At 32.3% G+C, this 141,513-nt stretch overlaps 15 protein-coding genes and 1 pseudogene across 19 annotated transcripts in view; 11 read left to right on the forward strand and 5 right to left on the reverse strand.

Moving 5' to 3' along the window:
• The first annotated feature begins 275 nt into the window (after positions 1-275).
• On the forward strand, positions 276-1,271 carry LOC123202885 (metal transporter Nramp5-like). Its single transcript, XM_044619039.1, has 5 exons — positions 276-398; positions 653-731; positions 831-871; positions 961-1,039; positions 1,150-1,271. Exons 1-5 carry the CDS (start codon positions 303-305, stop codon positions 1,269-1,271), a joined length of 417 nt encoding a protein of 138 aa, XP_044474974.1. The 5' UTR covers positions 276-302.
• Positions 1,272-14,383: 13,112 nt separating this feature from the next.
• Positions 14,384-18,362, forward strand: LOC123202886 (metal transporter Nramp5-like). The gene is made up of 13 exons (XM_044619040.1): positions 14,384-14,533; positions 14,681-14,759; positions 14,857-14,897; positions 14,995-15,073; positions 15,181-15,285; positions 16,137-16,246; positions 16,593-16,774; positions 16,875-16,944; positions 17,076-17,249; positions 17,367-17,471; positions 17,568-17,699; positions 17,796-17,891; positions 18,024-18,362. Exons 1-13 carry the CDS (start codon positions 14,384-14,386, stop codon positions 18,360-18,362), a joined length of 1,662 nt encoding a protein of 553 aa, XP_044474975.1.
• A 2,593-nt stretch (positions 18,363-20,955) lies between these two features.
• LOC123203387 (SWI/SNF complex subunit SWI3C-like) lies at positions 20,956-26,999 on the reverse strand. 2 transcript variants are annotated; one of them, XM_044619743.1, is made up of 9 exons: positions 26,833-26,999; positions 26,147-26,689; positions 24,750-25,285; positions 23,680-24,031; positions 23,502-23,575; positions 22,840-22,946; positions 22,428-22,501; positions 22,160-22,341; positions 20,956-21,740 (listed from the first exon to the last, which is right to left on the reverse strand). In XM_044619743.1, exons 1-9 carry the CDS (start codon positions 26,858-26,860, stop codon positions 21,264-21,266), a joined length of 2,373 nt encoding a protein of 790 aa, XP_044475678.1. In that variant the 5' UTR covers positions 26,861-26,999; the 3' UTR covers positions 20,956-21,263. The 2 variants fall into 2 exon arrangements, with proteins under 2 accessions (XP_044475678.1, XP_044475675.1); XM_044619740.1 differs by having other exon boundaries at positions 23,668-24,031.
• A 2,204-nt stretch (positions 27,000-29,203) lies between these two features.
• LOC123202725 (proteasome subunit beta type-3-A) lies at positions 29,204-33,511 on the forward strand. Its single transcript, XM_044618796.1, has 7 exons — positions 29,204-29,362; positions 29,466-29,647; positions 29,740-29,847; positions 30,733-30,822; positions 31,253-31,337; positions 32,039-32,133; positions 33,169-33,511. The coding sequence occupies exons 1-7, from the start codon at positions 29,357-29,359 to the stop codon at positions 33,215-33,217; spliced, it is 615 nt and encodes a 204-aa protein (XP_044474731.1). The 5' UTR covers positions 29,204-29,356; the 3' UTR covers positions 33,218-33,511.
• Positions 33,512-35,570: 2,059 nt separating this feature from the next.
• Positions 35,571-36,463, forward strand: LOC123203070 (E3 ubiquitin ligase BIG BROTHER-related). Its single transcript, XM_044619239.1, has one exon. The coding sequence runs from the start codon at positions 35,635-35,637 to the stop codon at positions 36,325-36,327; it is 693 nt and encodes a 230-aa protein (XP_044475174.1). The 5' UTR covers positions 35,571-35,634; the 3' UTR covers positions 36,328-36,463.
• A 5,573-nt stretch (positions 36,464-42,036) lies between these two features.
• LOC123203493 (NAC domain-containing protein 2-like) lies at positions 42,037-43,897 on the forward strand. The gene is made up of 3 exons (XM_044619845.1): positions 42,037-42,322; positions 42,414-42,688; positions 43,247-43,897. The coding sequence occupies exons 1-3, from the start codon at positions 42,163-42,165 to the stop codon at positions 43,685-43,687; spliced, it is 876 nt and encodes a 291-aa protein (XP_044475780.1). The 5' UTR covers positions 42,037-42,162; the 3' UTR covers positions 43,688-43,897.
• A 3,802-nt stretch (positions 43,898-47,699) lies between these two features.
• Positions 47,700-52,202, reverse strand: LOC123202701 (annotated as a pseudogene).
• Positions 52,203-53,261: 1,059 nt separating this feature from the next.
• Positions 53,262-66,176, forward strand: LOC123203753 (kinesin-like protein KIN-7C, mitochondrial). The gene is made up of 26 exons (XM_044620222.1): positions 53,262-53,725; positions 53,832-53,929; positions 54,506-54,595; positions 54,817-54,869; positions 56,510-56,575; positions 56,671-56,724; positions 57,157-57,216; positions 57,741-57,819; positions 58,136-58,203; positions 58,528-58,590; positions 58,739-58,843; positions 59,146-59,250; positions 59,480-59,587; positions 59,678-59,824; positions 60,125-60,307; positions 60,508-60,678; positions 61,562-61,798; positions 62,221-62,361; positions 62,458-62,583; positions 62,900-62,950; positions 63,051-63,098; positions 63,176-63,478; positions 63,632-64,369; positions 64,628-64,717; positions 65,086-65,156; positions 65,840-66,176. The coding sequence occupies exons 1-25, from the start codon at positions 53,457-53,459 to the stop codon at positions 65,104-65,106; spliced, it is 3,474 nt and encodes a 1,157-aa protein (XP_044476157.1). The 5' UTR covers positions 53,262-53,456; the 3' UTR covers positions 65,107-65,156; positions 65,840-66,176.
• A 3,777-nt stretch (positions 66,177-69,953) lies between these two features.
• LOC123203625 (dnaJ homolog subfamily B member 4-like) lies at positions 69,954-72,119 on the forward strand. The gene is made up of 3 exons (XM_044620066.1): positions 69,954-70,288; positions 70,800-71,200; positions 71,613-72,119. Exons 1-3 carry the CDS (start codon positions 70,043-70,045, stop codon positions 72,052-72,054), a joined length of 1,089 nt encoding a protein of 362 aa, XP_044476001.1. The 5' UTR covers positions 69,954-70,042; the 3' UTR covers positions 72,055-72,119.
• Positions 72,120-72,578: 459 nt separating this feature from the next.
• On the reverse strand, positions 72,579-79,062 carry LOC123202741 (aldehyde dehydrogenase family 3 member H1-like). Its single transcript, XM_044618830.1, has 10 exons — positions 78,645-79,062; positions 76,565-76,633; positions 76,373-76,469; positions 76,043-76,249; positions 74,313-74,428; positions 74,082-74,186; positions 73,827-73,999; positions 73,627-73,717; positions 73,190-73,339; positions 72,579-72,956 (listed from the first exon to the last, which is right to left on the reverse strand). Exons 1-10 carry the CDS (start codon positions 78,870-78,872, stop codon positions 72,717-72,719), a joined length of 1,476 nt encoding a protein of 491 aa, XP_044474765.1. The 5' UTR covers positions 78,873-79,062; the 3' UTR covers positions 72,579-72,716.
• An 8,880-nt stretch (positions 79,063-87,942) lies between these two features.
• LOC123203234 (L-ascorbate peroxidase S, chloroplastic/mitochondrial-like) lies at positions 87,943-94,771 on the forward strand. 3 transcript variants are annotated; one of them, XM_044619509.1, is made up of 13 exons: positions 87,943-88,273; positions 88,363-88,503; positions 88,754-88,874; positions 89,424-89,524; positions 89,608-89,695; positions 90,474-90,541; positions 90,626-90,712; positions 90,875-90,949; positions 91,043-91,120; positions 91,199-91,303; positions 91,908-91,982; positions 92,290-92,356; positions 93,859-94,771. In XM_044619509.1, the coding sequence occupies exons 1-13, from the start codon at positions 88,082-88,084 to the stop codon at positions 94,524-94,526; spliced, it is 1,866 nt and encodes a 621-aa protein (XP_044475444.1). In that variant the 5' UTR covers positions 87,943-88,081; the 3' UTR covers positions 94,527-94,771. The 3 variants fall into 3 exon arrangements, with proteins under 3 accessions (XP_044475444.1, XP_044475443.1, XP_044475445.1); XM_044619508.1 differs by having other exon boundaries at positions 87,944-88,273; positions 88,360-88,503; XM_044619510.1 differs by lacking the exons at positions 87,943-88,273; positions 88,363-88,503; positions 88,754-88,874; ... (4 more) ...; positions 90,875-90,949; positions 91,043-91,120 and having other exon boundaries at positions 91,237-91,303; positions 92,135-92,356.
• A 10,853-nt stretch (positions 94,772-105,624) lies between these two features.
• On the forward strand, positions 105,625-112,147 carry LOC123203312 (nitrate regulatory gene2 protein). The gene is made up of 4 exons (XM_044619638.1): positions 105,625-107,623; positions 108,593-108,807; positions 109,373-109,596; positions 110,853-112,147. The coding sequence occupies exons 1-4, from the start codon at positions 106,060-106,062 to the stop codon at positions 111,643-111,645; spliced, it is 2,796 nt and encodes a 931-aa protein (XP_044475573.1). The 5' UTR covers positions 105,625-106,059; the 3' UTR covers positions 111,646-112,147.
• Positions 112,148-116,389: 4,242 nt separating this feature from the next.
• Positions 116,390-120,280, forward strand: LOC123203526 (protein disulfide-isomerase). The gene is made up of 11 exons (XM_044619911.1): positions 116,390-116,671; positions 117,065-117,095; positions 117,201-117,488; positions 117,572-117,760; positions 117,884-118,009; positions 118,188-118,325; positions 118,420-118,539; positions 118,742-118,859; positions 119,319-119,431; positions 119,707-119,920; positions 120,011-120,280. The coding sequence occupies exons 1-10, from the start codon at positions 116,484-116,486 to the stop codon at positions 119,917-119,919; spliced, it is 1,524 nt and encodes a 507-aa protein (XP_044475846.1). The 5' UTR covers positions 116,390-116,483; the 3' UTR covers position 119,920; positions 120,011-120,280.
• Positions 120,281-123,210: 2,930 nt separating this feature from the next.
• Positions 123,211-125,498, reverse strand: LOC123202745 (two-component response regulator ORR9-like). Its single transcript, XM_044618839.1, has 5 exons — positions 125,112-125,498; positions 124,883-125,010; positions 124,041-124,118; positions 123,760-123,827; positions 123,211-123,679 (listed from the first exon to the last, which is right to left on the reverse strand). Exons 1-5 carry the CDS (start codon positions 125,293-125,295, stop codon positions 123,367-123,369), a joined length of 771 nt encoding a protein of 256 aa, XP_044474774.1. The 5' UTR covers positions 125,296-125,498; the 3' UTR covers positions 123,211-123,366.
• Positions 125,499-134,534: 9,036 nt separating this feature from the next.
• LOC123203327 (delta-aminolevulinic acid dehydratase, chloroplastic-like) lies at positions 134,535-139,111 on the forward strand. Of its 2 annotated transcripts, XM_044619658.1 has the most exons (13): positions 134,535-134,678; positions 134,772-135,107; positions 135,240-135,351; positions 135,481-135,554; positions 135,816-135,884; positions 135,957-136,040; positions 136,132-136,201; positions 136,705-136,760; positions 137,221-137,342; positions 138,045-138,116; positions 138,210-138,291; positions 138,378-138,455; positions 138,734-139,111. In XM_044619658.1, exons 2-13 carry the CDS (start codon positions 134,787-134,789, stop codon positions 138,899-138,901), a joined length of 1,308 nt encoding a protein of 435 aa, XP_044475593.1. In that variant the 5' UTR covers positions 134,535-134,678; positions 134,772-134,786; the 3' UTR covers positions 138,902-139,111. The 2 variants fall into 2 exon arrangements, with proteins under 2 accessions (XP_044475593.1, XP_044475594.1); XM_044619659.1 differs by having other exon boundaries at positions 134,581-135,107.
• The window catches only part of LOC123203326 (IAA-amino acid hydrolase ILR1-like 6), a 4,866-nt gene continuing 2,406 nt past the window's right edge, over positions 139,054-141,513 (reverse strand). Inside the window, exons 3-5 of the mRNA XM_044619657.1 lie at positions 140,014-140,325; positions 139,749-139,877; positions 139,054-139,667 (exon numbers count right to left, since the gene is read on the reverse strand). Of these exons, the coding sequence (XP_044475592.1) occupies positions 139,287-139,667; positions 139,749-139,877; positions 140,014-140,325 (822 nt within the window). The 3' untranslated portion in view covers positions 139,054-139,286. The remainder of the gene's footprint in view (positions 139,668-139,748; positions 139,878-140,013; positions 140,326-141,513) is intronic.

A 141,513-nucleotide genomic window follows, 5' to 3' on the forward strand; every position in this document is an offset into this window, starting at 1 on the left:
CATTTATCACTTTGGAAGAAGAAGAAGAAGAAGAGAGAAAAAAGTTGCAGAGAAGAAGAGAGAAAATTTGTACATGAAAGATTAAAGAGGGTTATTTTGGGGAAGGTGATTACTGTTGTGGTATATTTGTTAAAGTTTTAGAATAGATGACAATTTTGTATACACGGAATAAAATAGTGGTAAAAATTTCAATTTCCCTATTATAAATATGGGAATCGAGTTTCATTCAAAGTTGCACTTCTCTGTTATTATGTAGTAATTTGGTGGTAAAAAAGATACCTACAAATTGCAGAAAGTAAGAGATGGCAAGCCCGAATCAGCAACATCAGCCAGAAATTTCTCAACCACGGGGCGGCGGGAGCAACCTCAACGATGACAAAAATTTTGACGATCAGCAGGTATTTACGTTTGTTTATTTTGTCTTAACTCAGCTATTCACGACATAGATATATATGATAATATTTTTGGGCTTTAAATCTGGACATAAAATTCACAACTTTCATTTTAATTGGCGCCTGAACTGAAATGAGATAACCAATGATAATTAACAGAGTCTGACAGATATATTTCTCTATGTTTTACTACAATTGTGAGAATATTAATACCTGATGAAGTTCTCCTAAACTTGATTTGGATACTTTGGGATAATTAGAAACCTGGATGGAAAAAGTTTGTGGCGTTTGTAGGCCCTGGTTTTCTTGTCTCAATGGCTTATATTGACCCTGGAAGCTGTAAGCTTCTCTCTTCCTACTATTGATGTGAACGTTTGTTTCTCTTTCTGGGTCTGTGTTTTTGTGACTAACAAACGCTTCTATGGTGTCATATTACAGTGGAAACTGATTTGCAAGCAGGAGCTAATCACCGATATGAGGTATATGAAACATAATTCTTCAAATATTATAATATACATCGAAAATAAAGAAGAGAAGAAAACAAACATGTTTGTCATGTCATTTTCAGCTATTATGGGTAGTTCTTGTCGCATTAATCTTTGCTTTTATAATCCAGTCCCTTGCTGCAAATCTTGGAGTATGCTCTGGTAAGTCAAAAAACTAACCAAATTACAAGTCAGATTATGTTGATGAATATTAACTACTAGATTACTTTTTCTTTAGTAAATAACAATAACTTAGTTCATTGGACTCTCAGGTAAACATTTATCAGAATTATGCAAGGCTGAGTACCCAAAATATGTCAAGTACTGCCTGTGGTTGCTGGCCGAAATAGCTGTCATAAACGCTGACATCCCAGAAGGCATCCAGAATTCTTAAATCATCTATAAATTCATTGTCTTACATTCGATACATTCATTTCAGAAAATACTACTAGAGATTCTGAGTTTGGGACTGACTGGGTAGGAAGTGCTTCCAAACAGAAGCACTAAACCTAACAATAACATGCTATAATTTGAATTCTAAAAGAAAAAAACATTAATTTCAAGAAAACACTTTAAATTCAACCTTTAAAGTATTTCATTTAACATTTGCATTGTTTTTTTTTTTCTTCCCAGTGATTGGGACAGTCTTCGCGGAGTTCTCCTCACCGTCTTCAGCACTCTCTTGTTGCTCGGCCTGCAAAGATATGGGGTGATTTAACAGTTCATATTTAATATTTCGATCAATGGTCTTATCCCTCTTTGAACTGATTTAATTTATTTCCACTTGTGTATTTATTTTATATTTTGGAGCTTTAAAAATGATCATCAAGTCAACTTAGCTATGGATTATAACTTGTCATGACCTAAGTAGCACAGAACCTTACAATAGAATGCGTTTCCACGTTTCGGAAACGTTTCCGTTTCTGAAACTCTCCGAAACTTGTAGGAAACGTTTCAGGTTATTTCAAAATTTTTGATAAATTTTGAAACACGTTTATTTTATAAGAAAAATTATGAAATCGATTAAACACATATCTTTTATATTTTCAAATCGAAAATGTCTTTAAATCTCATATTGAATTCATCTCCTCTCAACTTTTTGATGTGTTACTCATCTCTTCCCCGACATATCATATAAATTGATGTGTATTATTATTTTTTTCTTAAATATCTACATACGTTTACTTAAGAACAATTTACAATAGGTTCTATGATTCTATTTTATAGTACTCTTTCTCTTCATTTTTTTTATTATTTATTTTTATATTATACAAGTTTATGTATTTTTATTATAAAAAATTTAGTATTTATAAAAAAAACCCTTATATTTTTTATATTTATAAGTTTCTTCATATTTTCGTTTCCTATATTTTTAAAAAAATGCGTTTCCAAGTTTTCGTTTCCGCTTTTTCACGTTCCTCTGTTTCCGTTTCCGTTTCCGTGCTACATAGTTGAGGTCCACCAATGATTGAAACAATGATAGTTGGTTTCAATAATCAAGTATCAAAAGGGATAGACAATAAGTTCTTGATAGAACTAATAATTAAGCCATAATGGCACGTATTTTGTATTGTATATATGTGAAATGTTTTTAAAAGATTTGACCCTTACATATACGTAATTTTCTTATAATTTATAAATATCATTGTTTCGGCGGCTTATGAAGAGATAACAAAAGGAATTGGGCTTTTGGCCCAATTCATGTGTGATTCGGTGGATCCCTTTATGCACGAGAAAGATAGTGTTTAGTTTGTTTTTATATATCATTATTTAATTATTTTTTTATACTTTTACAAAATAGAAGTTACATCACTAAATTCAGTTTCCATGATAATATTAATATTATTAAATAATATTTTTAAAAGTTACCCATTAGTGTTCTTCATAGCCAACGTCGATGTGTTTTTATTGCAACCTAATGTCCTAATTTTCGACCATAAAAGGTCTTCATATTTGTACCAAAATATGCACAAGTCAATTTCATACAAGATTTCCTTACTTGCAGATTCTACATTTATAATTTATTTTGTTAATCTTAAATCAAGGGTATTCAAAATACTCTAAAAACTAAACCAAATCGAAAAATAAAATAACCGTAAAATTGATAAAATTATCGTGTTAAAATATTATAATAATCAAAAATTTGGTTCTATTTTTGGTTTATTAAAATCTGAAAATTGGTTATCTAAATAGAATCGATTTTTAATTTTAAAAAATAATAAAAAATATTTTATAATAATTATTTATTAAAATACAATAAAAAAAGTCAAACGTTAAATTTTTTGTGGACGTGGCTCTATTTTCCTTACATTAAATGTGCGGTTCTCACGTTTTCCTTTGTTCTTTTAAATTAAACCACGTGACTTAGCTTTCTCTCATCCCTATTTTGTTTATGCCAAAAGATTTATTTTTATCCTCCAACTTTTAAAAACTCAAACATCTATTTATAATTTAAAAAATTAATCATTTTTTTCCAAAATTAAGTTAGAATTAAAAGTAAAATCATCATTTGAACAATAATATTCAAAGTTTATATTATTTTAACCCCTTAATTTGAAAAACTAACAATTTCCTCTAAAATTAAATTTTGAAAAGTAATATTTTATCCCCTACTTAGGGTTTCCAATTTCATCGACAAATTTTCAACCAACGATGTTTGATCTCTCTCCCTCTGATACTCAATATCAAATTGACAATGTCTAGATTCGACAAAATCTAGATAAAAAGTATTATCTAAAGGAAGTTAGTTTTGTCTTAACGATAACAACGACAATCTACATGAGGAGATCAGCCTCATCTAGACTGTCATCGTCGTCCAGACGAAACCGACTTCGTCTGGATGATGAAGATATAGACGAAGAGTCGAAACTCTTTGTTTGAATTCTATTAAATTCAGACATCATCAGTTCGATATTGAGTACCAAAAGAAGAGATGACACTGGGAGGGAGAGAGATCGGCCATCGTTGGCTAAAAATTTGCCAACGAAATTGGGAATCCTAGGTAGTCGAAAAATATCACTTTTCAAAACTTAATTTTGGAAGAAATTTTTAGTTTTTTAAATTAAATGAGTAAAATGATATAAACTTAGTTTTTCAACTACTCTGTTTCTCTTCAAGCCTTCTTTAACAAGGCCAAAGGACAATTTCCCACCCAAGGTTTAGTGAAAGGACATAATCTCACCCATTAACTGTCAAAAACTCAAACACCCACCTATCAATTAAAATTTACTATTGAAATTAAGGGTAAAATGGTTATTTAATTAAAAAATTTTAAAAACTAAAAAATTGTGACATTTCCCCCCTTAGGTTTAAAAACTAATATTTCCCACCACCCAAGGTTTGAAATTTGTCATTCTCCCCTAGGGTTTGGAATTTTTTTCCAGTTTCTTCCAACGAGTCAAGTCAGCCTTCCCCATTATTCTTTTGTTGGCGGCCAAAAAATAAGGTCGACGGATCTCAACCACGAGTAGAAGCATCTCCTTAGCGTCGTCGTCACGCTATTTGTCTCCCTAAAGATGTCGAGCGATTCGTCTCCTTGGTGTCTCTTTCATCGCACGATTTGTCTCTCCGACATCTCTTTCGTTGCGTGATTCATCTCCCCAGTGTTGTCATCGTGCGATTCATCTCTCCAATGTCTCTTTTGTCGACATTTGGTCTCCCTAGAGTCGATTGTCATCTATCGTCATTATGGTTGAAGCCCACTCGTGGGTTTTAAAGTTGTTAGTCATCAACGGTGGAAATCGACAACGTTTGGAGGCAGAGGGAGCACCGGTAAGGGAAAGAGTGCTAGGAGGAAGAGATTGACGGAGACAGAGATGGCGACAGAGAAGCTCGCCGGAAGGGACTAGAAAAAAGTTCCAAACCCTAGGTGAGAATGGTGAATTTTCAAACCTTCAGTGGGGAGAAATGTTAGTTTTTAAATCTAGGGGGGGAAATATGATAATTTTTTAGTTTGTAAATATTTTTAGCTAAATGACCATTTTACCATTGATTTCAACAGTAAATTTTAACTGATGGGTAGATATTTAGGTTTTTAAAAGTTAACAGGTGGGAACCTACCCTTTCACTAAACTTGGGTGGGAAATAGTGCTTTGGCCCTTTAACAATTGATTTCTATTCCCAAGCTCGCCGACAATGATTTTAGCATTTTGATCTTGTCTTCTTCAAGTCTTTTACTACTCTGATTCCTTTTTTTTTTGGGCCTGTTCTCCAATCTATGTTCGATGATAGTCAAGTCTTTTCCAGGGCAACAAAAACTTAACATGATAGTCAAGTCTTCAATCTATGATCTTTTTCTGTATTGATAATTTGTTGGAATTCGTTAGTTTCATTACTTTAGGCAGTTTGTTTTAGTTTTGTTAAAGGGCTATTGGTATGTTGCAGGGAGTGAAATCCTGGTATGATAATAGTAAATAATGAGCATTAGTTAGTTTTATAGTTTTATTTAAAGGAAATTGGTATGTTGCAGGGAGTAAAATTGCACTATAGTTACTGAATTAATGGTTTTGGTAATCCATATTGTCTTTACCAATGTGCTATGAAACTAGTAACAAAAGGGAAACTATAAAAAATGGCCAAAATACACCACACCCCCCCCCCCCCCCCCCCCCCCCCCCAAATTAAGCAAAAATGCCCAAATTCACTATTTTCAAGCAAAAAATGTCCAAATTCACTATTCCTAAGCAAAAATGCCCATAGCTTTTTCTAAAATGCCAAAATTACCTCTTCCCTCATCTCATTTATATAAACTCTCTCACTCTCACTCTCATTACATATATTTCTTATATCACTTAAATATTTATTTTCACTCTCATTTTTATTTAATATCAATTACTACGGGTTCGTTCGGAAAGAAGAAATTCATATTTCTGAATTCGAATCAAAAAAATCAATTCGTGAAAATTATATTGAAAATAACATATTATGAATAAATAGATATATTGAAATACCCTAAAATGTCAATAATAAAAAAATTACTGGAAAATCTAAAAAAACATATAATTACAAATATCAAATTTGAAAATTACATATCAAAAAAGTCTAGCCCGGTCACAAACAAACTCAAAATCATAAAAACCAAAAATCCTAAATTTGATAAAATAAAAAAATTGCATAATACACATTGAAACAGTTTTATTTTGGCCTCTAGATTCGGTGCAACCAGCTTTGCTGGTTGTCATTATAGAGTTCGAAACGAGCTTCGCATTGATATATTACAGGCCCCGTAACTCCTCTCAGATCAAAAGTTATGGTCGTTCAAAGTCTGTCCTATATAAACCCTATAGTTTTAATAAAAGTTAATTCCCCCCCAACCCACCGTATACACAGCAACAGCCCACTGTCACATGGCAAATTTCAAAAAAGCTCACAGTGGACTGAGGACTCTCACACAGCTCCCTAATATTTTGAAAACACTATTAAGCCCCCTAACCCACTGTCGACAATGGGAAACATTGTTCCCACTGAAGACTGTCGATCGCTTCGGAACGAATTTTTGGCCAAAAAATCGTCGTTTCAGCCTTCAATTTCAACACAAATCAAATCTACATAGGCTATAACACAAAACCCCTCAACCAATTCAACGAAAACAACCAAGAATCAAAACATTTAAAGCATTGTTCAAAATCGAAACCCTAAACCGCAAAATCTCACTCAAATCTCAATAATATGAACAATAACTTGATTCAAACAAGATGACGGAAGATATTCTAACGTGCTGTGCCATTTTCGGTTGCTGGAAAAAACGAAAATCGCTGAAAATCCGGCCGACAGTGCGATGACAATGGGACAGGGGAAAATTTTGAATTTTCCCCTGTTTTTGAACAGTGATTTCACAGTGGGAACAGGGGAAATTTGTTGGGTTTATATATGGGCAGTTTCAACATTTCACAAAAGTTGGGCATTTTTGCTTTAATCTGAATTTTTTGGGCAATTTCGCTTAAACCCCCTTACTTTTGTCTATTTTTTATAATCTCCTAAGATATGTTACATTGTAGTTATCAATTGATTATTTCAGCTCAAAGACTTAGTATTTGATTGAATTTGCTATTTCAAATAAATTCGATGTGTATTTTTCAGTGAGAAAAGTTTTACTCTTTTCAGGGTGTTGTTGTGTTAAACTTTAAACTTATCTGTAATCATATGTATGACTTACAGGGTGCTGGTCTTGAAAATCTTGGGAATACTTGTTTTCTCAATTCGGTTTTGCAGTGTCTGACTTACACAGAGCCTTTAGCAGCATACTTGCAGAGTGGCAAGCATCAAAATTCTTGTAAGTGGTTTTCTCATTTTTCTTTTTACCTCCATGAACACAATAAAAACTATATAAGCATGCAGATATCTGCATCAACTCATATTTTTAGGTAAACCTTTATATGTTATAATAGGGTTGTGGAAGCATATTCAGCTTTTATAACAATCTCTCATGGATACGTAGTTGCTTTATGAAAATAAAGTTCAAAGACTTGGATGGTTGTTCAGAAGATTCCGTGGTTTATATACTGTCAGTATGAGTGGGATTTATTTTTTAGATACAAGTAATTTGGGTAATGGCTTGTTGAGATGAGCAAATTGAATAAGTAGCCACTTTCAATGGAGTTTTTTACGTTTGTTTTAGTGCATTCTATTCACTACAAATCTGGATGATCCCATAGTATATTTTATTGGTATTAAGTTTTGTAGATAGCCTAAGAAAATCTATGGTTTATGGAGCTCCTGTGTTAAAATATATAAGCATGGTGATGATACCTTTTCTTAATCCCTTGTTATGTTTTTAAATTTTCATGTAAGCATGCATGATGTTGATTTCAAAGTGACTTAGTTGGTCTTTCTCCTTTCTAGCACACAAGTAATGTATTTGAAAAAGAAGAGATGAAGAAGATGTCTCTTTATTGCACTTGCCATTTATGGCCGTAAATGGCATAAATGGCATAAATGGCAGTCCTACGGTATCCAAATAATAACAAATATCATGTCTGATATTTGTTTTATTAGATATATATATATATATATATTTATATATATGCTTTTGTTTTATTATTATCAGTTTCTTTTGGCTCTGTGCATACCCATTTTAATTGAAGTTCTTGTGATGTTGTTGTCTCTGGTACTTGGTGTCTCCTTTTAATTAACCGTTATTGTACATATCCTGTGTGTGCATCTTAAATGGAAGCTCTTTCGGTGCTGATTTTTAATTACTGGTTTATGAAGGTCGCATTTCTGGGTTTTGTGCCTTGTGTGCCATTCAGAAACATGTTAGCCGTGCTCTACAAGCCCCTGGGAGAATACTAGCACCAAAGGATCTTGTTGTAAACTTGCGATGTATCCTTGCTAATGTCTTGTGTGTTCTATTTATTGTCTGTTAAATGGTAGCGATTTAACATTTTTTTTGGGAGTGTTGAACATAGATTGAAGAACAGACCAAAAAATGCGACCTTCATAAACCAAAAAAAAACTTGACTATCATGTTAAGTTTTTTTGGGAGTGTTGAAAGGGCAATGAAAGTCAATTTAAAATTTTTGGGCACATAGAAACACCACATAAACCTTCACAGGATTCATTTGTAATCGATTAACATACATGCATACATATGTATAAACAATTATACAACAGAGTAAAATTTAGGATGCAAATTAACCTATGTTAACAGCTCCTTCACTTTGACAACCTTCAAACTTTGTTACAACTTCTTTTGAACCTACAGAAAAGGGCATACCTTGGTATCTACACAAAATATGGACTCTAGGAGGCTTGAATGTGCATTGACACACTACTAAGAGCCAATACACAGGAAAACATACAGTTAAAAATTATATTTTAACAGAAAGAATATGATTAAAAGTAATATCTTTTAACAATAGTTAAAACTAATTAGAGATGACAGTAATTCATACTACTAGGATTAAAGGGTTTGTAACACGCTTTAGGACTTCTCAGGTTATATCATCATTGGCTTTAGCGGCTCAACTTTCGTACTTCTACAAGTAATATAATTAAAGGGAGAAGGACTATTTCCCACCCATCTTTTGATGCTTTCTGAAAATGCCACCCACGGCAGATGAAAATCCAGTTTTTTCACTCATGAGCTGTTAAAATAGATGATATCTGTTTACATAAAGGTAAAATATCTATTTTACCCTTGTTAGATGAAATGACAAAAATACCCCTCAATTTAATTTCTCAAAATTGATGTGAGGGTTTTACCATTCACCCCTCTTAGGTTTTAGAAACTAACATTTTCACCTTACCTAAAGTTTTTAAACTTTAAAAACTAACATTTTCACCCCCAAACCTAGGGTTTCCATATTTTTCAAAATACAGCCGTCCCCCATAACTTTCAAAACTAGCATTTCACCCTTATTCTTCAACTTCATCTCCCGACATCTTCTCCGGCGTCGTCACCGGCCTCCTCCTTCTCTTGGTGCGACGAAGAGATCTTCATCTCCTCGTCGCACGGTGCGACGAAGAGACGGAGATCTCTTCGTCGCACGATGCGACGAAGAAACCTCTCTTCGTCGCTCGTCGTCCAGATCTGGGAGATCGGTTTCAAACTTCGCTCGTCGTCCAGATCTGGGAGATCGCTCGACGAAGGTCTCTCTTCTTCTCTCTTCGTGGCTCATCGCATCTAGAAGATGCGACGACTAAGGACGACGAAACGTTGTCCTTCGTCTGTTCTTCCAGATCTGGGCGACGAAGGGTCGTCCTTCATCGTCCTTTGTAGTCAGAGATGGGAGATCGGTCGAATACGTCGGCCATCGATGGTGGTCGGAGAAGGAGTAAACCCTAGGGGTGAAATCAAACTTTTCAAACTTTGAGGATGGGTTAGTTATTAGTTTTTAAAACCTGGAGGGGGGAAACGGTAAAATTTAAAAGTTTTAAGGTTTTAAATAACAAATGACGATTTTGCCCCTGTCCCTAACTGAAAAATTGGACGGCAGTTTGGTCACAGGTGGGAAAACTGGATTTTCATCTGCCGTGGGTGGCAATGTGAGAACGCATCAAAAGTTGGATGGGAAATAGTCCTTCTTCCTATATTAAATTATATTTTCAAATATTATTAATTTTTATTAATATTTAATTATTAATATTTTTAACCAATCATATCCAACTAATTCACCAATCTTACCCCAATCCTTCTGACACGATTGATGTGATCCACAAACTTGACATGACCAACAATTTTGTGACATCCATGCAAAAAAGAGGGCCTATACCATACTGCGGGCGGTACCAATTTGTCAATTCTTTAGAGTACTCAATTAAGAAATTATAAGTCAAATCTTCAAAATATATTTACACTTATCCATGGATTTTATTATACATTTTCTCTCGTTATCGGCCGTAGAGTATTATTTAGTCGTTGACCAAAATAACAAGGGGCGAAGTCATGGTACATGTATATTTCAAAGACGTCATCCATTTATAAATAAAATCAGGTGGTAGTAATCTCAAGCACCTGCCTTGTGCAAGTTTGCACGTGCCCTATGCAAGTTTGCCAAACCCGAATGTATGTGAATCAAATGGTAGGCTTACTCAGCATCCGCAAATAGTTTATGTGGAGGAGGAAAAAATAGCTAACCACGGGTTGGTTTATAATTGATTTGAAAGCCTACCAGGTGTTTGGTTTAAAAAATATTTTATAAAATATTGATATAAAGATAAATTATTTTAAATATTATTTAATATAAATTATTAATATATTTGATAAAAATAGATAAATATAACTAATTATTATGTTTGATTTAAGAAAATAAAATAATAATAAAATTATCTGTATCTATTTTTTATATACAAATATGTATATATTTATATATGACATCACGTGATTAGTTGATTTTAAATTTGAAATAAAATAACATCTAATCATACAATAAAACAGATAAGTATGCACATATTTGTGTATCTAAAGTAGGTATATATAATATTGCTCATAAAACAATATTAAGATATAATTTTACTTAAATATCTTTGGATACAATTATTTTAAAATACATTTTATATTTCTTGTTATATCTATTAAAAGTGAGGGTATTTTAGTCTAAAAAATTAATAAATCAGAATAAAATTATAATAAAATAACATTATATTGGTAATGATAATCAAATTATCATCTACATTCTTGTCACATCACTATTAATAATATAATATTATAATAATCTTTTAGTACTAACAAATCAAATAAAGCAATGTAAGTAATAATAAAACATATCTATTAAAGTAATATTTTTTCACTGCAAACCAAACAACCCATTAAAGATTACTCTAATAATTTATTTTTTTTAATTTTGTTTAGTTTATCAGATAACAAAAGATTTTGGTAATTTTTTATTACCAATGGTAATATGACAAATAATATAAAAGGGTGTTTGCTTCAAGTATTAAAAGATTATTTTAATAATCTATCTTTTATTATCGATATTATTTTATTTGGTTTATCAGATAATCAAATATTTCGATAATCTTTTATTACCAATGATGATATGACAGATAATATAAGAATTAATTTAATTACCATCTCCACCTTAGATATTAAAATATTACCAAGATAATCTTGATTTTATTATAATTATTGTCTTATATATTAATTTTTTAGAACAAAATAACCTTATTTTCAATTAATATAATAAGTAATATCAAAAATATTTTAGAATAATTATACCCAAAGACATTTAAGTAAAATAATATTTTAATATTATTTTTATTATCTTTAATCAAACACAATAATTATTTATATCTATCAATATTTATCACATTTTATTAAATATAATAATAATTTATACTCAATAATCTTCTAAGTAATCTATTTTTAAGATAATTTTTTATTTTTAGTAATAAAATATTACTCAAACCATACGCATCTTAAGAAGTAATTTGACTATCACTTTCACTTTGAGCATTAAAAAATTATTAAGATAATCTTAATTTTATTACAATTTTACGCTATTTATTAATTTTTACTCATTTTCAATTAATATAATAAGTAACATAAAAATGTTTTAAAATAATTATAACCGAAGACATTTAAATAAAATAATATTATTTTATTACATCAAACTAAATATAATAGATATTATTAACATATTTTTATCAAATATATAGTAATAATTTATGATTTATATATAATAATTTTTCAAAAAATTTACTTTTATAATAATATTTCATTTTATTAATAAAACAATACCCGACCTAGACCGTTCAGTATCCTTGTTTCACGCAACATCCTGCAGAATTTTATTTTGGTGTCCTTTAGCTCAAAATATCAAAGAAATAAATAATGGGAATGTATGGATTTTGAGTGCCAGCCACAAATTCTGGAAAGAAATAAATCCAAAGGCTAAACCACAAGAAACCAAGTATTATCTATAAAAGCTTGGGATGATGTATGGATTCTACTGAATCGGAAATTAATAAATGTTCTCAAAGAAAATGGAGCATGCCACCAATCGAGGATGAGTAATGTGGAGTGAGTGGCTAACCCTACCCAGCGAGCAGGGAGCATGCATGCGTAGTTATTTAATTAATCAAACCTACATATAATTTCGGAGATGTGTCAGCATGTAATTGTCTTAAAGTGGGGTTAGGTAGCAGTAATCTGAATTTTGGACTAGGTACCTACCCTTCTAGATTTTAAAAATTAATATTTTTATTTTTATCATAATTTTTTAAACTTTGAAAAACAATATCCCTCCACCCCCCTCAATCTAAGATTTTTTTTCTTCTCTTTTTCGATCATTGGTGGCGACGCTTTCAATCCTAAGCCATAAATGAAACATTGACCACCAGATCTTTTTCTCACTAACACAATTTGTCATCAACGAAGACATGTCTTCATCGATTCTTGTAGAATCAACAATCAATGAAGATGATTCTTCGTTGATGAGCAATCGTGTCAGAGAGATAAAAATCTCATGGGCGATCATGTCGATGTTGGTTTAGGGTGAAAATGGAAAGTTATCGGTGATCAGAGATGATAGCCAAAAAGAGAAAGAAAGAAAACCCTTGGTTTGGGGGATGAAAATATCACTTTTTAAAACTTGAAAACTTTTGACATGAGTAAAATTGTTAATTTTCAAAACCTAAGAGAGAAAATGTAATGAATTATATAATTTTTTAATATTATTATTAAAATAATGATTTTATCCATAACACTAACTAAAAATTTTAATAGAATTTTACTTATAATACATGTTTGAGTTTTTAATAGTTAGATGATGAAACTTTAAGATTTTACTATATATGCGATAGGAACAAGTCTTTTGACCTTATTATAAATATTCATAACACTAGTATTGTTATCCATATGGTTATAATAAATTACTTTTCGCATTATTTTTTAATCTAACTACTTGCATCACCATTAAAACCAAATTTTCTATCGCATTCATGTGATGTTTAAAATTCTTTGAATATTAAGTGGGGACTTCAGCATCAATATTTTTGACAACAACAATAATAATAAACATTCAAATATATAAATACATATATATACATCCATACATACACATATATTAAGAAACGATAAATGATAGAAAGTGACAAAATGTGAAGCATGAACCTTTCCACTATAAATTAAAAAATATATATATTATATATACAATTTTTATGTACAATCTTATACATAATTTTTATGCATAAATAACACGTATCATCATATAATTAGATAATTAAAAATTAAAGATAAAATAACACTCAATCATATAGTGATATATCATTATTTGTATATAAAATTATGTACAAAGTATTATTGTATAGAAAATAAAGAGTTGCATCAACATCACCCACATGGCAAATTAAGTATCATTTCTAATTAAAGAACTTGGTATGACTTTAAGGGGATATTTGGTTTGGGTAATATTTTATTATCAAAATAGAGAGATTTCCTTGAAGATAGATTACTTTGAAGATTACTGGGTATAAATTATTATTATGTTTGATAAATTTTGTTAGGTATAAATAATTATTATGTTTGGTTAATTGTAATAAAAGAATACTAGTAAATTATTTTACTTAAATGTCCTTAAATATAATTATTTTTAAATTTTTTTATATTATTTGTTATATTAATTAAAAATAAATTTATTTTTGTCCAAAAAATTAATAAATAATAATATAATTATAATAAAATCAAGATTATCTTGGTAATCTTTTAATACCTAAGGTGAATGTAATAATCAAATTACCACCTATATTATTTGTCATACCAACATCGATAATAAAATATTATCGTAATTTTTTATTATTGATAAACCAAATAAAATAATATAAATAATAAGAGATAATCTTTAAATCTCTATAACCAAACGACCCTAATTGACATATCATCTTTTATATATATATATATATATATTTGAATTTTGTCATCCGTTCCAAACAAACGGCGGCTTAAGGAAGACTAACCATTATTTACTATAAATATGGGAGTCGAGTTTCATTCAAAGTTGCACTTGTATGTTTTTAAGTAGTAATTTGGTAATGAACAAGAGACTTACAAATAGCAGAAAGTGAGAGATGGCAAGCCGGAATCAGCAACAACAACCAGAAATTTCTCAATCATGGGGCAGCGGGAGCAACCGCATAGCTGCTATCAATGTAGAGGGAACGACACCATCTCCCAATGTCACTACCAACAACGATGACAAAAGTTTTGTCGATCAGCAGGTCTTTACGTTTGTTTATTTGGTCTTAACTCAACCCATTATTCACGACATAGATATATGTATGATGATTAACTGATATTTTCCTACACTTTGTGAGAATATCAATACCTGATGAAATTCTCTTGAACTTGATTTTGATAATGATTAGAAACATGGATGGAAAAAGTTTTTGGCGTTCGTAGGCCCTGGTTTCCTTGTATCAATCGCTTATCTTGACCCAGGAAACAGTAGGCTTCTCTATTTCTGATGTCTCTGTGAATGTTTGCTTCTCTTTCTAGGTCTTTGTTTGTGACTAACAAACTTTTCTATGGTGTCATATTACAGTGGAAACTGATTTGCAAGCAGGAGCTAATCACCAATATGAGGTATAAGAAACAAAATTCTTCGAAAATAAAGAAGAGAAGCTTTTCTCTTCTTCAAATTGAAGGTGGAAAAAGAAAATAACATGTTTGTCATTTTCAGCTATTATGGGTAATTCTTATCGGATTGATCTTCGCTCTTATAATCCAGTCCCTTGCTGCAAATCTTGGTGTAAGCACTGGTAAGTCACAAAACCAAAATTACAAGTCAAAATAAGTTGATGAATATTAACTAATTGATTACTTTTTCTTTAGTAATTAACAAGAACTTATTTGATTAAACTCTCAGGCAAACATTTATCAGAATTATGCAAGGCTGAGTACCCAAGATTTGTCAAGTACTGCCTGTGGTTGCTGGCCGAATTAGCTGTCATAGCCGCTGATATCCCAGAAGGCATGCAGAATTCTTAAATCGTCATTAAATTCTTTGTCGTACATTTCATATATTTAAGGTTGGATTCAAATTGAGTATAGCTCAACTCATTTTGAAAGGAGTCAAACTCAAGTTCGGTTCTAATATTGAACTAAACTAAGTATTAAACACAACTCAATACTTCTGTAGAACAAAAAAAAAATACTAAAATATGACATAATTTTGATACAAATTTATCAAAACAGCATCATTTTAATTAAGGTTAGATTTGAGCCGAGCTCAAGCTCGGCTTGGTTTACATACAGCTGAGCTCGAGCTCGTTAAGCTTGTGAAAGCCAAGCTCGAACTCGGTTCGAATTCGATTTCACTCGTTTTTCGTTATTAAAACGATGTCGTTTTAATACATATTGGTTAAAACGACGTCATTTTGTATCAAAATTTTTAATTCGAAAATCTGGCTAGTAGCTCGAGCTTGAGCTCAAACGGGCTCGGTTCGAATCCAGCCCTAATTTTATTTTATTCGTATCAAATTTTTTCAAGTTTGCGAGTTTGACAAGCTGAACATCTGTCAAATTTGAGTTCAAGCACAAATTCGAAAATATTTAATTCTTTGACTTGAGTTTGCTTGAGCCGAGTTTGATTGACTCGAATCCAGCCCTAGATACATATTACATTCATTTCAGAAAAAACTACTACAAGTTCTGAGTTCTGGAGTAGTTCTGTAGGGCTTCCAGACAGAAGCGCTAAACCTGACAATATCATGCTATCATTAGTTTTCTAAAAGCAAAACAATTAATTCAAAGAAAACACTTTAAATTCAACCTTTTGAGTATTTCATTTAACATTTGTATTGCTTTTTCCTTTCTTCTCAGTGATTGGGACAGCCTTCGCATTAAATATACTCTTTCACATCCCAGTATGGGTTGGAGTTCTCCTCACTGGCTTCAGCACTCTCTTGTTGCTCAGCCTCCAAAGATATGGGGTAATTTAACAGTTCATATTTAGTATTTCACTCAATCCTTTACTATTACTGGTCAAGCATCAAAATCAACATTGAATAAGGTGATATTATAAAATTTTCAGCGTATCCTTCCACTTATTGTATGTATGCATTCTGTAACTATTCTAGCCTTATCCCTCTTTGAACTGATTTAATTTATTTCCATTTGTGCCTTGTTTTTATATTTTTGGAGCTTTAAAATAAATTATCTTTAAGTCAACTTAGCTGATGGATAACTTGTCACGCCTATAGTTAATCTTCATAGAACAAAAACGGTAGTTTCTCATGTTTAATCTCACTCTTTTATTTGAATGGTTAAATATGGTAGGTGAGGAAGCTGGAAATGTTGATAGCGATACTTGTAATCATAATGGCTGGTTGTTTCTTTGGAGAAATGAGTTATGTAAAGCCTCCTGCAGTCGATGTCCTTAAGGGCCTGTTTATTCCCAAGCTTAGTGGCCAAAGTGCTACAGGCGACGCCATCGCCCTACTGGGCGCCCTCGTCATGCCGTATGATTCATCAAACTTCACATATTTCTCAGAATCTAACGCTCAGAACATCAAAATCATTAAAAACTGACAAAAAAAAACCCATTTATTAATTATGCAGGCACAATCTGTTTCTGCACTCAGCTCTTGTGCTTTCCAGAAAAGTGCCCAATTCTGTCCGTGGCATAAAGGTAAGCTATAGTAAAATATTACCAACATTGAATGAATAAATACATACATTTTCAAGATGCAAATGTTTTGGTGGTAATAGCTCAAGACAAATAGTGCCCAATTCTGATTAATTCTGTCTTGATTTATACAGGATGCGTGTAGATATTTCCTTATAGAGAGTGGAATAGCCTTATTTGTAGCATTGTTAATCAATGTTGCGATAGTGTCGGTATCAGGCACTGTTTGCTCAGCCCCAAATCTCTCAGAAAATATCAGTGATCAATGCAATAATATTACACTCAACTCCGCTTCTTTCCTCCTCAAGGTCTAAATTATTCTGACAAAACAAAAAAAGAGGAAAAGAAAGAAAAAATCAATTCTCGTAGCGTCAAACATGATCAATATAGTCAATACTAACAGGAACTTGATTATTTCTGTGCAGAATGTGCTGGGAAAATTGAGCTCAATTGTTTATGGCATAGCCCTTCTGGCCTCAGGGCAATGCTCCACCATCACAGGAACTTATGCTGGACAATTTATTATGCAGGTCAACAGAAATATGGAAAGATAAAAAAATAAACTTCATTAATCACAAATTTCTTGGTAAAATTTTTATTTAGCTTCTGGGTTGTGTGATTTTCAGGGTTTCCTGGACATGAAAATGAGAAAATGGCTGAGGAATTTGATGACAAGGAGCATTGCTATTACACCAAGTCTCATTGTTTCAATTATTGGTGGACCTCAAGGGGCAGGAAGATTAATCATTATTGCTTCGGTTAGACAAAACAAATTCATTTAAAATAGGTTATTAAGTATAATATTATTTCTGTATCATGCCAAAACGTAAATATTTACTGAGTTTGAACTGCAGATGATGTTGTCATTTGAACTGCCATTTGCTCTCATCCCTCTTCTCAAATTTAGCAGCAGTAGCACCAAAATGGGACCCCACAAGAACTCTATTTATGTGAGTCTCGTTTTTCTGTTTTCTTGTCTTTTAGGTAAAGCTTTCCAATTAAAGTCAACCGTATTGAGGCTTGTATAAAACATAATCTTCTAAGAATCATGTTTTGATATTCTTCTCATTTTTCGCATGCAGATCATTGTAATTTCATGGATCTTGAGCCTGGGAATTATAGGCATCAATGTGTATTACTTGAGCACAGGATTTGTAGGTTGGTTAATCCACAACGACTTGCCCAAAGTGGGAAATGTGTTCATCAGCATCATAGTGTTTCCTCTTATGGCCATTTATCTATTAGCAATCATCTATTTAACTTTAAGAAAAGACACTGTTGTGACGTTTATTGAGCCCACAAAGGAAGATCCAGTTGCCCAAACCAATATGGAGAATGGGCTTGTATACCCTAATGGACAGATGGAATTGGGTCATGTACCTTACAGAGAGGATTTAGCCGATATCCCTCTACCATCGTAGAGGACTGCACCTTCCAATGGAAGGTGGTTTCTGTAATTAATTATAAAAAATGGCAAATAATGAGTTCTTGATAGAACCAATAATTAAGCTATAATGTTGAAAGGTGTTTTGTCTTGTGTATTTGTGATATATTTTAAAAGATTTGAATCTCTCAAATATGTAATCTCTTTATGATCTATAAACATCCGTGCTTCATAGTCTTATAAAAAGCTAACCAAAAAGATTGGCCTTGTATGCACAATATTGTAGGTTGATCACTCCCTATTGCTCCTATGCGACATTTAGTTAAATCTTTGAGTTAAGTCCGCCTTCCTCATCCCTGGTATACAAAAGAATGTCGCACACCAAATAAAAAAAAAACATAAAAGGAATGTTGGAAATAATAGCTCTATTACTTCTTGTGCTTGTTCCAACTTGATACACATGCTATACAATTGACCCTTTATATAGGCACAAACCTAAGAAATATCTAGCTAAGATATTGCACAACTGACCCTAAGAAAAGTCTAGATACTAGTTATACAAGATAAATATCACAAGTCCTAAAATTCTTTAAACACTTTTTATACACCTCTAGACTATTTCCCCATAAAAATTTGTTGGCACATTCCAGCATTTGGGTTGGGTAGGCTATGTTGCTTAACATGTGGGATAGACACACCCAAAATGAGGTTTGACACTGAAAACAAGTTATTACCCCATGGATTACTTCTTATGTATGCATGCAGGCTATGTTAGAACATTGTCCTACTGCACTGTCGACTGGCAACTCATGATACTCTCCCCCTCCTATTACATGATGCCCTCATCGCATTGCTGTAAGCCTTTTCCCAAGTCTTTATCTAGTCTACTCGCTTCTTCCTATTCTTGACTCTCCCAATCCAGTAAGTATTTTTCTCGAGTGTCCCGCAATGGCACTTTCGCAAGAGTCTTGTCCCTCCTGACTTGTGCATTTGGAATGCTCCTTGTCCCTTGCTTTCGTGGAACGCTCGATCACCTCTACACCGTCTATATGTTCTGTAGCACTTTTCCTTAGATGACATTGATGCTTCACAAGATGCCTCGGAAGGTTGGATACAATCCTCATCCAACACATCAATGACTTCTCCCAATGCTTCTTTGATCTCTTGAACTTAAGAGGCGTGGTCTGGCATGGCACTATAACACGCGACTTAGTTTCCAATTGTGGTTTAATGCGGGGATTCCCTTTTTGCTTTGTAGGCATCCCCTTCGACAAATCGGCGTGCACTCTATCTTTGACCCTTCATGGCTATCTCGAGTCTTCCTAAATATGTTCTTTGACACACCTAACTACTCCTTTAACGCTGCTGCAACTGTCAATTTTTCTCACACTACGCCCTCAGAAAATGTCATGCCAAAAATTAACTTGACCTAGAGGGTTGCTTCTTTTGATAGTGGTACCATGCTTGTGGACCCATCCTCTAAAATAATCAATGAGTCAACAAATGCGATTAGAACCTCCTTCACTTTGCCAATGAACTCCATTCCAAATACTACCGGATAGTCATCAAGCACCAAAACTAAAAAATCTACTTTGCTTGACCACTGACGCAGGCAAACTCGCACTTTGCGTGCAACACCGAAAATCACCTTTGGCTCGGAATTCATTACCTTCAGTCATCTCTGCATCCTTTCATACTTAATACTAAGTTGGTTGGTATGGCTTACCTCCATGAAATTATGGGCAACACCCGAACACCCTGCTCGCCCAATTTAACAGGCATGAAAAGACGCCCTTTGTTCTCAATCTTTGCTCCATCCGCCTTGGCTTTTATAGCATTTAGAATATGAAGAGAACCTACTTTTACTTCTTGCTGCGACTCCTGCTTCTCGACGAGGTATTGGGAACTTGTTATATATTAGACAGTCTCTGGCTATGCGTGATTTGTCACAAAGAAAACACTTCAGAGGTGCTTTCCCCTTGCCTCCATCTCTATTGTCTCAGTTGTCCCTCTAGGTTGGACTGCCCTTATGCTTTTCGCACCAAACCGAACTTTTTTTTTTTTTTCCAAACAATTTTTTTAGTTTACTTTAAAAAGGTTCCTTTTTAATTAGCATCAAATTGAATTGTGCATACCTCTTATGACAAATCATTCAAAAAGATGACTTTTCATGTTAAAAATTTTAATATGGGTAATACTTTAACTTAAAGTTATATTCAAATCAAATTTACTTAAACATAATTATTAGTTTAACTCAATCAAACATGAAATAAATAATGATGGCTTAAACTTTAGTCATGATTTTAAGAATTTACCAAACTTGACTTGAGCTCAACAATTTTTTTGACTTTAAAAAATATTTTTAAAAATTTTATTATTTCCAATAAAAAACAAGAAAATTGAATTATAATGTGGAAGAAAAAAAAAGCAAGTTTATTTATAATGAATGGGATAATTGTTAAAATTATTATCATCTGATGTGTTTTTAGAAATTGGGTTATGAATTTTTAGATTATTTTTCTCACCTAATATATATTTTTTTTTTGCCAATTATTAAAAAAATAATTAAAAATTCATCCATTGATACACTAATATTTAGAATATATATCAGATAATTGGGGAAGCAGAAGTAAAACTACATCGAACGCCATAATTTATTTCAATATTCTACACTAATATAATCCATTTTACAAAATTAATTTTCCATTTTTCAATTGCAATAATTCAAGATCAGATCCGACCACTACTTAATCGTGCGCTGCTACAAGACCCTACAACTGCCCATAGAATTTTCTGTACCGATCAAAGTAAACATTTTCTAAGGTGAATCTCTCAGGTCTTGTGCCTTCTTCAATTTGCAGTGCAGGAGTAAGAAAACAATCACCAAATACAATTGAAGGATAAGACACGACTCCGAGTATACATTAAGTAGTTGGTATCAACCAAGGCCGGAACTAGTCCCGGATACAGATCTCAGCAATGGATGATTCATAGCCGACTGGGCATTTCCGGGGGGGTTGTTGAACATCACATTTGTCGGTGCTGAGGATGATGCTTGTAAAGATGTTATGGGCATCCTCTGTCCCATTGGAAACATAGACTGCTGTGGCCTGAACTGCATATGGGGATGGACTGGCTGGTTCGCATTGCTGCCATATCCTGAAATACTCGGCTGTGAAGACGATGCTGACATTACTTGTTGTCGATTGTTACCCATGTTGTTGTTAACCATGGAAGGAGCAACACTTGGCATATTAATTTGTGAAGGAACTCCAGCAGTCCCAAACCGAGCTGATACAACACGAGCCCGATCTGCAGCAAACCTCTGCCTTGTCTTCTCAACTTGATCACACTCTCTCATTAGCAAGGTTTCCACTTCTGCAAACTGTTTCAACTTCAGCTCCAATCTCTTCAACTGTAACAATAAAAAATGTTCACAGAAAGTTGAGACTTCCAAGGATATATACACAAGAAAGACACCGATATAGACATGTATATGCACTATAGGAGATATATCGAAGATAGTAGAAAAGAATATAATTAATATGGGAACAATATGAAAATTTGTATAGAACTCCCTCAAGGTTGGACTAAGATACAGGCAAACACTATTGTTTCAAGATTCATCATAAATCACCTTGAAATTAGGTGAATCTTTAAAATTGACAACCAAACCTCTTACAGAATTTCATTGAAGTTATCAAACCTATCTTTTAAGGGTTGTCTCAATTATTTTTCTAAATTAGCATGGTCCACCAGTAATTTGCCAAATCCAGGGAGGTGAACAAAATTTCCAGAAAAATACTAAGACCAGAAGAATCAGAAAAAATGTACCTGATGATTTATTATATTAGCAGAAAGCCTTTGGATTTCTCGCTCTTCATGATCTGCAAATAGTTTCGCCTTTGTTGCTGCAGCAGAAAGACCAGCTTTGGCAGCCATTTTAATTTTATCTGCAGGTATTGAAGAAACCTCCACCCCATTTTGACCCCATGAACCATGGGCTGAGTTCTCTTCTGAAATTCAACCCATAAAATAATCACCAACTAATTGAAAGAAAGAGAAAAGAAGAAATATAGCACGGAAGCTAATGTTCCCATACCTTTTTGCTGAACTGAATTTGCAATATCTCCATGAAAACCACCTTCTTTACTATGAACACTTTCTGTGTGCATTCTACACGGGTGAAAACGAATGCTTATATCTTTGTTCAGAATCAACAAATTAATGCAGTATACACAAAAAAAAAAAATAAATCGATGAAAGAGGTGTAGAATTTCCAATCAGTCAAAACAGGGAAAGTTTTCCCTGATCTTCATGTAAATCTTACCAGTGGAACAAAAGTAATGATATGCTTGTTACATACAGAAATGTCGACATTGCAAGCCATAAGACTTGAAATAAATTAGGTAGGCTTTAAATCCTATCAAACTTTCCAGCAAATCATTTTGAACAACAAAAATGAAGGAGACCTTTAAAATTGCAATGGCAAAAGTGACAGGAAAGTCACTAACCTGTTACCATGACCCAATGCTTCCATCTGTTCAGACAGTGTTGCCAAGGCTGCATGGGCACAAGCTGCAGCAACTCTGGGTCCAACAGCAGAAGCCAAAAAAGCAACCTAGAATTTTACTGAGTTAGATCCACAATGCTCAAAGCAACAAACATATAAAAGGCTCCCCTTTATCTTCAAAATTTCATTATAAAAATGAAATTCTCAATGTTCATAGAGTTGACGAGGAAAAACCAGAACAGACTTAGATGGGACATGAATTTTTTTTTTTTTTACGTAGTTTCAGTATTTAAGATAAAAAAATTTTATTAAATTTTATCATCTAGAATGAATATAAAGCTGCTGTGTAAGCACAACATACAACATCCTTGATGCTTCAGTTAAATCTCCAATAACAATCATTTTCTTTTAATATGAAAAATCTCAAAATTGCATTAGATCATAACTTTAAACATCAATTCAAATATAACAGGCCTTTTAGTGTCTTGTATGGTAAGGGTTCAGCTTAGCACTGTTTAGCATTTCTCAAAACCGTTTTGGAACCATAGATCAAGATCAAAATGCAATAAATGATCTTACACTCAATGTTACATTAACTTGGAAGATCCCCAAAATCATCTAAAAATCTAAACATCAGAAGCTGAAATGTCTATGGTCACCTACCAAGGCCATAACTGGATTCCCAGAATTTGTAAATGGAAGCCGACTTTCCAAATCAGCTTCTTGAAGGCATGATCCTATGAAAATAGATAGAAATGCAGAAATTATGTTACACAAACATCAGTATCATGATCATCTGAAAGGATAGAGAGCGTAAGAATTGGAGAACCTGGTAAATCACCATTTAAAGTCGAACATAATCTTCTACAATCATCTCTAATTGATGGATTGGATGGCTTGGACAAGTTGGGAACCTCAATACTTTCTAGCAGGCCATCCTCCATGGGCAGACGGACAAAATGGAGGATGCATTGTGCTTTTGACTTGGTGCCAACATGCTCTGCAATTTCATTCCAATTATCATTGTAGATTTCTATACCCTCAAGCAGCAAAAATGTTTCTTGATCACTCCAAGTTTCTCCATCCATATCACCATAATCTTTTGTAGGATCCACCCTAATAAAATCTAGGCTTGAATGACCAGTAACAAATCTCCCCTCATGGAAACAATCAGAACATAGAAGTACATCAACCTGTTAAATGCAATGCTGATCAGCAAACAGTGGAACAAAACGCAGTAATTAACATCAGAATTTATGTTAAACCAAGTCTTTCAACAGATTCTTCAAAAAAAAAAGCTATGTAATCCATCCTTCTTAAGTGATTGTATATGTTCTTAAATTACTTTAACCATAATAAAGTTACACCAACATTGACAAGCCATAGTGAGTGAAACAAAGTATTGAGGAATGAAAATAAGACTACATTATAACTTTTTTTTCCACCAATATAATCACACATAGTACAAGATATAAAGATGATCTCACTGTTCACGACAACAGCAAGACATTATGGTAATAACTTTTCAGAAAAAGTAACTTAAGTACTAAAGCATAGATTCAAAGCCAGAACAGTCTCCAGTATTCCCACAAAAATGCTCGGTTAAAAATATGCAAATAGCATTCAAGAAATTCCAGAACAAAGTATGAATGTTAAACCACGATGTGTAAAAAGACAGAGTGAGATCCATACCAGTTAACAAATATATATCATGAATGTTACACCATGATATGTAAAAAACTTAATTTTAACTACCATTATGAAAGATTGCAAAATTTTGAAGGAAAACATTTCTCCAATTCAGATAGTTTTCCATTGTTTCACTCATTTAGAACAAATGATCATCCACATCTGGATAGCAAAAGCAAACAGAAATAGACAACACCATAGGGTAGAAAGAGCATAGTCTACCTCCTTCTGTGATTGAAAGTACACAATTGGAATTGGCTGAGAACAATAATGGCAATTATTTTCAGATAAACGCTCTCGAATTTTGGTGTCCAAGTCCAAGAAATCATCATCAAGACGTGATGATGACGAATATACTTCAGCTGCCTTGAGTTTACACTTGGGCTTGTCGAATTTGATCAAACTATCAATGGACTTTAACACAGCTGATGGCACATTAACCTCACCGTTAGAATCCTCCCTCAAGTAGGACACAGTATTCAAAGGCTCAGGACTTGGTACAGCAGCACAGTAATTAATGATCCCCCAGTGATTAAGGAACCGAAAAATTCGATTCAGATCTTCATTGTTAACACCTTCTACCAAATCCTGGCAATCAGAAAGTTCAAGCCTCTTCTCAGGATTATCCATATACTTAGCAACAATATAGTTCCTACATTCCATGTATTTCTCTGGCGTATGTTCTGGTGATTTTCCAGAGAAAAAATGTGGCACCACTTGTCTCTCTAGTCTATGTACTGTGGCTGGCGAAAACCAATCTGCTCATGGGAGGACCCACAAAAGAATTTCAAATCCACTTAAGCAACAAATACATGTGCATATCTAAAAAAAAGAATGTACGAATGGAACATTTTGGTGCCAGCCAAATAACAAAACTTTACGCAACACTAAAGTCGGACATTACATCAAGTAATCTAAACACCATATAAAATTTTATGTTTAATTTTGTTCAGACATTGGATTCTTGAACCTCACAATTAAGAAATTGGACTTGATATTGAAGTCATAGCTGGAAGTGAAAAAGACAGGCCACCCACTAAACTCTCTTCAAGTACTATAAAAGGTTAACATAATCCAAAATACAACTCCCAATCACTTTTAGGCTGAAAATAAAATCTCCATCTTGACCACGGTAGGAATATATACAACAATATCAGAGGTGAAAAAGACAAAGACTCTCAACTAAGCTCTCTATAAGTAAAATAAACGTTAACATGGTAGAAAATACCACTTCCTTCTGCTGAAAATATCTCTATCTTGGCCATGAGAGGAATACATGAAGATACATAAAATCTTCAGGATTAAAATTCAGCAATTAGTCGGTACTCATTACAGCAAACTAAACTTGATAATTCAGTTTGCAGTAAAGAAGAAAGAGACAAAACTCGTTCAATCCTGAAAACAATTAACTGAATGCCCTAATTACGCTTGTTCTCCTAACCACTCCATTTTTTTACCTTCAGCTTTCCACTATGAAAAGCTTTTGGAGACGGGAATTTTTTCTATGCTTATTCATCAACACTATACAAATGAATTTGCCTCAGTCAAAATTGTTACTTTCCTACAAAAATAAAGGAAACTTTTAGAGGCATTTACAGGTATAGAAATAGAATTAGAACCTGAATGCATAGGAACAACATGAACTCTACTTCCAAACCTCTTTACAACACCCTTTCCTTCCATAGTTTGTGGAGGAGTAATCACACACGAAGCAGTATTCCCGCCATCACCCCTTTCAGGATCCAATGCAGCGCAGTCGGCAGGCACAGCAGACAAAGCCTGCAGCTGCCCGTACGAAATATTCTCCAACGCCAAAACCGAACTCCTCCCACTACTCTCCCCGATCAAATTCGCCCTCTCAATCGCCACAAGGTTCAGCACAGACGCGTGCGGTCGGTTCACCGCTAGCCGAACCACCGGAGGAAACTCGCAGATGCGCGTTCCACCGTCGATCAAGACCTCGTTCTCGGTCCCCGCCGGATCTGGCGCAGTCGCAGCGTTTTGTAAGTCATCGCCGTTGTCCATATTAAAGTTATGACTATTATTGTGATTATCCGTTTCGTTGTTGTTGTTGTCTTGTTCTTCGTCTTCGTCCTCTACGTCGTCGTCTTCGTGCTTGGCTCTTCTGGGCTCGGGCTTCCGTCTCTTCCATTTTCGACTATCTGGAACAAATTTAAAAAAAGAAAAATCGAATTTGAATGTAAAATTCAAAGAAAAAATAAAAAATGTGAGAGTGGGAGAAAAAAGGGAGGGATTCAGTATAATCAGGGATATAAATTAGGATTAATGTTGTTATAAATATTACCTGAATGGAAGGAAGGTGAAGCTGGCATTGAGAGGAATTGTGCAATGTGGGGTCTTTGATTGGTGGGAAAAAACAGATCAAATCGTGAGAGAGAGAGAGAGAATAGGGCTCGCTTGCTTGGCTTCCTCGCAGTCTTCTGCTTTAGCTTTGGTTGTGTTGTGAATTTGTTTGGCCTTTTCACTTTTTGATTTTTTGTTAATGGAATATTGGAGGAGCAAGAGTGAGGTCCACGCGCGACTGGAGTGGCGGTTAGTGGAAGAAATATTTGTGAACTTGACTGTTCCCGTCCCCTAATTTCGAGTAAATTACTATTTTTCATCTGGGTTTCAGGAAATTATAAGTTGTCAAATTATGCGACAACATTTTTTTACCCAAAATTTAACACTTCTCACTTAACTTTAAAAATCTATTTTATATTAAAATTTATTATATTACCTGAAATGGGCAATGGATAATTTAACTGATCCAATGACCAAAATCAAATGAAAAATATGATTTTATCAAATTACTCTTAATTTGGTATGATTTTATCACATCTTAAAATATGTTATTTTAACAATCAGTATCATTGGAATTACAATAAATAAGCGTAATAAAGACAATCCAACAAGATTGTCTATAATTTTGGACACTGTAATTTTTGTACATCTTTAGTGGCAATTAGTAATTTACTTCCCCTGTTTGTGGGTGGTGGAAGAATTTTGTCATTACTTTGACAAAATATTTTAGGCCAAATTGCCTATTCCCACCCAAGGTATACTAAAATTTTAAAATCTAATAATTTCATTTTTAAAAACTCAAACACTCATTCATAAATCAATTTTTATTAAAATTTTTAATTATATTTAAGGATAAAATCATCACTTTAATAATAATATTATATATATATATATATATATATATATATATATATATAAAATTCATTATTTATCCTCTTAAATTTAAAAAACTAATATTTCACTTTTACTTAAAGTTTTTTAATTTTAAAACATTATATTTTCCTCCAAACCTAGGATTTTTTCTTTTTATGGCTCTCTGACAACTATCTCCGACCACCAATGACTCTCTTTTAAACCTTAAGCTATCTTTGTCCCTCCCTAAAACATATCGTTGTTTGGATTCATCTAATCTAGATGATAATAAGCTTTAGGGAATGACCTTTTAAAAATTAGAAAGAAAAATATATTTTTTAATATTGTTATTAAAATGACGATTTTACTCTTAATCATGATTAAAAATTTTAATAAAAACTAACTCATAAATGACTAAGTTTTTGAAAATTAAAAGACAAAATTTTGGAATTTCACTGTCAAGTCATTTGGCTGATATTTTATTTATGATTTTGTGGGATTAGTGATTGAGTCGATGTTCAATTAGTAATAAATTCTCTTCAATCAATATATAAATAAAATAAATGGAAAGTTTTTTCAATATTATTGTAAATATTCACTTAATTCAGACATTATTATGGTCAACGATCATAAAGTATTGGTGAATATGGATTTGCATGGAGCAGCATCATTTACGTAACTTCTTAAAGTTTTGTCTCGAATCTAATCCAATTCAATTCATCGAATGTTTCTATTTCAATATCGATAAACCATGGTCAGGGGAAGTTCAAGGTGTTGAGTTCCATGGCATGAGTTTCAATCTCTGGAAAGATTAACCATGGTTATCGGGTTCGAGCTTAGAAAAGCTGGTCCTGGTTACAGGTTGACTGTTCTTTTTTTTTTTTTCCTTATAAGCTTCATTATTTTCCTTTAAAGTTTATCTCTCCCTTTTTTTTTTTTAAAAGAAGCGTCTGATAAAAATTGTTCTCACGAGCCAATAGAAAATAAGACAAAGTTGTCCTCGGCATTTAGCGGAGGGTGATGGTCATGGCAGGGCAGTTGTGGCAGTTAGTGATGTGTAGCCGAAAGGTAATTTTCTAAAAATGATCTGAGGATAAAATAGTCATAATGGGGGGGGGGGGGGGGTAGAGTTGTTATTTTAATTGAATATTTAGAATTTTTTTCTAAAAATTTAATAAATTATAATAAAATTAAAGTAATTTTTAATATTTAAAAAGTAAAAATTGATAATTACTTATGTATTAAATGTAATGTTGGTTTAATAATAAAAAATTATTTAAATCTTTTAACAAGTTAATGTTAATACAAAAAATAAAAGATTATTTCAAATCAAACACTTAAATTATGTAACAACTTTCATTTATAAATGGGATAATATTTAGATAAAAGTTAAAACCATATTAGAACTCAAATTAAAACAGAAAATGGGATAATAAAATGATGGTGTTTGGTTTAACTGGAAGTATAAAAAAAATGGCCAAAATAAATCAGCCCAATAAAAGGCCCAATCTTCCTAAGCCCTCAATCAACCCAAGAGAAACTCTTGTTGCCAAGCCATGAAGAAAGCTAACCCCTGCTCCAAGATTTGAATCAATTAAAAGGGGTCGTCCAGTCACATACCTCCCATTCAGCTTGTTTCCTTCTTCACTTCGACTGCACTAAATCATTCGCAAATGTCGGTATGTTTTCGCAACATTAATTTCACTGCGTTTTGAAAAAGAGCGTTTTTTTTTGTATATTTTTTTTATTGTTAAAGATTTCTACTGATTTATTGACGTGCAGATCTTTGAGTACAATGGTAGCGCCCTCGTGGCTATGGTGGGCAAAAACTGTTTCGCCATCGCTAGTGATCGGCGACTCGGAGTTCAGCTTCAAACAATCGCAACTGATTTTCAGCGAATTTTTAAAATTCACGATCGTCTTTTTATAGGTCTTTCTGGACTTGCCACCGACGCTCAAACTCTGTATGATAATATAGTATTCTTTCAATTTCCATTATCATATTTTTCTTTTTTGGAAATATGATTGAGTGTTTTGGTTTTGATTTGATCTGAAGACATCAACGGCTCGTGTTCCGTCATAAGTTGTATCAGCTGCGAGAAGAAAGGGACATGAAGCCCGAAACCTTTGCTAGCCTTGTTTCTGCTCTGCTTTACGAGAAAAGGTTTGTGTATTATAAACTTTGATGTTTTCATTATTATTATTATTATTATTATGTTGTAGTAATGTTTAGATTATTGTGAAATGGTTGCTTTTGAAAATAAGTTGACTTCGGTGTGTGCACAATTTAGGCATAGAAGTGTAGCTTTGGGTTTACGGGACAGGGTCCCGCTAGAGCTTAGGTTTTGAACTTAAGTTCGTGATGAGTTCAGGGGATTTCTAATTATCTGAAGAGAAGAGTATAGTTTGGGTATTGCAGTTTGTAATTCAAAGAAATCAATGTTTTGGGTATTGTTATCATTAAATTGTAGTTCTTCTTTGAAAATTAAATATAAAAAACTTTTAATGCTTCCGGTTGGAACTTAACATAACAGAATTTTTATCTGTTTATGTACCTATTATAGTTCCCTTAAGATATTTGAACTTCACATAGAAAGGGCTGCTAATCTTTTGTTGTGTCAAGCATAAATTTATTTCTTATCAGTGTAGATCAGAATTATTGATTGAAACTTAGGAAAATACTACCATGCCCCGCTAGATCACTGGGTAAACTTGCACAGCTTTGGAACCAGATACTTTGTCCATTTCCTTGTAAAACGTTGTCTCAGTATTGCCTGAAGCTTGGCAGAAGAATGTTAATTTTAAGTGCTTTGACCTAAGCTGGCTTTCTTTCAAAAGCATACCAGGGGATTTTATTATGTTTTTGGTCCATTACTGATATCCTAGCAGCAAAATTAGATGGTCTTTGTTTTAGTATGGACAGTGAAATTTCTTTTTACTATTATAATATAGGTGGCATGAGTACCTTGGCTTTGAAGTAGGATTACTTAATGTGCAATTTTATTTACAGAATTTTTAAAATGGGATTGTTGCTGTTAAATATTTACAGGTTTGGTCCATACTTTTGCCAACCTGTGATTGCTGGATTGGGGGATGAAGACAAGCCCTTTATCTGTACAATGGACTCAATTGGAGCCAAGTATGTTAATTAAAATCATTTTACATGTTTTCTTTTTATCATGGAAATGCTGAGTTGTCTTGACTGCTTCAAGTGTTTTTATTTCTTTTATAGTTTTTCCTTTTAAAGGAAAATGAATATAGTCATTTGTTCAATGAAAATGTCTCTTATAAAGTTATTTGTGAATTCTGGGTTTGTGAAAAACATGAGCTAGGTTCAATACATTTTTATTGGTGCTAGTTGGATTCTGACATGACTACTCTTTACATTATTGGATTTTTAGTCTTCACAAATATTGCCTCATGTAACCACTAGTTGGAGCATTTTCTATTTAAACTGATATGCAGTTCAATTTACACTATGAACAGATTTTCAAAGATTGGTTTAAAGCTTTTAATGTCTCACCCAATTATATATCCTTTTTTATTTTACGTGTTCCCTCTAATTGCAGGGAGCTTGCTAAAGATTTTGTCGTTGCTGGCACTGCTTCAGAGTCCCTGTATGGTGCTTGTGAGGCAATGTTCAAGCCTGACATGGTCTGTAACTTAACATGCCTTTTCTTCTCTTCTTGGATTGTAGATTTGCATCAGAAGTGAATCTGTTAATTTATTTGTGATATGGATGCACTGTCTGTATCTTTGTGTTCAGATTTATCTATTTTGAATGTGGTAACGGCCATAAACACAATTGTTACAAATGAGAAGTTATAAAAAGTGAGATGCTAAAGTTCATGTTTTCTGTTTGTGTGTTACTATTTTGAAAAAGTTTCAAGAGTTACAAGCCTATTAATTGTATCATACTACAGTGAAAAACCGACAAAGCAGGTCAAAGATTTGATGTGAAAGTTGAAAATTAATAGTCCTTAAGCAGAATTGATTAATTTGGAGTGGTGATTCTTGAGGCTGATGTGGACGAGAGATGAAGCTAATGTGCAAAGGTTGACAGACTTGATAAGTGTGTTCTTGACTAAGAGGATAATGCTTATGTACTGGTCTACCGGATACTGCACGTCTATGTAGTCTGTGTTTTATAATTTTGAAATTAACTAAAAACTTACAAAGTTGGAAGAGAGGTGAGATTAAGAATACATGTTCGAAAGCAATTTCCTGATCAGATTGAATTTACTGTGGCTGTTGATTACTGCAGTGACACTTCACATGATTGCTCTCCTTTGTATTGAACATTTTTCTTCATCCAACAAATGTTTGACTAATTCTTTGGTTTAACTCTTACTCAGGAACCAGAGGAGTTGTTTGAGACTGTATCTCAAGCTTTGTTAGCATCTGTTGATCGTGACTGTTTGAGTGGTTGGGGAGGTCATGTATACATTATGTAAGCTTTTTCAGATGCATTTTAGTTATCGTATTTAATTTTCTTTTTACTAGTTACAACATTTCCGATTTGATTGTGATGATAGTAAAAATCTTGAGCTAGGTCCTAAAAGCGGTAGCCTATTTCTTACCAAACCTTGCTTTTAATTGGCTTTCTATAAGGCTCATTATGTAATCAAGCCGAATAGTGTTTGACCTGAGCTCGACTCGATTACCTTAAGGGTGAGTTTGAGCTCGAGCTTATTGAGTTGGTAATATCTCAACTTGAGTTTGAACTTGAGACAAGAATTGATGACTCGAGTTTAGTTTGAGAAATTACATTTAAATCTCTTAATTTTTAAAATATTACATTTAAACCTCATAGTTTATATATTTCTTAATAACTCCTCTATATTCATAGTTAGGAAGTAAGATTTTAATGGTGTAAATATAAAATTTGAAACTATTAGAGAGACTCACGAGCTTACCAAGTCAGTCAACATCAAGCTTGAGCTCGGCTTGTTTACACCCCTAGTGGGCCACTCTGATTTTGAAAATGTTGAAACTTTTTAATAGAAAGCATTCCCACTGCAGAGTTTTGAGTTAATAGAAAAATATAAGAGTACTGATTTTGAAGTGGGATCTTTGATGCCATTTCTGAGTACTTGTTCTCATTCACAGTGAGTAGAGCCTAATGCTTAGTTGACTACCAATGTACCATAGAATCTCATGTAAGCAATCATAATTCCAGTTTTTACACAATTGTAAAGTAAAATTTTAATATTTCTGAATTGAATTCTATGTACATTATAGATAGTTTCACTGATCATTAGTTAGCAATACTTTTTAAACCATTCGTAGTGATGTGAACCCACTATAAAGAATACCACCAGGCTTCCAATAAGATTGATCTAGTCTTGAGTTTCTGTTGCTTATACATCTGGAAAATATTCTTGTATTAAGGTTTTCCCTTTGATCCTGCAAATTCTAATGTTGGGCATTAGTGTAGTTAGACGATTATTCTGTTATATTTAACTCGTCATTGCTCTTACTGCAGAACACCAACTGAAATAAAGGAAACAATCTTGAAGGGAAGGATGGATTAACATGCTCTGATAGTGCTGCAGTTAACTGTCGGTATTCAGTCCCCAGTTTTTCTTTATGGCAAATCTTTTGACTGCAGTTGAATATGAGCCTTTTAGTTAAGGCTGTTATTCATAGAACTGGAATTGTTTTACTCATTATTCTGGATGAATCGACAAATTTTCGTATCTAGACTCCCTTGATTAAGATCTCCAGTCCCCAGTAATGCATTTCTTTGGATAAATGTAAATTTTCTAGACATACTACTTCGACAGAATTATTAAATTCTTTTGGGTAAGGATTTCTACTTCAGATAATTATATGCATTGTGACTACAAAATGATATTTTGTTTAGTACCAGAAGCGATTACAGAAGTAAAGATTTTACTTCCCTCTTGAAATCAGCTCTACTAGGGGGAATAAATCATGGTTGCAGGGTGGTGATCTGTTATTATGTTATTGAATGTTATTTTTTTATTAATTTAAAATCACACAACCATATAAATGATATATCATCTGTATATTTAAAATTATATACACATAGTTTTATTATAACAGAAATTGGATTGTTTTGTGCATGTCTTCAAGACAAACAACGATGGTGGTCGACATGCCCAAATAGATCAATTTCTTCCGTCATTAACAGGAATCAAATCGGTTTTCTACTGCCGTGGGTTGGTTTAAATTAAAGTTGATGGAATCTTCACAATTTATCAAGTCTAAGGATACTTGTACACATTCATATATAGTTAAATCTTTAAGCACATGACATTACTTTTAAAATACAAGCAACAACGAATTCGGCTATATAACGACATTCAGCATCTTGGAAATCCTCCTTGCAACCATCTTGGCACTTGCTTAAATATGTGATTTCGTATATATGGACATGTTTAATTAGAGTGTTTAAGAAACATGATAGAAGTTCAAACCTAGGTATTATTTTTTTAAAAGTTTTAATATTTTACTAATTTTGTTAACCTCTCCTCTTGAAAGTAATTATATACGGGCATGTTTGGTTACCTGGTTCTCTTTCTGGGAGCATTATTTCACTTTCTTGTGTGTTATGCTAATAAAATTCAAAATTGAAGGAATTTTGAAATAAGCGAAACGGATATTATTGATGAAGAAGAATATTCCAATGTTGAAAGCTTTTTCAGCTGCCAAAAAGTACTTCTTCATCTCGCCGAGGGATTGATTATAGAGAAGCTCATCATTTGAGTAGTTCTGCCATGCGCCCTCCTGACACTTTCTCCTTTCATTGAACTTGAAGACAGTAGCATTAATCCTTCAAAGCAATAAAAACACATGGAATGGAAGATGAAATATTACCTGAAATGCTATCATAATATCCAACTCGTTAGGTATAATTCTGAGTTCTACCGTACGGCAAACGTTTGTTTAAATTAAGGGCATCGAAGCTTCCTTTCTCCATCAAAATCTGGCCAAAAGTGAGGCAAGAGTGGCATCAGATCCCCTTTGAATATCAGCTTCCATGTGGGTTTCCCAAATGTCACATTTCATCAGATATGGTTTTCCTAGTAGTCAAATCTAGAATTGTATGTGTATCGAAAATCAAATTTCTCATATCATATAATAATATAAAAAAATTATATTTGACACGTCATCATGTTAAAAAATATTATCAACATCTTTAAAAATTTAAATTTTCTCGTATACATCTTTTACTGTATCTTTATTTTCTCTAAAAATGTTTAACGAGTTGTATTAGTAATATATATTATATCATATCGCATCGTACGATATGTCCATTATATAATATTAATTCAATATACATTAAAAAATATATGATTTTTCACATATATCATATAGTGTCATATTATATAATATATTAATTGTATTGTATTAATTTGATATATTTTAAGATATATATAATTTTGTATGTGTATCATATAATACCCTAAAATATGTATTATATACAGTAGAAAACTGATAACTACCGCAGTTCTTTTTTTTTTTTTTTTACGTTTTCCCTCAAAGTTGCCTTCTTTTTAAACAACTTGTTTTCTACCCACTTTGCCGCTTAAGTGTCAAAGGTAGTCTTCTTTCTTCCTAAACGAGACCCTCTTGATAGTTTTAATTGCAATCTCCTGGGAAATATATTTATAGCTTAATAAAAGAAAATTTGTAAAAATTGAAAACCTAATATGAACAAAGCAGAAGCTACGTAGAAAAGGAATTGCCCAGTTTTGAGGCAATGATGAGTAAATAAAAAAATGGGTAGCTCCAGTTCATGGATAAGGTATATTGTTACGTAGAGAAGTGTTTTTCCTCGGCAATATTACATGAATGTTGTCCATTTTGCATTAGGAATTTAGGTTTATTGTAGTATATTAGTTAGAGATGGTTTTCCATTTCTTGTTTCTCACGTTACTTTTCTTTAAAGAAAGCTTAAGCTTAAACATAATAATCCTCATATATGATCAACGAAGAATTTGTACGTCATTGCCCTCTGTATAATCACAAATCAAAATCCTCCGTTATTCATCCATCAATGGCGAATAATCATGAAGATGATGAGCGAAAACAAGCGGCGAGAAGCCGGGTTCCCTTCTCCGAACTCAGCCAAGTCAGCTCGGATTTAGCCATAGCAATGGCGTTACAAGAACAAGAGAGGGATTTTAACATCTTCGAAAGTGAAAGCAGCGATGTCGATGATCAAGCCGACGAGGAAATTGCTTCCAATGGGGAAGAATTTGAGAATGATTACGAATACTTCGAAGTCGAGGGGCAAGATAACAACTCCGAGGGCGATGATGCAATGGAGGAAGATGAAGAAGAAGAAGAAGAAGATGATGGTATCGATGTAGACGAATTAACATACGAAGAGCTGATTGCATTGGGGGAATTCATCGGAGAAGAAAAAAGAGGATTATCGTTAAATGAAATAGAAAAATGTTTGCATCCATGGAAGGGCTCGTTCGAGAGCAAATCGAAGGAAACAGATCTCTGTGTCATTTGTCAAGTTGAATATGAAGAAGGTGAAGCAGTGGTGGCGCTTCCATGTGAACATCCTTATCATTCAGAATGCATAACCGATTGGCTTCAAGTGAAGAAGATTTGCCCCATCTGCAGCACTGAAGTTTCACCATCTCCTTCGCTAGTTAATTAGGGCATTTATTATTATTATTATTTCTCTAATCTTCTCAATTTATTTGGCTGTAAATATTTGTGATCAAATTCTTTAACTCTGTACTGTTAATTTGTAATTAAATCAAACCCACAAACAATAAATTTAATTATGCAAATTAATTAAGCCAATTAATTCAAAACAAAAAAAAATCAAAAACACAAGATCTACATGTAGAGGAAAATCCCATAGACTGAATTCTGAACCATTATCAAGAAAAACTATGTGTGATTATTTTCAAAAAATTTGTGACTTTCCTGACCAAAATCATACAATTCTCTTTTCAATACGAGAGAAACAATTCTTCGAATAATCTTGATAATAGTGGAAGAAAATTTTGATATTTTCTTTCCTTAATTTGTTTAGACAAGAAAAACAAATTATATCATATATAATTCTTGCTTGTATCGCAACCAGAAATTAAGGGGACGTTTGATTTGAATAATATTTTATTATCAAAATAGAAAAATTACTTGAAGATAGATTATTTAGAAGATTATTAATATAAATGATTACTATGTCTAATAAAATTTGATAAGTATAAATAATTATTATATTTGATTAAAGGTAATAAAAAATTACTAGTAAATTATTTTACTTAAATGCCCTTGAATATAATTATTTTTAAATATTTTTTATATTATTTATCACAGTAATTAAAAATAAATTTATTTTTGTTTTAAAAAAATAATAAATAATAATATAATTATAATAAAATCAAGATTACTTTGGTAATCTTTAAATACCTGTCACGTTAGCATCGATAATAAAATATTATTATAATATTTTATTACTGACAAATCAAGTAAGAGAATAAAAGATAAATTATCAGGGTAATTTATCTTAACAAGAACAAAACAGTCCCAAGAAAGATATATTTATATATGCGAATATAAAATTAAATTTTATGTATAATTATTTAATTTTAACATGATTAAACAAATAATTTATCATTATTTAAATAAATCTCACTTTACTTGCAAACACTTTTGCAATTTTTTTTTTCCTTTAATAACGTAAGGCCCTTGAGCATAAATCGTTTCCTGCAGAAGCACAAATCGGATGACCATGCAAAAACGTGAGCATAACTTACAAGGCCAAGAAATACTAAAAATAATTTAATCTTAATACATAAAAAACGATAAGACCAGGAGTTATTTTGCTTCGATTAAAAGAAAGCACCAACTCCAACAAAAAGATAAAGCCTGAAAGTTATCCACTTAACCGTGTTTTGCGCCGCCTTTAGATTAATTCTCAACCTCTTAATAAAAAAATCTGCGCCGCCATTTTCAACCTCAGACTCAGACATTGTTTCAACGAAACCTACGACTTTTCCACAAAACGACAGAGCATAGATAAATATAATAATTAACATCAACAGGATGGAAGTGGAAATGGGATTCGAAACACATTAAAACGACATGTAGGACAAGGCAAATCTGAGTAGATTGAGTTTGATTAAGTTCTAGATACAATGAATTTAAAGTAAGGAAAAATCATGAAAAATTTATTGTTTTGTTCACATTTTGATGGTGCTATTATGGCTGCTTTGTGGGAATAGTCAATCATAATTGAAGGAGAAATTAAAAAATAACACTTAAAAAGTGAGAACCCATTGTTTGAAAGTCCATTGAAAACAGGTTTACTTGACTTGGGTCTTAATCTATGAGTTGATTACTGTTTAATCCACTAATTAAATCGAGATCATGATGCTTTAATTGACAATTAAAAAGATTTGAATAACTTTACTTGGGTCCAACCCATAATTAAACTTGAGAAAAACTTAACAGAATAAGAAAATGCTTAATTACATTCAATTAACGTAGCCAACCCACTTGTTTAATTATGTTAATTAACTATTAATTAACTAATTTTTTAGCAGTAAATTGTGATTAGAGACAAGACAAGCCACCAAAGTTGAAAAAGCATGCATAATGCAGTTTGAAGTTTCTCCATTGTCGAACATTAATTGTTATAGACTTATAGTCTTTATTTAATTGATTTTCAAATTAGATCTATGCTTGTCCATGTTCAGTGCATTTCAATTCTAAAGAATATTTTACTTTCCTAACCAAACCTTACCGTCGAAGTAAAAATTTTAATCATCCATAGTTTTACCAATACACATGGTAACTAGTTTTTGTTTTATTTTATAAAATTGTTAAGCTCAAATAAATTACCATGTTAATTATACCCAGAAGGTTAGAGTGAATGTTTAGTAAAACTGATGAAATATTAAAATTTGTAGAATAAAGATATGGGTTTTTCTCCGTTTAACAAATATGGATAGAGTTTTCAGTGATTATTTACTTATTCATTGAAATGTCGATTTTCGACTGTTGTTATGTCTTTAGGTTTTGCAAGTAGGGGTGGAGATGATTATGCTTTTGTTAATCCAAGTTCAATTTATCAATTTTCATGTTCTTACTAAAAATCTTTTTACTTCTCTTTATAAATAATATTATATGTACATATTTTTTATGCATAATTTAAATATATAAATGATTTATCATCATATAAATAGGTGTTATTTTATCTATAATTTAAATCATTTAATCAAATGATAATATATAATTTATATATCTACATAAATTATATAAAAAATATATATATGCATAGTTTTTATTGTTTAAGTTGAATTTCGTATCAAATTTTATATTAATTTTGGGTGGAAAATCTTAGTTTAGGCACTCAGGTGTTGGATCTGTAGTCTATTATTAAATCAGGTAAAAATGTTTCTTTTTCAGCGTTGAATTTTCTCAAATTTCCCAATTTTCAAAATGCATTAAGCTATTTTAATTTATCAATAAAATTATATGTACTTATTTTGAGTACACAAATATATACATATTTATATGTGTCATCATATGATTGGATGATTTTAAATTAAGAATAAAACAATAACCAATCATATGATGACACATATGAGTATGTATATATTTGTATACCTAAAGTGGATACATATAATATTACTCTTAATTTATTTACATATTATCTGTCATCCACTATCCATTTTTCGTTTTGGTCAAAGAATTTGTTGCATCTAACGCTATGGTGGCTTTCACAAACATGTCCAAGCTGACCTAATTCCTTAGTTTTTGTCAAATTTTCACATGTTTTTTCTCCGGTTTAATTTAATCAGACGAAATTTCAAAGCCTACTTGCATGTTCATTGTACCATTCAAAAAACATCTCCGTCAATCAGAAATGGAATTTGTTGAATGTATGGATACATGTATCTGTGTATATATAAATAATAAAATTATATATATAATTTTATATATAAATAATAATATATTATTATATAATTAGATACTGATTTATCCATAATTTTTAATTATTTAATAATATAACATCACGTCGTTATTTATACTTAAAATTATATGCATAATACTATTTATATATAAATATTATAAATTCAATAAAATTATATGCATATATTTTTTACACATAATTTAAATATATTATTATGTGATTAAATAATTTTAAATTAAGAAAAATGCTATATACACAAAATTTGTGCATAAAAAAATTATATAAATTAACAAAACAGATATTTAATAGTGATGATGTGAAAGTGTTACCCTAAGATAGATCAAAAAGCATTATCACATCAATTTGTGTATTTTTTTACATAAATTATATATATATATAGTATTATTATTAAATTAAAAACAAATTTAAATTATATATTAAATATATTTACACATATCATTGTTTTTAAAATTTTTATCAAAAACTTTGGTAAAGGACTTATTACAACCTAAAGTATGCTATTATCTCAACTTTTTTTTTGTGAACTTTGAAAATCTTACTTACCTACTATAGACGATTAAAATTAACGGTTTCAAGAGTAAAATTATTATTTTATCTTTAATATTAAAAGTAAATTAAAATTTAATCTCCTTTTCCCCACAAAACTCTAAAAATTAATTATTTTCCCTTAGGTTAAGTTTTAAAAAATCATATTTTTCCCTAGGGTTTTGTTTTCAATCCTCGATTTCAAATTTGATGTCATCGCTCGCGATGAAACTTTTCCAACATATCACCATACTTCGGTGGTCTCTCTCCCTTCCTTTGGAATGACGGCTAATATGAATATAGCCTGAAAAAACAAAGAGTTTTGTCAAGGGATAAAACTCTTCGTTTTTCTAGAAGAAGACGTCTAAGAAGAAGAAGAGTTTCGTCTCTCGATAAAATTTTTTATCTTTCTAGACCAGATTAGTAACGATAGATGTTTCAAAAAAGAGGAGAGAGACCGTCTAAGCATAGTGATGTATGAGAAAAGCTTCGTCGACTATGATGACATTAGATTTGGAGCTAGAAATTAAAAATTAAACTTTAAAGAAGAAGTACTACTTTTTAAAACTTAAGAAAAATAATTAATTTTTAGAATTAAAAAAAAAAATTTAACATTAGAGTTTTATTAATTTTAATTATTTATAAATAAATAAATAAAAATTTTAAAATTAATAAAATTAAATTAAAATAATAAGGGGATAGTCTTTGGGCCTTTCATATTTATCTATTTGTAGTTCGATAAGGAAAATGGAAAATTACGCTAACGGGAAATTTAACTTCTCGATTTTTGACCACGTACTAAGAGATAAGGACGAGGATTTCAATGCGCACCCACCACGTCATACAGGTGAACCTAAATTTTCTTCCCTAAACGGAGGACTGAGTCACACCACCCTAGAATTGCAGGTCACGCCTCCCTAATTTCCCCACGTGCGCAAAACCAAGATTTGCACCCATCAAGTCAAGGCTGACGTGGTACCGATTAACATCATGCAGTTAAGAGTGGCAGCCGACAGAGACCGAATAGCCGTCTAATATTACGCGGCAATATGCCATTCGTCGGATTGCAAATTTATTTTGACTGTATCTGAGTCACGTGTCCTTGTCATGGAACCGAAAGTAAGAAATTATAATTGCAACCTCATCATTCTTATTATGAAGAATAACGAGAAAAAGGTGCAACGTGGATTCACAAAAAAAGTGGGAGTGGCAATAGTGAAAATTGAAGTGGAGATTTTCGGCTGGTTCTGCGTGCGTAGTTTCTTTCATCTTTATCTTAATCCACGTCAACATTCAAACTTCAACTACAAAATTTTGTTCTTTTTCGATTTAAAAAAATAATAATAATTATTGTATTAATAATAAAAATGGAAGGACGACATTTAGCGAATCCAAATCTTTATTTTCCAGATTTAATTTTTAATCTCAACTCTCGATAAACACAAGACAAGACAAGATTCCTTCTACGCTTGCTGGCACTCAAATTGCATCCTACTGTGCCAAATTCCTCCAAGCTGACGCTCTCAACCGCACTGTAGGATGACGTGTTCGCCTTATCTACCGTTCAACTATCGGTTCACTGATATTTCAAAAAAGGCTGAAACAAACCCCGCCGACCCCACACGAATTTCTAGGCAAGTTTTTCTAGAACCGACATAGTCGTACGCGCCCGTCCAAAATAATTGGCGTAAGCAATGACAAAATCATCTCCATGTGGCTCTCGGCACGCACCAAAACTACTTCAGCTGTTTGACACGTGTCCGGCTGCTTTCATATACCTTCCCCAATAAAGCCTCAAGCAACACGATCGCCCACGTGGAATTTTGAACCACCTTCCTTCTCTTTCCTCCACGTGTCCCGCATTTTCATCTATAAATTGAGTACTCTCCGTTGTGTTCTAAGTTTCAAACGCCGGCATAGTATTTTGAGAGGGTGAAAAGTTTGGGAGTTCAGATTGATTCTGAAACAGTGGTAGCTCCCAGTCAAAGAGGAAGGGTAAAATAGTCGATAGAAAAAATGTCAGCTACGTTACAGTTGCCTCCTGGTTTCCGATTTCATCCGACGGATGAGGAGCTCGTGATGCACTATTTATGCCGGAAATGTTTATCGCAGCCAATAGCCGTACCGATTATCGCGGAAATCGATCTTTACAAATTTGACCCTTGGCACCTCCCAGGTATTATTAATTTATTAATTTTAAGGTCATGAATTTAATTTTAGTTATATATTTGAATTTTAAATAATTTCCGTGGTTTTTCAATTTACAGGTATGGCCTTGTACGGAGAAAAGGAGTGGTACTTTTTTACACCGAGGGACAGGAAGTACCCGAACGGTTCAAGGCCGAACCGAGCAGCGGGAAGCGGGTACTGGAAGGCGACTGGAGCCGATAAGCCTATTGGGCAAGGTAAAGCCGTCGGAATAAAGAAGGCGTTGGTGTTTTACTCCGGAAAAGCTCCGAAAGGAGAGAAAACCAACTGGATTATGCATGAGTATCGGTTGGCCGATGTGGATCGGTCGGTTCGCAAGAAGAACAGCTTAAGGGTATAGCATCGTACCATTATTTTTCTGATACCGTTGAGGATAAAATAGAGATTATGCACTGTGATTTTTCTGACCATAACGCGGAGGTTGAAATGACCCTTTTGGCCTTGTCAATTTTCATAATTGGCTGCGAGAAAGGCTAAGGATACGACACCGTGAGGCTAAGTTTCTGTCAGATTCTAAAATTTTTAATCTGTTAAATCAAACGGTAACAAGTTAAGCAGTAAAACGTCCTACAAATTGTTGTGACCCCACGCGGAAAAAATTGACGGCTATGATGCAGTGGGGGTCTACCAGATGGGTACATTTGAGAAATTGAGATATATCTAACAGGCGTCTAACGTTGTTCACTTGGTTACGATGACACCAGCCTGTCGTTGTAGCCAACTGTCTCAATTGTAACTTTTCAGTTAAGGAAAATATTCCTTCTTATCCTTCAGTGAGTTCACGAGAGACAGAGAGATAGATAGCACTGTAATTATTTGTTCATGATTTTGACGTAACAATCATCATGTATCATGTGATGGATAAATCTAACGGTTGTGGTTTTTTTGGCAGCTTGATGACTGGGTCCTATGTCGCATATACAACAAGAAGGGAAGCCTCGAGAAGCACCAAAATCAAGCGGCTAATCGGAAAATGGATTCACCGGTGATGGAGGAAGATAAGAAACCAGATATCGTTAACGTCGTCAATAAATTAGCGCTTCCTCCGAATGCAGCGGCCGGAATGGTTAATGATTATCTGTACTTCGACACGTCGGATTCGGTGCCGAAGTTGCACACGGACTCGAGCTGTTCGGAGCAAGTGGTGTCACCGGAATTCACAAGCGAGGTGCAGAGCGAGCCGAAGTTACAACCGTGGGACAACAATGACCTTGCGTTTTCGTATAATTACTTAGATCCCAGTATGGACTTGAGCTTTAATTCTCAGTTTCAGAGCATTAATCAGCTGTCGCCGTTGCAGGATATGTTCATGTACCCTCAGAAGCGCTTTTAAAGTGAGGCAATTCGATAAAATTAAATTGATTGTGTAGAAAAGAAAAGCCTTGTGGGGTAACACGAGACGAAAGTCCGTGAGTGTGCCTACTGCGGGGTCGACTAGCTGATCGCAGGGGTAACTTTGGGAAATACATTTGTTGGATCGGAAAATCCACATTTTAACAAGTGTATGTATGTAAATAAGCAAAAGTTCTTTTGGGTTCCTAAAGAATTTTTAATATTTTGTGATGGGTTAGTTTAGGGTTTCTCTATTCTATTATATGATAAAGAAAAAGAAAATGGCCTATTCCTCTTTTGTTAAAAAATTCTGATATCAATATAACATCTTAAAATTATATTGTTTTCCATTGCTTCGTTATTTGAGAAATACCAATTGGGTGCTAAAGCAGGTGAACATTAATTTTAAGGCATGGACTATGTTTCATTTTCTTAACACAATGCATATCCTCAATTCTGGGTTAGTGATAAAATGGATCAAGTATTGTTAGCCAGAAGGCCCAGCCTATTACAACCTTCTTTATTGGATCCTGAGGCCTAAGAAATCCAATACCATTGTGATTAGAGAGGAGGAGTGAGATTAGTGTTAGGATCCCTTAAATGATTTGAATCCTAATGTTAGGATTTTCTACCATTAACGATTCTAACCTTAAGTTGATTTATCTTCGTTATACTGAGAGTATCATATCCTCATGTGAAGGAATCCTAACAGATAGACACATTTCCAATTTTATTATAGAGTTTATTATATCTAATTAATACGGCATAGCAATTTTAGTTAGTGATTGTATTTATAGAAGGTTTTCATAATCAGGTATCATACAATAATTCTTTCATCATGATTCCACCATCATAAGAGCATTATTTTGGCATATATATACATTTACTAATGAAGAGTTCAAAAGGAGATATAAATATAACTTAATTATAAACTTGTATTGTTAAGAAAATTAACTCTAGAGCATAAACTTCAACATTATGTTTTACAATGTGTATGTTAACACCTTGATCTTCATAATGTGAGTTATATTCTACAAGTTGAGAAGTGGTACCAACATATCGTAAATTATAATCTACACAACACATGTTGAAACCTTGATTTGCCTAACATGAGTTATATTTTATATGTTAGAGAGCTAATGTCTTCATGACATGAGTTTCTGTCCACACAAAAAAAAAGGAGCTTGGCTTCTATGTTAAGGAGTATCATGCGGTTGTCTTTGTTGGTGGAGATGAGAAGCAATTGTGTCAGGAACTTGTGTTCTCATGATGACTTGACATTTTGAGGGGTCCGAGGTCCTTGATAAAGTTATTGGGACAATAATGTCTATTTATTAGATCAAACTGATGATGACATTGGTTACACCACCAATGACATCATTCACGTGTCTCTACATCAAGTGCTAATAAATGTGCTCCAAATTGTAAAGACAAATTGGTTTTTAGCAACATGATAGAGTTGTCCTAAGGGAAAAACATTATGACTTAGGATTGGATTTGAATTGAGTTTGATTTGAATAAGGTCAAAATGAGCCTGATATACACGAATTGAGCCCAAACCCAAGCTAACAAATATTGGTATATATGAACCTGAGCCCAAATTCGAGCATTAGCTATGCTTGGGTTGTGAGCTAAACATGGCTCGCATGAATATTAAAAATGATTCACACTCCAAGAACACGTATCAAATGAGCTTATCAGACCTCTGTCAGGTAAATTAACGAAGAGGTGTTAAGGACATTACATGTGATATTTATGAACTTCCCTAAGCTTCATATTTCTGAAGCAGCCACCCTGTGCATCCCTCCTTTGGTTGTAGCACTTAAGTCTGGAAGTGAGGCTGCTCGGGAGCCTGTATTGGACACTCTATGCTTGTTAAAACATTCCTGGTCAACCATGCCAATAGACATTTCAAAGTCTCAAGCCGTGAATGCTGCTGAAGCCATTCCAATTCTGCAAATGCTGATGAAAACCTGCCCACCAAGTTTCCATGATAGAACAGACAGCCTCCTACACTGCTTACCAGGGTGTTTGACTGTTACAATTAAATGTGGTAACAATCTAAAGCAGACCATGGGAACCACTAACGCTTTTTGTCGATTGACAATAGGCAATGGTCCTCCACAGCAACCCAAGGTAATCGTTTTATTGAGGAATTTAATAGAATGAGCAGTTATCTAGAGATCTGCCAGATTATATATGATATCCATATCAGTGCATTCTAAATTTCCAACCGTTTTGGTGTCTTTGAAGCTCCATTATCTTTTTCCACTTTCATCTGTTGACAGAAAGAAGTCTACATCTGTAATGCATAATTTGCAAATATTTCATGTTCTACCATGATTTTAAAAGAGGGTACTTGAATGAAAAAAGTTTAAAGATTGTTTGCTAGAGATAATTCTGATTGCTTATCATATTCCTTGTACTTACTACTATGTTTTATGATCATTAGCTGGTCAACCACAATATTTCCCCAGAATGGAAAGAATGGTTCCCATGGGCCTTTGATGTACCTCCCGAAGGGCAAAAACTCCACATCTTATGGAAAGCAAAAATATTTTTGGAAAGGTAATTAGATAAACAAATTATGCTTTAGGCACCTTTAGCGCTGTGGATAAAGCTTTCATTTAGTGGTTGCAATGTCAATCTGGTGCTGCTTTCTTTACAGCTGAGAAATTCACTAATCATACTGGAAATGCATTAACTGTTGGTTACATGAAAACAAATGCACATGCTTATCTTGATATGCTATATTGTAATCAGTCAATTGCTAGAACAATACAGTTTAAGTTGCACAAAAAACGTGTTGATTTAGTTACTGATTTGGAAAGCTGGGCTTTTTCGGACAACTCTTGGAAAAGTTTCTATCTAAATTATCAAAATTGTAACGGAAGCAGTTTACAGTGGTTTGTCTAGCCTAAATCATGACGACAACAAAGATCGCTATTCCAGAACACTTGAAATTGAGATAATCTGGTCCAACAGGTTGTCGAATGATGACATATAAAAGGGTTAATTCTGTCCATGCAAACAGAGTAAAATCAAACAGGTGCAGCAAGTTACTAATGAAGCTGTATGGAGAAGTGTCAACGGTCGTTTGACTCGGATGCTGGTGATTGGCTTGCCTGTAAGTATTTTTATCTTGCCAAGGTCCAGTTTTATAGAAAGCAAGATTAAGCTGCTTAAGATGTAAAGTACAAAATGTTCATTAATTTATGGAGGCAAAAAGAAGCGCAAAGGGTTTCCCACGTTAGAGATTACAAAAGACAAAAACTTTAGGATTCGATTGTACACTAGTCTTTAGGTGCAAACAACCTAAAAAGATCTAGATATGGCATTGCATAATTTCAAATTAGCCATTTGGCACAAGTGCTGTCTCTAGTATTGGAAATAGGCTGTATGTGTGTTTTTATTCAGCTATCTTGATGTTAAGATCTCAAGTACAATATATGATACTTAAATCCAATATTAGAAAACATGGACAATTAGTGTAAGGTTTATATGACTTTGAGCTCTCTTATCTCAATAGCTAGTTTTTGAAGTGTGATTCTCTTAAGATTCATATCATTTTGTATCAGAACCATCACTACGTCTTCCAATTGCAATCGTGCAGTGCGGATGGATTGCAGTGTTCGTTTAGGGCTAATAAGGAGCTAACGCACAACCAACCCATGTGAGATCCGGGGATACGGAGTGTGATGGTATGTTAGGATCTCAAGTGCAAGGTATGAAACTTGGATCCCACATTGGAAAGTATAGACAACTAGTGTGAAATTTATATGAGCTTGGACTCTCCTATCTTAATAACTAGCTTTCGAGATATGATTCTCTTAAGATTCTTATCATCTAACAAAGTATTTATGCAAAGTTCATATAATAAAAAATGCAATCTGCAGATTTTGTTGCTGTAATTTTTTTCTCCCTTACGAAAACAAAAACTAGAATATAGCTTTTCAATCACAAGCTTTTGTGAAAGGGCACAACATGCAGACAAAGAAAAGGAACTCCATCGATGAATATAATTCAACATGCATATAAATGTACAATCTGAAATACCCCCATGAAAATGGATGATTAGATCTAACATTTACATTCTCTACATTCTTTAAGTATTCATGCGCATGCACTATGATTTAGAACAATTTTGATAACTGATAGTTTAACTCAGAAATTGAACAAAATAACTCCCCTGTAGGTTGTCCACTAACTACCGTCACCATAAGAAAACATTTGAACTCAGAAGTGGAATGGCAAGTAACATGGCCAAACTTACAAAAATATTTACTTTGCAGCAACAACAAGAGCAGATCTAGCTTGTGTGAAAGTAGAAATGAGAGATCCCAGCTGTAGCTTGTCATTGCATCCAAAACTCAATCTGTACTTGCAAATAATATGGATCATATAATTAATGAAAAGCCACTACAATTTCCAACTACCTTCGGATTCTAATTTACTAAAAGTATGGTAGCATAAAATATGAAACATAACCATCTATAGAATATCCTCAAGTGAAACAATGGCTACTTTCAAACTCTACTTGTGTTATTAAAAACAATTGAGAGATCAAAAAATTGCAAGGCATAAAACTTAAGCCAAATCATTAATCAGCCAAACTCGAACATCTGATGGCATCTTAATCTTAAAAACAAACCTGTCAGAATAAACACTGTGGATATGAGATCCTTGAACCACTCTGTGAATGTACATTTAAAATTATGCAAAGCACTTACACTGTCACTTCTCTTACAATATCTACCAACGCTAACCCTTCCCTTGTCTTCATTTCAGATATTAATGAAATGCGAAAAATAAAAAATTAAGAATGAAATTATAACAGCTACAAAATAGTACATCACATCAATTGCATAACAAATAAAAGCAAGTGATGAGTACGCTTGAAACTATCTGCAAATGATTCAGTCAGAAGCCAGAAATGTCAATGGGCAATGGGTTTCCAGTGCACAGGTATACAGCTTCTTAAGTAATTTGCTGAGAAGCCATATGTGCTGACTGCATATATCAAAAAACAGATAAATAGAGTCATCTTGGATCCATGAATGAAGAGATAAATAAACATGAGAATGGAAAAAGGGTTTCCACCTCCCTATTTAAATTAAAGAATTGGAATAAAATTAGCATCTTCTATAACAGTAGTCCTCTCTGTTCTAAGGAGACAGATAAATTTTACCATCATGACAAAATATGTAAGAACAAGCAATCCCTACAAATTTATATCTTCTAAGATCTCCTGTTTCACTTTATGCAGGTACAGCTACAAACAAAACCTATAGGACATCTTGGATATTAGAAGACATAATTTACAGTATTATCTGCATTCTAGAAACAACCACCACAGATCATCTACAGAAGTTACCTCAGGTTCTTGCTGAAACAACACATCACATCTAAGCAATCAAATATATTAAGGGGTGATCTATCTCTTTCTTCTTTGTTGTTTGAAAATCTTTTTGCTACGTCAGTAGCCCCAAGATCCTCCTCCTCTCCCCTACTCTTATAAAAGAAAAAATAAAATAAAAGGGGTAACCACTAGGGCTGGCAACAGGGAGGGGATCTCAATCCCTGTCCCCGTCCCCGTAAGGGATATCAATCCCCGTCCCCGCTACGGGGATGAAAATGATTCCCCGTCCCCTCCCCGCAAAGAACAATCCCCTCCTCATCCCCTCCCCATCCCCTCCCCGTCCCCGCAGGGAAAAATCCACTTCCCGTACCCGCAAAAAAAAAAAATTTTTTTTACCTTGTAAATACAATATAAATATATTAAATAACAAAATTAAGCAAAATTAAAATTAATCTACTATTTCAAATATCATAAATATAATATATTAACTCCTTTAATATGCACAACAAAAACTTAAATAAATTTAAAAAACATAAATAATTTAAAACTATAAAAATATATTAGTATTTTAAATAAATATATCAATATAAAGGGACGGGGATAAGGGTGGGGAGGGGAAGGGTCGGGTCGGGGCGGGGCGGGAGGGGACACATGTATCCCCATCCCCAGCCCGTCCCCGATTGCGGGGATTTTTTTCATCCCCTTCCCCGTTTCTATCAGAAAATCCCTTCCCCGTTAGGGTCGGGGCCCCTAAAGTCGGATCCAAATTGTCATCCCTAGTAACCACACAAATCGAGTATTATACCCGTAAAATGTTCAAGGCCTTTCTCCTATCACCATTGCATAGCCAGACAAGTGCTGCTAAGCCGCTCTCCTTTACATCAAGCCTGTGTGTTGAAGAAAGAAAGCATTAAATTAAATTATTGCATGATTTTCTACCATCCAGTTCAAATGACAACAGCTACAACCATATAACAACTGGAGCAGCAGTATTTTCTTTTAGAGAATCACAGTACTGCAACAAAACCAGTGTAAAAATACAACCATCGAGGTAGGCTGATATCCTTCCCCTTCAGTAATATGATAAGCACGTCACCAATGCTCTTTCCAAACTCATATGAGATAGGCCCCAAAAAAGAACTCTTGGTTTGCCCCTTGTCAACTAATTCTTTTGAAATTTATACCCAATTAAGCTTTGAAGCTATTGGAAGAAACTAAGCTTTCAAGCATTCTAGGAGGCCAATAAGATTACCAACAAGCAATTATACAACAAGACTTACCTTTTATCCTCCAATGGTAAAAAGCCACGGAGCAAGGAGGATTTTGTTATATAACTGTCATCAAAGTAGCGATATAAAAAACAAGGCTGATCAAAACTGGTTAATAATGCTGTGCCTATCATGATTCAGAATCAGGAAACCATGAACTACAGCTGAATCCAGGAAATAGGAGAGGATGAACAACAATGTTAAAGAGACACCTACACTATTCACATTAAAAAAAAAAAAATTTGAAACTTTTTACTTAATTAACAAAATAAATGAAAAAGGGGTGAAAAAATTACCCTTCAGCTTTTATGACATGTTTGAGTCGCTCAGTGACATGACTTGGTTCAAGAGGAGCAAACCGGAACCTAGTACATCTAGACTGTAGAGCTGGAATAATCTTGTTCACATGATTACAAATAAGTGTGAACCTAGTGTTCTTTGTCTATTTATCAAGCACTACAGAAAAAAAAAAAAATTCACAAATGAAAGAAAAGGAGGTATGAGAAACTTAACTAGGTGCAAGAAAAATAATAAAAATAAACTGGAACAGGAACAGGAACAGTTTATACCTTTGCACAGGGCAAACTGAGCATCCTTTGTCATGGCATCCACCCCGTCAAGCAAGACCAACTTCACTGATGCCTTTGCACTATAAAGACAAGACTCTTGGTAATCAATATATTTGCTAAAGTACTACTTGTCTAGGATCTTGTAAAACTCAAAGCCATTTAACATTACTAAGTATGCAACAAATACACACAGCTTTGTAATACACAATCATCGAGAGACACAAGGGGATATAAGCATAAATAAAGTGATTCACAGATGTGTGAAAACATGACCCTTATAGAAGGAAAGAACCTATAGCACATTGAAAGGCCACAATACATGCCAATTACAACATCTCAATCATTACAGAAATTTGGTAATTTCACCGCATTTAGATAACACCAAGTTCCTATAACAGCACAATTATGTAGACAATGAGGCCTTCAATATTCCACAAGACAACTAAAGATGCTTTTGTCGCTATCCTGCAAAAGCCTAGCACTACATTTAAAGCATAATTAAGCAAACTGACTGCACTTTCCATAAATACTTGAAAAGACATGATTCAAACAAGTAGAGTCACAGAAATCACACCTAAAGATCGTGATAATACGCATAGTTAGAAATCTCCAGCACGTAAGGGTTACTGTGCCCAAAGGAGAAGCTTTGAGTGCTGGCAAAATCTTGGATCTGTTGCCTCACAACATCAATTCCTCTATCGTCGGACGCATTGATCTCCAGAATCATATTATGATACTGCGCTCCGTAAAGCTTCCGTGCAACAGCGAGAATAGTAGAAGTTTACCCGTACCAGGAGGGCCGTACAATAAGAGTGTGGCAGTCGGTTCTCGCTAGTCAATCCATCAACCATAAACCTAAGACAACAACGAACAAAACATTATGAGTCCGTTCTTGAACTTTCTCGAGAAACAAGCAGGAAGCAAGAGAAAAGAAAGCAATAGAACTAAAAAAAGTAAAAAAGAGAGGAAATGAGAGTACTGGTGTCGACAATGTCGCGATGAGTGGCCACGACAGCAAGGGACTGAGGTCGGTACTTCTCGACCCAAGAAGTGGCTTTGGTGTCAACTTTCCCCTTTTTCGATTTCACAGTGTCGTCTAGGTTTTGGTTCTCGTCTTCGTCGATGTCTATGAGTGAAACGGTGTCCGCCATTTTGTTATGCGGAGCTCCGGCGGCTTAGGTTCGTCTGAGCAGTGAAAAGGCGCCAAGCAACTTTAGAGGCGGGATCTTAATTGGGTCGTAGGGCGGGTCAAAAGAATCTGGGAACGAATTTAATTTGAAATGGACTTATTTCGTGAAGGAAATTTGTCATAAATTCTCACGAGATATGATATGTTGTTGGATCGTACATATGCTAGATCACGATATAACCACCCATAATTTCGTTATCTTTTTAAAAAATGGAAATAATTATTTTTTTATATTAACCAAATTATGTAATTTCCAATTTTATATTTGTCATAGTTCTAGAATCTAGGCAGGACAGGGGGCTTATTCTCATTCTTTTTTTTTTTTTCTAACTTCTCATTTATTTTTTTTTTAACTTTAAAATTTACTTACCTATTAAATTTTATTATTATTATTAAAAATAATATTATTATTTTGATATTTTATTTAAATAATAATAATTTATCTTAATTTAAAAATTCATAATTTTTTTAAAACATTATTATTTCACTCTCATCGTCTAAGATTTTAGAGTTTTTATATTTTAAAATTAATAGACAATTCATTTTAACATATCGTTAATTTTATAAACAATATCTTTTTTCTCTTTCTAATAATATTTCAATGTAAAAATCATTGAAAATCTAATTAAAATAAAAATAAATTATTTTTTAAATAAAATCTTAAAATAATAATTTTATTTTTTATATTTAAAATAAAATTTAATGAATAAATGGATATTAAAATTTTTGAATCATAATAAATAAAATCTTTAAAAAAATTAAATTTTGGATAGGAATAATAAGGCTTTGGCCTTCTAGATATATCATATACTAACTTCGTTGTTAAATTTTGAATATTATAATAGACGGTGTTGTTTTTGAACCATCGCTTTTACAAGTATATATAAAATAATAATGTTAGGTTAATTGTTTAAAATAAAGAATGTGAATCCAAAGAACTTTAACACATGTAATCCGATTAATGTTTCTTTTTTAATGTAATAAACTTTTACGGATTATTACTATACGTTTTAGATAATAGTCCTACCAAAATTTGAGCTACGATACCTTTCTTACGAAACTCGTGAAATGACATAATAATCAGCGTCAAAAACCTCAAAGAACAAAGGCAGGGAAGGCTATTTTTGATATTTTACATTCGTTAAGAACCGGACAAAGACCAATTCAAAAGAGCTCTAGAGCTAATAAAATTAGACAGGTTTTGGAGGGAGTGAAACTTGGCACAGAGAAACTGCGACAGAGCCTCCAAAAGGCGGCACAGCCCTTGTGCCGGCACTCCACGTGACGTCCACCTGACCTTCCTTCCTCTCTCTTTCTTACTCTTAAACCTCTCTCTCTATCTCTCTTCACAGCATTTTATATTCACTCTCTTGTTTTCGTCGGAAATGTTCTCGTCGGGTGGGCCCCGTAGATCCTCCATCTCTCCCTTCCGTTCACGCAAGTCGCCGTCTCAACCGCCGCCCCCGGGAAAGCCCGCGGGGCGGCCGCTCACTCCGTCTTCCACTGCGTCGTCTCGGCCGGCTTCGAGACTATCGCCTTCTCCCACAACATCCACAACCCCAAGCCCCAGCCCGCCCACTATCGCACTTGACCCGCCCGAAACTAGCAAGTCTAAAGAAAATGTGATGGTCACAGTCCGGTTCCGTCCTCTCAGGTTCTTACTTTAATGTTGTCGTGCTTGAACTTTTTTTTTTTTGGGGGTTTTTGGGCTGACCCGAGGGAAATGAAGTTTTAAATTTTAAATTTTAAATTGTGTGCAGTCCAAGAGAGATAAATAAAGGAGACGAGATAGCGTGGTATGCGGATGGGGATTATACAGTGAGAAATGAGTACAATCCTTCGATTGCTTATGGTTTTGGTTAGTACTATTAGTTATGTCTTTCACGACACTAATTATCCAAGCGAGTTATTATTTATAGCGTACGCTGTAACAAAGTTGAATTAATTTTGGGCCTCATGAAAAATGTACAATTAATGCCAAGAGAATTACGTTTTTAATGTTATGTATTGATGTGTAGAAATTGTATTAAAAAGTTTGAACAACTTGCGCTATCCCATTTTAAATTTGTAAAATTAAAATCAAGATATTAAGGAATGTAGACTTTAATGTAAAATGTTGGGTTTTTATATGTTATAAATTCATTTTATCATGTCACTAGCGGGATGTTGGACTTTAAATTAGTATAAATCAATAAACCAACTTGGTTCTTTTTAGAATTATTAAATTAAGGTCTATGAATTATTTGGAAAGAATTATAGACTGACTTGTATAATTATGATAATAATTTGAAGTTATTACCAAAATCTGGATTTTACATTCGAACTTTATTATTTATTATATTTTTTTTTCCGATAAGCTATGTAAACATTTGTATGTGCTACCTCAATTGCTTTTGTTTGTTTCCAATTCTGGGTTGGTTCTTTGCATGCGCAGATAGAGTGTTTGGTCCAGCGACAACTACACGTCATGTTTATGATGTTGCTGCTCAGCATGTCATAAGTGGATCCATGCAAGGAATAAATGGTAAATCAATTTTTTGCTAATAATAGAATATTCTATCTCCACTCCTATTATTGATGATGATAGGCCATGCAGTTTCTGTGCATGGACTAATGCTAAAATTTTGCAATAAATGGTGAAATTTTTACATAAATTTTGAAAAAATAGCCATGCATTTACTTTAAAATTATTGTCATAGTATGATGCATATCTCATTGGTTAGCTAATAATTGTCCTGTATGCAGGCACAGTTTTTGCATATGGTGTTACTAGTAGTGGGAAGACTCATACAATGCATGTAAGTCACTGAATGTATTTCAGCTGTTGTGGCTCCAGAAAAGGTTTTCTTGAATCTGTGATTTTTGTGTCTGCCCTAGACCAGCTATTATTTTGTGCTTAGGACTTTTAAAACAGTAAGCACCTGATTGTGGCTACTGCTTAGATTGAACAATGACTGCATTAAGACTTAAATGTTGGCACACATGCACTGCAGAATTTCATTACATATTAAATGGTTTCTGAGAAGAGGTTTGCTAGAAATCATGCTTAGCATGAATGTTAGAAGTTGACCATTTATTAAGATAGTAGTCTCAGTAACTAATTGAGCCATCAATATTTTATATTCTCTTATGTTCTTGAGTCTCGGGAAGTAAGATGTTTTTGGGTCTAGCCATTATTGAACTGAAATCATTATTTTGTTTTTTAGGGAAACCAGGACCCCTGACTTGTTATTAGATCTGTAGGAGCCATATGAGTGTTCTCCAATTGAAACTTATGTTGCATTAATTGTTTTCTAAAACTTGAGTGGCTGCAGCTGCTAAAGTTTCATATATTTTATTAAGGTTGTTGCTAAATTTTTAGTATCATAAGCAGTGCAAAAGTGAGTCAGTTTGGGTTTAAAGGAGTAAAAGCATATTTGATCATGTGTGAAGGGATCATTTTTTTGTGTGATAGAGTTTGCTTTTGAGTGTTGTTATGATCTTTGGTTACTAAAGAATTCTCAAGATTTTTATTTTTTTTCCACTTTGGAGAACTATCATGCTGCTTAACAAAAGTTAGAAACTGATCATGTATTGGATTATGATACAAGAAATGTTTGGGCGAATTCTTGTATATCTTACAGTGGAACACAATATTCTATACCCTCCTTCTGATTGATAATAAATTTTACATTTCTTACAAAATAGTTATTCTTTGGGGGCATTGGGTTGAGGGTATTTAAAGTTACTCTGATAATTTATTGTTTATTACTGACATTGTATTGTTTGTTCTGTCAAGTAATAAAAGACTTTGGTAATCTTTTATTACCAATGGTGATATGATAAATGATATAAGAGGTAGTTTGATTACCAGCTTCACGTTAGGTATATAAAAATTATCAAGGTAATATTGATTTTGTTACAATTTTATCCTTACTCATTAATTTTTTAGGGCAAAAATAACCCATTTTCAATTAATATAACAAGTAACATGAATAATGTTTTAGAATAATTATACTTTAAGACATTTAAGTAAAATAATATTTTAAGATTCGTTTATTACATTCAACTAAACACAATAATTATTTATATGTACTAATTTATATTAAATATAATAATAATTTATATCCAGTATTCTTTTAGGTAACCTATTTTTATAATAATCTATTTTTGTGATAATCTTTCATTTTTTGTAAAAAAATAATACCAAACCAAACGCACACTTTGAGTTTTTGGAGTAAAGGCAATAGTTTTGCAGCTGCTTGTGATAGTTGTAGCAGCTTGAGTACTTGAATACTTAAAACTATCCTTCTGGGATTTAATAGTTTTATCAGTTTTTCAATTGTTTTGGTTGATGAGCCAATGCATATTAGGAAGCTTCTCTCATAATCCATGTCTTGCTTGTCCTATTTTCTTTGCAAACTGGTTTAATGTGAACTACTTTTATTATGAATTTTAGGGTGAGCAAAAGTCACCTGGAATTATTCCATTGGCAGTGAAGGATGTCTTTGGAATCATACAAGAGGTAGCAGAATTGTTTGTTTGTTAATTGCTTGTACTTGAAACAATTTTTTTTTTCAAAAAGTTGAACTATTTTTTTCCTTGGGTGAAACACTGTAGACACCTACGCGGGAATTCCTTCTTCGTGTTTCATATTTAGAAATTTACAACGAGGTCAGTTTCATTTCCCTTTTCCCTTTTGTTAATTTTATAATTCTTTTGGGAATCTTGTATCACCTGTTAGTAAAAGACTTATTTTTTATCAAGAGGATTGTTGATATGCTAGCACCTTGAAATTAAAAGGCATGCAAGAACACGTGGTTAGAAGGCAAAAGTGTTTCTTTTTTTTTTTTGGGTGTTACAATGTTATAGGTCTCTTCTGAGACATTTGCCATGATCATTTTTCGGGCATTTCAGTGGAATAGTCATTGACTGATTTCTACTTTGTTGTTATACCACTTCTTTAATATATATAAATTTGTTGAGTGATTTATTGAATGTAGAGGACTAACTGAAATAAACTCTCTAATATGTCTACATAATTTAAGCTAATGATGTTTTGTCTATCTCAAAAGTTCATACTGTTTTATAAATCTTTTTTGTCAGGTCATCAATGACTTGCTTGATCCAACTGGACAGAACCTAAGAATACGAGAAGATGCTCAGGTGATAAATTTATATAATCTGAAATTTTATTCTTTTCACTCCCACTACTTCCCATGCAAAGTATGATACTTGTTATAGGTTCATTAACAATGTCTCATCTGGTTACTAGTCAAAGAAATCACTATTCGTGAGGTAAAAAAATAGATGAGGGTATGTGTTTGTGGCTGTTTTATAGTGTCTCCTCACAGCCTTAAGTGTGATAAGTATGACTGCATGTTATTAGCATTGATCAGAGCGGGATCAATCCCTGGACCCCTTTGTCCAATATATATATATAAAAAGTTAGGTTATCTCCTTGTGGAGAACTAATATTCAAGAGTAGTTCCTTTGCTTGCAATGCACCCATATTGTATTTTAATTCCACTATATAATTTGCATTGCTGTAACTGTCACACTATATTAGATCCATTCTCCAGTATATAGTATGTGAATGATGTAATCTTGATCGTATTGTATAAGGTAATATTGAATGGCCAAGCATATAGATCACTTATTATCAAATGTGTGGTATCTTTTGTTCATAGGGAACCTATGTTGAGGGAATTAAGGAGGAAGTCGTTCTGTCACCTGCACATGCTCTTTCCCTGATAGCATCCGGAGAAGGTATATATTGTAGTCATTATCTCACCGTAAACTGGTCAGTGATTTCCATTTTTTATGCTTCCTTTGATTTTTTTTTTTTGGGGTCCCTTTGAGCATAATCTTTTGTTTGATCAATTCTTCCTATGTTCTATATGGAAATTTGTCTTTTATCCCCTTAAAGTTCCTATGTTCATCACTCATCAGAATTTGGGCTGCTGTTGCACCACTCTATATATATACATACATACATATATATATATATATATATATATATATATATATATATATATATATATATATATATAATCTTAACTTATCATTTACGTTGTTGTTGCAGAGCACAGGCATGTGGGTTCTAATAATTTTAATCTTCTTAGCAGTCGGAGCCACACAATATTCACCCTGGTATTTTATTTTGATTTTGATTTGAATGTGTGTACTTATGTTTATACCATGTCTCTTGGAGTTTAAAGCTTAGTTTCGAATCTAGTCTAGTTGAAATTCTATTTTTATTTATTATTTATCTGTTATCATCATTTACAATTTAATCTGTAACATTTCTTTGAAATGCATTAGTATGTAATTGTTCCTATTGTCAAATTTATTAGGTGTCATATTTTGGCTATTTTGTTTGTTAGATTGTTAATCCATGGCACCTATGTCTACCCTTGGAGGGTATATTCTTCATAGTTTTTATTTTGCTTTAATGATAATATTACCATCTTTCAGACTATTGAAAGCAGCCCTCGTGGGGAAAATCAAGGGGAAGAAGATGTGACTTTGTCCCAATTGGTAATACCCTGCTCATAGCCTGACCTTTATTATACATGTTTAGGAGCCATCTGAATTTTTGTGGATAGAATGAGGATGTTTGTTTTGCCTTTTCTCTTTTGCCCTTCAAATCTGGTCTTCAATGTTTTATTATAAACATTTGTTGCAGAATTTAATTGATTTGGCGGGATCAGAAAGTTCTAAAACTGAAACAACTGGATTGAGGAGAAAAGAAGGTTCATATATAAATAAAAGCTTGCTTACTCTTGGCACTGTAAGATACTTCTCTTTTCTCTGTCCTCTTACATGTTTAATAATATTATTTGGACTTCAAATGAAAACTTATTTGCATTGGCGATGTGCTATTACTGGTCATTTATGTGTAAATATTAAAGCTGAGCCTGATATATAACAAAGTGTTGTGGCCCCACCTTTGGTAGTAGATATTAAATGCTTTTCTGTAGACCTTTTCATGTCCCAATCATTGGTACTAGAGTTCTCATAGATTCTAATTGCCATTTTTTAACTGCCTTCATAGAATTTTGAGTCTTACCTTATTAACTTATTAACTTGCAGGTGATTTCTAAATTAACGGATGGAAAAGCAACTCATATTCCCTATCGAGATTCAAAACTTACTCGTCTCTTACAGTCATCCCTTAGTGGCCATGGACGGGTTTCTGTAAGTTGAATGCATGTGCTAGATCTTTTGCATTTACATGATCAGCCTTTACTGCTACTGTTCTCATCATTGTTATGTGAACTGTTTGTAAAACCTGAGTAATTAATTTAATCACACTTTTATTTATTAGTGGAAGATGGTTGTGTTTTGTTCTTGTAAGTGATATTGGGATCTAATTCTTATCCAATTTATAAGTGTTCTTTCTTTCCTCTTTGAACTCTGAATGTAGCTTATTTGCACCGTGACACCTGCCTCTAGTAATACTGAAGAAACTCACAATACATTGAAGTTTGCTCATCGGAGTAAGCATGTAGAAATTAAGGCTTCTCAAAATAAGGTGAATTCACTGTTATTGTAAATTTAAATTTTTTTTTCTCTGGGCTCCAATATCATCGAGTTTCTCATTTTATGATATTTTTACTTCTAGATTATGGATGAGAAGTCTCTCATTAAAAAATATCAGAAAGAAATTTCCTGTTTAAAGCAAGAACTCCAGCAATTGAAGAGTGGAATGTTTGAAAATCCTTATATGTCTGCATCCACCCAGGAAGATCTGGTCAATCTGAAGCTTCAGGTTTGTTAACACATAATATTGTTACAAGTTGAGCGTTAAAAATACCTGAATTTCAGAAGGATTGGGGTTTTCATGTAATGTTAACTATAATTGTTAACCCTTTACTCCCAGTTTCTTTCTTTCTGGTTCCCATGGAAGAAACAATTCATGCACACTGCAAAATTATCAAAACAACTACTTTTCATTGGGTGTATGTATGTTTTTTTTTTTGTGTGTGTGTGTGTGTGGTTTTTTTGATAGGAATGGTGTGTCTTGTTATTATTACTTTCTTCTAATAAGTATTACTTTATGGTATCAAAGCTGGAGGCTGGTCAGGTTAAATTGCAGTCGAGATTGGAGGAGGAGGAGCAGGCTAAGGCAGCTCTGATGGGAAGAATTCAGCGATTGACCAAATTAATATTGGTTTCCACTAAAAATTCTATGGCATCAACTGTTCCTGAACGGTCTGGACATCAAAGGAGGCATTCTTTTGGGGAAGATGAGGTCTAAAATTAGTCATTTGTTGTTTATATTTCATGACAAAAATATTATGGACCACTGATTAACTGCATGTAAATGTGTGGAATTGTGATTTCTTATCACCTTTTATCCGACATGCATCTCTTATTTGCCTGACAATGTGACTGAGTGTATATGCCAATATATATTTACTAAGTTTACAGTTGATTCAACTGGCAATGCAGCTAGCATATTTGCCCGAGAGAAAACGGGAGTACATGATCGATGATGATGTTGGAAGCTATGTGTCTGAGCTCTCATCTGAGGCAAGAGATGATATCACTAATCTAGATGAATTGGTTAAAGATTTCAAGAGGAACAGGAGGCGTGGAATGCTTGGCTGGTTCAAAATGAGGGTAAGTTCTCCCACTTATATCCCTGCCCTTCACTTTAGTCATGATTTAAAACTGGAGTTCACTTGTTTATTCTGGTTGTCAAAAAGTTAGAATTTCCAGATGATAGTTGATGATAGTGAACACTCACTGTTTTTTAAAGTCATCCTATGCTATCAATGGTTGACCAGGTTACATATTTGTTCTATTCCATAATATGTTTCTTTGGTGTGCATAAACTATGACATGCTTTCATAGCTATTTTTTAAGTTTGTGATATGGTAAAATTGCTAGGTGTTGATCACAAAACCTTAATGTATATTTCCATAACATTATTGCTGGTCTTACAAATATATTATAATTATATTCTGTCATTGTATTGTGTTGGACTGGTATAGAGCATAGACAATATGGATGTTATTCTTGAAAGTGAACCACGGCATTGGCAAAGCTATGGAAAAAGATCTTGTAAATATTTGAAACTGCTGCTTATGGAAAGACAGTGCAGGTGTAATGTCACCCCTAATGATGGCAAGCAAACCCTTGTGTGACAGAAAGTTATTGTTTCTTATAGCATGCAAATTTTTTATGTCATCTGAATAACTATTTCTCTGGTCTCCGTTTTCAAGCTATGTTATTTTGCATGAGGGAAATAAATGTAAGCTTTTTGATATGCTGATGATTCAGATTTTTTATGTTATTTGTATCTTAGCTTGAACTAAACAGTATAAAACTCTTAACCAGCAGAATTTTAGACATAATGATCATTTAGAACAGTCTTTTTGATGTTAATTTACTTCCTCTTTTGTAAGATCATGAATAAAAGTCCATACTCTCAATTGTAGAAAATTTATTCTTATAGTGGCTGTTGATTTAACTCGACTACAATTCAAATCTTCCCATGCAGAAGCCTGAGAATCTGGTTGGATTGTCACCAAGTGCTGACAGTGGAAGTTCCACTAGTGGATCCCCTGCATCTTCCTCAAAATCATCACAGAATAGAGTCATGTTCAATGACAAGAAGGATGGTCGGAGAAAATCAATCAGTAAATGGGGAGATGACTCCACCGCTGATCCATTTCCAGAAAGAACCCAAGCTGGTGAATTGTTCAGTGCTACTGTTGGAGGTCGCCGTCTGCCTCCGGTGAGAGACTCTAACCCTTTTTCCATTGCATTTTCACATTGTTGATGTAGAATTTTATTGTTTAAATAGGCAAAGAAGCTTGGTACTCAAGTTGCCTATTCTGGCCTTGTAGCTAAATATAAAAATCGGTTGTTTGGCATGAGCTTGCAAATTTGTGACTGGAGAATATTGAGTATGAGAGGTGTAAAGTTAAAGATATAACAGGTTTTATATATGATGATTGCCAGCTCCTCCTTTTGTTGGATTGCATTTGATGTTTTTTGCCAGTTCTAGGAGGTGACTTTGCAGTTTGATTTTGGTTTTGTTGTTCTAAAATTGTGTTTCCATTATACTAGTTCATTTGTCGAGCTGCAAAATCAATCGCTTGAGTTATTATATTAACAAATATTGCTTATCGGTTTTTTTTTTTTTTTTTTTGACAGACTGGGAGTACTATCGCAGATCAAATGGATCTTCTGCATGAGCAGGTGAAAATGTTAGCTGGTGAAGTGGCATTGTGTACTAGCTCACTGAAAAGACTTTCAGAGCAAGCAGTTAGCAACCCTGATGATTTGCAACTTAGGGTAAGCTAGTCATATCTAATTCTTCACTTAGAAGACATTGTTTAAGCTTGTTTTGCGTTAATTGGTGACATTTTGTGGTCATAATGGTTGATATAGGAACAAATGAAGAAGTTGAAGGATGAAATTAGCGAAAAGAAGCGTCAAATGCATGTCCTGGAGCAACGCATGATTGGATCAGTTCAGATGACCCCACGTTCATCAAGTACCAGTGAGATGTCACAGGTAATTTCATCGTCAATTAAGTTTGCACCATATCCTCAACCATTTTCCCTAAATTTAATACAAGTCATATAGGAGGCAAAACAACCAAGCTTAAATGATTTGTTTTTAGATTTTTATACTTTGGTAATTGAAGAAATAATTAAAAATGAGGGGGTACTTTTATAATATTTATAAAAAAAGTATAAAATTTCAAATTTTCATGGTCTGCAGTGTCTCCTAGATTCTAATTGGCTCCTTCCCTGGGGATTTCTCTTTAAATGGTTCATTCTTAGTGATGAAATATTTCTTTCTAATATGTTTGTTACTCTCTCTGTAGGCTTTGTCCAAGCTTACTACTCAGCTTAATGAGAAAACTTTTGAACTTGAGGTTTGTCATCCTATCTTCTTTGTACTTCATGGATGATAGTTCTATATCAAATGCCAACTATATCTAAGTTTATATCTTTGTCATGGAATGGATATTCAAGATCAAGTCGGCGGATAATAGGATACTTCAGGAACAACTACAGATGAAGGTAGAATTTCTGAACTTCTTGATAACTTTTCTCCATGCAGCTCTAAGTTTTCAAATATATTATGTTACTGTGAATAGATATCAGAGAACATGGAAATGCAAGAAACTATTCTTCTGCTGAGGCAACAGGTCAAATCATTATCAGATAAAACACCTCGTAGTCCACAAATAATGGCTGGAAATGAGGGTATCCCATTCCAAACTTGTTCTGAAGAGCTATCAAAAAAGAGGAACAAAGGGAGGAATGGAATTGGATCATTTGAAGAGAGTTATGTTGATGATCAAACACCAACGAGTGTTATGGGCTTAAATAGAATATTTTCCCAGGACGACAAGAATTGTAACAATGATACCTTTTTGAATTCCCAAGTTCTAATGCAGGTTATTGTTTTATCCATATCCTTTGTAATTTCTTCTATTTGATATGCTACTTTTATCTTTACTCTTGTTTTAAGAGATATACCAATAGAAAAGAGGCTACAATTTTTGCTACCAAACTTTTAAATTGATACTATTTACTTATTTTGTTTTTAGGCTGCTGAGATAGAGAATTTGAAGCAAGAGAAGGTGAGATTGAGTGAAGAAAAGGATGGACTTGAAATTCAGAGTCAAAAATTGGCAGAAGAAGCTTCATATGCAAAAGAGTTAGCTGCGTCTGCAGCAGTTGAGCTTCGAAACTTAGCTGAAGAAGTAACCAGACTATCTTATGAAAATGCAAAATTGACTGGTGAACTGGCCACTGCAAAAGATTGCGGATCTAACTTCTCTCAGAGATCTGGCTCGTATGAGTTCAAGCAACATAACACCAATGGAGCACGACCTGATGGAAGAAGGAAGTTGGATGACAGGGTTTTGGTTGAGGAGTTGCAGAAAGAACTTAGTGCTAGATACCAAAGAGAAGCTGCTCTGGAAGCCGCTCTATCAGAGAAAGGACAGACAGAAGCTGAGCTCCGAAGACGACTCAATGAAGTAAAACATCATGAAGAAGATTTAGAAAATGAGCTTGCAAATATGTGGGTGCAAGTTGCAAAGATGAGAAAGTCTGGCATTAATCCTGAGGATTTGTCTTCTAAAGTTGACAATGAATCTAAAATTTTGAAGGAAGTTAAAAATGGATATCTGTCATCTAAGGGACCTTCATTTAAATTTTCTGAGGATGATGAAAGTTACAACAATGTGGATGAAAAAATTTCTTTTGAAGAGTTAAAAGCTAGCTATCAGAAAGAAAGAAGGAGATGCAAAGAACTAGAAAGCCTTGTGTTGAGATTGAAGGTATTAACTTTCTTCAGTTTAATTTCATGGTTCAAAGGAGGTATTATTGGGCTTTGAAGCTCAGGTTTAACAATCTTAAGGGCCACTGTCTTTAAATATTATTAACAGTGTGCTATATCCATTCAAGCACATTTTACAAAGCATGTTAAAATGTGTTTAAGCATCAAGTTGGAGATTTAGTATTCTGGAGTTTATCAAATTTATTTTTCTTTGTGGTAGTGGTTGTACGGACAAAATTTGATGCATTCAACATTTCAGGGTGAAGATATCAGTGGTCTAGATGTAGCAACTCTTGAAGAACTTCAAAATTTTCATGTTGAGGCTATAACAAAAATTTGCCATGCAAAGGTGATCTTCATCTATTTCTCTTTCATTCAAGCTTGCTTTCTGGTCACAATTTGCTAATGTTGGTGCAATTCTTCGTGCCTGTTTTTTCTTCTGCTGTCTAACTTGGCAAGGTCTTTATAAATTATGTAATGTGCATATGCATATATATATTCTGCATGTTTCATGTTACCTTGTCCTGAAGAATATATAGCATAGATATGTGCTATGAAGATTTTGATAGCAATTTCATATAGATAAAAGTAGTGAAAATTTGTAATTTCAACAGGAATACAGTATTGGTAATATCTATATGCTTGCATGATTTTTTTAAAATACTGGACTTGAAAATTCCATAGCCTAATATTGCTGGTGTTGTTATTCATATGCAGTGTACGAATCATGTCTTGTAGTTCGCCAAGTTCAATAAATATAACACGGAGATGGCTTTCTGACTATTGAGGTTGGTTACAATCCACATTTTTCTTTTGTTTTTGTTTTTATTTCTTCTGAGTGGGTGCTGGAAAGGGGAATGTGCTTTACCATGATTTCTTTTAGCTTTTGGGGTATGTTCCACTTGTCATCCCAGCATTTCCAATTTATTCGTTGATAGGACTAGTTTTTAGTCAAGTAGGAGCTCGGCTTGACTTGAGATGAACTCACTTTAAAGGTGTTCAAGTTTAACTCTTTTGAAAGAAATTGACCTTGAGCTTGACTCAAGTTCGAGATCAAACCAACCTTTGAGCCTAATTCGGTATTGTAGCGAAACAAAAATGACTGAGACGACGTTGTTTTGATATATATTAGTCAAAACAATATCATTTTAGTTGATTTATATTGAAAATTTTCAAGCTCACGAGTTTGACAAGTTGAACACTTTTAAAGTTCAAGTTCAAACTCATTTAATCCAAATTCGAACTTAAACAAACTTAGATCAAATCTAACCCTATTCACTTACCTCAATTACAATGAGGTTACTCCCAAATGTTACAACATAAATGAAGAAATGTGCCTGTAATCTTGTGAGGATTAAGAATAAATTTTTGGGATGAATAGTAATTTTGTTAATTTTTATGACTTAGTATGTGGATTCTAATATCCTCAGAGACACATCTCTTGATTACTTGGCTATATTGTGTTATGCAGGTATAATGAATTTGTACAGTCGTGGAAATATTGACCAAACTAATTCATGGCTTAGACACGCGGCTTTCTTCAACACCATTTGGTAGAACTATTGATCCTGGTTTTTCATTTTTTTTTTTTTTAGAAAATAGCGTAATTTATTACTGGTGCAACTAACTTGAGGCAGAAATGTATGTAAATGTGTTCAGGATATCAATATACAAATTTATTGTAACAAAACCTGTGAGTTTGTTTATCTTTGGGATATCATTTAGCCTTCAGCAATTTCTACCTTGATACAGTGCAGAAATTTTCTATCAAAGCAATGACTTAACAAAATGCACCTGTTCTCTATGTATAATGGGAGAAGCTACAAGTATCTTTCAATTTTAGTTGCTGGGTTCAGATTTTCTGTGGGGGTATTGTTCTTAGAAGCAGTCAAGCAATGCTCTTCTTAGATGTTGAAATCAACTTCATAAAGTTGCGAATACGTTCATTGTAATCAACACTTTTGATACAGAGGAAAAAATACTGGTCAGCCCACAAAAGAACTGTTTAAGTGGTAAAAGAATGAGATTTGTTATCTCATATATCAGTTAATAGTGTTATCTTATATATATTTATTTCTTTTCTTTTTCTTAATTGTATTTGTTAAAAATGTTTTCAGAGATTTCAATCATTTTTCAAGTTAATCTTTTTATTTTAATAATAAAATATTTTATATACCAAACGCATTTTAAATGTTTTACTTCTGATATTTAATAAATGCAATTAAGATATTGACCATTCTAACCACAAAACAAGCCAATAAAATCCTTCTCGACGGTCGCCAACCGCCACAGCACTTCTACCGCGGCTTTTCTCAACATCACAAATCAGCAACCCAAGTCCCAGGCAAACAACCCGCCTAAGTTTTCAAAGTCTGACCCAACCTTCACGCGATGAGAGGGCTGTCTTGTTGAAAACGATGGTCAAACTAAATTCTAGGTACTTTATATAATTAATTATTAAATATATAATTTATATTAATTTAAAATGATATAATTTTTACATAATATCATATATAATATATTGATAAATTAAGTGATAGGTTAAAGTTTTAGCAGTTATAAAATTTTTTATTTTTCTCATAAAATATAAAAAATAGGTTAAATAAAAAAAATGCGTGATATGTAACTCAAATTCAAATCTCAACCTTTAAAAAATCATTTTTTGTGCTGACGGTAACGCTCAAGGGTTGATCATGGCTTGTCTTCAACAAGCTACAAATGAGGGATATTCTAATTTTCCCTCGATCCAATATTTGTAATTCTTTGTTTTGGGGCAAGCTAGTCAACCCTGTCTTTCCCTAGCACCGAACCGGATAACACTCTCAACCAATATTTTTAAAATAAGAGTGATGATCGAATCGATTATATCACTGATTCATGATTTGATCAAAAATTGATCAGTTTAATTTATTATCAAATTATAACAAATAAATTTTATTTAAAAATTTATAAAAAAATAAAATCAATCAGAATACTCATACTTATAGAGATTAAAACTTATAATTTTTAAGAAGTAACAATTATTTCTTTGATTTTAATAAAATAATTAAAATAAAAAAATTTCAATCTTATAATAGAAAAAAAACATAATTCTGTAAGTTATTGTTTATAAAAAATATTTCAATAAATATAATATACTTTCTTTTTTTTTTAATTTTATTTTTGAACTTATTTTTCCTTGCAAACCTATATAAATTCATTATTTAATAAAAAATAATCAAATTACTCAAAAATAATTAAATTTTCAAAAAATACTCTAAATTTTGATCAAATCATGTTCTCTCAATTTTGACTGGTTCATTTAATTTATTTGGTTTAATTGAGTTTAACCGAATTAATGAATAAACCGTTTTTTATGTTAACCAAATCAGACTTAGAATCGATTTTCGGTTCAATCAATTAAATGGATCGATTCAATCTGATTTTAAAAACATTGCACCCAACCACAGCCAAACTTGAAACCTTGATTCTTTTACCAACTCTCCGATTCTAAATCAATCACTGCCACAAGGTACATCGGTTGTCACACTGACCTATACATTAGTGTGTTATACATTGTCCACCACCTAAAAAGGTGCAAGTTAATCTCTCTGGTTGAGGGTGCATTTATTTATTCAACTTGGCACATGGGAATAGAAGGTAAAAGTTTACTTGAGCCAAGAATTCACTCAACATAGATTGAATTGGTAGACTATTTCTTAAATAATAAAATTATATGTATAATTTGTGTACATAAATAACGATATATCATTATATAATTAGATATTATTTTATCTTTAATTTTTAATTATCTAATCATATGATAATTAGTTATTGTTTATATATATAGTATTGCTCCGAAAGAAATTTCTATTGATCTTTTCGTAAAGAGGTTTTCTCTGCATGAGTGTTTATCTTTGTTTGCTACGAATTGTAGGCAACCCTCTTAACATAGGTCAAATTTTATGAAAGAATGGTCATAAAGAGCCCAAGCATTGAGTGCTTAATTTCACGGATTAGTAGGTCTCTAGTTTCAAACTCAAGTAATTGGTTATACTCGTCTTGAGTTAGGGCACCTTAGAAATTTTTTTTTTTATTTTCTTTTTCAAATTTTAGAGAATCAAAATTATAGTACGTCTTTCGACACTTTTTTTCGAAAACGGAATTAGGTTTTAAATAAGAAAAAATGATTTATGCATTCAATGAGTGAAAAAAGTGTTTTTAAACTAAACTTTATTGTTCAATTAAAAATAAGAAAAATAGTGGTTTAGATGAATTAATAGAATGAGTAATATTATGTGTACTTATTTTTAATACACAAATTATACACATATAAATATGTCATTATATGATTAGAGATTACTTCATCATTAATTCAAAATTATTCAATCATATGATGGTACATCTATGCATGTACATATTTATGTATCAAAAGTGGGTGTATATAGTTTTATTGTAATGGATTCATAAAAGAAAACAACAATACTAGGGAAATAAAAAATTTTCGTCTTCACGCCGATGAATCGCCAGCCAACCGGAGTTGTCATCGTCTAAGAGAAAGAAGAGTGTTAGTATGGAGGTTGGCCAGCTCCAATCACCGCAGAAGCAATAGCAGGGCAAAACTACAACCCTTAGGGGGAAAAAGTTTATTTTTCAAATATTATGTGGAGTGAAACATGATAAAACTTTAATTTTATTAATTTTTTTAAACAACCATTTTATCCCTAATTTTAACTTAGATTTTTAAAAGAAACTGATTCATAAATAGATGTTTAGGTTTTTAAAAATTTGTAAATGAGACTTTAAAATTACATTAAATCTTGAGCGGAAGCAAGTCTTTTGGCCTCTAAAATTTAATTAAAATAAATATATGTAGAAGGCTCAAATATAATTATGGACAAACAGTTATGCTATTCAATTGCATGCTTCCATCCATCCTTGGCAACTTATTACACATCTAACCGACAACACATATGATTTTGTTCTCTCATTATTTTTCAGGTAATTAAATGTGTATATTAAAAAAAGGCAACTTGTCCTCTAAAAAAGAAACCCAAAAGCAGCCGAAGTAGAACCCTTTCGAAAGGGGGGAAAAACCAAACAAACTAAGGTCAAAATGGCCAGCCTTAGAGATATTCTACTCTCTTTTGAAACACTTAATCATCAAAGTTATTACAAAGACAGAATTTGCAAATCTTACCTTTGCAATGTAGGCCAGCCTAAGAGTAAAACTAAACTTTTTATTGTCTATTTAGCCTACCCATCACAAACAACAATATGCCTTCGAAAACCTATAAAGGGTTATTTGTGTAATAGTAGAGCAGACTCTATATATAAAAAAAAATATGATTTTAAATTTTTTAACGATATATTAAGATTAAATTTTTGACTTATCTAATTGATTGACTATGAGATCAATCATTAAATTCGAGATTTATCATATTTTCAAATATAATAATTTGATTTAAATGAATTTTTTCGTGTTATATATATATATATAAATGAATGGGGTATTTGGAAATATAAAAAGGAGAGAAATAATAATAACTAATAATATATGACATTATGATGACGGAGAAAACGCTAATAAAGGGCCTGACTTAACGGTGGAGCTTTCTATCTGGTAAACAATGCAATCTGGGGGATAAAGTGGAGTCTTTCATTTCTCTTCTGAAAAATTGTTCATCCATCTGTAATGGTAGATCTTCGACCCCAGATTGGCATACCAGCAGGTGCCTCCACCATTGATGAACCAAAAATGAAAGGCTCTACCTTTCGTCTTACCCTTCTTAAATTTTATAGATTAATATCCACACGATGGCAACAAAGGAAGAAATCCTCTTCATCTGATGATACAACTCCCGGTCATAAAAGGCTTCAAGACGTAGACGCTCTTGTTGATATTCAATTACCCGACGTCGTTTCAGAATCACCCCATAAGGTATATCTGTTATTGTTCTTTCATATTCTTTTAAATAAAATTAATGTTTGAAAACCCTTAATTTGAATGATGCTAAAGCTGTTTATGCATGCTTGACATGAAAAAGAAAGAAAAGATTACAGTGGTATTCTGGGATGACAACGGGGAGGATGGGGACCGAATACATTATTCACCCTCTTCATCCCCCTTGGGATATCAATCTTCAATCCCAACCTGTCCTCCTTATAGATACCCGTGGGGAAAAATACTTCTTCTCCCATATTTGTTAAAAAAAAAATTCTCTTTTCATACATTTTAAATATAACATAAACATATTCACTTTAGTATGTATAATAAAAAATATAAATAATATTAAAGTCGATAAATAATATTTTAAGCAACTTTATCCCCTCCCATTTTTATGGAAGAATTTTTTTCTTTTTAGTGTCGAAGTAGGCCACAGACTCTTAAATATGTACCGAAATTGTCATCTGTAGTGGTATTGATTGTTTGAATTTAATTGAATTTCCAGGATGTTATTGAGGAAGATTCGGATCACAAGGAAAAAATGTATGGAGCGATTCACTGTTTTTCCTTTAGAAGCCGAAGCGTCAATCATAGATTTCATTTTCCTTCGTCAAGAAGCGGTAGCAGAAGGAAGGACCATTCACCAACACCATCGTTGGCTTCTTCTCTATTTAGAAGCGTGAGTCGGAAGAGCAGTGTGGACGAATCAAGTCTTGGTGGGTTCCCAGCGTCTCTCAGCAGAAATGCGAGTCGTAGGAGCACCTCCAACCCCATCATGTACTCGAACTCGACGGGGTTTGTGAAGCCGCCGCCTATTCAGAAGGAGCTGGAGTGCACTCTTGAGGAGCTGTGTTTTGGGTGTACCAAGAAGATCAACATCACAAGAGATGTCATCTTAGCTAACGGGTTTGTTTATGTCTCTTTATTCTTCTTACCGTAAATTGCCTGTGATTTTATCAGCTTGATTACATGAGTACGTTGGCACAATGGCTTCAAACCACGTTATTAAATAATAATAATAATAATAATTAAAAGATAAAATATAAAAAAGTGTTATAAAATTGGATACTACTCAAAATATATGTAGGGTTTTGTCAGCTTGATTATATCTGATTCTTCTGATTATGAATTTAATTCAGAATTTGACCTATTGGTTTTTCCTTTTACACTGGAGGGTTTTTCACGTAAATCTCATATTATTGTTGTAGTTAGTTTGTTTCATTTCTTGCAAGCAACTAATATGTCTTATAATTAATTTGTTAATTCGCATAATTAGATTTATTGTTTGTGGTTCCAAATTATTTGTGTATTTTGGCAGACAAGTAAATCAAGAGGAAGAGTTACTATCAATAAAAGTGGAGCCAGGATGGAAGAAGGGAACAAAGATAACATTTGAAGGCATGGAAAATGAGCTTCCGGGGGCTCACACAGCTGACATAACCTTTGTGGTTACAGAGAAAGAGCATCAAATGTTTATCCGAGAAGGCGATGATTTGAAACTGGAAGTAGACATACCTCTGGTTGACGCGCTTACTGGTTGCACCATTCAAATTCCTCTGCTCGGAGGGGAGAAGATGGATTTGAGCATTGACGAAATTGTTCATCCTGGCGAGGAAAAGATAATTGAAGGGCAAGGGATGCAAACGAAAGATGAAACAAAGAGAGGGGATTTGAAACTGCATTTCCGAGTCAACTTCCCGAAAGAACTAACAGATGATCAACGGTCTGATGTTCTCAGTATTTTAGAGGGTAATTGTTGATTGGTATGTTTGTCTATTGTAATCTGTAATTTATAATATATAGGAATCAATGATTATTGTATTTATTATGCTTTGCTTTCTTGGTGTTTAGCTCATAAGCCCATCTTATACTCTTTGATAATTACGTTATAGGTCAAAATTCGATTTACAACAAAAGAAGATTTACATCGGGTTTTGTTTTGTATGTATAGCAGCTTGGAGCTTGTTCGAGCTCGAAAATGAGTTTGGTTCAAATGAATTTGAATCTGAAAGTTAAATATTTTTAAATTCGAAGTTAAACTTCAAGGGTATTCGGCTTGCAAATCTGAAAATTTTTTAATCGATTAAAACAGTATCATTTTAATCGATTTATATCAAAACTAAAACAGCATCGTACAACTTTAAAACGAGTTTAAACTCAATTCAACACAAATCCTGTCTTAGGCTAAATTGTTGACCAACGGTTAATTATAATTGATCGTTCATCAAATAAATTCTGTTTTTTCTCTCTCAATGAATATTTGAGTCACCCCAACACATTTAAATTGCATCAACACACTTACATTGCACTTCTATATTCAAGACTAATCAGTCTCGATGAAATTGAAAAATTATAAGTACAAAACGTAGTACATCAAAATACACAGAGAACTTACACACAAGGCAAACATCCAGACATCATTTTAAGCCCTAGGGAATCCCAGAAGGGCACGAATTATGGCAATTATACTACCAGACATCAGAATCTTCATTAATCTTAGCTTACTCTGCGTATATGGTGGATATCTCAAAGCCGAGTCAGCAGCAAGACTTCTGTAAAGCACTGCCTTTTTATGGCTAAAAGCATCAAAAGAAAATTTCCCATGGTATGATCCCATCCCACTCTCCTGGACACCGCCAAATGGTAGAGTCGATACAGCAAGCTGCATTGCCAGGAACACATTAGATAGATTTAATTATCATCAAAACGTAAACATAAATTCAGGATAGTTGATGCATGTACAAATGAGAACATATGAGATTCTTTTCTGTATTTTGTTCTGTAAGGTCTTTTAAGCAGCCAATCCTACCTACAGGTAACAAGCATGAATGTGATAATGCATGATGCAAGCATGTTTCTGCAACTAGTCTCTAAAGTTTGAGGAAGCATAATTACATGTAAAGTTGTGTCATTGACAACCAGACCCCCTGCTGAGACCATTGTTACAAATTGCTCCCTGAGCTTCTTGTTGTTTGTAAACATATATGCTGCAAGCGGCTTTGTTCCTGAGTTTATAATATCAAAGCTATCCTCTATTTTGTCAACCTGTTTCAGAAAAAACATAAGAAATCATAACAGTTGTTGGGCCATATCTCACAAATTAATGCATATTATTTAAACTACTAATCTTGTTACAATCCTATTAAGTGCTATCTGATACTATTCTACAGATAGAAGGGAAGTTGATAATATTCCTTGGGTTTGGTCCAAATAAAGGCTGATATAATTTGACTAAAGGGGTTGCCTGAGATGAATCTCATATGGCTTGTCAGCTTCATACTTTTTTTACAGGGAAAAAAAGGGGCACTACTGTATAATAACTCAGCACTTACTGTGAGTATGGGAAGCAAGGGCCCAAATATCTCCTCACTCATGATAAGAGAGTCTTGAGGAACATCTAGCAGGATAGTTGGAGCAATCCTTCTGCCATTTACGGAAGAGTGACTGACTTTAAAACAGGTCCATCCCAGCAGCTAAAACTAAAGTAATTATGTAAAAGAAAGAATACAGGAAAAATCCCAGTCGAACTCACAAGTTAGTTTTGTCCCTTTCACCTCCATGGACTATCTTTCCGGAAACCTTATCATCATCCAACATTTTTGACAGGCGAATAAAGTGGTTGGAGTTCACAATGCATGATAAGTCTTTTGATTCCATTGGATTTATCCCGTAAAATTTCTCCAATTCGCATTTCAGACTATCCACCTGAAGAAAAAAGGCTTCAGAGAAAAACTAAACAAAGGAAAATATAAATGCAGCATGTTGCCAAATGTATGGACAAGCTTACCAATTTTGGGGCATAATCTTTTGTAGTTATAACATAATCAGGAGAAATGCATGCTTGTCCATTATTACAAGCCCACTTGCCCATGATAATCCGACGAGTTGCAACCTTTGAAATATAGATAGATATATGTTAGCATATGAAACACAGATGAGAGAACTGGTGAATTTAGCAGCAAGGAAATGAATATGAAATATAGACCCCGATTACAAAAAAAAAAAAAAAGTTCTGTACTTGTAAATTGATGCCTGAATCAACAACAACGGGAGATTTTCCTCCAAGCTCCAAGACAACTGGTGTAAGGTGCTTTGCAGCAGCAGCCATTACAATCCGTGCAACTCTTCCATTGCCTGCCAATTCAAGGATCATAACATGATATATTATATCCCAGGTAAAATATGAAACTTGTATTTTATGTCAATGCAAAAAGCACCAAAAGGATTCCTCCACCACAAAAGATTTGATGAATTCCTAAGAGATCAAGGCATAAAGACTTCCACAAGATTTCTCTAATTAAAAATAATTATATAAACAAAGCAGAACTAGAATAGCAACTTCAAAGATTGCCGAAGCATCAAGACAAGCCCTTTCACTAAGCACCCTTTAGATGCTTCCTAACTTCACAGTCTCATTAGTTGAATTTTTATTAAATTAATAAATTAACTCAACCTATTTTTGCCATTGCCAAAGTATCTTACATGATTTCCAGTGATTTTGATTCTTCTTACAAGCCAAAAAAAGATCTCATGCAATGTTAAAATTCTCTAAGAATAAAATTCAGAAATACTATTGCCGCAGCAGTATTACCACAACAAATAAATTACTCGAAAAAGAAAACCTGGAAAAGCAATCCTGAAACCCTCACTGTCCTTTTCTGAACCCCCAAAATTATATATACTTTTTATCACTTAATAAGGCCAACCACTACCTGGAATTCCTAAGTTCTGCCAAAATACCTCCACCATAAAGCGTCTAGATCCTTAATGAATTTCCTAGGTAATTTCATTCAAGTTTTTAAACCATCAATGGATTAAGCCTAATTCTCTTCCAGAAAAACAGGAATTCCAGCCCAAAATTGATCACACAATTATTCCATAAAAGAACTAAAGTAAAGAAGCTATTGCACATCATCAATCATCTCATATTGGAGTGAATATAATGAATAATAATAGTTAGGGAAGGTAGCAATGGTGCTTATTGTAGAAGTTTTACCTATCTAAAAATGTAAAACCCTTTTACCATACCAAGTTTCAGCTGCCAGTGGCAATCTTGTCTAAAAATCAACTCAAGAAAGGGGAGCAACTCGATAAGGCTACAAAGTCAAATAACTTAAGCATGTTTGGTAATTTCTAGGATAAATCAAATTATCCACCATCGATTTTGATCTCAAATTTACACAAACAGGGTTCATTTGTATTAACTATAGTCTAAACTGTACCACCTAAAAACTACTCCCATCTCTTAAATTATAAGGGCTTATGAGAGCCTTATAAATTCATTGCTCACACATGTACAAGAATACATAGAAGCACATGCAGTTAAAAGTATCACACACATGCTTTGAAACACAAACAAACAAACAAAAGAGTGCTATACCAGCTTTCAGATCACAATTCCAATCTGATCAACATCAGACCTCACACCAACTCAACTACAAGATGTGCTAATCCTACATTTGAATGTTCCATTCAGTCCACCCTTTATTTTCTTAAATGTGTAATTACTCAAGATTTTTAAGGAAAAAATTTAGTGAGCCAAGACATCCTGTTTTCCTGGCTATGTAAAGTGGAGGTTTTGACAGAAAACTATTTTAAACCTTGCAACTTAAGCCAACAAAAGAAACATTCTCTATCTTTCTTGACATCAATACAGGTACCCAAAAAAAAAAGATTATGGTACCATAATGCACATTAACAATCCTCATATCATGCCAAATAAAGAACTAGATGATGATGAATAAGAACCTGTATAAAATATTTTATCCCAGTTTTGCTCCAGCAAGGCAGATGTTTCAGCAACAGCCCCTTCAACCACCCTAATGGAAGAGGAATCCATATACTCCCGTACTAATTTTGCAAGCAATGAAGATGAAGCTGGAGCAATTTCAGATGGCTTTAGAACCACGGCATTACCAGCAGCAATGGCTCCAACCATTGGATCAAGAGACAACACTGTTAAAAATTTGAAGATTGTATTTTTTTAGTCATAAAAATGCGTAAAACAAAACACATCCAATCTGAGAGATGATTTTAGTTCAGGATTTAAATATTCTTAAAAAACCATCAGGAACATACAGAAAGGATAGTTCCATGCTGAGATAATCAATACGACTCCCAGTGGTTCTGACACTATTTCAGCAGATGAAGGAAAAGTGTTCATTTTAGTTTTAGCCTGCCATGTGAGAAGAATATTGAATTAAACATGATTCAGAGAATGTCAAAATTTATCATTATATAAGTATTAGTTAAGAGGTTCTGATAATTAACCTTCTCTGGTGCCATCCAGCGTTTTAGTTCTTTGAGTGCCAATCGGATAGAACCTTTCAACACACCTACCTGCACATCAAACCATGTCGATCATTAATATAAGAAAATGGAAAATAATATGCTTCTTTTGAAACATTACTTGATAGCTTTAAGCTCTAGGCTTGACCTCCAAAATTAACAAACAACTTTACTACTGAACTAAGAAAGCTCCAGGATTATCCAATGGCACGTGACATAACAATGAAAGGAAATCGCAAAGCAAATAAAACTAGTTAAAGTGTAGCAACAACTGATGGGGATTGGTAATCATGTTAATTTGATATTCACATGTCATTAAACCTTGACTTGAATATTTGTGGCAATCTTATCACCATATGACAAAGTGCACAGAGTTGAATTCAGTAAGATTTTGTTGGTTAAAATACAAAAACATCCCCTATAACTGAAAATCAAAGAAAATATATACTTCAAACATTTAGTCAATTGCATGACTTTCAATTCAGTGATCCTCTAATTTTTCACAATTTCAAACACTGATTCCCAACCAACAATAGTGTAGCTTCTAAAATCTCTCCAACAAAACTTTCCTCTTTCTTCCCAGTTGCAAATTTGTAATTTCATCAGTTGCTTATTATCGTAGATATTTTTCCAAAGTAGTTAGACATGAATCTTTATTGATTAAACATGAAAAATTTTAAATTGAAGTCCAAAATTCAGAATTACCCAAAGCCAAATTTTCAATATTTATAGCTGGTCACAAACTAATGACAAAAAATTGAATTTCTGGTATTATCTTTTATAAGAGCTATCAGCAGCCTCAAAAATATGTGATGGTGTAAGGAAGATTTATCAGAACCAAAAAAAAAAAAATGTTCCTTGAAAGAAAAAATTTAGTTAAAAGTCTTAGCCCTTACATATTTATTTCAATTTCAAGCACCACAGTACAAGGATTTTGAAGTCAGACCATAAAAATTGCAGAAACCTGTCAGGGAAAGCTAAGTGGTTCTGTCCTTAATGCTCTTGACTTCTACTCATAACATTTTTCACAAAAGAGCCCAAACCCTTACAGTTCAAAAGGGATGATTCCTAACCACCTTCTAGTTTAAGGTTATGACATCAACAATAAGTTTTAAAAGCAAACAAAAGCACAATAGATAAATGACAAATAGAATGACCTACAGAAACAAACCAAACAGGAATTGAGGTTTCTTAATTCCATAATTACACTGTCTGTGTTCAGTTCTGAACCCCGCAATTCTGCCTCAATTAAACATGCTTTACAAAAAAGTTTTCAACTAGTTTTGTTTGTTTTCATAGAGCTGAACTGGCAAATTAGTTTCAAGGCAACTACTCATCTCTCGAAACAAAATTAATTCTCATAACTAAAAATTGACTATATTCCACAGGAAAACTATTTTGACAAATAATCAACCACCAAGACACTCCCATTCAAACAATTAATATCCTAGTAACAAACTGACACTCCAGTATCAATCTATTCACAAGATAACTGTAAGCTATAAATTGCCCAATAACATCTAAGTCGCTGAAATTCTTCTTAACACAAAATTTAAATGCAAAGAAAAAGTAAGTAGATCGAAATATACAATAACATGTTCCACACAACATAGCAATCGTCCTGAAGCAGGACCACGTCTTGTAAATTGCGAATACAGAACATAATTCATTAGTGCATCAGTGTTGGTATTCCAAAAATGGAAATAGAAAAATATCGCTTTCACTGCTTAAAACAACAACAATATTTTTGAAAAACTTTACAGTGTATAACTATTTATTAAAAAATATTATCGAAAAAACTAAAAATTTTTCACTAACCCAAGTTTTAAAAAATATAAATTTTAAAAACTAAACCTAAAAAAAATTATTATTTTTTAAAAATTCCTTTTATTTTTAAAGTTTAGTTAAAAAAATTTAATTTTAATTTATTTTTAATATTAATTTTAATAATATTTAAAATTTTAAAAATTAAATGATAAAAACGTGAAAAAACAGCACAAAATAAGTCCTTTGGCCTTCTATAAACATAATTGAACTAATGAAAAAGAGCGCGTGTTATGACCTCGTAAATGGAGGCTTCAAGTTCAGGCTTGGAGAGATCATCGCGAAGAGCAGCGACAATGTCCGGCTCGCGTTCGTCAAGCATCTTGAACATACTATTCAACTGAGCCACTCGCCACTCGTAGCTCCGAGTCTTTCCTGCCGAGAAATTTCCTCTCAGCTTACTAACCACTGCAGTCGCCGCCGCAGAATCGAACACCTGCTTCATCGTCACCCCTTCACTCCCCATATTTGCAGAAACAAACGAACAAGAACTGAAACGATTGACAGGAACGGATTCGAGTCCTGATTTATGAGGAGAAAGCGTCAAGGTGATGATATATCAAGTAATCAAGTAACGAGGATAAAGGATTAATGAATTTAAAATAAAATAATGATGGATGATGGCGAAGTTCGGAGAGAATTGTCGTAACGAGTGGCGTATCCTTTGGTGTTTACCTGCAAGAGAATCTGCATTTTATAGTTGGAGTGCAAGGCGCGTGCAAGTCACGTCATGCCATGGGAAGTAGTGTGGGAAGCTTGTGATGTAACGTTCTTGAGAACGTGAAATGTTATGTTATGCCGTCCTTTCCATAGAGTGTACGATTTAACGAGTATTTTATCTAATTTCATTTTATTTTTATATTCAAAATATTTATAAATGAAAATTATATTTTTAATATATGAAAACCATTTTCTATTTATTTGATTAATAGATAATGAGATGCGGGAGATCCTGACTTTCTGCACTGCCGTCATGAAAATAACTTAAAACAATAAAATTATGGGTGTATAATTTTTATTTATAAATAATACTTTTATAATAATTGAATTATATTATATTATAATAAAATTTTAATTTTTTATATTTAAAAAATAAAATTGTAAAAATTATAATTATGACTATCATAAATGTTTTTAAAATTTTAAAATTATATATATTTTAATTAAATTATTATTTTTAAAATTTTTTTAATCAATAAAATATATTATATTATATGATATTTTATTATTTTATATTATTTTATATATTTGATATATTATTTTTTTATATTATATCATATAATAAAATATATATCATATATAATTATTATTTTTATTATATATTAAATAATTTTAAATATTTAATAAAATAATAATACATTTTTTATATATTTAATAATAATACACGTTTTTTTGTCTCTCCGACAAGACAAAAAAATCTATTATTAGACCTCGGAGTCATATCTTCTCGTGGATAAAAATAGACAAAATTTAATATCTTTACCTTGTATTTTTCATTTAAAAAATGTGGCCAAATTTTCAAAATGTTTCTAGAATCACAAAAAGGTCCACATGTTCTAGAAAGTTACAATATAAATATTACAGGCACAAAAGTTTTCAATTAAACGATGACCGCGTGTACGTCCCCATCTGAAAGTGCAACTGACAGATAAGGTCCTTTCAATCTGTTACGTTGACTCGGAAGTGTCCTCACTGGCTGATGTACTCTCATACCTCATGCTTCTTTGATATTCTTCCACACGCACTAATCATCGGTGCATCATAAAAAATGTAGGCATGACTACAGACAATAATGGGGACTTCAATATGGTCGGATGCAATATTTTTAAAATGAGATCAACTCAATTAATTAACTAATTAAATTATGAATTAATTTATAATCTTAATTGCTTTCACAATCTACTCAAGCGTATATATAACATCAATTTATTTAGAATTTGGTTAAATTTAACAAATTCGTTGAATCAAAAAATTATTTAAATTTAATAAAATCAAATTAATATAATATTTTATAATTTGTGTCCTATTAAAATTTAAAAAAGTTACAATTTATAAAATTTTAATTGAATTAGTCATTATATTTATAATTGGTTTGTTCTTTATCTATGAAATAAAGAGTCAATTTTTTAATTAATATATTTAAAATTATATTTTATATGTTTTATGTTTAAAAAATATGATAAATATTTAATACTATTGAAAAAAATGTATAATAATTTGATAATAGATTGAACTGATTGATTATTTGATTGAACTAATAGAATCACAAATCAATGAGATAACAAGTTTAATTACCTATTCGATTTTAACAATATTGTTTCGATGTCATGTTAGTACATTGCAAGAAGCCTATGCTTACCATGCAACCGATGAAAGCTATGTATCAATTTTGTTACGAGTAATACTATATAGATAATTAGATTTTATTAATTTATTTATATAATTTAATATAAAAATATGTGGTTAATTAATTTTAAATTGAGAAAAAATAAATAATTACATCATTAAATCATATGTTGTCAACTTTATAAGGATAGGTTAAGAAGATATGTTTATACATATAATTTTATTATTTTATTATTGTTAAGATTGCTTGGCTGTGAGACCTATCAGGCATGTAATAAACCACGTTATTCAACTTTTAAAAAAATCATTCTCGTGATTTTATCATTAAAAACATTTATCATTGTTTTTTCTTTTTTAACATTTAATAGTATGGTAGTTGAATTATATATTGAATATTATATTATATCATATAATATAATTTTTAAAAAATAAAATATCAATATAATAATTAAAAAATTATAATTGATATATTATTATTTTAAAAAAATATCATAAATACTCTTAAAAAATTAAAATTTCTCATATATATTTCTACTAAATCATATTTAAAAAAATAATATATTAATCTATATTAGTAAAATATATCATAATATATAATACGTCTATTATATTATAGTAATTTAATATATTTCATAATATATATTATTTTTTATATTATATTATATCATAAAATACATATTATGTATTGCTTAACAGAATCTACTCAGTTGCTTTAAATACTTAACATGGTGGGTGTTTTTTTTTTATAATTATGCTTATCAAATCTAAATAAAAGCACTTATATATCACGGAAAAAAAAAATTTGATCAAATCTTTGGGATTCATTAGTGAACAGCGTATGAGACACGTAAAATTACTATCAGAATCATGCATCCTCTTTGAACAATCCATAAATACTATAAATTTTTTCCTAATTGTCTCATAATATATATGAATTTAAGTGAAAATTAACTCTTTCACATCTATTTATTTTAAATAAGGGCAAATGACTATTTTTCAGTCAAATTTTAGTTTAATTTCAAAAATATGCTTATAACAGATAAAAAACTAAAATACCTATCTATTTTTAAGTCGTCGTTAAATTTTTCATAAAATATAAAAATAAAACCTAATTTAACAATAATATTAAAAAATATATAATTTTATCTTATTTTTCTCTTTAAATTTAACCCTCATACTTGAACTTTGAGAAGTAACTTTTTTTCCCTTAAATCTCTAATTTTTTCTTCACTCTACTCTCCGACCACTGATGATCGATGTGATTAAAGGTTAAACAACGAGCATAGTCTAGTGAGGATGATGTTTGTCCTCCAGTTTGGATGACACTCTCCACTGTCTATAACGGATGACGCTCCATCATCTAAATCTGGACGATGACTCCTCTGCCATTGGTCAATCATCGTCGGAGAAAGTTGTTAGATTTTAGGGGAAAAAGTGAATTCTTTTAAACTTAATTAAAGAGAAAAAATATAAATAAGATATAATTTTAATTATTTTAATATTACCGATAAAATAACAAATTTGCTCTCTAACTCTAACAGAAAATATGTGTGTCATAATAGAATAAAACTTGAGTAGGTATTTAGGTTTCTTGTGAGTCATGATATATAATTGTCATTCCAACAAAAATTGGGTGGGATATTGTGCTTTTCCCTTTAAATAACTATATTAATCACTAGTTGACTTACCATATAATTATGTGAATCTTTCATTGGGTTTAATGTAACACACATAATATTTTAAATATATAATCAAATACAGATAAAATGTTATTATATGATTCTAAATATGTCAATAGATCAAGTCAAATCTTTAAATTGGATTGATCCGAAAAATACTTAAGACCCACAATATGGCCCTATACATACAGGGTTGGATTGGGTTGGGTCTTAAACAGAGACTACTTATTAATTTTAATAAAAAATAATTTTTTATATTATATTTATTATTTATTTATTTTTTTAATTATTATGTGAATAGTATAGATTATGCCAACCCATGTGCTTGCTTGCAAGCTAAGTTATATTTCTGTGCTTCGGGCCTGATCAACTTATTTGATATACATATGTCTTTAATTTAAAATTATCTAATTATATAAATATAGATTATCTAATTATGTATGTGCTAAAAATATATATGTGTGTATGTGTATACATACATACATATATATATATATATATATATATATATATATGTATATATATATATATATATATGTATGTATGTGTATACGCACACACATCAAAGTTTTTATACAAATTTTAAGTTAAATTTGTAGTAAATGCAAATACTGGATTGTGGTACCAAAAGACAAGTTCTCATATAAGTGATTATTTCATAAGAATAATGTCATGTGCATAATTTGATACATAAACAATAATATTTTATTGTATGATTAGATGAGTAAAAATTAAAGATAAATTAATACTCAATCATAAGATGATATATCATTATTTGTGGATAAAATTATACATATAATTTTATTGATTTTGTAATATTAAAGTATTTAAAAAAAAAAAGTGGGAGAAGAAGCATATTGTATACTTCCATACATAAGGATACCTTCGTGTCTATTTTCGAATCTATAGATATATATATATTTTTTAATTATCTCCACAGTTTAGTACAATTTCAATTGATAAATGTTGATATTCTTTAAAATCAAAAGCAATTAAATAATATTTTACAGACAATTAACTTTAGAGATTTATAGGGAACTTTGGGTGAATAAAATCAAGGTTAGGTGCAGACTGATCACCAGCATCATCTTTGATTGCATATTAAATTATTATTTATGCTAAAAACCTTTAAAAAATTTGGATCTAGAGGTTAATTTTGCACATATTTGCTATATTTCATGGTATTTTGGTACTAACAAAATGTTGTAAAGAAGGGATCGTGGGCTATATGGTCGCCTTTTTTGGCGGCCCCCTCTAAGTTTGCTCTATCCAATGGACCCTGAGCCCAGTCTAATATTCCCAGATTATTATTTAAATTATGACGATCTGAATAATTAATATTGTTATAATCAACAATTTATGATTATTAGATTATTCATAATCGTGATAATAAATAGACCAACAAAATCCACAATTTTTGGGCATGACCTAATATTGATGCGACCCACGAATTTGCAAGTCATGCCAAGACTCGCAAATACAACGAACAATGTTAAAATCTTATAAGAAGACTTACAATCAACCCAACATGATCTATAAATTTAAAATTAAAAAAAAAAGGCCAAAAGACTTATTCCCACCCACGGTATGGTGAAATCCCAACTCTCACTCACTAACTTTCAAAAACCCAAACACCCACCCACAATCAATTTTCTATTAAAATTTTCAATTAACATTAAGGGTAAAATTATCTTTTAACAAAAAAAATTAAAGTTTCATCACAATTTTCTCTGAAACCGACACCGACACCAATTTCTCCTTCCCCAGCCGTCGGTCGCCCTCCCTTTCCCCCATATATCTCCTCCGGTCTCTCTCCCTAGTCTCTTCAGCCGTCTTCGAAGCTATGTGACCAAAACATCTCATTAAACATATAAACGAGTATTACAAAAAGTATCATAATACTTAAAAAGGCAACAACATTGGTATGTGAATGATTGATTAGTCCATTTAATACTGTCATATACAAGATTTATAAATTTACATATAATTAACAAAATATAAGGGACCATGTTACCAGAAATATTGTTAAAACTAATCTTTTTTTTTTTTTAATTTGGTGATGGCACTATTATTCAATGGTTTATACAAAGTAGCATACAATCTGGTTTTATAAGAGATATTAGAAACACTTTAAGATATGATGTTAAAAATTAAGAAAAAATAAAATTAAAAATTAAAAATGAACTTTGTAAGTTTAATAGAGTTATTTCATTAACTTTTATAAAAAAAATGTAAAGAGTTTTTAAAGTTTTACTTGACTTTTAGAAATTAGGCATATTTGTTGTTCGGTGATACTTTTTCTTAGAAAATGAATAAGAACTACACCAAAGAATGTCTAGATATCACACAGGAGTGATTAGTTTCACAAGCAACATATAACGATTAGACATGTCATCTACATACAGGATGATTTGAAATACAAACAAAAATCATTCTATTTAAAAATAGCAGAAAATATGATTTAATAATTATAATTTGTTATACCTGGCAACTTAAGTATGGGTATGGGTACAAACCTATTTATACATGTAATGATTTTTAAAACGTATACCCAACCTTGTGGGTATGGGTCAACCAGTGAGTTATCTATTAATATTAATTTTAGATTAATTTTATTTTATTTATACTATTTTAATGTATTCATTTCGTAATTTTTAATATTTTCTTCTCAAGTACATAAGTATTTCATTGAGGAATAAAAATTTACTTCAAATTATAAAAATGCTTTCTATAGATTTGAAGAATTTTAGTATTAAACATGAAATGAATATCTATAATAAAATGTTTAGTGTTTATATTTTTTAATTTTGTTTTCAATACAATAAAATTTTTAATATTAGGTTGAATTCAAATTTATTTTATGTCAAAAAAAAAGAAATTTGTGTTAAATGTGTAGTAAATTTGATATTGAAGAGGAAGAAGAAAAGTAATATGAAAAAAATCATTAGTGACTCGTAGGTACCCATGAACATTCTCAATTTGTTTGCAAAAATTTATTACGAACAAATACAAATTTAAAAATTTAAAATTTATACTTATTTTTAGACAACATTCATCCATTTTTTCATGTCTACAAATTGTTTCCACAATTCACTCCATCTCAATCTCTTATGTAGGGTTGAACTCGAACCGAGTCTGTTCGAGTTCGAACTCAAATTTAGTTTGAATGAACCCAAAATGAGTTAGTCCTGTATAAATTCGAGCTCGAATTACTCATCAAATTCTTTAATTAAAAATTTTGATATAAAAAGACGTCATTTTGACTAATGTATATTAAAATAATGTCATTTTAATAACAAAAAATAAATCGAATCGAATTTGAGTCAAATTCAAACTTGACTTTCATGAACTCGATCTCGAATCCAACCCTACTCCTATGTTTATAAGAAAAGCATGATAAACCAATCTTTCTATCTACGTTAAATTATGTAATCACTTAAGATTCCGTTTTCTACTTTGCCCTTTATGATAAATTTTCTTTTAATTTTATATAATTGTAGCCGTTGAATTTTCACCCTCACACAATTGAAATTCGTGATACGTTTCACATTCCTTTGATCTAGGTTGGTACCGGCGACTCTTATTTTGGCAACCAGGACAAAAAGGCAGAAACGTAAAGACCATAAAAGACTTATTCCCACCCAAAAGTATAGTTTATTGTAAAATACTTCTAAGTAGTAAAAATATTATTATTATTTAATTAACAATATTAAAAAATAAAATTTTATTTTATTTATCCACTTTAATTTTATAAACTAACAATTTTTCCCTTTCAAGTTTTAAAAACTTATTATTTCCCTTTTAGAGTTTCATTTCTTTTCTCCATTTTCTAGTTGACAATTCATCTTTTTTCTTCATTAACACTCCCTCCCACCTCCCAAGGACAGATGAATTGAAGATGGCTTGACGAAATTGAAGACAAATCACTCTCTCTTGTTCGAACACAAGTTGTCTTCGTTAACTTTGATTTGATGAAGACAAAGGGTGTTTAAACACCAGTTGTCTTGGTCCAAAGCCGATTCATCTGTCTTTGCTTGGAGCTAATTCATCTATCTTTATCCAGATCTAATTTGACAAAGTGCACAACTTCGATGTGATAGATCATCTTTGACCAATTCGATTGATTTTGTCAGACCATCTTTGATTTGTCTGTCTTTGGGAGGCAAAAGGGAGTGTTGACAGCAAAAGAAGATAGACTATTGAGTTGTCAGTTAGAGAAAGGTCACTAAAGAAGAGAGAAAAAAAGTTTTCAAAACTTGAAGTGAAAAAAATATTAATTTTTAAAATTAAGATGAAAAAATAAGATAAAATTTTATTTTTTTAATATTATTGATTAATTAATAATTATATCTTTAAAATTAATAAATTTTATTAATTTTAATAATTAAGTGATAAATATTTAAATTTTTAAAAATTAACTATTAAGAATTTGGCAATGTCTAAACTTTGGGTGGAAATAAGTCTTTCGGCCAAATGTTTACGAACTTTTAACCTACCCAAACCACGTGTGAACGAAGAAGATACTATTAACCCAATGGGAGAAGGACTATTTCCCACCTAACTTTTGATGCGTTTCAAAATGCCACCCACGGCGGATGAAAATTCACTTTTTCTATCGTGAGCCGTTAATACAGATGATATCTATTTGCATAAAGGTAAAATGTCCATTTTACCCTTGTTAGATGAAATGACAAAAATACCCCTCAATTTAGTCTGCACAATTCATCCCAAAATTGATGTGAGGATTTTACCATTCACCCCCCTTAGGTTTTAGAAACTAACATTTCACCTTACCTAAAGTTTTTAAACTTTGAAAACTAACATTTTCACCCCTAAACCTTGGGTTTCCATATTTTTCAAAATACAGCCACCCCCCATAACTTTCAAAACTAGCAGTTTCACCCCAATTCTTCAACTTCATCTCCTGACGTCGTCTCCGGCGTCATCACCGGCCTCCTCCTTCTCCTGGTGCCACGGCGGTGGTGCGATGAAAGATCTTCATCTCCTCGTCGCACCACCGTGCTCTCTTCGTCGCTCCACCCAGACAACGAAGGACGACTCTTCGTTGTCCTTCGTTGCTCGTTGCGTCGTCCAAACACTTGTTCTTCTAGATCTGGACAATGCTTCGTCGTCCTTTGTAGTCGAAGATGGGAGATCGATCGATTGCGTCGGTCGTCGGTGGTGGTTGGAGAAGGAAGCAAACCCTAGAGGTGAAATCTAAATTTTTTAAACTTTGAGGATGGGTCAGTTATTAGTTTTTAAAACCTGGAGGGGGGAAACGGTAAAATTTTAAAGTTTTAAGATTTTAAATAGTAAATAACGATTTTGCCCCTTTCCTAACTGAAAAATTGGACTGCAGTTTGATCACGAATAAAAAAAATAGATTTATCGTGGATGATATTTTGAAAACGCATCATTATTTAGGTGGGAAATAGTCCTTCTCCCTGACCCAATCCATAAAGAATGCCTTCCTGGGGAATAACTTAACATTGAAAGTCATACATTTACATACATGCATGCGCACACAAATTTAGAAAACAGAGAAATTGGCCAACCACCCACACTAATATTATTTAGTGGCTCCTGGGGATGTGATAAGATAGGGACACGCATATATGAGCCGAGCCAACCAAATCGTACAGCACTGTAAATGACACATTTACCACAATCGTTAATGGCTTCTTCACTGAGCAGCGCCACCACTTTCCGCCTCCTAGACTCCCGCTCCACCGCCGTCCCTAAGCTTTCTTTCTTCTCTGCTTCTTCTTCTTCTTCTTCTCTGTCGTTCTCTTTCTCTACTTCGTCTCTCAAATGCCTTCGATCCTCTCCTCTCATTCACCAGGTAGCGTTACCAGTACCATTTCTTTTGTTATATACGGATTAATGAAATTCAGATGATTTTATTTTTGTTTTTACTTTGGAGTGTAGAAGAGATGGTTGGTGAATGCGACGAACCGAGGGTTTGGCACGTCAGCATCGCCTAAATGTGCGGCTTCGGATCCGGATCAGTTGAAGAGTGCGAGAGAAGACATCGCCGAGCTCCTGAAAACCAAGTTTTGCCATCCTATTTTGGTACTTTAGCAGTTACTCAATTCAATTACTTAAACTGTAACAGTGCCGGTTTGCTTGTTATTATTAATTTTTAGTTATTTTTCATGCTGTGTTTTGTAGTTAATGTTGCTAATATGTCATCAAAATGTTAATATTTATGTATAATTCTTATTTTTAAATTATTTTTTATTTCTTGTTCACCTAAACAAATTGTGGTTGGCTAAGAAATTGTTGTCATGTGGTCTAAAGCTTGTTGAGAATGATGTAACAGGTTCGCCTAGGGTGGCATGATGCGGGTACTTATAACAAGAATATTGAGGAGTGGCCGCAAAGGGGTGGAGCTAATGGAAGTCTTAGATTTGAAGTTGAGCTTAAACATGAAGCTAATGCTGGTAATGGTTTGAAATCATGTGTAATTTGTTGGAGACTCAAATAAAGAATAAAGAAAGAGTTTCATATCTAATAAATAGAACATAAGAGAGTGGTATATAAGTGTGTGAATTGGACTTTAACATAAGTCAATTGGTTTTATGTTACATGAGTTTCAATCTTCACACTTGTAAGCGTAAATATATATTTCCGATGTGGTAACAGAGCACGAGCCAAACGACAGGTTTAACAGTCTAAGTGTTCCTGGATACAAGTGACAACGCACCCAACCAAAAATCGGTTGAGTCAAATGGCAGGTCTAACAGCCTAAGTGTTTGCACTTAAACGGGGGTGTTGGAGACTCAAATAAAGAATAAAGAAAGAGAGTCTCACATTTAATAAATAGAGCATAAGAGAGTGGTATATAAGTGTGTGAATTGGACCTTAACATAAACCAATTAGTTTTGTGTAACATGGTTTCAATCTTCACATTTGTATGCGCAATATATATATATTTCCGACATAATTGAGCTTAGTTTGGAACGTTTGCGCCTCATTAGTTGTCATTTCAGGTCTTGTGAACGCATTGCAACTGATTCAACCCATAAAGGACAAATACCCTGTTATCACTTATGCAGACCTGTTCCAGTTGGCCAGTGCTACTGCTATTGAGGTTATACTAACTGTTGCTCTGAGTTAAATCATTTTCAAAATTTTACATTATCTAATGATTCTGTTTATTGCTTTGAAATTCAGGAAGCCGGTGGCCCGAAATTACCCATGAAGTATGGAAGAGTGGATGTCTCAGGACCTGACCAGTGCCCTGAAGAAGGAAGGCTTCCTGGTTAGTGAACTGTGTACTTTTATAGTCTCTCTGGCAATGTATATTTTACTTGTGGTGCTTACAACAGCCAAAATAATGCAAATTTCTTTTTAGTTGTTCAACATAATGAACAATTTCTTGAGAACCACAATGGTTGATAGCATGATAAATAGAAACATTCCATGTCGTAGTCCATGACATATTGATGAGTATGCTTTGGTTAATCTAATAGTGTTCAGTGTTTACACAGTTCATTGTGGAATAAGGGTTAGTTAAGTATTTGATACTGTGGAAAGCCAGGCATATAACTCACATCGTGAGATATTGTCTCTGTAATTTGTTTGTATGGAAATTATCAAGTACTTAAGTTACCAAAGAAAAAATAATTAAATTTACTTTAGTTTCAGTATGCTAACAATTTGAAAATTGATCACTTAGTGTTTAGTTGCCCATTAATGGTCTCTATATATTATTTCTAGTGTGCCTGGAGCCCTACAACTTTGTTTATTGTTAGGCAGAAAAGTGTCACCAAGACACCTATTGCTGAACCATGTAGATGAGTCTTGACTTCCTATCTTGTTGATATTGTTCAAATTTCAACGTATATGGTCAAATTGTTTTCTTAGGTATCTTTTAATAGTAAATTTCCCAATTTTACATTGTTAGGATACTTGAGAATATTCTAGAACTGATTGCTGTGTAGTTTTGCTATCTTTTCCATATTAAAATCTGCTGCAGTTTGAATGGCTCTCCAATTTTAACTTAGCAACTGATTTTGAAGTATTCATCTGACTTTTAGATGCTGGCCCTCCCTCACCTGCGGAGCATCTGCGAAGTGTTTTCTATAGAATGGGATTAAATGATAAGGTAACCTTATCTGCAAGGTAGATTTAGTCATTTTTTTAATCTCAAATTTGCATTCGGTACTTTATATATCTCTTGCTTCTGCAGGAAATAGTTGTATTATCTGGTGCACATACACTGGGAAGGTCTAGACCTGAACGCAGTGGTTGGGGAAAACCAGAAACAAAGTATACGGTAAAAAACTCTTAATTTTTTATAATTAAAGCTGAGACTCTTTCAGTTTCTTTCTGTGGAGTCTGTAACTTGAATGGTTCATCAAATCTGAGGACTTACCATTACCGCTTGTAAATAGTTTTACAAATAGCTAGCAAGGTAATAGAAAATGTTTTATGACAGAAAGATGGACCTGGAGCTCCTGGAGGGCAGTCCTGGACAGTGAAGTGGTTGAAATTTGATAATTCCTACTTCAAGGTTTGAAGTCAGATCATACTCTCTTTGTATGGTAAGAAATAAAGGGGCTGAGGTTGCAAAATTCTGCTTCCTGATTGCCATTTTCCTGTGCAGGATATCAAAGAAAAAAAAGATGAAGATCTTCTTGTGTTGCCCACTGATGCTGTCCTTTTTGAAGATCCTTCATTCAAGGTAAAATGTAATGAAATGTTACTGAAGCAGTCGCATATAATTATTATTCATAGCTAATAAATATTTCATAATTTGCAGGTATATGCTGAGAAATATGCTGAGGATCAGGAAGCATTTTTTAAGGATTATGCTGAAGCCCATGTCAAACTCAGCAACCTTGGTGCCGAATTTGATCCTCCTGAGGTTTGTAAATTTTGAGTGCTTGTGTTCGATGCTTTATGAAAAATGATAAATTAAACCTTCTTCTTGGGAAGTGCATCCTCTATTTTCTTTAAATGAACCTCAAGTTTAGCACCCCTTTGCTTTTGATGGCTCCTTCATTAGTAAGTTAATGAATTCAAAACATTCCGAATATGTTTGAGGATTTATTCATGCAACAGACGCTTAGTATCTGAATGGACCTAACTAGACTTATCATTTTACTTTAGAAGTTGATAACATCCTGGATAAAGACTAATATATATACAAACTTATATGCTAAGATTTTTCCCAATACATGCAGAAATCATTGTGTGGTTGGTTTTTGGAATTGTTTCCTTACATATTTTGAAGAGCTTGCATTCTTTTCACATACACACACAAAAAGCATCTTTAGAGTGCCAACTAACCGCAAAACCACTGTCTCTTAATCTTTGGGGGCTATCCTGACAAAACACTATCATATGTTATTATCAGTATTGCTTCCCGTTCTTGGCTTCAGTTCAAGGAGTTTGCATCTCTAAATTTTGATAGGTAATGATGAAGATGATTTTTGACCATTTATACTAACGTATAATTTTGTGCTCAGGGTATCATGATAGATGATAGTCCCACAAAACCTGCACCAGAGAAGTTTGTAGCTGCCAAGTATTCTTCTGGGAAGGTTGCAAATATGAAAAACTCTTTTCTAAATATTCTTTTGGTTAGCATTTATCAAAAGTTTGCCGCAATCTTGTTTGGTTTGAAAGACCTTTGTGGAGGAAATTGTGAATGTCTAACTTTTTTGTCTTCTCTTCTCTTTATGATTTGCTGCAGGATTAAAATCACAAGTTTCTTGTTTTCTTTTGCTGTATCTATAAATAACGCTAGAAGCTTTATTTCAAATCATCTTGATCTCACAACTAAATCCTGTGAGTATAAATGATGGAGAAAGAATAAAATTCAATTAGTGTTGCGTATTTGAATTGCAGAGAGAGCTATCAGACGCTATGAAGCAGAAGATTCGGGCAGAGTATGAAGCAATTGGTGGAAGCCCAGATAAGCCTTTACAGTCAAACTATTTCCTAAATATAATGATTGTGATTGCTGTTTTAGCATTTGTTACATCTCTTGTTGTTAATTAAATTGGTTTTGGAGCTTTATTATAGAAGTAATTGTATCTTGTTTGCACAGTTTTTTCTTTTTTTGGTCAATATTCTTTCTCGTTTCTAGCTTTTTAAGTATTCCTTTGGGGATTATCTGGCCCTGCTGCATCAAGAGATCATAATGTGGCAATTCATATGACAATTAATTCATATTGTAATGTTATCTTATAGCTAATACTACAGGTTCAGCCACAATTCTGTCAATCGTAGGTAAGAATGATTACCTGGGAATCAATACATGAATCACAAATGTGAAGTACAACTGATTCTTTTGTGGCCTCAACAAGTGTTACAACAGTATCTTTCCGGAAGTGAAATAATCTACATGTATTATAGAAAATATAAGTGATTAGGAAGTATGCAAGATTAGGATTGTAATCTCATTCATGTGAATGATTAGGAGCATGATGTTATTAAAGTGGTTTGATATGCTATTCAGAAACTTACGTCTACTATTATGTAACTGATATTTCCGATGAAAATTTGGATTTTAGAATGTAAAAGTTGTCATCCCTTTGCCTCTATTCACAGTCATGAATCTATAGGACAAATGAAAAAGATGATAATATAAATACATAAATAGATACACTTAGATCTTAGTACAATAAATCTACTCATTTAAGTATCAGTTAATTCTCACATCATCCTGTTGATATATGAGATGATTATACTATCTTGTTATGATAGGGTATAGAGATTAATGTGATCTCATGATAGTAGAAGACTAGATTGACATGTCAGAAGATCATGGGAATGATTGAAATTGCTAAGATTCTCTCTTTCCGCTGTTTTTGAATGGAAGGCTTTTACCCCAATTAGGATTAATCTACACATAATGCATCTTGTCACTGATGGTATAGCTAACTCTTATAAACTTAACCAAGATGAAGTCAAACCACACCACATTAAAAGTTTACTCAGATAATAATCTAACTAAAACATCAATGCCATGTTTACATTTATTTTCATAGGTGAAAGTTGGGTTTGACCCGAGACAGCTTAAGCCAAAAATGTCTTCCAACGTTCTCTCCTGCTTTTTCTTCATAAAGTGTGGAATGTAAAAAGAAGAGATAAGAGTAATGGTGAAAACCCTTCTAAGGAAGCACATGGGGGTGTTAGCTTAATAATAACTCTTCCAATTCCATCATGTTTTAGAAGCTTTTTGTTCTCCTTATTTTATTAATAGTTGATTTGCCTTTTGTTGTTTAATAACTCATGATAAGGATGAAGAAGATCCTCTTCCTTAACTTTCTGAGGGACCCTTCCATTCCATACTTTGTCTTCCTAATTATTCTTTAAACACTCTATTTGGATGCGAGGAACAAGAGAAACAACATATATAATTTTTAAAGTAAAATAATTGCATTGCATTTATCCTTTTTTGTCCTCATACAGAAATGGGAAGCACAGTGAGAAATGCAGAGAAACTGGTTGAGAGATACATGAAAGGGAATGACGCCTCCCATGATGCATCTCACGTTTGGCGGGTCAGAGATCTCGCCCTCTCTCTTGCTCAAGAAGAAGGCCTTTCTTCCCACCCAGACTCCATGGAAATTGTAGAGCTTGCTGCACTTCTCCATGATATAGGTGACTACAAGTACTTGAGAGATCTATCTGAGGAGAAGATTGTTGAGGACTTTCTTGAGGAAGAAGGTGTAGAGGAAAACAAGAAGATAAAGATACTAAGCATCATTAAGAAAATGGGTTTCAAAGATGAACTTGCCGGGGTTGTAAGTGGTGAATTTTCTCTAGAATTTGGGGTGGTGCAAGATGCTGACCGTCTTGATGGAATTGGTGCTATTGGGATTGCTCGATGCTTTACCTTTGGTGGAAGTAGAAACAGAGTCCTTCATGATCCTGCCATTCTGCCACGTTCAGATTTGTCCAAAGATCAGTACATGAAGAAAGATGATCAGACAACTCTGAACCATTTTCATGAGAAACTTCTCAAGCTGAAGGATTTCATGAAAACAAAGGCTGGTCGGAGGAGGGCTGAGAAAAGGCATATGTTCATGGAGGAGTTCTTGAAGGAGTTCTATGAAGAATGGGATGGGAGAGCTTAAATGCTGTAGGCCTGTCACTTTTCCCATTTAAAATCATTTCATGATTTAATTCATTCTTAATCTTTGGACTTCAAGTGGAAAAATTGCCGGAAACTTGCTCGCCTTTGCAGCAGGTTCTATAGAAAAATTTGTTATGAGAGAGTAATGTTCAACTTGAGTTGGGAAGGGATGAAATATTATATCATCGAACATTCTATTTGACTTAAAAATAAAAAAAAATAAAATAATTGCATTTACCCCATTTAGATTTGGGTTACCACTCTAATTGGTACAACTAAAATAGACTTTTTTTTTTAAAGAAATTTATGTTAGATTATTCTTTCATAATTCAGGGATATTAATTAAAATAGACAGTCATTTTTTCACCTAAACTTTTTTCGGTAACAAATTTGACGTTTTACCTTTTTAAGTAAATTGTATTTTTCAATCCGAAAATATCCTCGTTTAATTTCTTAACATTATCGTAGCATTTTTTCGATTAATTGTCTATCTTCCGTAAAAAACATTACAATTAAATTATCTATCATAAATAAAATTTATAAATTGAAAAATAAAATAATTGATTGTTATATATCCAAAATAATGGATATATGGGTTTTTCTTGAAACGGTGCGTTTTTTTCTCAAACAGGTTGTCAGAATTTGGTAAGGGGTGCGGAAAGGGAATGGTACGTTAAGAGATGCGGAAATTTGAAAAAGGGTGTAGAAATTTGGAAAGGGGTGCGGAAATCTTGTAAAGGGGTGTGGGAATTTGGTAAGGGGTGCGGGAAGGGAATATGTGCGTTAAGAGATGCGAAAATTTGAAAAACGGTGCGAAAATTTGGAAAGGGGTGCGAAAATCTAGTAAATGGGTGCGGATGCGGGTGCGGGAATTTAGAAAGGGGTGCGGGAAGGGAATGAGTGCGTTAAGAAATGCGAAAATTTGAAAAACGGTGCGAAAATCTTGTAAACGGGTGCGGATGTAGGTGCGGGAATGGGGATGCGGGATTTTGGTAAGGGGTGCGGGTGCGCGCGCTGGTGCTGCGGGCAAGGGGGCGCGCACTGGTGCGTGTGTGCGCTGACGCTTGCGTACGTGCAGGCGCGCACGTGCGCGTTGGCACCCCCACACCCTTTACCAAAATCCCACACCCCTTACCGAAATCCCACACCCCTATTCCCGCACCTGCATCTGCACCCATTTACAAGATTTCTGCACCCCTTTCCAAATTTTTGCACCGTTTTTTCAAATTTTCGCATCTCTTAACGCACTCATTCCCTTCCCGCACCCCTTACTAAATTCCTGCACCCTCATTCCCACACCTGCATCCACACCCATTTACAAGATTTTCGTACCCCTTTCCAAATTTCCACACCGTTTTTCAAATTTCCACATCTCTTAACGCACCCATTCCCTTCCCGCACCCCCTACCAAATTCCTGCACCCTTAGCGCCAGCGCCCGCACGCACGCAGCGCTAGTGTGCGCACGCCCGCTTGCACGCACCCGCACCCTTTACCAAAATCTCGTACCCTCATTCCCACATCCGCACCCATTTACAAGATTGCCACACCCCTTTCCAAATTTCTGCACTGTTTTTCAAATTTTCGCATCTCTTAACGCACCCATTCCCTTCTCGCACCCTCATTCCCGCATCTGCACCCATTTACAAGATTTTCACACCCCTTTCCAAATTTCTGCATTGTTTTTCAAATTTTCGCATCTCTTAACGCACCCATTCCCTTCCCGCACCCCTTACCAAATTCTCGCACCCGCATCCACACCCCTTTACAAGATTTCCGCACCATTTCTGCACCCTTTTTCAAATTTCCGCATCTCTTAACGCACCTATTCCCCTCCCGCACCCCTTTCCAAATTCCCGCATCTCTTCACGTAATCTATTTGAGAAAAAAACACATTGTTTCAAGAAAAACATATATATCCATTATTTTCTATATATAAGAATAAATTATTTTATAAAAAATTAATCTGTTTTTCAATTTATAAATTTTATTCATTACAGATAATTTAAAGATATCTCTATTATTTTGGATATATAACAATCAATTATTTTATAAAAAAATTATTTTATTTTTCAATTTATAAATTTTATTCATTACAGATAATTTAATCTTAATGCTTTTCGTGAAAGAGAATCAATTAATCAGCGAAAAGCAAACGTTGCGTTTGAGAAATTAGACAAGGGGTATTTTTGGAATGAAAATAACAATTTGCTTAAAAAAGTAAAATGTCAAAATTATTGCCGAAAAAAGTTTAGACGGGAATGCTGCTGCATATTTTAATTAATATCTCCATAATCCAATTTCAACATTAATAAATTGAACTGCTTCACATAATTTTATATAAAAATTTTTACTAACCTTATAATCATTATACACGATAAATGAAAAGTTTAAATTTAAAATTTTTTTGGTAAGATGAATTACAATGTTTAAAAGCGTAGTAAAGATTCAAACTCAGAAGTGAATATAATTTGATGTTTCTGGTTAAAAATCCTAATGTTTTTGTTATACTTTGATTATTTTATTAGTAAATGTAAGAAAGTTGAGTATTGTACCAAAAGTCAGGAAGGATTGCATGATTTATCCTCTCTCTCTAATGCAAAAGTTAAAGAGAACATTAGGGTGGTTAAACGTAGGCGATGTGGGACTCCAATATCGAAAACTTCTATAGAGTAATGAAACAGCTGTTGTAGAATAATTCGACAGGGAAAAAAAAAAAAAATTAGAGAAGATAAAAAGATTGCTTGATGATGATGCTGTTTCAAAAATATTTTTGTAAAGATTTGGCTGATGATGATGGCATGCAATGCAACTAATTTTATATCAAAATGGTGTCTCAACTACTTTCTGTGAAATAAAAATATTAAATCTTGAATTGTGAGTGAGCTTTTACCTAAGCATGGGATTGAAACTAAGACATTTTAACAAATTGCCTTTTTTAGGTCTCTTCATTATCCTATAATAAATTTTTGAATATATAATTAAATATATAAATAATATATCATCATTTAATTAGATTTTATTTTATTTTTATTTTAAAATTATTTAGTTACAAATGATTCGTCTTTATTCTGACAAAGACGAACGTCAAACCAAAGGGGCGAAAATGTAACATCGACAACAGTAAAAGAGAAATCACAATCATTAGAAGGAAAAATATAACTTTTCAGAGTTTAATCTTAAAGAAAAATTATTAATTTTTAAATCAAATAAAGAAATAAAATAAAATATTATTATTTTTAATATATTATAAGTTAAATAACTATTTTACTCTCAAAATTAATTAATTATATTAATTTTAACTATTTATAAGTAAAAATTTTAGTTTTTAATATTTCATTAGTACGACTTTCGGGTTTCAACAAACTTTTTTGGATGAGAATAAGTCTTTTAACTTAACTTAATTATATAATTAATACATCATTTATATATTTAATTATATAATTAAAAATATATTCATTAATTTTATTCTAAATAAATTGGACATATATATTATTAATTTTAAATCAGGAATGCTATCCTTTCAAAACTTGCCACGTCATTCACGGCTTCTAATTCTGATATTTTAAAAGATCCGGCATGCACTTATTAAAATAATTACTTGGTGTTTATATTGTTGAATTAATTGATTCGTTGATGGATTGCAGTTAAATTAGGTTAACCGTTGATGTTTGTTTGATTCGACGTCGCATCGCCTCCTATAAATAAATTAAAAGTAAAATCTGTAAATAAATAAGATTTTTTTAAAAAATTTTTTAAAGGAAAGGAATGAGTGGGATACTGGAGACAAGGAATTGTATTGGCAATTTATAATATATTTATCTTATGCGTATAATTTTAGGTATAAATAATAATATATTATTATATAATTAAATAATTAAAGATAAATTAATATTTAATATATAATATTATATTATTATTTATATATAAAATTATATATATAAATTATATATATAATTATATTATTCATAATAATAGGCTAATAAAATTTAATAAATGTTAAAACAAGGAACTCCCTTCACTGACTTCCTGATCGAGCCTTCCGATCTCACGAAAGTGGTGAAATTTATTTATTGTTAGGTATTCAATGATATTAGTCGAAAGCTATCGGTTATTTAATAAATGTCGCATATACAAACTTTGATAATATACCATATAGTCATTGATTCTTATTTAAATATTAAAAAGTAATGTTTTATATTTAATTATATGAAATTAATATATAATGATGTGTTATCATATATTATATTATTTTATTTAATTTAAAATATTTAAATATATATATATTATTTATATATCTAAATATATATATATATATATATATATATATATAACTTTTATTGAATTTTAAAATAGTTTCTACTCTTTATCCTTCTCTTTCTCTTAGTTTACCATTTATTTCCCCTCTTCTCACCTAACCATGCACTTCTTCTTCTTCTTCTCTATCCTTATTTCTCTGCCGCCACTTCTTTATATTTCATTTACTTCTCATTTTTCTTTTGCAATATGGCTAATCACAACTTGGAAAGCATTGCTAGATTGCGGTATGGCCTAATCATGAAATCAGTTTGACAACGATGATATATGGTTGTAAGTTTTGGGTTGTTGAGTTTTGTAATTTTTGGAAATTCAACTTGAGGATAATGACGATGGTTGGTGGTTAATGGTTTTAGGTTGTTTAATTCTCCAAGCTAAGTCAATATCTTTTCATCTGACTCAATCACCATCGCTAGCTTTACCAAAATGAATGTAGTAGTAGTGTTTTCTCATCTATTTGCCCTAATCTTTGTGTCTCGATAGTTAAGATGTGATAGTTAGACTCTCTCGTGTTTTAATGTAACAAAATTAAGCAAACTATTTGTTTAATGCACTAACAAAATTTTAAGACATGATTTATGTCATAACCAAAATGAAAACACTAAAAAAAACAAAAACCAAAAAAATCTACATGAAATGCTTGTTTCATTTCCCATAAAGAGTGTTCAACAAGGAATGAATCAATTTCGTTAGTTTGCCTAAAATTGGATAAAAATTAAAGTATGAATATGAAACTCTTGATCAAAATATAAAACACCTATTTCATATAATATCAAATCTAAAATAAATGAAACCGTTCTCAAAATCATTCACAGTTCTAAAAAAGTTGAAGATTCAAAGTTGAATAAATATTTCAAATTTGATATAATCGTATCTTTAAAAAGTCCTCAAATTTTTTCACAAAAATGAAAACATTCTAATTACATATTGAATGTCTATATATATACACACATAAATATGAAACTTTTAAAGATGACATTCTTATCCTAAATTCAAAGATTTTAGTGAGTTTCACCCATTTCTCGAGACTATGTAGCAAAAATCAATGAACTTTCGAAGCTAATGACTGAGTTCCCATATCCAAAAGTTCAAATTTGTATATAAAAACAAGTCTTGGGAGCATAATCAAATTTTAGAGAGTTTAAGGGAGAGAAAGGAAAGAATATTTGTGCAAGTCAAAGCTCAAAAGTTCAATATGATCATTCTCAACAGTCTTCACTCCTTTTGTCCTTAAATCATGCCTTGAGAGAGCAAATTTGTATATATTCTTTTTGTGTTTGATAGTACAATTCAACTACTTTTTATGGAAAGTAAAATAACACGTCCAATCTTAGTTAATAAAATTAAGTTTTAGATTAAAAAAATTATAATTTATATATTTAATAATAAAAAATAATTATTGGACAATACATTTGTTGGCAACTTATTGTGTGATGTTATTGTACAAAGACAACTCTTTTATGAATAGTTTCGTTAGTAAATATAGGAATAAAAAAAAGGTAAGAAAATTATATGAATATAATATGATAAAAATAAAAATAAAAATACGTATTTAATATATAAAATAAATATTTACTATATTTTGAATTTAAAATTTTAAAATACATATTTAAAATATAAATTAAATATGAATAATTTATATTTTTCGTAATGAAAAGAAATCGTGCTACTCTGCCAACAATTTATGCCACTCATTAGGAAGAAGAAATTTAGAGTAAATTTTAGGATGAGTATTATTATTATTATTATTAAATATTATCAATTTAAGGAATTTTCTTCCCAACAAAGGGCCACATTTGTTGAAAGAAGTACGTAAATTGGATTCAAATCTTGTCCGAAAACATCAGTCGAACATTACTTGTGACAGCGCAGAGATGGAGCCCACGCTATAACAGGGGTCTGCTTGATTTAAAATTTGATTTAACAAGTTCATTTTCAGCGCCGTAACCTTTCCAATCAAATATGAGCCCCATATTTTATTTCGCTGTATCAGATATTTTCCGCTGCTCTACAGTCTACGCTGTAACACCTGTTCCTCACCAGTACATCATTAAATTTTGTTTGTAGATGGACTTTTTATTGAGAAGGATTTTAATGGGTGATCCGAAAAGAGAATATTAAAAAGAAGGCCAAATGGCTCTGCCCACCCAAGGTTTAGTGTAACCCCGCTCACCTCTATTAACTTTTAAAAATCTAAATATTTATTCATTCATTAATTTTAGTTATTACAATTAGAAATAAAATCATTATTTAAAATTTTTTATTCAAACAAAAAAAATTTTTTTTCTCTTAATTTTAAAAATAACTATTTTCTTCTAACTTAATTTTAAAAAATTAATCTTTGACTTCCACTATATATTTTTTAGGGTTTTATATTTTTAGAATAAACAATCTCCCTCTTAAACTTTGAAACATTATACGTATATCTCAAAAACTTCATTCCATCTTTTCGATGATCGTTTTTTCTAACATTCCTCTCCAATGGCATCTCATCTCCCTCTTAGTGCTTTTCTCATATAGAAAAATTAAAAACTCGATCAAAATGATCAGATTTTCACAAATGATTCTTGAAATAACAATGAATCGTAATGAAGATCAATGCAAAACATCGGCTTCAACGTCCTTCATCTTTGGGAAACACCGATCTAAGTTTCTTGAAGACCAAGGATGCTAAAGATTGACATATTGCACTGATCTTTGTTGTGATTAGTGATCGTTTTAGGGAGCTTTGTGTGCAAAAATTCGTTCATTTTGACTAGTCTTGGTAGTGGTCCATGACAGAGGAAGTTGCAACTAGTATCGATGGTCATCCACCGATACCAAAAAAATAAGGCTAGTTGTCACTAGAGAAAACTTACTGGAAAAGGGAAATAAAAGAGAAATCTAAGGGGTCAAATAATCACTTTTCAAATTTGATTAGAGAAATTTATTGGTTTTTAAACTAAGAAAAAATATTACAACGTTTTAGTTTTTTAATTTTTTTAAATTAAATAATAATTTTATTTTTAATTATAATAATTATAATTAATAAATAAATAAAATTTTAAATTTTTAAAAATTAATAGAGTTGAGGTTAGAATTACGCTAGACCTTTGATTCGGCCTAAAAAAAAGTTCAGGTGCCTTGTGCCTGAAAGGTGTGTGCTGGCGAAACATAAGTTGGTTACAATAGGACAAGACCACAAGTAATGTATTTGTTTATTTAAAGAAAATAAAAAGGCAAAAAGTTTAACCAAATTTTGTAAAGGGTTACAAAAGAATATATATATAAAATATATTATTATATTATTAAATATTATTTTATTATTAATTAAAAAGTTTTAACAAAAAATCCAATTTAAATTGATTTATTATTTTTATTAATTTAAAATTATCTAATATATATATATATATATTATTTTATCTAGATTTAACAATTTTATTTATCTAAATTTATATTTTTTATATGAGATTTTAAGTACGGACTTATGAATTATAAAAAAAATGATAATTAGGATAGAAAAAAATATAGGATTTTTATTAAAATTTTTAAAATAAAAATAAAATTATATTTAATTAAGTGATCTACCTATGATAGTTTAAGTTGTCTACCTATAACTTAAACACGGTTTTTGTTTTCTGTCTATAACAGTTTAAAGATATTTAGTTATTTTTAAACAATCTCCTTTAAAATATAATAATTTTTAATTAATAACCATTATATTATTTTATTTTATTTTGTGATTTTAAAAAAAAGAATTGGCACACGAGACATGCATGGCGACGTAGAAAATTGAACGAAATGGAAATAAGAAAATGGTAACTTGTGTGTCACTCTTTGTTGATTCTGGACAGCACATGTCCAAAGCCGCCAGGTCTCACCAATAATCTCTTTCAGCCTACCAAACAATTTGTCATTTGTTAACGTCAGAAGAAGTCCGCGCCGTAAGCGTCAAGTTTCATGTTTGTCCTAAGGCCAAAGGATTTATTCCCAACTAGATATTACTTTTTTTTCAAATTTTTATCATTTAATTTAAAATAATTTTTTTACCCATTTATAAGTAATTAAAATTAATTAAATTTATTAATTTTAAAATTTTATCTCTTTTTATTTTTAAACCTTAAAAAATAATAATTTTTTTTAAACTAATAGTTTGAAAAATAATATTTTTTCTTAAGATTTACTCTTTAATCTTTGACTGTTTCTTTAGTGTCATCTTTTATGGTTTCTTCCTCTTGACATATTCTCTCTCTTCGATGATCTTTCTCTCTTCATTTCCTGCTTTTTTGATTGACAAATCAAGTAGAAAAGGCAAAGATGAGATCTCTCTCGTATTCGACTTCTCAACTTGAATTCTCAATCAAAGAAGGGAGAGATGAAAAAAGAGAAAATACGTAGGAGAGAGAGACTATCAAAGATAACATTGGAGAAGCCGCTAGAGATTGAAGAGTAAACCCTAAGAGGAAAAATTTTGTTTTTTAAACTTTGACCTAGAGAAAAATTATTATTTTTTAGGGTTTAAGAAAAAAAAAATAAAATTTAAGTTTTATTTAAATATTATAGATAAAATAATTTATTCTTAAAACTAATAAATTTTACTGTTTATGAATAAATAATTTTTTTTTTAAATTAAAAAAATAAAAACTTAGAAAATGAACCATCTTTGGATGAGAATAAGCCCTTTGGCCGAGTCCGAAATGCATAAATTTTTCTTTACATCGATGTATCACAACCCGTTGCAACAAAAAGTAATTAAACTGATAATTTATATATAAATAATAAATGCTGCTATTTTAACATAAAGTGCACGAGAAATTACTTTGTTAAAGTCGTTGAAAGGTTTATCCCTAATGGCTATTTTCCTCCCAAGGTTTGTTGAAATTATTTTCTCGCCCTGTTTTTTTAGCCGCTCATCCAATTATCTTAGTAATATATATATTTTTGTAATGAGAAACTCGTTCGAATTATATCACTATTTTCAGGATCAAACTAACCTTAGTGAATAGGACCTAATTTTAATTTAATGTGAATAATGAAAATACTAATAAAACTTTTTTTTTATAAATAAAATCTCTGAAGTCTCCTAATCCTAAAATCACTTTCCGTTTCTTCACCAATTCATCTCATCTTTTTTTCGCTTAGGATCACCCTAAGATGAAAGACTACTTGTGACTTTTGCTTACATAATTGGAGAGTCAAATTGATACCAAGCTTAGGTTGCGACGAAAAAATTTGAGATCACAAGTTGCAATTCAATGTGGTCAAGTCGTGATTTTGTTTTCTTTATTGACGAATCACCATTCATAAGTTATAATCAACAACAAAGATGATGAAAATGAGGTGTTTGAGAGAGAAAATATAAAATCTAACCATGGAAATGGTGACAATTTTTTTTTTTCTTTTTGTTAGTCTTATTATGAATTTCTATGACTTTGTTTTTACTTTGGTTACTCAGTGATTATGTAAAGATTTTGACTTAATTTTATGAAAGGCTAAAAGTCTTACTTCCACCTAAGATTTAGCCTATTTTCAAACTAATATTTGTGAAGTTTTAAAAACTTAAATATTCATTTATTATTAAACATCGGTTAAAATTAATAGGAATAAAGTTATTAATTATCAAAATATTAAGAAAAAATGAGATAAAATTATACATATTTTAATATTAATATTAAAATAACGGTTTTACTTTTATATATAATAAATTTTTTTTATAGATATTTAATGATGAATGAGTATTTGGGTTTTTAAAATTTTACGAATATGAGTTTGATAATAGATTAAACCTGGTGGGAATAAGTCTTTTGGCCTTCATGAAATTGGATGTCTAATATTTAGGCAATGGTGGATGGTGGTAAGTTGTCAAGCCTTGTGGCATGAGCCATGGTGTTATTGTTTTATTTAGGTTTGCAAGTGAGTCAAACTGCTCACGACTTATTTACAACTTGATTTGTGTCGAGTCAAACTTAATTTGGTAATTAATGAGTTAAGTTCAAACTCAAGAGGCTCAAGTATTATACTTGAGTTGAGTTCGAGTTTATTGTTATCAATTTGGTGAGTTATGATCTTATAACTCAGTTGGAATATAATATCAATAAATTTTTAAAGGTTTAAAAATCTTTATACCCCTAAAATCTTACTCAATTTTTTAAGGGTTTAACATGATGAGATAATCAATAAATAAATAAGTTATGAAATTTAGTTATAATTTTTCAAATCAAACTCAGATTAGTAGTTATAATTTTCAGTTTGAGTTGAAGCTTACAACTCCCAAACTTGTTGAGTTCAAATTTTGTAGAAACCTAATTAAATCGAGTATAATCTAATAGTATTTGACACGATTATAACTTCAGTCTTTATCTAAAAAGATAAAAATATTTAAATTATAAAGTGTGTTATAAAATTTTTAATTGTGTAGGATATTGTAAAATTAGTTTAATTTTTTAATTAAAAATTAAAAAATTTTAATTTCCATTTTGTTAGTAATTCAATTTTTAAAATTTTCAGCGCCTAAAAAATTTCCTTTTCCCTTAAACGCACTTAAATTTAACAGCGGTGGGTGGAAAACTGAATTTTCAATCTTAAAGGTCAGGAAATGTATTCCCCGTAAACCTTAGTGTGGAATAGTAATTCACCGTTATTTTTTAATTCCTGGCAGTAATTTATGGGTAGATAAAACAAAAACCCACGGCACGTGGAGTCACTTTGGGAAAACCTAGCCGTATAGGTGGGTGTGCTAGTGCTATATCAAAAGGAAAAAACATAAACAATATTATAATTGTCGTAGTAGTCATATCTCATAATGACTGACACGGCATGGCGGGTTCCACGAGCCCTCTTTTCTTGCTGCAGTTTTGGAAACCCTCCCTGTTTCACTTCTTTCCTTCTTCTTCTTCTTCTCTTTCTTCTCTCTCATTAATTAATTTCTTTTCATGGCAGCTCCCAACGCTTTTCAAATCTCCAGGTAAAACAAAAACTAAAATAACAATAAAAGTAAAAAATCTGTTCATCATGTCTCAGTTTCAATTTTCAATTGCACATGGACGGTTGTTTCTCTCTTTCATCGGGGAGAAATTGAAATTAGCCTTTGATCTGGTGTTATTTACTGACTTGCCATTCGCAATGCTCTACGAACAACACCAGGCACCATGAGTAGTGTCGCTCTTCTTTGGCTCATCATCATCACTCTTTTGTCACGTGAATTGTTTATGCAAATTCCTTCGTCTTGTTTTTCTTCGATATGGGGTGTGGAGGATCCAAAATCGACGACTTACCGCTCGTGACGCTCTGCCGAGAACGGAAGGAGTTTCTCAAACAGGCGTCCGAACAGCGCTACGCGTTGGCAGCCGCACACTTGTCGTATTTCTATTCGTTGAAGGATGTTGGTGAGGCGTTTCGAAAATTCGTGGAGGAAGAGCTCGTGATCGGAGGTTCTGGATCTTCGCCCGACTCTCCGGTTCTCACCTTGCCGTCCGACGAAGGTAAATCCTCGTTTAAGCAAAGAAAAATTCGGAACTCGTCTTCGGCCACGTCGATTTCCCATTCTCCTGATGATAAATTGAAAGAGGAGGAAATAAGAGAAGATTCACATTTGCGTTTGTCTTCCGGGTCGGATTTTGACATGGACTCGGAGTCAGGTCATATCCATAGAGAGGATAGCGACGAAGATGAAGATGGACATGAACACGCACACCACCATGAACAAGATGAGCCATCTTCCTTATCGTACAATGGTTTTAATTATCCATATAATTATGCGCGACAAAACTTTAGTAACCCTCCAAATCAACAAGAGTTTTCTTACCCTCCAAATCGACAAGAGTTTGCTTATCCTCCAAACCAACAACACTTTGCATATCCTCCTAACCTGCAGAACTCAGCATACCCTCCGAATCAACAAGACTGGTCATATCCTCCAAACCGGAACTACAACAGCTATTATATGAAAAAATCCGCTACACCGGCGAAGTCAGTTGTTTACGAGGAGCCCGAACGACAGTATGCTGGGTCCGGTTATGGATACGGCTATAGTGGGCCGGGTTATCCGCCTATGTATCAGAATGGTGGGTTTTTCGGGGGTTCATTATCCGCGTATGATCAGCGGAAGAGTCCAACACCCAAGCCGCAGCCACCTCCCTCGCCGCCGAGGGTTTCCACGTGGGATTATTTGAATGTATTCGACACTTATGACGGTAGTGCTAACATTTATGGTATGTATCCTGGTTCATATAGATACGGGTACGGGTCGAATGCTAGTAGTCCGGATTCGACGGTGGTGAGGGAGAGAGAGGGTATTCCACCTTTGGAAGATGAGACAGAGCCAGAAGTTTATAAAAATGAAAAAAAGAAAAATAAAATAAATGAAGAAATGAATGCAAACGTGAAAAGTGGTAGTAATAATAAAAAGAATGTGAACTTTGGTGAGGGAACTTCTAGGTCAGTGCCAATGCGAAACACTAGTAGTGAGTCACCAAAAATTGAGAAAACAGAGCGTAATGACATTAAGGGCAGTAGTGTTAGTAGTGCAGAAAGTATTGTGGCAAAGAGTTTTGAAGAGGACACTGTAAGAAAAAAGGGAGTGAGTTTTGAGGTTGAGGACTCATCAATTACTCCTGTTGAAATTGAATCTTCCAAGTCTAGTAGTTTAACTACATGGTCAGTTCATGGAACAAGGGACCTTCAGGAGGTGGTAAAGGAGATCAGGGATGAGTTTGAGATTGCTTCTAGTTTTGGGAAAGAGGTTGCCATGTTGCTTGAGGTCGGAAAGTTGCCTTATCAGCATAGAACCACTCCACTACTTAAAGGTATGATTGTGAGCCTTGTGTGTTTCTTTGATTGTAGCTTTTGAACATATTTACTTTACAGTTCTGTTTCTGTGGTTGGGATTACATTTTCATGCATGTTGAACGCTCTTTTATCACCTTTTTTCATATCATTTTTGCATATAGGTTTATCATTTGTTTGATGATTTAAATTGCAGCAGTTCTTTGTTCATGTTTAGTTATTTCTGTGAATTGCTTGTGGAGTGCATTATGTTAGCTGACTCAGTTAAGTCAAGTTGTCACATATGTCGTTTGCTCTGGCAAGATCTGGGTTGTGATAACTCTGGACCACCTTTTTGGTTAAAGCCACAATTTTTCAGTTATCCAAAAAGCAGGAGAAAAAGCTTTCTGGAAGCTTATCTTAAACATTTAATGGTCACTTGATCTTATTGACAGGCCATATTTTCTTGTTTGGACCTAACTGTTTGTCAAATTTGCTCAGGTTTGTCTATACATTCGAGCTTTCTTGTTTTGAGACACGGTTTGCGTCTCTCTGCCATGAAGAACTGCATTTTGTTTCCTTCCTTTCAGTTTTAGATCTTTCATAGCTTAGCATTTCTATTTATATCCACAGCTGCCTTTGCTTGCAGTTTCATCAGTTAGTTTTACAAGCAGCCTTTTTGAAATACCTATTGCAGGCCCTCCTTTGACACCCCTACTGTGAACTTGATGGTGTTGGGGACCAAAGATATCCCCTGATGTGGACTTGTCCAGTTTATTCCTGGAAATATATTTTTTTCACAGACAACTGTGCTACAATATAAAACGAGGCAGCTGGCAAATCAAGCCTATAATAAGTTCACTTTTATCTGTTTACTTAGATTATAAATAAAAGCCTTTGCTGATCTCTCACATGTAGCTTGATCATTTTTACAGTTCACCAACATTATATTCGATCCCTGTACACTAGCATTTACCTGTTTCTCAGTTGACTTAATTGTACATATGCAGTTATCTTTTCCAGGATCATATACCTGGTTGCTCCATCCATGTTATCTTCACATCCTCCACATAGGCGGCCGGCATGGTTAAGTTCACGAACAATGAAGATGGCGAAAGCCTACTGTGGGGATCCTGGGAAAGACTTTGATATGAACTCTGCAAACCTTTCATTGACTATGGAGAAACTTTATGCCTGGGAGAAGAAATTATACAAAGAAGTTAAGGTAAGGGAGCATATATGATTTTGAAAAATTTTCAATATATCTTACTGTTTTGAGTGTTGTTTTATTATTGAACCTTTAGAGTTCATATTACTGCCTGTTCATGCTTGAAGCTGCAATGCAAAGAACTAACTCATTTGGAACATTACATAGTTTTGACATTGAAAATTGTGATTGATACAGATTTTTTTTCTGTAACTTCTGTGTGTCATGCATAGCCATTTTTTTTCTTTTGGCTAACTATTGTTAAGGCTTTGACGTAGTTTCTATTGCTTGCTGAATTCATTAGTTGAAAGTGTCTTAATTGTTCTTGCTGTTAGGCTTTAGATTTGTGGGTTTTCGGATGTCTCTTCTGTCATGCAAAATCTGTTCTGTGTGAAATTCTGACTGTAAAACATCTTTATGCTTTGTAAAGCATTATGCATTGTGTTGAGTATATCGAATGTGACTTGGATGTCAATTATCAGCTTCTTTACTCATTTAATTTCTTAATTCTTTGCATTCAATTTGTTTGATATCTGGTTATGGAATTTTGTTTAACATTTATGGGTATTTATGCTGATTTTAGGATGAAGAAAAGTTAAGAGTTAGATATGAAAAGCAGTGCAAGAGACTGAGAATGTTAGATGACCGAGGAGCAGAGTCCGGCAAGATTGATGCTACACAGGCTTCAATTAGAAAGCTGCTGACCAAAATAAACGTTTGTATCAGAGCAGTTGATTCTATATCAAGCAGGATACATAAGTTAAGGGATGAAGAATTGCAGCCACAACTCACTGAACTAATTCATGGGTATAAATTGATTTTATTCTTGGAGTATTTTATTTTAATTTTTTTTGGTATTTTGTAAATATATGTCAATAGCCAATAGGAATATCTGTTTTGTCTTGCTGAAGGCTTTGATTAACCAACACACCACCAATTTCTTCCCCTATAGGAGGAAATAGAATGCAGTAGGCTGGTTAGGGAGAGTAATGCTGCTTGCTTTATACATTTATTAGTTTGATCAGGTTTTTATTCAACATCTATATATGCACAATATTGGTGCATTATGGTTTAGGTTGCAAATTTTGATGTGCTGGCCCGTGGCTCAATGCAATCGTAGTGGGTTGCACAAAATTTTTTGTCTATGATTGGAAGCCAAAAAAGTAACATATTTTTTAAGCTCAGATGATATTTAGAATCAGGTGTACTCTTGAATTTCTGCTTTGATATTTAAATGGGACTTATAATTATCCCATATCTAATTTAACATCTCAATATATAGAACTAGAACTTTTGACTGATAATATATTTTCGTTTGGGCTTTTGATCCTTGGATGGATTTAGGCATTTCTTCTTTACTGATGAGCTGGGAAGTGTTGATACAGGCCATCCCAAATTGAGTAATGTTGGATTTTATTGTCTATATTTTATATAAACTACTGCTACATGGCTTTACATCCAGCAAGGTGAAATAACATTAATTTTCCATGAATATGGTATATGCTTTAGTACAGTTGTTTAGTTCAGACTTATAAAGATATTGCAACTTGCAAGTGGTACAGCTGTTTATTTCTTTGACAATATCAGTTTGCTAGGGTGTTTATTATGATGATAAATATCATGATGCCTACTGAAGTTTATTTTTATGGTTCAAAATTATGAATATAGAATTGCTGGTTATACTTTCGTCTACTGTTTTTTGAACATTGTAAAAATATATTTTGCATGTGGCGATTGGAGATTGCCAGTCAATTATGTCTTTTCACCCTCTGGCTGGAAATGGTTTGAAGTTAATGTTCATTTACACTATTTCTTGGAATGACTAATAATTATTAAATTATTGAAAGATCTACTGGTTATTGTATATCTAAAGCTTGCAATTAGTGCAACCCTCATAATTTGTTTGTAGGTTTTCTACTGAAATTTTTTGTGCAAAACTGGAAAGATTTAATTCTGGTGGGATCAACTGCTTTTTAATTTAAAATGTCTGTATTTCTCCATCACGTTATTTTCTGATTTTTTGGGTTTCATTTATATTTGAAAATCAACCTTTTTATTTGCAGATTGATAAGAATGTGGAGATCCATGCTAAAATGCCACCAGAAACAGTTCCAAGCTATCATGGAAAGCAAAGTTCGTTCTCTTAAAGCAAACACAGGTTTCCAAAGAGATTCTGGTATAAAAGCTACACTTGATCTTGAGATGGAGCTTATCAATTGGTGTTCCAGATTTAATACTTGGGTTAATACACAAAAATCCTATGTTGAGTCCTTAAATGGATGGCTTTTAAGGTGCCTTCTTTATGAACCTGAAGAAACCCCTGATGGACAAGTTCCTTTCTCTCCCAGCCGGATTGGAGCTCCTTCAATATTTGTAATTTGCAATGATTGGTACCAAGCAATGGATAGGATTTCTGAAAAGGAAGTGACTGGTGCTATGAGTGGATTTGCTTCAACCTTGCATCAGTTATGGGAAAGGCAAGATGAGGAGCAACGACGAAGGATAAGAGCAGAATATATCTCTAAGGATTTTGATAAACAGCTCAAGACTTTACGCATGGAGAGGGAAAAAATAGAGCATGACCGAGATGCATTGTCTGACAAAACAGCGGTGTCCAAGGTCTCTGGAAGTGGAGTTTCACCTCTTGATGATCTGAAGGTTGATTTGGATTCAATGAAAATGAAATTGGAAGAAGAGAGAGCCGGGCATAAGGAAGCAATTAAACTAGTTCACAATGCAGCTTCAAGCAGTTTGCAGGCTGGTTTTGTCCCCATTTTTGAGGCACTGAACAAGTTCACTGCAGAAGTAGTGAAAGTTCATGAGGAAGTCAGGCTTGACCATACCGGAGATTTATAGGGATGCATAACGAAACATTTTGGCTTCAATCTGACCAAGCCAGCCTTTTAGGGAAGAAGCCCTGCCTGAATATGTACAGTTGCTGTGAGATCACTTATGTATAATGTTAGATCGACAAAGGAAAAATCAAACGGATCTATACACAGTGAATATTAGGCATTACAAGAAGTGATTAATTGAAGATGAAGAAAGCGGGGTTGTGGAACCATTCAAAGAATGTAGAATTGCAGATTTGCCAGAGAGAAGTTCTTGCAGTGGTTCCATCGGCAGGGAGCTCAAAGTTGAAACTGCTTGTTTCAAAAATTTTGGTAATGTTGTATCCCCTTTACTTACATAGGTAGAAATTTTGTACAGAAATTCATTCATTTATTGATTGGTAGTGGGTTGATGTATGAACTGTCGCTGGAATTTTTGGAGGATAGTAGTCAGGAGTAGATTTTTGGTGTTGAAACTACGAAATTTTGATTAATCAATCTGATAATGAATGAAAATCTTTCTGTCTGCCCAGTTTTTAACTGGAAATTTCTTTACCTTTAACTGAAAGTATGTTTAAGTGATTTGCATTCACATCATGTTTGTAGTTTTATAAATTATGATGGTTTGTAAACTTAGTTGCTGTTGGCTCAGGAGTCGCCAATGCAACGTAACAAATTAATGTCTAATGTCCCTAATCATTTTTGTTATCTTTTTACTTGAGTCTGGACTTAAGATTAAAAAGGAGGATCAAAGTGAAAGAGACAAAACTGAAATGTCAATTAAAGCCCAAATCGTTCCATGCCAGACTTGCCTATGTGAAATATCAACTCCCCATACGTGGCCGCGGAGGCCCGAGCAGGCGACGTGTTGGCAGCTAAGGAAGAAGGAGGAAAGAACTCAATCGGTTGAAAACCACTCCTCGCTTTTTTGAACCTCTCTGCCATATTAATAATGATTTTTTTGGTTTGTAAAAATGGTTAGTTATGATAAACATTGAATGTAAAATTTGTCCTAGTGCTTGGACATCGGTTTGTCTATGATATGATATAATTTGATCCCGAGGGTAAGCGTGATAGAACAATTTTTATTGCTTGTATACATTATTAACATTGCTCATGTAGATATTTAATCTCTCATCGAAATTCAATTGACCAAAAACTTTGTATTGCAAAACCACTTTTCAAAGCATTTTCTTATTGTTAAAAATATCATGTACCTTAAAATTCACATCACGTTGTGTCAAGACATTACTAATACACTCATAAGAAAGATCTACAAAAGGCGATAAAACCTAATGCATTAATTCATGAACAGTGACATAAACATTTACCAGAGTTGTCCTATGATAAATCGAATTTGTACGTCTTGCACTGCATTAGGCTCCCTACTTTGATCCACTCTTGCATTATATGGACTTTTTTCAACATCATATGTTTTATCAAACTTATAATTTTCCACCGGAATATCATCCGTCTCTACCATTTATCAAATGTACCCCAAATTAGTACTTTATCATTTCAACCAAAGACTTATTCCTATACAGTCACATACAACTTTATACTACCCTCAAGATCTTCGTCATTAATATCAACATTCATATTACACTTTTCATCTTCTTCTTACCCACATTGTGGCTATGCCATTTTCACATTAACAGACACAAAATAATTATCCTCGTTTGCTACCATGAAAGGTTCTTTTATAATCTATTCCTCAAAATATTCTTCTTTCCTTGTAAAAAGGTGTCGTTTGTTTTGTTCTTCCGTTAACTAACATTATTAGACATCAAATATATGAATTATTTTGAACCTCATAAGACAATTCATTGAATGAGCTTTCAACATTTATATATTTGTTAATATGATTACACCTTCAATTTATTCTCAAACAAGAGCTTAAATCCTTAACCAATCATTCGTAATTAGTTTCTTATTCAATTATCAATAATTTTTTTTCCCGCCAATGTGTCTTATCTTTTATCTTTTGATTTCCATTGTCCTCTATACCTAATCATAAATATTACTTTAACCATGTTTTAAAAAAAAACTATATGATTAGAGAAATACATTTGATTATAACAACATTTCTTAGAATACATAAATATATAGTAATAAAATAATTTCAGATATCTATAACCTAGCGCATGATAAAATTTATATTTATAAAATATCGTAAAAAAACACCCTAATCTTTTTATATCTCAAAACAAAACAATTTAAAGATTTGCATTTTAGCTTATATGTGCCTACCCTACCTACTCTTCTTAGAAAACACATACAAATAAATTTCGATAGATTTTTTCACAAATTATAACTCAAAATCAAAGTAATATTCCATTCTAATGCAGATTAAAGTAAATAAATTATTCTTATAACTAAATTAACTACAAAACAACCACAATTTACAAAATAATAAGGTAGGGTTGATCACCTTTATCTTAATTCTACTAAAGAATTTTACATGGGTTGATCACTTTTATCTTAATTCTACTAAAGAATTTTACATATTTTGCATAAAATTTAATTCTAAATCATATAAATAAGGTAAAAAAATATACTTATAACTCAAATTAGCTATAAAAATTTAGATACAATTGAAAAAGATAGATTAAAATTAAAAAAAAAAATAAAGGGTAAAAGTGATCACTCCTACCCCAAAAAAAATTAAAATACCAAGTTTAATTTTTCAAATAAAATACTAAACAATATAACTAAAATTTATTTATTTGGATTAAGATGGATTTTATGTTGGATTTCTATGATTTTAGATAAAAATTTGGGTGGAAAAATGTTTGAGAGAATAGAGTTTTAGAAATCAGGATAAAATGAATATTAATTTGAGGTATTTTCTATATTTGCATAATACATATAAAATTGGTTAATATCGTTTATTACCATTAAAAATAGTTTATTTTCATTTAATTTTTTATACTAATTTCCATAAATTTAACCGAAATCGATAATGTTTGGCTATAAAAGTTAAAAGAAAATTATCAAATAAGATTGATAAATAATGACCAACTATCGGGTTTTCAAATAAGACTGAAATAGCCTTTGCTTTTTTTTTTTTTTTATTATTATTATAAATAAAATTAGCATATCTATTCATGACTGTGATAGGACTTTTGATCGAGAAGAATCTAATGTATTTGATTGAACTTCAATACTTTTTTAAAAGAAAATAATTTTTTTATATATGAAATCCATAGATTGGACTTTACATATTTGCATCCACATAGGATACAATGTATCTCAGTTGCAATTGATTGATACCAATTCCATAACCAATTGGATTTCTTCTTTAATGATCAGGAAAATCTCTCTCGGTTTTATTGAACAGATAATTCTTGAAATATAGTAATTGAACTTATAACTATTATATTATATAAATTAAGTGTTTATTTTACCATAGTATATTACTAATCAATCTCAAATTATTCGTACTTTGACATTTTATAAGGGAATCAATAAAATTTTAATTATAAGCCAAAAGACTTATTTTCGCTTAAGGCTTAGTAAATTCTCAAACTTTCATTAGTGAAAGTTCAAAAATTCAAATACCCGCATATAGATAATTAAAATTAATAAAATATGTTAATTTTAAAGGTAAAATTGTTATTTAACCAGTGATATTAAAAAAAAAAACTTTATCTTAATTTTTTCTCTAAATATTAAAAATTAACAATTTGGCCCAAAATTAAAATTTGAAAAGTTGCACTCTCCCCCTAGGTTTTCCATTTTTCACGTGGTTTCAATTTTCCAACGAACAACCTCATTCTCTAGCAATGTCTTTCCCTCTTTAACGTGTCTCTCCTTCCCGGCATACTCCTCTCTCACATATCTCTCCCTCTTGGTCATCTTTCTTGGTTATTATGGTTTGTAGACCACCAAAAACTGATGAATTGTTGATTGTTCTTCATCGGTTTTTTGTGGCTATATGACTCCTTCTTCACTTCAGCTCTTCATCTCCTCCATCCACGAATTAGTTCTTCATCAGAGAACAAAGCATGAAAAAGCAACTAAAGAGCGAAGATAGATCATCAATTCTTTGTGTTCTTCATCCACAAGGCACTCATTTATCAACTAGGAATGAAGATAGATCAACGAACTACAAACCAAAGAGCATTGAAAGGGCTGAAGAAGTGATCGAAAACAGATTCAGATGGCCAACAATATAAGAAGAAAAAAGAAAACCTTATGAGGAAAATATCACTTTTTAAAACTTAAATAGAAAATTTTTTTTTAATTTTTAAAGCTAAGGTGGTAAAATAAGATCTAACTTTATTTTTTTAATATTACTGATTAAATGACAATTTTATTTTAAAAATTAACAGATTTTATTAATTTTAATCGTCAATAGATGAATATTTAAATATTTAAAACTTAACAAATAAAAATTTGAGTATTCATTGAATAATTCCTTTGGCCTTAATTATAACATAGGAAAAAATAAATTAGATGTCACAACTTTGGCAATTAAATCCTAAAATTAGGGTTTTTTATTATTTAGGCTTAATCCTGTATGATTCGAAATCCTCTTAAAACTCTGCTACAATGAAAATTATTATTGTAATTGAAGTGTATAACAACTTTACTTATATGGCTTCCATTCTATATTAGAATCCAATGACGCTACTTTCCCAATCAAAATTATCCACGTGGATTTTCAACCACATGAAATGCGAGTAGTTAATTTTGCACAGTACTCGCGCTTTTCAGTCACGTGTGTGACTACCATGTATGTCGCGTTCTTTCTCTAACTCGCATCCCTTTTTTTATAAAATCCCCGTGACTCGAGTCTCCTCCCTTGCTCAACCAAAACAGTGTCTCTGAAGATATTTTGTTTTTTGTAAGAGAGTTGCGATGATGGCGATCAGATGGTTGATATTTCCTCTTCTTGTAGTGATTGCCTGTGGACTCACGGCGGCGGTCTTTGCTGAAGAGAGTCAGAGCACCGAGTCCAAGGAGTTCGTCGTAACTTTGGATCACTCCAACTTCGATGAAACTGTTAGTAAACACAAGTTCATCGTCGTTGAATTCTACGCGCCTTGGTATAATTTACACTTCCGTTGACTTTTACTTTTATAGATCGAATAAAGTGTGTTTCGTTCTCTGCAGATCTCAGATTTGCTCCTCTTTTTGTCCAATTTTTTTCTATTAGATTTTAATTTTATTCTGTGGCTTAAGGATGTTTGAAAAATGGCAGATTAATCGAGAGCTGCTGAAATTTTTAATAAATTATGAGTTCATTGTTTGACTTTGAATTAGGTTGATATTCATACTAAGATTTACTATTATGCATACTTAGTTTATACCAATGTATTTTTTCTGAGCCAACTATAACCTGAAATCGTTATATTTATCTGTTGCATGTTGCTGATTAAGTTATAATTAAAATTTAAGTCTGCATTTCTACTCTTGATGTTGTCTGTATCATCTTTCAGGTGTGGCCACTGCAAAAGCCTTGCTCCAGAGGTACTGATCTATCCTTCATTGTTTATATTATAATTTTGCAATGGAATATATTGTTTGTTCATTTGGCTGATAACAAATTAACAAGGCGCTTGTTCTTATTTGTAGTATGAGAAAGCTGCATCTATTTTGAGTAGTCATGACCCCCCTATCGTTCTTGCCAAAGTTGATGCTAATGAAGAAGCAAACAAAGATCTCGCAACCAAGTTTGAGGTTAGTGGGTTCCCCACACTTAAGATTTTGAGGGATGGAGGGAAGTCAGTTCAAGAATACAAAGGACCCCGGGATTCTGAAGGCATTGTTGCTTATTTAAAGAAACAGAGTGGTCCTGCTTCGACTGAAATAAAGACTGCAGAAGATGCTAGTGGTTTTATTGATGAGAAGAAGATAGTTATTGTAAGTGTGACATGAATACTTATGTTTTATTTGTTTGCTTTTAAGAAATTTAAACTTGTACTTAAGATGCTATGTTTTTGTAGGTTGGGGTTTTCCCAAAGTTATCTGGAGAGGAGTTTGAGAACTTTGTGGCTGTTGCTGAGAAATTGCGATCAGACTATGAGTTTGGTCATACTCTGGATGCCAAACTTCTTCCACGTGGGGAGTCATCAGTGACAGGGCCTGTAGTGAGGTTATTCAAGCCTTTTGATGAACTTTTTGTTGACTCTAAGGTATAGTAGAATATTCTCTGCTTTTTGGGTAGTGTTTTCTGTATCATTATCATATATACATGTGTAAATGGTTTTGTTAACCTACGTTCAAGCAGCTTTTTAACTTAAGTTTCGTGCTTGCAGGATTTTAAGGTGGATGCTCTTGAAAAGTTTGTTGAAGAATCTAGCATTCCTCTTGTGACTGAATTTAGTAATGACCGGAGCTTGCACCCTTTTGTTGTAAAATTCTTTAACAGTCCGAATGCAAAGGTATGCACCAGTATAAGAAATTATACTGTCCTTTTTACAACATATTGATACTGTCCTTTTCACTTTGTTATGCAGGAATAATTTGTTTGTGATATTATTTATGATATATGGCAGCAAATTGTGTTAAACTAACCCTTAATGGATCATCATCTAATTTTTTGGCAAATTGAAAATATAGGCAATGCTGTTTATGAACTTCAGCAGTGAAGGTACTGATTCTTTCAAATCGAAATATCGAGAAGTTGCTGAACAATATAAAGGACAGGACATCAGTTTTCTGATGGGAGATCTTGACGCTAGTCAAGGTGCCTTCCAAGTTAGTATGCATTGATCTGCAAGTTTCTATTTAGTTTTTCAAATTTGATAAACTTATCTAACATTTCAGTTAATTCTCATGGATTGAACTACAGTACTTTGGACTCAAAGAAAGCCAAGTTCCTCTCATCATTGTACAGACAACTGATGGGAAGAAGTATTTAAAGCCTAATTTGGAGGCTGAGCAGATTGCACCTTGGATGAAGGAATACAAGGTGATATATCTGCTTCCTGTATTCATTGCACTTTTTCCTTGATGAGAATAGAGAATTTCTTTCTGTACTTATATGATAGGCAAGACAGAGTTGCCAAGTTGAGGTTTTGTTAAATGTAACTTTGTAGATGCTATTGTAGAATATGGTGTTTTAGTAAGACCTTCTAGAGATAGCATCTTTTAATGAAAGTTTATACTTGCAGGAAGGTAAAATTCCACCGTTCAAAAAGTCTGAGCCGATCCCTGAAGAGAACAATGAGCCTGTGAAGGTGGTCGTTGCAGAAAGCATTCAGGACATGGTTTTCAATTCTGGAAAGAATGGTGTGTTTTAAGTATCTCACTCAATCCTTTCTTTTATGTTTGTTTACTGTGCTTGAAATCTTGTGTATTTTCTTGTAGTTTGTGCTGTACTGGAAATGCTCTTTTGTTGTAGGATTTGTGTCACTTTCTATGAGAAATCATAAATTGTTTTGTTTCAGTTTATGCTATATGCTTAATACGAACATGTCGTTTATTCTTTTTAGGGTGATGATCACCACAGGCATGCATTTACTTTCTAATTCTTTTATTTGAAACATCAATAGCAATCTAATTTTACAGTTAAAAATTGAAATTTGTAATTAAGTGATTTTCATAGATGAAGCTGCGTAATAATTGCCATGTAACTACCATTTCACGCCTTTATACTGTGTCTTATTTTATTATTCAGTGGTTTTGTTCTATTGGATATCTGTGGCAAGTGTTGAAATTTAATATGTTTTGACATTTTGCTGTATGCAGTTCTGCTAGAGTTTTATGCTCCTTGGTGTGGACATTGCAAGAAATTGGCTCCAATATTGGATGAAGTTGCGGTCTCTTATCAGAATGATGCCGATGTTGTTATTGCAAAATATGTAAGATTTTTAACTTTTCTAAGAAAAAAATTTCATTGCAGTTATCATTTAGAAATTTAATATAATTGATTATCGTCTCCACCGGTGTGGATTCTTCTTCCCCTAGACATCAATAATCAAAATGATTGTTTTATGTCTGAAACTTGTCTGCTTGACATTGATTTGGGCAATGATGTTTCTTGTCCTAAACACAAAACAATATATTATGAGCTAATTTCTGCTCATTAAATTAATTTGTTAGATCGTTGACATGATATGCTTCTGTGTTTGTCTAGGATGCAACTGCAAATGATATCCCAAGTGACACTTTTGAAGTCCAAGGTTTCCCGACTGTGTACTTCAGGTCAGCTAGTGGAAATATTGTAGCTTACGAGGGTAATAGGACCAAGGAAGACATTATCGATTTCATCGAAAAGAACAGGGATAAATCTGCTCCTCAAGATCAAGAATTTGTTAAAGAGGAATCTTCTGCAAAAGATGAACTCTAAAGTATGCACATGTTCCTGGAAAAAAAATTTGTTACAGAAAATTGAATTCACGTAGTAAGTAGTCACTGACTTGGAAATTTCTTGAATGCAGGAGTGGCAGCTTCTCTCTGTAGAGTATACAGACATAAGGATGTTGTATTGTGCTTGGCGGCTGTTATGCCAAACAATACAAGCAACAGAAAAATGCCCCGTAGTTTTTGTTTTTAGGTTTACCATTTGCATGAATAAATAGGAGGCGTTTTCAGCAGTTTCGCTTTAGCCTAGTTGTAACAGTGTTTGGCTGAAGTAAAAAAGACGGTAAGTGAAATGTAGAAGAGATGTTTTTAATTTAATGTCAGTGGTTTTAAGTTTTCTTATACAATTTTGGTGCCTGAATTTCATGGTTGTGTTCGAATTCATCGGCTGAAATCTGTTGGCTTACGATACTTTAAATGGCGAAAACAAACTTATTCCCACCTAAGGATTAGTGTTAATCCAAATGTGCATTCACTAATTTTTAAAATTCTAAATATTTATCTGTGTGTTAAATATTTTTTGTTATTATTAAAAATAAAATTATTATTTAAAAATTTTATTTAAATTTATATTTTAAGATAAAGTTTAAAAATTGATTTTTTCCCTGTAAATTTAAGGTTGCCAACTTTTGTATTTTTCTTATATAAAACTAGCTCCAATTTTCTAAAAAATTTCAGTTTCACCTATTCTCTCTCTCTCTCTCTCAGATTCCGGTTATCCTTTTCTTCAGCAACTGTTTGTAGTCTTCAGCCGTTGGCTTTCTTTCTCTTTTTGATTGTTCTTGTTCATAAAATTTTACTTTTAATAATAATAATAAAATTTAATAAATAAATATATATTTAAATTTTTTAAATTAACAAGTCCGAGTTTAGATTTTCACTAAATCTTACATGGGGGTAAGTCTTTTGGCCACTTTAAAAATATATGTTATAATAGTACCAAGTGTGTGTGGATGTCTTTAATGATTCAAAAAAGTGATAAAGTGTAAAAATTTTTAAATATGTTTAAATGCATATAATTTAATCCATTTTTTATTATTTATCGTATGTACATACAGATTTAGATTCATTCTTCAACATGACCAGGCGTGTCGTCAAATCCAATCTGCTTCTCTTTATGTCTTACATGACACCTCAACTTTATTTGTTCTCTATAATTCTATCACAAGTTCCCAACGTCGCCCATATTGTAAGGTTTCTTCTTTAAACCACCCACTAACGCTACTGGTCTGGTTGTTTAGATAAGTTTGAAGTGGCTTTCAATGAATCAGTTGAAGACTGTTTTGGATCCTATCTTCATCTACAAGCACGATTGTCTGATCAAAGATGTTGACTTTAGGATCCTAAATAATTTATTAACATTTTCTTTTTTTTGCCCATAATGGTATTTTTTATTTATTAAATACATAAATTATATTTTCTTAAATTTTAATTTATTTTTCAAAATTATTATTTCATCCCAAATATATAAAATTTTAAATTATCTTTTCAGATATCATAGTTGCATTACCAGATGACTTTTGATAGATAGTGTAACCGATACTTGGAAAGGTATGGTCTACCCCCACTTTTGCCCCGCCACTGGTAATGTCACCACCAAGCCACTACCCCCTTACCTCGATGACTATCCTATTCTTTCAATCTCGCAAGTCACTAATGGTCAAACTTATAAAATAATCAAATTATTATATTTAAAATATTAATATAATATTTGTAAAAATTTTATCTTTTTTTTTTTCAAATTTTAGATAGTAAAATTACCATTTTCCTTTATAAAATTAGTTTTTTTTTTTAACAAATAGTTGAGTTTGGATAGAGAAGTGTCATTTATGTCTTCAATAGATGAAAAAGTGTCAAAGGCAAACCTTGGGTGGGTAAATGCTAATCAATTATCCTAAATTAAATTTACCTTTATCTAATTTTGATATCAACCGAGGTTTTTAAAACTAGATTAAACCAGTTATTCTAATTAATTGAATTATAATTTAAAATAAAATAAAAAATAATTTATAAAAACTATTTTAACAGTTAGATTAGATCAGATTGTGATCTAACTGTTAGGATCATCTTAGTTTGCAATTTACCTTTGGTTAAATCCGATTAAGTAGAAAAAAGTAATTCTTTTTAAAGATTTTTCATAACTAAGGCTTGAACCTACCATGCTAACGCCTCTACCATCAAAGGTGTATGAGGCATCAAAGTAAATTTATCTAGGATAATTGAATTTATATATTTTATGGTTAAATATATTAAATAGTTTTAAGTATTATTTTTAATATTTATTTAATAAGTATCAAATCGCCTCACCCGATCTGAAGGCACTGGTATCAACTCATTCTTTATTCTACAAAATTCATAGAAGTGCGCCACTTGAATCAAGATCTATGTTCTCTGCCCATGGGTATTTCCGATAAGCGCAGCCCCAGAGGCCAAATACATTTTGTTTACTTCCATTTCTTTTCTATTTAAACATTTATATATGGCTGTTAGGCCTCCAAAAATGGTATGTAGCATTTACAAATTGCAATAACAATAAGGCCAAAGGATTTGTTCCCACCCTAAGTTTGTTATATATCAAATTGGTACTAATTAATTATTGAAAACTCAAATATCTATCTGTAAATAGTTAAAATTAATGGAATTGATTAACTTTCAGAGGTAATCATTATTTAATCAATAATATATTAAAAATAGTCAAACATTATTCATTCGCTCCTCCCCTAAAAAGATTTAGAAAACTATCCATTTCTCTTTAAAATTAAACTTTAAAAAGTTACATTTTCTTCCTTAAAGTTTCAATCTTTTCCTTCCTTCTTCGATGACTGATCTCCGATTGAGACCGCCTTCACCCACTCTTTTCCCTCTGCTATCGATGACGAAGAAGCCCCAATGCATGGCTTGAAGTCAACAACAAATTGAAACCCTTGGATGACGAATGCTAATTTGATGAAATCTCACCTTTTTTCTCTTCTTCCGAAGCTGAATTGAGAAAACACCTTTGATTTCTCATCATCCGGAGCTGATTCCATGAAGACGAACTTTGATTCGACAATTCAACTTCTTCGTACTTCATCGTCAACGAAAGAGGCCAAAGGATAGGATTAAGGGGTCTCAACCAAAATTCAATTATCAGAGAAGGAAGGAAAATATTGAAACCTGCGGATTGGTGTTTGGATTTTTAATACTTAATGGGCACTAATGTTATGCAACAAACTTTGGGGGGGGGGGGGGGGAGGAGGAACTGCGTTTGCCCAATAATAATAATTACTCTAATATGTTGAAAGCAAAGCCTGTCACCCTTACATTAGCAACACCAACCAATTAATCAACTAGTTACATCATAACGTAACCCATGTATTACGAAAATTAATCCACTCTCTAATGTAAACTAAATTATACCATAATCTCCCATCAAATTGAAAAAAGAAAAAAATTATACTACTGCCAATTCTTTCATTTTAGGCCTCCTCTCTGGGGGCTCAGCTGACAGAGCCTTCCTCTTGCTAAAACTATTATTGCTGTTTATATAGCTGTTAGACTCCTTGTTATTGTTGTTTTCCTTGCTTTCATTGTTGTTGTTGCCCTCTGTCAACTGCTCCATTTCTGTAAATGGTGCTGAAGCTTTCATTGTTATTGTTGTTTGGTTATTCATATTCAGGGATTTTAAGAGATGGGGCTGAAGCTTCTCCAAGTCTAATAACTGTAATGGCTTCAACAGAAACTCCTCTGCTCCTTCTTCCAGGCACCTGTCCATTCAATCCCACAAAATGTTACCTCAGACAAGTCTTAAATTTGCTTCTCTTCGAAGATTTAAGATTCAACTTACATGCTGATTCTTGAAGGTACATTTTCTGATGACATGACCACCACTGGTACATCTTTCCAGGAAGATCCCTGCAAGTTTAAGCAAAACTTACTTTTTTGTGTCATTTTGAAGCAACAGTTATCAATTCAGATGTTTTCATTTCAATTAATTCTTATCACATATACAGGAAAAAAGGAAAATCATCTGTCTCTTGACTAACTTATGTATATCACATTTTTTCCACAAATAGTTCAAACATTTTAAGCTTTGAGATGAGTCAGAAACTAAGATCAAGACTTAACCTTGACTCGTTTGAGTAAATCATAGCCGCTCATTCCGGGCATACAGAAGTCTGTCATGATCAAGTTGACCTTCGATCCCTGCAATATTTGAACATAGACATAAATTTCAAACACTTTTGATTTACTAGAACACAGTTTATGTAATATGCGTGTGTGAGGGGCGTTGAAGTGGAAACATTTATTTTTTGGCTTGATTCTCATTAATGGAGAGCGCCCTTGAATTTATTGGCAAAAATGAGCTAAACCTAACAGTTAGAGGTCCACAGGCTAATATATTGAATTGGCACAGAAATTGAGAAGCAAAATAGCATTGCATCTCCAAGTTTGCCCTTCTTCCCGTTCGTGTAAATTATTAATGTCGACAGGCAGTCTGATCTCCTTGACCATATCAGTTGAATTTCTGCATTTCTGTGGTCCCTTTTATGACCAGATGAGATTCTGGAGACTGACTCATGTTAATTTCAAAGCACGCATTGTTTAGATCAAATTTATAAAACCAGGCTAATTGGCTAATTAATTACAGTAAATCAAAATGCCCACTAGCTAATTTCCCTTTGCCTTCCCTTTCATAATTTCACATTTGACAATTAACCATTTAAAACTCCATAGAATAATATTTCCAGCATCAACTGATTAATATGCAAGTGGTGGTTCAGAAAATCAAGGAACTGATTTCTACATGGAATATAGCAACTTAATCAGAACAAAATTTTACTTAGACAAGTTAAAAGTAAACTCTTGAATACCCACTACTCAAAATCTTATCATTTTCTTTATATACGACACAGAGTCCGAGAGAGAGAAGGTAGAAGAAATTAAAAATAAGAGATTTTTAGTTTTACCTCTTGTTGTTGTAATGAGTGGGGAGGCGATGAAGAAGAAGAAGTAGAAGAATCAGCAGGAGTGTCTTGAAGCTTATCAATCAGCCCAAGAAATTCCAAAGCTTTATCCCCAGAATCCACACAAGTCACTACAAAAACAACAACAAACAAAACATAAAAATGCATTTAAAAAAAAAAAAAGGGATTAATTCTAACAATCAAACTACTCAATCCCCATGTTAATTTTCACCTTGATAAGAAGAAACTTTAAGCAGCTTCTCCAGAAGCTTCCTGTCAATGACACTATCATCAACCGCTAAAACATGGAAGCTTTGTTGCAATTTCTGTTGCTGTTTCTCTTCATGTTGTTGTTCAAGTAGTATAACTTTCTTCTCGGTATCTTCAACCTCTACAGACTCTGATTTCAACTCCATTAAACAAATGAAGTATTTCCCAGTATATAAAAGATGAGTGGGGTTGATGTTTATATAAAGAGAGAATTGGGTAGCGTGCGTTGGGGGGTATGATCTATGAATGAATGAAAGAAAGAAAGAAAGAAGAGAGCTGTGAGGTATGGCTAGTTTCGTAGATTCTTATTTTATGAGGCAAGTGAGAGAAAGAAAGTAAAAAATGTGTTGCCAAAATCTCTCAGTAGATTCTCCATACCTTGTTGGTACAACCACTCGTATTTCTCTGTGTTTTTGGCAAAAGTTCTTTTGATCCACGGATCTTTCTTCCCATTTAGATTTTGATCATCATTGTCTAACGTGATCTCTACTTTCTATCAATTGGATCCTCGTGTTTACGTTTCAGTTCGATACAGTTTAAATTTTTTTTAAATAAAACTAAGAAAAGATTTTGAAAATTATCAAATCAAAGTAACAAAATATAATTTGATCTAATTTCAAACATATTAAAATCATTCATTACTAAATATATTATATTTAATAACTAATAATTATAGTTTTATAGATAATAAAATAAACATATAAAAATATACAATAAAAATGTAAAAAAAAATTGACAAAATATGTATGAAAAACAATAATACACCTAATTAATAAAAAAAATTTTCAAATAAAATCATATATATATATATATATTAAAAAATATGATTTATTATTTCGTCCAGTTTGAAAATCATATAAATCGTAATCCAAATGGTAAATTAATTTTTAAAATTTTTTTAAATTAAACAAAACCGTTTTATAAATTAAATCAAATTAAATTATAATTTTTAAATGTTACATTTCGATTTGACTGTTTAAATCAAATTACGCACCCTCCCGCGTTTCCATTACATTTTACAGTGCTTTGTAAAATGCAAAAGCAGGTTAACCAGTTAGGCTATTACACTTTAATGCGTCGACTTCATTTGTCAACATTTGCTTACTCACGCTGTGCCTCTAATTGAAAAACAATGCTCTAATTTTCCAAAGTGTTTCCAGAAAGCAGTCTTCATTTGTTTCGCAATAAGACGTAATTTTATGAATAATAAATATATAAATAAAAAAAGAAGATGGGCCTAGTTGGTTTTGGGTGAACCAAAAAGGAAAAAAAAAAAAAAAGGAAACATAATAATGAAAATTTAGAGAGGAATGAAAAGGCAAATTACGAAAAAGGGACCACAAACACGCACAGAACGGAGAGAAAATAGTAAATATTCAAGACCAAGGAAAGGAATGGAATGGAATCAAAGTCTTTCTCTTCTTCAGCGCTTGCCCCTTCTTGTAACGTAATAATTGTGAAGGGGACATGAAATAAATAGGAAGGGACCCACTCAGCAAAATTTGAAATCTTTGTGGGACCATTTTGAAATATAAATCTTTTGTGGGGCACACTTTCCTTCTGCTGTGAATCTTCAAAATCTGCGAGTGTGTCCCCATGGAGGGGGTGTCCATTGTTCAAAGTTGAAAATTATGGGGTCCTATTTGTTTCAATTTTTTCACACTTGAGTTTTGGGCCCACGTTCCTTGTCCACCACGTGTTGACTGCTGCTCCATTTGTTGTGCACCTCACAATTTTAGCTCTGGATTTTACTTGGCCGCACATGTGCCGTCAATCACAAATGTTAAAAAGGATAAACCTAATAATCTTTTTTTCTTTTATTGAATTAACAAATTTCATATGAAAAAATTATTCTTATCTTATATTCATATGAAAAAATAATAATTTTTTAAATAATTTTTATATTTCATATTGATCGAAACAAAAGTAAGAAAGAGGGAGAGAGAGAATCCTTTAGCCAATCAATTTTGAACCAAATTTCAAAAAATTATCTTATCTTATTTTATTTTTATTATTTTTTTGAAAATAAGTTCAATACTTTATTAATTTCTTATACAATTTTTTAAAAATTAGTTCGTTTCAGTTTACTGGTTTTTAAAAATAGACAAATCAATAACTGAACCGAAAAATCAATTTTTTTTATATTCTTAAACTAATATCCAAAACAACTTTCTAGATAGCCTATTTTTAAGTTTCGATTTTCAGTTTAAAAATTGGTTCAGTTTGGTTATTGGATAATTTTAAACATCTCTATAACTAACTCTTGAAGTGTAAACTTTAACTTAGTAAGGGAAGCCAACTTACATTACAATGGTGTCAATTTATGAGATGTTTTGAAATTTTGAATCAAGAATAGAGATGACAATGGGGAGAAGAGGGGCCAAATATCTTATTCCTCTTTCCCGTCCCTACAGGGAATATCAATTTTTGTCTCTGTTACAGGGATGACAAAAATTCTCTATCTTCTATCCACGAGAAATAATCCCCCATCTTATATCCATGGAAAAATAAACTTCTTATATACTTTCTAAATATAACATAAATATATTAAATAATAAAATTAACTAAAATTAAAATCAACATCTCATTTCAAATGCCACAAGTACCATATACTAACCAACTGTACAATAAAAAACATAAATAAATTTGAAAAATATAAATAACTTAAAATTATAAGGATATATTAGTATTTTAAATAAAAATATTAATATAAAGAGGTGAAAACAAGACAAGCTAGGGAGGGAACATATGTATCGTCGTCCTTATCCTTAGCCAATCTGTGATTGTGAGATTTTATTTGTGTTTATCCCCATCTCCTTTCCCATTTCTATCAAAAAATCCTTTTCTTGTTAAGGTTAGAACGAACTAGGAACCCTAAATTTGAGATAAAATTGTCATCTCTAGTCAAGAGGTCAATCTACCTTGAATAAATTGCTCACACTTTAAACACATGATTCCTTAAATTGTAGAATACTGTTAACGTGTAGGAACTTACTCACATATGATAGATAACTTATATCATAATGGTATTATTATGCAATATGTGAATTTGAACTCATGTCTAGATGATTGGACTATAACAAGTTATTCATCATTCATGTCTTGTTAACATTAATCATCTATGTGTAAACTGTTACTCCTACCATAAAAATATCAACAAAAAATGTGTAGATAACCCTCAATGTGCTACAAGTGTATCAATGCAAACATATAATTTTGCACCTCACACATGCACTATAGGGGTATCCGACCCTGTATATGTTTTATGGGATTTCTATGTCCCAACTCATTACCCTATCTCTAAAAAAACATGTATCATAATCATCTTGAAATCATTCTCAAATCTATAATATGTTTTCTAAGTTAATATTCTTGAGCCCATAATTTATCTCATCTTAAGCTCTATCTAGCTTTCATATATTTTGTACATGTTCATACTCATCATGCCCTATTTTATTCTCTCTCTTTGGCACATCTCTGTATTTCAACATGCCTTATACGTCCTTAAATATCTCTCGATACATCTTTGCAAATGATTGTCTATCCCTCCTAGACATGTGGCCATTCTTTATTCAATGTATGATCATGCATTATTCATGAACAAATGTGTGTTCTATCTCAAAATGAATGTTCATAACGTCCTCCGTCACAATTGTTTATGTCTTTTATCATGTATGATTATGTGTCTCATATGACGACTATGCACCTCTTTATCACAAATGGAATATCTCTTATAATCATGACTATGTGCAACCTAGGAGTATTATTGTCATTTCACATTTGTGAGCAATTGTGCACTTTTCTACACAAATATTTTTCTCAACCTAGTTGATTTGTGATGAACTATTGCACAAATCTTACGTACAATTGTCTATCAACTATGGTGTCTTTGCCCTAATCAGTGAACGATTGTGTATGTCCAATGCATGCTCATTAACTCGCACGAAACCCTATTTTCTATGAAGACGCGTGGTTGTACTTAACCTTGGTTATGGTCATAGATCATGTTCTAGTTTTGCGATTTCAAACCATTTTGACTGAATCTTTTCTATCCATTCCATACCATATTAATTCTATATCAACTCAAAAGCATATAACTATTTTTGACAAGGCAAACAACGTCATGCTAGATAACCATTCATTATCAAGATTAACACTTTCCTCGAGTAAAACAAAAGTTTCCATAATCATGATTTTCATACTAGAATCAATTTATGCTTGGAATAAGAAAAACTCCTACTTACCTTATCGTCAAAGTAAATTAACAATTTTACTTTTTCATTTCATATTTTTCATTAAAAGGTTAAATTTAAAAAAAAAAATGTTATTTAAGTAACTAGTAGGTGGAAACAATGCTCTTAGGCTAAATCTTGGTTGGCAAAATATTAATCACTCTTAACAAGATTACATTTTTATTTAGTTACTCACCAATTCATTATAAATATATTATTTTTTGTTGACAGCCTTCATCTAATACCATCGCTCTATTCTATATTGATTTAAATACATTTATCATGTAATTACTAAAACAGTTAATTAATATAAATACAAATTTATCAACTAATCATCTACATTTTTTATTTTTAAAATTTTTTTTATCAAAATAAGATATCACCATTATTTTTATTTTTAGTTAATATATCAAGTAACATAAATAATATTTTAGAATAATTATATTTAATGATATTTAAGTAAAATAATATCTTAAATTTTTTTATTATATTTAACTAAATACAATAATTATTTATATATATATATATATATTATTTTTTATTAAATATAATAATAATTTATATTTAGTAATTTTGCAGCGATTCTATCATTGTGATAATTTTTAATTTTTTGTAATGAAATATTATTTAAACCAGATGCACTTTTAAAACCAAGGGCAATATTATGTGTATATAATTTAAGTACACAGATAATGTATTATCATGTGATTGAGTATTATTTTATTTTTATTTAAAATAATCTAATTATATAATGATATTAATTTATATATCTAAATTATGTATAAAAAATTTATATATATAATTTTATTATAAAATGAATTCGTAAGGAAATGACACCCAAAAGTGAACACTAGATTACTCATGTCTAAAGGCACTAAAATAGCCTAAATTTGGACAGTGGTGTGAAATGTGAGTTCATATTTTGATCCAAGTCTAACTATAAATCATTATACCAATATTAAATAACAAGTGGTTTTCTTAGGGCAAAATGATTGACTTGATTTGGAGTCAAAAGCTTAAGAATGGTTTGTCACGCCTCAATGTCTAATCAATTAGAATTGTACGGGATTTGAATTTTAACTCAATATTGTTCAATTAATCAAACCACTCAAGACCAAAAGTTTTCCCTACTTAGATACGAAGTCTCAAATTCCTTGGCCATTAATTTTTCAAAAAAGACTAGTGTTTCGTGTAAAATAATATGTATAATTTTATATATAAATAATAATATGATATTATATAAATAAATAATTTTAAATTAAAAATAAAATAATTTCTAATTATATAATAATATATTATTATTATTTATATATAAAATTATGTATATATTATTATTAATCAAATTTTACGTTGAAATGCAATAATTTTAACTAAATCTAATGAATACATCAAAATATTACACAGTTTGTTTAAGTGATTTAATGATATCAGTTGAATAATAACAAAAATTATGTCTTAATCAGTTGGCTTAAGATTGTAAATTACTAAGCAATTTCTTATAGAAGGATTTCGTTTTTCTCCCTTTTATTCAATTCTCTTTTCACATATAAAAAGTCAATACGTGGCCCCTAAACATAATGCAACAAAATAATACAAGTTGAATTTTCTTAATTGTAAGATAGTGATATTTGCTAAGTTTACTTGCGAAGAGAGACATTCAGATATTTATAACATCTTCGATTCAACCATTCAGTTTACTGTTAAGATATGATTTAATTTTTGGATTTTATAATTTAAAATATATTTTAATAGTTTAAAGAGTTTACGCATTATTTAACTAGTATTATTTTAGTATTTTTAAGCAATATAAAATGCATAGATAAACTCAGTATTTCTCTCATATTTTGTCAATATGAAATTCGTTTAGGGGTCTCACAATCACCCCCCTTACAGGACTTAACGTCTTCACTGAAATTTATCCCACCATCGCTCAAGAAGATACATAAAACAACTCTAATTCTCACGCGTAAAATATTATTTCAATCTAATGAGTGAATGCAACCATATTAAATAAAAAATATTATGTATACATATTTTTATTACATAATTTACATATATAAATAATGTATTATCATGTGATTATGTATTATTTTATCTTTAATTGAAAATAATTTAATTATATAATAATATATCATCAATTTACTAAAATTATATAAAAAAAATATGTATATATAGTTTTATTGTATTAAATAGAGGGAGAGGTAACACAACCATCTTAACCTGTAACTACAAACTAGACAAATCAGAAATAAATTTTATTGTTATATATCACGTTAGAGTCATTTGAATCTTGAATGTTTGCAAATTAACTGTTAACCCTTCACCACTTAGGGTAGCCTCGGGGTTGAACAAAACACATTTTGGTTGCATTGTAACTTTATGTTTATTTTATTGTTTTTTTTTTTTTTAAATTTTAATATCTAAGGATTTGTGGTCGAATTTGGAGCTACAAAAAGTTGCACATAATTTCCAAATGAAGCACATAATTTAATTGATTGGGATCCTCAAATCTACAAATTCATAAATTATTCAGTTACCGACACATATTTTATTCTTAATCCCGTATTTAAAATCTCTAGAAAAGTGAAATTAGAATCATTGGGTATCACATTATTTTATATTCATTTTATTAAACATTTTCTTTCTCTTTTGCAATGAAAAAAAAAATCTTATTCATAATAGTGTTTCAAAAATTCATTTATATATATATATATATATATATTTGTTAAGTGAAATTCATATATGAAATGAAGTTGAGTTTAAGTTCAAATTAATTAAGTTTACTTTAAAGTTATTTGAATTTAATTTGTTTAAAGAGAATTAAATTTGAATTCGATTATAGTGTCAAACTTTTATATTATAATTAAGCAAATAATGATAAAAAATGATATTATTTTAATATTATTAATTAAAATAATATTATTTTAATTGATTCGTATTAAATTTTTCTAAATTTATAAATTTAATGAATTGAACACCTTTTAAATTTGAATTGAGTTTAAAAATATTTAACGTTTAAATATAAATTCAAATTTAAATTTATTTAAACTGATTTTTTTTTAAATTTAAATAAATTTAATTTAAATTTAATCCTAATTTGGTGAAATGTTTAAACATAATTTACATTTTGTAAAAAATTAAATAAACAATTTTGATTGGCTTTATGATTCAAAAGGGAAAGACTTATGGGATGAGGTAGGACCACGAAATATGGAGGGCATGCTTGACACCTCATAATAAACAAAAAGTAAAAGCGTGGGGAAAAAGGCAAAGAAAAGAAAAAACACACTTCACTTTCAAATCGAACATACCAAAGATTTGGTTGGGTGTGGCGGTAGCATAACTCATACTCAATCAAAGCTCACACGCGTACCCCTTGATCCCATGATTATCACAACAAGATCTTTTATGAGGCCCCACTCCGACCAAACATCAAATCAAACTCACATGGATTTTCAGGCCTACTGTTTTCGCACTCTCAGTCTTGCGCCTTTTTTTGTTTTTAGGCAAATCTTAAAGATTCCATTGGCCCTTTCTCTTTCTGGCCCGACTTTATCTTTTTACCCGCATCCCTCCCGAGTCAAACGCAATAACAATGTTTATATGACCGTCTTCACATTTCCACACGCTTGCATTTTTTTAATTTTTATTTTAATAATTATAATTGCCACGTGTTTTGTTCTGGTTTAAAGTTAAAAAAATACTTAATCCCTAAAAAATAGCAACATTTCTAATATTTTCCAACAATTTATCGGATTTTCTTTCTTTTTTTTATTTGTCCATCTGTATTAATTAAATTAGTAAACTTATAATATAATAATATAATTTCTAGCCTCAATAGTTAGTAATCTAGTTGGATTTGATAATTAAAATCCTATCCAGATGATTGATTTGATTATATCGCATCATTCAAGATGCAATTTTATCGAATTACATTTAAAAAAATGTGATCTAACAACCATAATCATAATTAAAATACAATTTAATAAAATTGTAATTAAAATATGTAATTTTGATAAGATTCACAATTGATCAAACGATTTTTTTATGTAATCGACATAAAGAGGCAAGGTTACATCAAATTATATCTCTTTGATAAAATTTCAAACAAATCCCATTAAAAAATATGTGATCCCGTTAAAATCACATTACACATGTACAATACGATGAGATGCCATTTATTTTTTTCAATGGAATTGGGTTTTAGGCATGAATTTGTAGTTTAAGAAATTCAGTGGGCGAAAACAATTAATCGCTTTTGCCAAACCTTGGGTGGGTAATAATTTTCTCTTTTCAAAATATTAAACCTTTTTTTTTTAATTTTTGTTCATGATATTCCAAATTAACAAATTTGACCTGTAATTTAATCAAAATCTTAACGTGTTGCATGGGCTCAAATTATATCTTGGAGCATGGGAAAAATCTTGGACCCAGAAATAGGCCCAAATCTATTAAACCCTTGGGCCTTAACCTGAAGAAGTAAATCAAATTGTGCCAAAGTCCAGAACAGAAAAAGCGAGTAAACGAATAACGGAAATAATGTTTTTTTATTTTATAAATAATCATAAAAAATTTAAAACTTTTGTATCTTGCCAAACCTCTATTTTATCCCAAAAAATAAAAAATAAAAAAGAAAAACACCAATATTCTTTTTTTCATTAACTACAGATAAGTTAAAATTGACGAAATAACGAGTTAATGTTGATCGTTCATACATTAATTCAACAAAAAAAATTCTACATATATTATACAAAATTTAACTCTAAATCATATAAACAAATTAAACAATTATATTTATAACTCAAATTAATTATAAAAATTAAACCTGACCTAGCAAACATAGATTAAAAAAAGAAAAATAAAAGATATGAGTGATCACCGATCCTATCCCAAGAAATTTTAAAATTTTAATTTCAATTCTTTGAAGAAAATGTTAAAAAACCTAATAAAATGTTTACTTATTTAAATTAAAATAAATTTGTTATTGAATTTTTTTATATAATTAAATTAAATTTTAAATTAAAAATGAATATTAATTATATCCATATAAATTATATAATGTTTATAATTTTTTTAAAGTTGGATAATGTTTCTTATTTTTAATCAAATTAGGATATTTTAATTGAATTTAATTAATAGTATTAGGAAAATGGTTTTATATAAATAAAGGTTTAATAATGTTTCAACGGACAAAACGACAATTCAATCCAACTACCTCTAATTCGTAAGAAGGGTAGGCGAGTGCAGAGCCAACTTGTGTGTGCGTCTTGAACTCGCCATGAGATGAGCCTTTGAAGGTAAGACTTTTCTTTCTGATTTTCCTTCATCTTCTCGTAAGCCATTCAGTATATCACCATCATTTCGTTTACATCAACACACGCGCTGTACAGAACCAAAGTGAATTCATGGCTTCAACTGTATTTCACGGGCCGCGGTCTTGTAGTGCACCTTCAGTCAAGTCTTTGGATTGCCGAATGTACGTCGGCCTTAAGCCGTCGGTTAATTTAAGGCTTAAATTCAATTATGATAAAGCGACCGTCAAGGCGCGTCAAAGTGGACGTCTATTTATTGTAAAAGCGGGGGAAACGCGCGATGGGGAGATTAAGAAACTTGGACTGAGTGATGCGGAATGCGAGGCGGCCGTCGTGGCAGGGAATGCTCCGGAAGCGCCTCCGGTGTCACCTAAGCCCGCCGCTCCAGCTGGCACTCCGTTGGTTCCTTCGCTTGTGAGTTTCTTTGTCAGTATGATAATGTGCTATGTTTGATAAAATGTCTAATTCGGAAGAAGAATCAGTTATATGATTTGAATTGCATTGCTATTTTGTTTTGTTGATTGGTATTGCTTTATGTTGTGTCAGCCGCTCAACCGGCGCCCTCGTCGTAATCGAAAGTCCCCTGCATTGCGAGCAGCATTTCAGGAAACAAATCTTTCACCTGCGAATTTTGTTTATCCGTTATTTATTCATGAAGGTATTAATTATGATTGCTGATATCTCTTGTATAGTGCATCTTTTTAATGAAATTTTGGTACTTGGCCGAACACGCTTTTGGTGTGCAGGCATATCCTAGTTTGCATGATTAATTTTCCAAGGTTTGCAGGTGAGGAAGACACACCTATTGGAGCTATGCCTGGATGTTATAGACTTGGATGGAGACATGGGCTCTTGGAAGAGGTGATTCAGCTTTTGACAATTCTGTACATCATTTCTAAGTAGAAAAATTTGATTTTGCATTTTTGATCTTGAGCATTGGTTCTAGGTTAAACCACTGTGTATCTTACAAATAACTGTGTTGATTCTTTATTATAACTGGAGCAAAGTTTAGTTCCTGTGTCTGGCAAAATGTGTGGATCAGACTGGAATGAGCATTTCAAATATATATCTACTTAGAGAATTTCCAGATGAATTTAGAATTTTAAGTATTGTTTAATGCAGGTGGCAAAAGCTCAGGATGTTGGTGTCAATAGCATCGTGCTCTTCCCCAAAGTCCCTGATGCTTTGAAGGTTTCTATTCTCCTTCTAAGTTTCTCTTGTGCAATCTGGAGTTTATAAACATAATTGGTTTTTGCATCTTAGACTCCCACAGGAGATGAAGCATACAATGACAATGGTTTAGTTCCTCGTACAATAAGGCTACTCAAGGACAAATACCCTGATCTTGTAAGTCAAAAGTGAAATTAGAAGTAACAGGATTTCTGGACTATGTTTCTGAAATTGTAACGATCTGCCTAACTAACTAATTTTTTACCAGGTTATTTACACTGATGTTGCTTTAGATCCATATTCCTCTGATGGACATGATGGTATAGTCCGAGAAGATGGTAAGTTTGTATTTTAATTTTTGTATTGTCTTTTAGATGGAATATACTCCCATGTTTTTTATAGCCGAAGAAAGATGTCAAAGCATACACATTTTAGTACTAAAATACTCATGACGGGTTTTTTTATCTTAAAAAGTTTGATACCTCCCTCTTTTTAGGCTGAATGTTGGATTTCTTTTAAGCAATGCTTTTATGCCTTCTTCTGTGTCTGTGCATGTTTAAGAGCTAGAGAGGTGTTAACAGATTCAGACATCTCAATTTGTCAGAGATTGGAAGATGAATTGCTAGAGTTACGACCAGAGGCCTGTAGCCTGTGGGTTTCATTTCTTTTGTTGGTCAAATTTGTGTTAGGAAAAAACTCATTGTCTTAATTAAAGTTTATATTTAGTGGCTAATTCTACTTTTACCTTGCTTTTGATGAGGTGATTGCACACTTAAATAAGTAATTATTTATGATCATATAGAAAATTATTCATTGCTATATTTTCTCTAACACAATGTAGGTGTTATAATGAATGATGAAACAGTGCATCAGTTATGTAAACAAGCTGTTTCCCAGGTAATTTGGATAGATTTTTCTACAATTGGAAATTTTCAATGTATTATGTAGTTAAAGGTATTTATGAACTCCCTTGAGTTTTTAAAAGATTTATTGGCCTCCTCTTGGCTGGTGATGCAGTGATCTATTAAGACCTAATTCCTCTGCAGTGTGAAATTGGTTATTATGTGTGCTTGGGAAACTACTTAATTCTTGACTTAGTGTTCATTATTACTTTTAAGTTGCAGTATGGTGTTTCAACTGCTCTAATTAAGCACATTCTTGCTGATTATCTATTGTTAGTAGATCATTTCACTTCAAGATCTTATAGGTATAGGAGGTCTTCTGATTGATTAGAAACCTTTTAAGAGGCTCTCAAAATGTCAGTATTGTATAATTTTTCTTTTACTTGTGCTTTGTGTTGCATTTCTATGACCTGATATTTTCTTGATTATGCTGCTGATGTTACTTCTGTATGAAGGCTCGTGCTGGAGCTGATGTTGTGAGTCCCAGTGACATGATGGATGGTCGTGTAGGAGCAATTCGGGCAGCTCTTGATGCTGAAGGCTTTCATCATGTTTCCATTATGTCGTATACTGCAAAGTAAGTGGATCATCTTTTTTATCTTCGTGATCATGATTTTTGGTGTTTTAGTTTCATGTTGCAATGAATGGATGTTTCTTTTCAAAAACATACACAAATTCTTTCGCAAGTAATCTTAAGAAAGAACTACAAATCAAGGAAGAAATAAAGAAAGAGTAGAGAAGAGCTGGGAGTGAGAGTGTGAGTGGAAGAGATTATTAAGGGGACACTTTACAGACCATCAAAATACTGAAAATTTAACTAGTTATGAGTTTTTCAATCTGTTGAATTCCATGATTATATGATAAAATTTTATCACGTAGGATGTGGTTTGATGTAGGGGAATTTATCATAGCGGTAATGTTTCATTACTTGCGCAAATCTCTAGTGTGTGTGGATACTTTTTCCTTGTGTTTCTGGTTCAACTTTATCTATATCTTTGTAGTAATTGCTGCATAATCCATTTGTGATCACATCTTATGGGATGTTCAAATACCCCTTTGTACTATTTATCTTCTTCCTCATGCCACCTCTTTATTGATACTATACGTTCCTTCTGGCATATTTCTTTGTTTGACCGACCGTTACAGAAGACCAGTAGTTCCTGATAAAATGTGTTGTGTTTGTAGAAGTGTTGGTTACTTTTTCCCATCATGGTGCAATGCAAATATGCAAATTTTGTCATCTGATCTAACATGTCCATCCATATTGTCTGGCAAACAGGTACGCGAGTTCCTTCTACGGTCCATTTAGGGAGGCATTAGACTCGAATCCACGTTTTGGCGACAAGAAAACGTATGTGTTCATTATTAAACTCTATGTTATAACTTTTTCATTTAGCGTTTATGGAACTCATTTTTGTTCATTAATTTGGCTTGTTATCAAAAGTTATCAGATGAATCCAGCAAACTATAGAGAGGCTATGGTAGAAGCCCGTGAAGATGTATTTGAAGGAGCTGACATCCTTTTGGTTAGTATTTGCTTCTTTTGGAATCTTTTGAATATTTTAAGGGCATAACCTCCGTCATACTGAAAGTAACTTCACTTTGGTCGCAGGTGAAACCTGGTCTTCCATATTTGGATATCATAAGGCTTCTCAGGGATAAATCTCCTCTGCCGATTGCTGCATATCAGGTATTGTCAGAGTTTTTTTTAATGTACCACTTTTAAATATCAAATCACCTGGAGAATTTGCTTTTACTTTCTGATGCGGAGTAGCATTGTCCTGTAGCCCTTTGATACTATTATTGGACTCTCAGTGAGCATAATTTTGAAAATCCTAAATATCCAAGTTCCCTGTGGAATTACGGCTCAAAATGAGAAGATAAAGGAAATAGATAATCTTACGATAGTGTAAACATTTCTTGGTGCAACTCATACTTCGATGCTTCTCTGTGATTTCATGGTATCAGGTTTCTGGTGAATACTCAATGATCAAGGCTGGTGGGATTCTGAAGATGATAGATGAAGAGAGGGTTATGATGGAATCATTAACGTGCCTCCGAAGGGCCGGTGCTGACATCATCCTTACATATTTTGCTTTACAAGCTGCTAGAACTTTATGCGGGGAGAAGAGGTGAGAATGGTCTGATCAACATGGTTATTAAAATGTTGTAGGGGCATCTTTTTTGGTAGGTACTTTACGCTTGAATAAGTTGGGAATTTTGAGTGATATAAATTAACCAGTCAGATTTGTTAATTAAAATCTGACTTGTTATTAAATTTATGTATGTGACATGAGAATTTACGGCTTTTAATTAGAACAAATAAAAGCAAATTATGAAGCAGAAGATCCTCTACTTGATTTACAACTCCATGGAAAATGTTGCCCTTGCATATTCCCTAACCCAGGTACACCAAAAAACAATGTGCTCCTGTAGCTTAGCATCGGCAAGTGCACTGGTAAAAAACAGAGCACATCTTTTATACTAAAAGCTTACCATCCACGGCAAAAGCTACAGCAGCTTAACTTCCCCAACTTCGTCCCCGTTCGTTCAGGTATCTTTCTGCTATTGTAGCATGAACTGCTGCACCTATCGGTAGAACATCTTCATCGATCATAAAATATGGTGAGTGGCCTGTGTGTACTGATCCCAAGGTCTCATTCCTTATTCCGATGTAGAAGAAAGCTGCAGGAATCACCTCCGAGTAAAAGGAGAAGTCCTCAGCCCCCATCATGGGGGGAACCTCCCTGTAGTTAGTTGGACCCAACAAATCAGTGGCAACCCTTTTCACATGCTCGTACATTTTCTGATCATTCACCGTTGGGGGGTAGATTGTCGATTCCTTTTCGAAGAAGTCAACTGTTGCCGAGCATTTGAAAACACTAGCTTGCTCCACAATCACCTGTTTCAGATGAATAATCAGTTATAATCTATCAAGCATGAAGAGGAGGACGTTGAGAATGATTTTTGTGAATAAACAAACCTCTTGTATTCTGCGTAGAAGTTGATAAAAGCTGGTGTTAGAAAATGCCCTGAAGGTTCCACCAATTATAACTGTATCAGGAATGATCTCAGGATTATTCCCTCCATTGAATGAGGTTACTGACACAACCTGTAAGTTAGCACATCATCTATATACTCATTTGTGCATTAAAAAATATGTACGCATAATTATATTGGTTCAGTAAATTTTTGGAAGGAAAAAGAATGAAAGCCGGTATAGAGGATAAGTATTATGTAAGGCAAACCTGCGAGTCTAGTGGATTTGACTCACGAGACACAATGCCCTGCAAGCTGATTACAGCGGCAGAGGCTGCTAAAATGGGGTCAACTGAGCGGTGTGGGTTCACGGTGCTGCCTCTTTTACTAATTACGGCCCTGAAGAAGCCACAGCCGGCCAGCAAAGGACCTGGCCTTGAGCCAATGATACCAGTAGGGTGCTCGTGAGATACATGAACTGCAAATATGGCCTCTATATCTTCCAGAGCCCCATCTCCAATCATCCTTTTTGCACCATTTCCAGCTTCCTCTGCTGGTTGAAATATCAGTATTACAGTTCCCTATCATAATAAAATTCAAAATTCATCAGATAATTCAGTCCACTTATGCCACAAAATTGCACTTTTACTGAAAACCGATCTGGGTCGTTTCTCTTTTATATTTTTTTAATGTATAAGAATTTAATATGAGCCATAACTGGCATCATCAGCCTAAGTGGTCCCTGTTTGTATTAAAAAGCCTTAAAAACGACAACTATAAAAAGAAACAACACCAACTTTCCGACTCCTGGATTTAAGATACATGCATCTGGAGAGAGAGCAATACGAGTTTCAACACACATGTTTAAATTTCAATAAAAAATTTCCCACCCACCTAGGCATTTAGCCGATTGTGACTGAAATTGACACAAGTTTGGCTATTCATTCTGAGAACTGGACCACAATGTAAAAAAAAAAAATGCCCAGCTGAATATTATTGTACTGGTTTTCGTCCCAAGACATTATTTTATTTTGCAACGTTTGAAATTGTTGTCTGTGTCTCCCAAGGCCTGTATAAATGCCCTCTGTTTCAGTTATACCTTAATAAGAAGGGTTTTAAACAAGCTAATATTCTACAAGCTCAGGGAATGTGCAAGTTCTGTATAAACGCCCGGTGTCTTAATTTTTAGTTTCTAAGACACAGCATGTGTGAGTAGTGTGGCAGTAAGTGCAAGTTCAACAACTATTCCAGCTAACATTACACTAAACACTTTTCCTGTCAATGAATTTATTCCTTGTCATGAAGAAAGGGACAACTCTATTATCAGACAACACAAGCATATATACATGCATTCTACTTTTTAATGGCCAAAAAGCTTATTCCCACCCGTTAACTTTTATTAAAATTTACTATTAAGTTTAAAGTTAAAAATATCATTAAATCAAAAATATTAAAAAAAACTAAAAATTTATCACGTTTTTCTCTCTTAATTTAAAAATCTAACAATTTTATCTCACTCAAAGTTTGAAAAGTGACTATTTTTCCTATAAGATTTACTTTTTGACGAATTTCGCCATCTCCAGCTATGTTCTCTCTCCCCCCTCCCTCTCTGGCCATCTTCATTGGAGACGAAGACAACAAATCGTTTTCGTCTCCAACGGAAACAATAGGGGAAGGCAACAAGAGAGACCAAGAGAGAGAGAGAACGCTATTGGTTAGAAAGGAGATGGTCATCAAAGAGGAAAAAAAAAACCTTAAAAGAAAAATGG

This window comes from Mangifera indica, chromosome 19, assembly GCF_011075055.1.
Source record: "Mangifera indica cultivar Alphonso chromosome 19, CATAS_Mindica_2.1, whole genome shotgun sequence".
Taxonomy (NCBI): domain Eukaryota; kingdom Viridiplantae; phylum Streptophyta; class Magnoliopsida; order Sapindales; family Anacardiaceae; genus Mangifera; species Mangifera indica.

What these genes read in the sequence shown, in the direction of transcription:
- LOC123202886 (XM_044619040.1), top strand. Translation starts at nt 14,384, where the DNA reads ATGGCAAGCCGGAATCAGCAACAACAACCAGAAATTTCTCAATCATGG. An exon ending in AAAGTTTTGTCGATCAGCAG is followed by an intron (nt 14,534 to 14,680) that starts GTCTTTACGTTT and finishes GATAATGATTAG; the next exon opens with AAACATGGATGGAAAAAGTT. An exon ending in GAGCTAATCACCAATATGAG is followed by an intron (nt 14,898 to 14,994) that starts GTATAAGAAACA and finishes TGTCATTTTCAG; the next exon opens with CTATTATGGGTAATTCTTAT.
- LOC123203493 (XM_044619845.1), top strand. Translation starts at nt 42,163, where the DNA reads ATGTCAGCTACGTTACAGTTGCCTCCTGGTTTCCGATTTCATCCGACG. An exon ending in TGACCCTTGGCACCTCCCAG is followed by an intron (nt 42,323 to 42,413) that starts GTATTATTAATT and finishes TTCAATTTACAG; the next exon opens with GTATGGCCTTGTACGGAGAA. An exon ending in GCAAGAAGAACAGCTTAAGG is followed by an intron (nt 42,689 to 43,246) that starts GTATAGCATCGT and finishes TTTTTTTGGCAG; the next exon opens with CTTGATGACTGGGTCCTATG.
- LOC123203387 (XM_044619740.1), bottom strand. Translation starts at nt 26,860, where the DNA reads ATGCCAGCTTCACCTTCCTTCCATTCAG. An exon ending in TGTTGTTCCTATGCATTCAG is followed by an intron (nt 25,286 to 26,146) that starts GTTCTAATTCTA and finishes TCCCATGAGCAG; the next exon opens with ATTGGTTTTCGCCAGCCACA. An exon ending in GGAATCCAGTTATGGCCTTG is followed by an intron (nt 22,947 to 23,501) that starts GTAGGTGACCAT and finishes GTAAAATTCTAG; the next exon opens with GTTGCTTTTTTGGCTTCTGC.
- LOC123203312 (XM_044619638.1), top strand. Translation starts at nt 106,060, where the DNA reads ATGGGGTGTGGAGGATCCAAAATCGACGACTTACCGCTCGTGACGCTC. An exon ending in AACCACTCCACTACTTAAAG is followed by an intron (nt 107,624 to 108,592) that starts GTATGATTGTGA and finishes GTACATATGCAG; the next exon opens with TTATCTTTTCCAGGATCATA. An exon ending in AATTATACAAAGAAGTTAAG is followed by an intron (nt 108,808 to 109,372) that starts GTAAGGGAGCAT and finishes TGCTGATTTTAG; the next exon opens with GATGAAGAAAAGTTAAGAGT.
- LOC123203070 (XM_044619239.1), top strand. Translation starts at nt 35,635, where the DNA reads ATGATCAACGAAGAATTTGTACGTCATTGCCCTCTGTATAATCACAAA.
- LOC123203625 (XM_044620066.1), top strand. Translation starts at nt 70,043, where the DNA reads ATGGTAGATCTTCGACCCCAGATTGGCATACCAGCAGGTGCCTCCACC. An exon ending in TTTCAGAATCACCCCATAAG is followed by an intron (nt 70,289 to 70,799) that starts GTATATCTGTTA and finishes TTGAATTTCCAG; the next exon opens with GATGTTATTGAGGAAGATTC. An exon ending in GATGTCATCTTAGCTAACGG is followed by an intron (nt 71,201 to 71,612) that starts GTTTGTTTATGT and finishes GTATTTTGGCAG; the next exon opens with ACAAGTAAATCAAGAGGAAG.
- LOC123203526 (XM_044619911.1), top strand. Translation starts at nt 116,484, where the DNA reads ATGATGGCGATCAGATGGTTGATATTTCCTCTTCTTGTAGTGATTGCC. An exon ending in AACTTTTTGTTGACTCTAAG is followed by an intron (nt 117,761 to 117,883) that starts GTATAGTAGAAT and finishes TCGTGCTTGCAG; the next exon opens with GATTTTAAGGTGGATGCTCT. An exon ending in CTTGGATGAAGGAATACAAG is followed by an intron (nt 118,540 to 118,741) that starts GTGATATATCTG and finishes TTATACTTGCAG; the next exon opens with GAAGGTAAAATTCCACCGTT.
- LOC123202725 (XM_044618796.1), top strand. An exon ending in GCTCTGCTTTACGAGAAAAG is followed by an intron (nt 29,848 to 30,732) that starts GTTTGTGTATTA and finishes AAATATTTACAG; the next exon opens with GTTTGGTCCATACTTTTGCC. An exon ending in ATGGACTCAATTGGAGCCAA is followed by an intron (nt 30,823 to 31,252) that starts GTATGTTAATTA and finishes CTCTAATTGCAG; the next exon opens with GGAGCTTGCTAAAGATTTTG.
- LOC123203753 (XM_044620222.1), top strand. Translation starts at nt 53,457, where the DNA reads ATGTTCTCGTCGGGTGGGCCCCGTAGATCCTCCATCTCTCCCTTCCGT. An exon ending in TTGGCTGGTTCAAAATGAGG is followed by an intron (nt 60,679 to 61,561) that starts GTAAGTTCTCCC and finishes CTTCCCATGCAG; the next exon opens with AAGCCTGAGAATCTGGTTGG. An exon ending in GTACCAGTGAGATGTCACAG is followed by an intron (nt 62,584 to 62,899) that starts GTAATTTCATCG and finishes CTCTCTCTGTAG; the next exon opens with GCTTTGTCCAAGCTTACTAC.
- LOC123202885 (XM_044619039.1), top strand. Translation starts at nt 303, where the DNA reads ATGGCAAGCCCGAATCAGCAACATCAGCCAGAAATTTCTCAACCACGG. An exon ending in GAGCTAATCACCGATATGAG is followed by an intron (nt 872 to 960) that starts GTATATGAAACA and finishes TGTCATTTTCAG; the next exon opens with CTATTATGGGTAGTTCTTGT. An exon ending in AAATCTTGGAGTATGCTCTG is followed by an intron (nt 1,040 to 1,149) that starts GTAAGTCAAAAA and finishes TTGGACTCTCAG; the next exon opens with GTAAACATTTATCAGAATTA.
- LOC123202745 (XM_044618839.1), bottom strand. Translation starts at nt 125,295, where the DNA reads ATGGAGTTGAAATCAGAGTCTGTAGAGGTTGAAGATACCGAGAAGAAA. An exon ending in TAAAGTTTCTTCTTATCAAG is followed by an intron (nt 125,011 to 125,111) that starts GTGAAAATTAAC and finishes TTGTTTTTGTAG; the next exon opens with TGACTTGTGTGGATTCTGGG. An exon ending in GTACCTTCAAGAATCAGCAT is followed by an intron (nt 123,680 to 123,759) that starts GTAAGTTGAATC and finishes TTGAATGGACAG; the next exon opens with GTGCCTGGAAGAAGGAGCAG.
- LOC123202741 (XM_044618830.1), bottom strand. Translation starts at nt 78,872, where the DNA reads ATGGGGAGTGAAGGGGTGACGATGAAGCAGGTGTTCGATTCTGCGGCG. An exon ending in CCTTGCTTCCCATACTCACA is followed by an intron (nt 73,340 to 73,626) that starts GTAAGTGCTGAG and finishes TTTCTGAAACAG; the next exon opens with GTTGACAAAATAGAGGATAG. An exon ending in TCAATGACACAACTTTACAT is followed by an intron (nt 72,957 to 73,189) that starts GTAATTATGCTT and finishes CTGGCAATGCAG; the next exon opens with CTTGCTGTATCGACTCTACC.
- LOC123203234 (XM_044619508.1), top strand. Translation starts at nt 88,082, where the DNA reads ATGACACATTTACCACAATCGTTAATGGCTTCTTCACTGAGCAGCGCC. An exon ending in TGAAGAAGGAAGGCTTCCTG is followed by an intron (nt 89,696 to 90,473) that starts GTTAGTGAACTG and finishes TCTGACTTTTAG; the next exon opens with ATGCTGGCCCTCCCTCACCT. An exon ending in CCGAATTTGATCCTCCTGAG is followed by an intron (nt 91,304 to 91,907) that starts GTTTGTAAATTT and finishes TTTTGTGCTCAG; the next exon opens with GGTATCATGATAGATGATAG.
- LOC123203327 (XM_044619658.1), top strand. Translation starts at nt 134,787, where the DNA reads ATGGCTTCAACTGTATTTCACGGGCCGCGGTCTTGTAGTGCACCTTCA. An exon ending in TCCGTTATTTATTCATGAAG is followed by an intron (nt 135,352 to 135,480) that starts GTATTAATTATG and finishes CAAGGTTTGCAG; the next exon opens with GTGAGGAAGACACACCTATT. An exon ending in AGGACAAATACCCTGATCTT is followed by an intron (nt 136,041 to 136,131) that starts GTAAGTCAAAAG and finishes ATTTTTTACCAG; the next exon opens with GTTATTTACACTGATGTTGC.